Raw genomic sequence first — 142,977 nt, forward strand, 5'->3', positions numbered from 1 at the left:
CGATAAATCTACGATAATCGATCATTTCAATAAGCATTTTTTCTATGGCTGCCCATGCTTTCCACCTGGCTACCCCTACCCGGCCAATATCTCAGCACCCCCTGCAGCAACTTGCCCAAGCCCCCCCCCCGCTTCTCCTTCACCCAAATCCAGACAGCTGATGTTATGAAAGAGCTGCAAAATCTGGATCCCTACAAATCAGCCTGGCTAGACAATCTGGACCCTCTCTTTCTAAAATTATCTGCCGAAATTGTTGCAACCGATATTACTAGCCTATTCAACCTTTCTTTCGTATCGTCTGAGATCCCCAAAGATTAGAAAACTGCCGCGGTCATCCCCCTCTTCAAAGGGAGAGACACTCTAGACCCAAACTCTTACAGACCTATATCCATCTTGCCCTGCCTTTCTAAAATCTTTGAAAGCCAAGTTAACAAAGAGATCACCGACCATTTCAAATCCCACCGTACCTTCTCCACTATGGAATCTGGTTTCCGAGCTGGTCATGGGTGCACCTCAGCCACGCTCAAGGTCCTGAAAGATATCATAACCGCCATCGATAAAAGACAATACTGTGCAGCCGTCTTCATCGACCTGGCCAAGGCTTTCGACTCTGTCAATCACTGCATTCTTATCAGCAGACTCAATAGCCTTGGCTTTTCAAATGACTGCCTCGCCTGGTTCACCAACTACTTCTCAGATAGAGTTCAGTGTGTCAAATCGGAGGGCCTGTTGTCTGGACCTCTGGCAGTCTCTATGGGGGTGCCACAGGGTTAAATTCTCGGGCCGACTCTTTTCTCTGTATATATCAATGATGTTGCTCTTGCTGCTGGTGATTCTCTGATCCACCTCTACGCAGACAACATTATTCTGTATACATCTGGCCCTTCTTTGGACACTGTGCTAACAAACCTCCAAACAAGTTTTAACACCATATAACACTCCTTCCATTGGCCTCCAACTTCGCTTAAATGCTATTAAAACTAAGTGCATGCTCTTCAACCAATTGCTGCCCGCACCCTCCCGCCCGACTAGCATCACTACTCTGGACGGTTCTGACCTAGAATATGTGGACAACTACAAATACCTAGGTGTCTGGTTAGACTGTAAACTCTCCTTCCAGACTCACATCAAGCATCTCCAATCCAAAATTAAATCTAGAATTGGCTTCCTATTTTGCAACAAAGCCTACTTCATTCATGCTGCCAGACATACCCTCGTAAAACTGACTATCCTACCCATCCTTGACTTCGGCGATGTTGTTTACAAAATAGCCTCCAACACTCTACTTAGCAAACTGGATGTAGTCTATCACAGTGCCATCCGTTTTGTCACCAAAGCCCCATATACTACCCACCACTGCAACCTGTATGCTCTCGTTGGCTAGCCCTCACTACATATTCGTCCGCAAACCCACTGGCTCCAGAACATCTATAAGTCTTTGCTAGGTAAAGCCACGCCTTATCTTATCTCACTGGTCTCCATAACAACACCCACCCGTAGCACCCGCTCCAGCAGGTATATTTCACTGGTCATCCCCAAAGCCAACACTTCCTTTGGCCGCCTTTCCTTCCAGTTTTCTGCTGCCAATGACTGGAACGAATTGCAAAAATCATTGAACCTGGAGTCTTATATGTCCTTCTCTAACATTAAGCATCAGCTGTCAGAGCAGCTTATTGATCACTGTACCTGTACTCAGCCAATCTGTAAATAGCACCCCCAACTATCTCATCCTGTCACGTTCTGACCTTTTATATCCTTTGTTTTGTCTTTATTTAGTATGCTCAGGGCATGAGTTGGGGTGGGCAGTCTATGTTTGTGTTTCTATGTTTTTTCTATTTCTGTGTTTGGCCTGATATGGTTCTCAATCAGAGGCAGCTGTTTATCGTTGTCCCTGATTGAGAACCATATTTAGGTAGCCTGGGTTTCACTGTTGGTTTGTGGGTGTTTGTTTCCGTGTGTGTGTTTGTCGTCACACAGTATTGTTTTGGTTTGGTTAATGGTCACATTTGTTGTTTTGTGTCTCATAGTGTTCAGTGCTTTTTAAAATTAAATTAGTCAATGAATATTTACCATACCGCATCTTGGTCCGATCCTTACTCCTCTTCAGACGAAGAGGAGGAAATCTGCTGTTACACATCCCCATATTATTACTTACCCTCTTGCTCTTTTGCACCCCAGTATCTCTACTTGCACATCATCATCTGCACATCTCTCACTCCAGTGTTAATGCTAAATTGGAATTATTTCAGCTCTATGGCCTATTTATTGCCAAAAATTGTATGGATATAGTTAGCATACCAAAAGTTCCCAGATGTCATACTAAATTCACAAAAATATGAAGTATACACGCACAGGACACTATTTCAGTACTTTAGGGCCCATAATGCAATTCTTCAGGAAATGTACGTGGCTTCACATCGTTTCCAGATTTGAAGAAAATGGTGGAAAATATGCAGCCGAAGTACAACCAGAGTGGATACAAACTAATTATGACAAATGTTAAGAAAATGTTGAGCAATGTAAAAAAGTAATGACTTTTCAAATAAGTTATCTTACACACTATGTTGGAATGGTATAGTTGTTCTGCGTTCTCAATGGACATTTGGGTGCTTTCGTAAATTCGCTCTGGCTATCTACTCCGATATCATATCACTCTCGTCTGAGTGTGTTGAATATTGCCAGTGTCATTAAACGTCGCAAAAAAGCATCCTTAAATTGTTGCCATCAGCACAGTTACAATCACCAACGCTCTGGATAACATGAAAACTGCCTAACCAGCTCTGCTAGGGCGAGTAAAATGGTCAGAGTGTTCTCGTTTGTGTCTGGAAGAGGCTAGCCAACGTTACAATGGCAGTCAAGCACCCAAGCTAAGGTCAGAACGCTCAAATCAACCCTACTCCTCGGGCTGAGAGTCCAGAGTGCGCTCTGAATTTACAAACGGACAATCTCGACAACACTCTGAATTTATGAGCTCACTCTGGCACACCAGATTGAATGTCTAAAATAAATGTCATAAAATGTCTAACTAGTAATTTGTTACGCTAACTAGCTAGCAAGAGGTTGCATAGCAACAGCATCAACTTCCGGTAGACAGATGAAGAGCTTGTATGCTCAACTGAAAGGGTACTGTTCCTTTACATTATGCTAAAATGCACTAATAGTATATAGTATGTAGTATATACTTATTAAGTATGTAGTATTGTTAGAGTTGCGTCAATTCGAATCTGGTATCAGGATAAATATGACATTGAGTCACCGATTGTATACTATGTATTTTTTATTAGCTAAGCAATAAGTGGTAAATGCAATTTTCGCATATACGGGCTCTCTGTCCCACCTCGCAGAGCAAAACAGAGAACTGACTTGTTCCTGACAAAGATATTATAAATATACTCTGACAGAGGTAGTTCCTGCTTCCGAGCCGGCCTGTCAGAGTAGAGACTGGGCGTGGTTTAGACTCACCCAGCCTATCATTGATTGTTGGCGCAGAGGCTGGTCCCAGCCCCCTGAGCGCTTCAGCAGTCAGTCGTTGTAGCTGTGTAGAATATACCGTTATCAGGCACCTGGCTACTGTTATCTAACAAAATACCATTTGTTCTCGCAACACTACGTTCTGAATGTGCCCCCCAACTCATTGCACAGTTCCTGTCTTCATGTTATTCTGTATTTTTCCATCATGAGAAAGGCCCATGGCCCTGAAACTGTTAACAATGTCTCAAGTCAGCTATGTTGCACAACACATACATCCACACAAGCCAACAGCAGATAATATTCAATCACATATATGGTAACGGGCTATATTGCATAACACAGAATCCTCATAGTATACAGTATGTTAGTATGGGTATTCGAACACAGCTCATGTCTTTGCAGTGACCGTACCAAAATAGTTAACGCCATTCAGTTAGACTGGTATAGAATTGCTTTTGGGATATCTGGTGTGTGTGTGACTTAGCCTCCAAGGACAACATTCATTTACCACATTATTTATAGGCTAATCTTATCGATTGCACTTAAGTGGTAGCTTCCACTTGAGCCACATACTAGAAATCACCCAGTTTTCAAAGCCACACCAATATTTCAACTTTAATTTTCAAACAAATAAAGGACATTTGATACATGTGAAAAACTATATAGAAATCTAAATTGTACAGTGCAGAAAAATAGTATTTTATATATATATATATATATATAAAAAGAAACAGGCTTGTTTCCCCCCAAAAAATCAGATGGAGACGCCCGGTATGTAGTTACATCTGGGCGGAGATACGCAGGCGCAAGTGGGATTCCTTTCAAAATCACTACGACGACGTTTTTGAATCGCCATTTTAGAAAAGAAGGAGAGCTGTTCGGAACAAAAGCAGTTAGTTAGCTACATACTTCAACGCTTTGTTTACGCTTAACGATATATTACATATTTTATCCAGTGATCCTACAACGTTGAAATGTCTCGGGACAGATTTAACATTAACGTTAGAGGAAATAACCGTGGAGCTGGATTTCAACGCCGGGGAGCTGGGCCTGGTGGTCCGATGCGAGGTGGAATGGGTAACCTGAATAATTTCAGACAAAACCAACACCCCTTTCAAAGAGGGCCTCATCCCGGTAACTTTGGAAAACCACCCAACCAGATACGTCCGATGACCCCTCAGAAGCCTCTGCCACCTACTATTTCCCAGCCAGGCGCTCAACCGATTCGGCCACCACCTACTCCTGGCCCTGCGCTAACCATGAAGGGCCCCGTACAGCAACAGCAGGCCGCGGCCGCAGCAGCACCTCCGGCGACCGTAGCAGCACCTCCGGCGCCCACAGCAACAACTCCAGCGACTGCAACACCGACGGCCGCACCTCCGGCTGTAGCAACAGCACCCCCGAAAGCCGCAGCAGCACCTCCGAAAGCCGCAGCAGCACCCCCGAAAGCCGCAGCTACACCTCCAGCAGCCGCAGCAGCAGCGCCGGCAGGTCAACCAAAAATGCTGTCCCCACCTCCGAAGCCTGTTCCTCCGAAACCCGCAATCTCATCTCCCCCACCAAACCAAATGAAGAAACCAGCACTTTCATCTCCCCCACCAAACCAAATGAATAGGAACCAGCAAAGACCAGGCAACGCCAATGGAAATGGGCATAAATCTGCACCCTTGAACAAAAAACCTGAACCTCAAACTCAGAATACTCAAATGGAGGCCGAGGAAGCCCAGCACCCCAAGGTTAGTAAGGACGTCAGTCAGTCAAACTAACTAACATTCCGTAATTAGTATGTTAACTATCTTTTAGCTAATGTTAGCTATGGAGCTGTGTTATGTTAAATACAAGTGGACCCACTGAGCTAGTAAAGCTTTCGGTTCAAAACAAAACACGTTGCGGAGTTAGCCAGCGAACGTTAGCTAATTAAGCTAGGTGGCTAACTGTTACATGGGAGACACGTCGGCCATTTTGTGTGAATCTAGCGACGACGGTGTAAATATAAAAATTAAAAAAAATTAAACCACGGGTACATTTCGACAATGTTACTGAAAGCTGATTTATATATATGCATCCACACGACGCGGTTAACACGCGCATGGAAGAAGCCACTGAGAAGACGTAAACTAAAAGTTGGGCCTTTTTCTTCAACTGTGGGGGGTGTAAACCGGTTGAGTAACCTGCATATACCCTAGCTAGCTAGTACTAACTGGATCCTTTGTCCCCATGATTATTTCATACAATCCTAATAGTTAATCTTATCCCAACTACTTTTACATTTTGGTTTTGTTTAATTACGATTAAGGTTAATTTCAAGTAACACTATCATTGACATTTCAGTATTTGAAACTGAACGTTGTCTCTGTCTAGGAGTTGAGAGCGACATTGTCATCGCTGCGCAGACCTGGCGAGAAGACATACACTCAACGATGCCGCCTTTTCATTGGCAACCTTCCCAATGATATCTCAGATGACACGTTCAAGAAGCTGTTTGCGAAGTATGGCGAGCCCAGTGAGATTTTCATCAACAAAAACAAAGGCTTTGGCTTCATACGCCTGGTAAGTGCACCACACTGTGGTTGCATAACCATTGTCATTTTGGTAGTTGGCTCTACCATAAAGTAATTTTTGGTGTTTAGTGCCCCCTCTAAGTTACAGTTTAAACGCATTTCTACCATTCCAGGAATCCCGTGCATTGGCTGAGATAGCTAAAGCTGAACTGGATGATGTGCCCATGAAAGGCAGACCTCTTCGGGTGCGCTTCGCAACTCACTCTGCTGCACTGTCTGTGAAGAACTTGTCACCTTTTGTTTCCAATGAGCTACTGGAGGAGGCCTTCTCCCAGTTTGGAGTGGTAGAGAGAGCTGTGGTAATTGTAGATGATCGCGGGCGCTCCACTGGCAAGGGCATTGTTGAATTTGCCTCTAAGCCTGCTGCACGAAAGGCCCTGGATCGTTGCAACGATGGCGTCTTCTTGCTCACCACGTAAGTTGTATACATCTATTTGGCAACTTTAAGTAGAACATGAAATGCACATGAAGCTTTCTCCTAACGGCTCATGCTGTTACGCTGTAATTGATACTCTTAATGTCTTAGGTCACCTCGTCCAATTGTCGTTGAGCCTCTTGAACAATATGATGATGAGGATGGTCTACCAGAGAAACTGGCACAGAAGAACCACAACTATCATAAGTAACCCTCACTTCATATAACTAAATGGCTTTAATTCAATAGCATATGGGATTTTGTGCTTGATAGGTGTGCATATTTTGTTTTCTTATTACCACAACCACAGTATACCTTTTGATGTTATGCTCATTTTGAGTTGAGGTGAGAATTGGAAATATAGCTATTGTAGCCAGGTGCTGCCCGGGCGGTTCTTTTCATGCAAACTGCTCTGCTAGCCCTATCATTACTGAGATTCCAGCAATCTGCTTTTCATGTCTCTGCATGTCCATATTTGCCCTAACAATGAAGTGTAATACCATTTTCTTTTCAGGACAACAAGGGCTTCAAGTAGAAAACAACATTTAAAAAACATTTAGACACAAACTGTTGCATTCCTGAGTTGTATTGATAAATGTCAAAAATAAGCACAGCCAAAGCAAAAACCTGCCACAAATGAATTTGTATGAACCGCAGAGCAAAACATGTAACGTGTACGTGAGTCTCCGCTTTTAATATTTTGTATTAAAAATCTGGGCCCAGCCTCCTGGGTGTTGCGGGCCGGGCGCAGTGCATGCTGACCAGGTCGCCAGGTGTACGGTGTTTCCTCCAACACATTAGCTTCCGGGTTGGGTGTGTATTGTGTCAAGGAGCAGTGCGGCTTGGTTGTGTTTTAGAGGACGCATGGCTCTCGACCTTCGCCTCTCCCGTACGGGAGTTGCAACAATGAGACAAGACTAACTACTACCACTTGGATATCACAAAGGTTGTTTTTTTTTGCCCATTTCTCACCAACACAGCTCTAGCTCAGCCCCCGTTAATCACACAGACAAATGGTTGCTATCTACGGGTGCAGAAATAGACAAATCCAATGCCGCAACTCTGTAGCTCAAACACAATGTTTAAGAAGGATTATAATTCCAAAATGGGCATTCGTTAAGGTGGGACTCGTTGAGCTAAAGTGCTTACCAGATGTTGGGTTGGTAGATGAGACGGCGGTTAACTTCTTGATGCACCCATCCCGTTAGCGGGATCATTTTCGTCAACCACCGCTGAACTGCAGAGCACCAAACTAAGTACTACAAATATTTAGTTTTCATGAAATCTCAAGTGCATTATAGCAAAACACAGCTTAGCTTGTTAATCCACCTGGCGTGTCAGATTTCAATAACTTTTCTGCGAAAGCATACCAAGCGTTTATGTAAGCACATCTCTCTCAGTAGACAATATTACAAACAGCTAGCAGCCAAGTAGAAAGTCAGAAAAGCAATAAATTAAATCGCTTATCTTTGATCTTCAGATGTTTGCATGCACGAGACTCCCAGTTACACAATAAATGTTCCTTTTGTTCCATAAAGATACATTTTATATTCAAAATACCTCCATTTTGTTGATGTGTTGTGTTCAGAAATCCACAGGCTCAAGCTGTCACGACATCGCAGATGAAAATTCCAAATAGTATCCGTAATGTTCATAGAAACATTTCAAACGTTTTTTTATAATCAATCCTCGGGTTGTTTTTACAATATCTAATCGATAATATATCAACCGGGAATGTAGCTTCAATTAGTAGAGAGAAAATGAATGTGATTTTTCAAAATAAGAGCCTGAAACTGTCTAAAGACTGTTCACACCATGGGGAAGCCATAGGAAAAGGAATCTGGTTGATATCCCTTTAAATGGAGTGAAGGCAGGCTATGGAACATGGCGCTTTCAAAATAGAGGCCACTTCCGGGTTTGATTTTCCTCAGTTTTTCGCCTGCAATATCAGTTCTGTTATACTCGCACACTATTTTGACAGTTTTGAAAATTATACAATTATATGCATATTCTAGATTCTGGGCCTGAGAAATAGGCATGAGAAATAGGCAGTTTAATATGGGTATGTTTTTCATCCGAACATCAAAATACTGCCCCCTACACTCAGGAGGTTAAAAATCCATTCCAGATGATTTTCTGAAAATGATTACCCATGTTGAGTACCCTTCTATGCACGTCTTGGTTACAACTTTCTATTCTAACAACTTGTGGCTGCAGGGAGCGGGAGGAACCGCCCAGGTTTGCCCGTCCTGGCACATTTGAGTTTGAATACTCTAAGCGCTGGAAGTCCCTGGATGACATGGAGAAGCAGCAGCGGCAGCAGGTGGAGAAGAACATTCGCGAAGCCCGCGAGAAACTGGAGGGAGAGATGGACGATGCGTTCCATGTGCACCAGGCCAACATGATCCGCCAAGGCAAGTTTAGCTTGGGACAAACGACCACAAAATAGAAAAGCTTTTAGCATTGTCTTACATGTATTTTCTTGCACTCTGTTTAGATCTGCTGAGGCGGGAGGAGGAACTACGGCGCATGGAAGAGATGCACAGTGCAGAGATGCAAAAGAGGAAAGAGATGCAGCTCAGGTATTGAAACTGGTTTGAGTTACTTTTTGTTCCACAATTTATTCATTGGAATGTTACTGAAACTTGGCAGTGTGCATAACAGGCAGGAGGAGGAGCGTCGCATACGCGAGGAAGAGATGCTTCGCCAGAGGGAGATTGAGGAGCAGATGCGCCGCAAGCGTGAGGAGGCCTACAGGAGTGGCAACTTCATGGACAATGTAAGTTAACCTGAGCAGAGTATCATACAACCATTCAGACCGTGACATTTGTAACTTAGCTGCGTCTTCTTACTGTCTTGATTTCAGAGGGATATGAGAATGACTCAGGGTGGCGCCATGGGCATGGCTGGTGAGTATATCTTATAACAATTTGTTTTCATTAATTGTAATTTGAGTTGTTCTTGCAACCCATATCTTGATTTTCAGCTTGACCCAGAAATGTGTTTTGAAACGAGAGTACCTAGTTTGACTGCTTTTATAAAAGCATATGACGACATTGCCCCTTAAGCTGCCCTGACTCTCATTTTAATGTATGACGTTTAGTCCTGTTGTCCCTACTAGACAATCAATTTGGCTCACCCAACCAGAAGTTCCCCATGGGACACCAAGGCATGGGGGGACCCAGCACTGGGGGAGCCATGATGCCCAACGAAATGGTAATGTATTCCAAATGGATTCCAACACTAATAGGGCCCAGTTGAGTGTGGGTTTTTCCACTGGTTGCTGTAGTTGTCACCAGGGAGAGTGAAGTAGATGGGTTTTGCTCCGGTCGGCCAAGTTTGGAAGCGTGTGGAAGAAATGAAGCTTGTTTGCATCTTCTGCGGCATCTCTGCCATGTTGAGATTAAATTTGTGCTCGACGGCTGTTTTCAGCAACAGCATGTTCCCTCAGTTCCTCTACTCTTACTGCCTGTATTTCAGCTGAAAATAATCAACCTGTACTAAACCCGGTGAATTGTGTTCCAGTGCTTTCTCAAAGCTCCTACTTCGTGTAATGGACCAGTTGCAAGCCCTGTCTTGTGTGAGCCAGACAGGCACTTTTTCTTGGCAAGTGGAAAGATGTCACCCGGCAGCATTTTTTTGTGGCAATTTGTGGATTTAGTACTTTCCCCATACTCTCATTGAACTTCATGCTATCACATGAAATGGTACAGATGCTGTTTTGGTGTAACCTGGAAATATATTTAGGGGCCTCGGTGTGAAAAGTGAACTTCCTGCAATGTTCTATTGTGGCATGGATTGACTACCTAGTTGTTGTAATGTTTCCCCAGCCACCACCTTGTCCAAGCAATTCAAATGAGGGGTTTTAGTACAGGTTGCATTATGACGCAAATGTCTCTTGACATACCATTGAGCTAATGGGTAAGCTCCTTAGTGCAACTTGCATAACAGAATATGAAGAACTGAGGATGACAGGCATTGCATTGACTGCTTGGAAACGTGTGCTATTTGTACCCTGTGGGTGAAACCCTCTAAAGCCCCGAATGTGATGAAGGCATCCGCATTAGGTCTATGGCAGGCAGGTGTATTTAATGTCCTTTTTTTATGCTATAGGCTAAATGCAATTAATGAGTTGACCAGTTAAATATCTGGTAACTTCCTTAAATGTTCTAACGCAAAGCTGTTAAGTCCGTTTTTTAAAAAGTGATACAGCTTGCGTTTTGTATGAGTCAAGTTTTTATACTGTGAAGGATCTATCAATTTGTGTAATGGCACACGGCCGCTTTGACTCAAGGGTGGCAAAACAATCTGGCAGGAAAAACGGCACAACAGGTCGGCTGCTTTTGCAATAGGTGAGCAGATGTTCTTTTCGATACTGGATTGTGCAGTTCGACAACATGTCTTACTGATATCTCCACGTGTCCGTTTTTTGTTCTGCAAATGCTAAATGAACCCAACCTTTTTATAGTGCAGGGATCGCATTGGGAAGGTAAGATTGCTCTGAAGGGAAGATGGCTAGTAGATATGTTACTGTCTGGTCTTGCCGCTACACACAAGGACGCAATGACAAATTTGGATGCCATTTATTGTTGACATTAGAACTACAATTAATTGGCCAAGCATTTATTTGTTTGAAGAAAATGGCTGATATGGCTAAGCCTACCTTAACTAAGTCTGCTTTTGTTAGGCATATTGTGTCCAAGTAGATTCAACAATTAATACAGTTTTTACACCATGTGCCTAGATCAACATACTTGTAGGTGAACATTCATTTTTAGAGTTTAGGCATTTTAAAGTGTGAAATGTGGGCCTAATTCAAACCAAAGTATTCTGAATATGACTGGGGTAAAAGGTCAACAAATGTTGGACACACGATTCATTCCTATATCTGAAGTAAATCTCTCTTAGTAAAACTGAAATGTTCTAGAAGGGTCCAGAGATCAACTGATTAATTGACATGACCGCTCAATTAGGGCCGTTTTTTCAAGTTTTCATAACAATCGGTAAGCGGCCTTTTGGACGCCGAATACATTGTAATCCACAAGGAAACTGCGTGGCAGGCTGACCACCTGTTACGTGAGTGCAGCGCCAAAAGGACCTTGTTGCTGCAAGGAGCCAGGTAAGTTGCTAGCTAGCATTAAACTTATCTTGTAAAAAACAAAACAAATCAATCTTCACATAATCACTAGTTAACTACACACGGTTGATATTACTAGTTTAACTAGCTTGTCCTGTGTTGCATGTAATCAATGAGGTGCCTGTTAATTTATCATTGAATCACAGCCTACTTCAACTTCTCCAAATGTGTGGTGATTTAACAAAAGCGCATTCGCAAAAAAGCTCAATCGTTGCACAAATGTACCTAACCATGAGCATCAATGCCTTAAGATCAATACACAAGTGTTTATTTTTAAACCTGCATATTTAGTTAAAATAAATTAATGTTTGCCGGCAATATTAACTTAGGGAAATTGTCACATCTCTTGCATATACCCTGATTCTTCTTGCACTGAACGCAACAGTTTGGGCCGCCAGGCTCGTTGCAAACTGAACAGAATTCTACATAATTAGGACATAACATTGAAGGCTGTGCAATGTAATGGCAATATTTAGAGTTGGGGTTGCCACCTGTTCGATAAAATGCGGAGCGGTTCCAAAATAATAAACGTTTTGTTTTCTAAATTATAGTTTCCGGATTTGACCATATTAATGTCCAAAGGCTTATGTTTCTGTGTTGGATTATAATTAAGTCTATAGTTTGATAGAGCAGTCTGACTGAGCAGTGGTAGGCAGCAGCAGGCTTGTAAGCATCCATTCAAACAGCACACTACTGCGTTTGCCAGCAGTTCTTAGCCATGCTTGAAGCACAGCGCTGTTTGACTTCAAGCCTATCAACTCCCGAGATTAGGCTGGCAATACTAAAGTGCCTTGTAAGAACATCCAATAGTCAAAAAATATATGAAATGCAAATGGTAGAGATAGTCGACGGGGAATATTGAACCACCAGCTTTCCTATGTTCTGAGCATTGCACGTTTACTTCTCCAACACTGTTTTTGCATTATTTAAACCAAACGGAACACGTTTCATTATTTGAGGCTAAATAGATTTTATTTATATTAAGTAAAAAATAAGTGTTCTTTGTTCATTCGGTATTGTTCTTGTCATTAAAAAAAAAAAATTAATCGGTCACGTTTTTTTGGGTCCTTCAATAATCGGTGTCGGTGTTGAACAATCAGAATCGGTCGACCTCTAGTCCAGACATCCAATGTGATGTGGCTTATTTTGAGAAATTTACCCCAGCCGCGATACGACACAAGCGCGCTGAGGAATTGTATCAGGGCACGCCAAAGACATGAACAAAAGCACATAAACACATCCATTTAGTATAGTTATGTAGGTCTTTAATGTTGTACACAATTTGTTTCCCCTAACTTTCTTCGCAACGTTGTGATCCATTTTGGTTGAGTTGCGCTGTTTACCTCGTGCAGCTTTGCAGGCTGAGCCTGTCCCTAAAGTAAATGGACACAGACTGTGCAACACAGCTGGTAGAAGAAATGGCTTGAGTCAAATAAATGGAACATAACGTTGTGGACAAAGTTCGGAATGTCATGTGTACAACATCTAAAGACCTACGTTACTATACTGACAGCGTGTCTGTTTCTAAAAGGACATGTTTTTTGGTACGCTCTGATGCTGCACAACGAACAATGAGGAAGTGAATCGCGGCTGGGGTGAGCTTCTCAATCAAGCCAAATCACAAAGGTTTAAGGACCCTAAAACATTCAATTTGCATATAACATTGAGATTTACTTCAAATGGGAAATTTCACCTTTAAAAAAAATATACTGTATTTTGCTACCGGAATTGTACAGGAGCAGGGTGGCAATTTGTGTGTATGCAAAATGGAACATGGTCTTTTCAGTAGATAATCTGGATTTGCCACAACTGCTGTGAAACTTCAGTTTTGAGTCTTGACCAATATGGACCTATTTTGCGTCAACTACTGGCATATTTCCAAATATGTGACGCTTATTAAATTGTAGAAGGTTTGGTTGGTGAAATGGCACTCTATAAAGCATAGACCCTGCAAGTAACATGTCAGGATTAGGCTAATGAACATCTACTTTAATTAGTTCTAGCCTATTGGCGAGCCTGTAGACTTGCTTACACTTGTAGTTTGTAATGTGAAATTTACCCCCCCTCGGTCCAGTGTTTTACTAAGGCCATGAAAGTTTCAGGTTTAACAAATGGGTTGGACTTTGGGCTCATTGATTTAAAATCATATTTTTCCCATTTATAATTTATTGCCATTTGAAAGGTCAGCAATACTGTAGTCGTGCAGTGATATCCTACTAGTGTGTTTTAAGCAATAGAGGCAGCGCGAGCAACAGATTTACGGCTATATTGTTAAATAGGCCTGATAGTTCTACACAGAATTTTAAGAAGGTGGAATTGTAGCACTGAAGTGCATTTATTGTCTGGCCACCTGTAGGTTTTTGGCATTAAATGTAACCGTTGGGCCATAGCAAACCGGCAGTCTTCCCCAAAATGCTCCACATGATGCCAGTAGTGAATGATGTAGCCCAGCCTTTGGCATGCACAGCAGACTATGGTAGGACCTAACTAACGAAAACATTACCCTTTCTTCCTTCTCTGTATGTTACCTGTGGCACCTGTGGATCTGCGTATTGGAACTATTTCAACGAACGTTTCCCTTGGACATGTCTCCTGCTGTTTATTTTGTCATGGCTCTCAAACAAAACCAACTCTCTCTACCCCCTCCCCTCAATATGGACTTGAACTGTGTGCACCGCACTGCCCTCCCCTCACCCCTCCAATCTGGCTCCTTGGTGTGGTTGTTAATCCCTATAGCGAAATGAGCGAAACTTCCCTCAGGGAGGCCGGGGGGGACTGGGTCCTAACAACCAAGGGTTTGGCAGGGTCCGTGAGGAGTTTGATGGGCCTGCCAAGAAGCCCCGCTTTTAAATCTGTTCACTGTCATTCATAGCAGCGTTTTTGTGTAGATTCTCTGAACATCTTCACATTGAGTCATAATTGTTGTATTTAAGTTGAAAGTGTTCTTGCATTTTAGCCTGAAGACTCATTCATTTTTATGGCAAGTTAGGTTTTTTCTTTTTTTTGATTTTGTATTTGGAGTAGTGTGAAATTAATACATTGGTCACCTTCAGTGATCATAGCGCTATCTCACCTATGTATAACTTTCTTTCCAGTTGTATCATGCTCTGTGACTCGTGTCGTAAATGGTGATAAATGTCAACTTTTCTCACCTTTCAATGGCTGTGTTTTGTGCCATTTAAGATTTGAAGTAAAAACATGTAACTTTACAATAAAGACTTCAGTTGGTTCTCTCCAAACCCTCTTAAAGTTTATTTTAGCCCAATTTCGAGTTACCCTAAATAAGCCCAGCAGGAGTTTTCAAGCCTTTTGCTCTAGCCGCCATCTATTAAGTGGGTCAATTATTGACTAATATATTGCCTAGCTTACCCTGGACTTTGGAATGCCCGGGGGTGACTTTTTAATGTTATTCATCACCATGTTCCCATGTGAATGAAATTGAACAAATATGCATACTGAGACAGTATTGCTAAAGCCAAGAAAGTTGACATTTTAGAGCACAGTTGGGCCACGTAGAAATTGTACTTGTGGGGCCCAATGTTGACAACGGAAATAAGCAGTCCTGGTGTCAAACGCGACTAATGCTTCTAGCATTGTTTTGTTTATAATAAAATAATATATTTTTTAAAAATCTGGATTTAGTAATGACCTTAAAGTCTGTTAAAATGACAGTTTCGGTTCAGTTTTTCAACTTTCATTTACAATTGTTTTAAACGTATGACTTTGTCTAGCCCTAATTGAAGTGATATGGTCTTTGACAACTGCTGTTTCTTTGGCGTTGATAAAGGAGTTATGTTGGACTGTTCTGAAGTTTTCTACATATTGAACCAGAGTCGAAGGTCCACCTTGACCATCGCTAATCTTTTTAAAAGCAGCACTTCGTTCATAAGTCTCTTGACATTGCATTATGTAATCTTACATTCCAATGAATGTATCATACAAGAGAATGTATGAAAAGGATCTATAAATCTTAACCTAAAATTCTAGTTCCAGCCACTGTCTAACGTGTGCAAGTCATTTAGTCAAATGGTCATGTTATTACGAGAAACTGTGAGGGGGACTGGTAGCGTGTGGTTTTGCCCTCAATGCTAACGTAGAACTTTTCAGCCCCCTTATTTATGGCTCTTTCCCTGGATTTCTTTAGTAGCTCTCCTAGCCTAAGCGCTGTTGATAAACCAAGAGTGGTGTGAACTGATTCATTCCAGCGAGTACCACTGTCACTTTGAATTTTCACATGCAGATTAGACAACTAAAGTCTGAAACCATCATGGAAGCGTTAAAGGGGTAGTTTCGCGAGCCAATGCTAGCATTTGTGCTAGCTTAGCGCAAAGACCAGAAGTCTTGAGGGTGTTACCGGAACTTCCCATCTTTGCTAAGCTATTTAGCATTGTCTTGCTAAACTACCTCTTTCTTCAATCTGGATGCATAGACCAATGGTAGCCAGAAGTTCACCTGACTCTGGGGAATTAAATAATGGGCTCAAACTTCCCCTAGTATTAGGGCAGATATCTTTCATGCATTTATGAAGATGCGTTATGAAAGTGCCAGCCCTTTGCAACATTTTTTTTTAAGTCTTTGATTACACCTCAATCTATTTTCCAACTGAGACTTAAGGTGACACACACCAAATGGTAGATATCTCGGCAATTAAAATAAATAGTTTTTTTCCCAAAAAAAAAAAAAAACATTTTCTGTGTAGGAACATTTCTTTACTGAAGATAGGAAATTCTCACCCTTTTTAAAAACTATTTTATTTTTTACATCGGTATGGAAATAGCACCAGTCACTATGTAGTTGAACTCAATAGGCTCTTACAATTTCGGCAAAATTTTGAACTCAAGAATTATAGCTAAAAGGTTGATCATGGTTGTGGAGCATGTTAATCAAAAATGACTAAACATTCAGTTTATCTAACCCGTTGTCTACTCAAATATCTGAGTACCTTGACAAAAGTAATGTAAACCATTAAATGTTTCTGTTTTCTGTACATTTCTTCTTTGACAGGTTTGGCCACCTTATTAAAGGTTGCTGTGTGTAAGGAGACCTTTCTAAACCAAGAAATCATAGGCCTAACTGAGTAGCACTTAATACAGTTTACTCCTATGACTTGTCTTAAACAGACCAACCTGATGAAGACAGTCTTGCCTTAGTGAAGAGTTGGCAGTTAAGGTTCAAGTCAGTGTTCAGTATTGTAACAGGGTACCAGTTGGTGAAATAGTTTTGATTTTAACAACTGATTGGAACAGACACCCCATCTAATATTCTTACTGGGTGTTATTGCCAATGGATCTAGGTGATTTGGGAGACTATGGGATCCAGTTTGCCTGAATGGCTGAATAACAAGACCAATGATTGGATCTGGCACTGCTTGTTAGGGTGTATGTTTCTAGGTGTACTCGGTCAGCTCTTGCTGGACTACTCACCAAGTTGGTCAACTTGCATACTAATGTAGGCCTACAGGCAACTCAGTTGGATATAGGCCCAGTAGTAGCAATATACTGAATGATCTGACTTCATTTTAAATGGAATTTAGACTTGATCTGTGGATCTGATGTTAACAAAGAATTACATGGTTGCTTTATTTTAGCTTCTTGGGCTGTGTTTACAGGCAGGCCAATTCTGTTATTTGTCCCACTAATTGGTATTTTGACATCAGATCTTTTCAGAGCTGGTCTCATTTGTCAAAAGAACAGTTAGTGAGAAAATAATCAGAATTGGGCTGCCTGCCTAAACACAGCCATAGTATCATACTCTTACATTTGCAGATGGAATACAGATCAGGGGAATAACTAATGATTAAAATGTTGCTAGCTTTGTTTATATGCACCTGTAGTGGGGATGTAGACCACCCCTTAGTTTTTTATGTATATGCTGAACAAAAATATAAACTCAACATGCAACAATTTCAAAGATTGTACTGAATTACAGTTCACATAAGAATTGGACAACAGAAATAAATCCATTGGGCCCTAATCTATGGATTTCACATGATTGGGCAGGGGCAAAGCCATGATGGGAGGGCATAGGCCAACCCATTTGGGAGCCAGGCCAAGCATAGTTAGTTTTTCCCTGGAAAGGGGCTTTATTACAGACATACCCGTCAGTTTCATTAGCTGTCCGGGTGGCTGGTCTCTGAAGCCGGATGTGGAGGTCCTGGGCTGGCGTGGTTACACGCGGTTGTGAGGCCGGTGTGACAACCGTGTATTTTATTGGCCCTTTATCGTCCCCAGTACAAGGTGCACCTGTGTAATGATCATGCTGTTTAATCAGCTACTTGATATGGTATACCTGGTGGATGGATTGTTTTGGCAATGGAGGAATGCTCATTAACAGGGATGTAACCAAATTGGTGCACAAAATTTTGATCATGCTGCGTTTTTATATTTTTGTTCAGTATATATATTTTTAGAATAGTGTTGTCCTGGCTTTGTATGGATTATAGAAGTACTCCATTCTGATAGTTTTGTATCAAAGACCTTGTATAACCGATGGAAGTCTTTGGTAGAACTTCCCCTTATTCCCCGTCACCCTTCAGCAGACTCAGGAGACCTGCGTACCTATAAGGAGCGAGAGGCTTGTCTTTTTCAAGTGTCTTGAGTGCATGGGGGTGCAGTAGCTGTGCAATAAAGTCCAACAGCCAGCCTGCCCCATTCCACAGTAGAGGCTCCGGCAGTTGGTTACGTTGAGGATCAGTAGTTCTGCAGAAGTCAGTGGACAGTAGAGCCTGGACTTGTGTGCAGCGAGAGGTATGCTTACAGAGCCACTGAGAAGGTAAGTGTTCCTGTTTTATGATTTGTTTAAATGCCAAACTTAACTGCTCTACCTTCCTCTCACGTAATGTGACGATACAGGGGTTCTGGCATCACACTTCTGAAAAATGGAATCACAGTGCAGTACTTGTTTCTCCCTCCTGTATGTGAACTTGTGGCAATGTTTTTTTTAATTTTTAGCCTGTGCAGTATCTGATATTTTCCCTTTCATTTTTGACCAAAGCTGGTCTCTATGAATCGAGCTGTATATGGATGGCTGTGTCACTGGCTCAACAATGAATAGTGTATGATGGTGTATACCCTCAACTCTACTTTAGGCCAGTGTAGTCAACACAACTCCTTTTGCAGATCCTTCTCTTTCAAGCTGTAATGACCTTTTGAAACCAAGTGCAAAGTTCTCACAAACGTATTGGGGGTGGGGGTGGGGTGGTGGTGTTGGATTTAGCTGGCATTTGGATTTTGACATTGAATTCATGGCTTCCTTGGCACTGTAGCAGGGACTCGTAACCGATTGGTAGTCACAAGAAATCGTTGGTGGGCGGCGCTTTATTGTTGATATCCTATTTATGACATCCTATTTCATCAAGTAATAGAAGTGATTTGTGAAGCTTGTCTTTTGTCCAGTGTTTCCCTAGTATTACAAAAGCATTTACTTTGCCTATATTGCAAACCTTGATACAGTAGCCTACATTGTAGACCTAGGCCAAAATGTTGCAAGTAAGGTGTATCGTAGTACTTGAGCACAGGACTCTGACTCAAGTCGAACTAGTTATTTGCAATAGAGATAGTGTTGATGTAAACAAACAATATTCAGAGCTTGACATTTGTTCTGGGGGGTTGGTTTGTCTGGGGAAATGAGAATCATCCTGTTGACTTTTTTTTATTTATTTTTTATTTACTTGACGTGTGCTCTACATGGACTGGCTTGTTTTGGGAATCTGCAATGCAACACTGGCTAGCAATATTTTCCCTGTCCATTTCAATATTAAGGCAAAACTCAGAACCTCTAACGAGTCAGTATTATCAGATTTCAGACTGTCTGAATACCCATATTAGCGTACTACATACTTCACTCAGTCACATACCGTGAGGCATGCGGCTCCTGAGTAGGTGGGGCGGGGCCAAGTGTGGGTGATTGTTTTTCCTAATTCAACAGACAGGCATTGAATTAACCAGCCTGATAATGGATAATTTCCAATTCAATATATTTCTCTTAATTAGGGTTGTCCCCGACAAAAAAAATCTTGGTTGACTGAGTCGTCTATTCTTTTGACCTTTAAAAAAATATATGTTTTTACGTTCTTCCGTATGTAGACAACCAGAAGAAAAAGACTAACAATTCTCCTGCTGGCTTTTGCAGATTCTGCCCTTATTCTCCTGAAGTTGCCAGTGATGGGCTTCACGGAGTTAGCCACCTTTTTTTTTCTTATGTGGAATGCCTATATATTTCTACCGATCTGTGTGCCAGTTATGGTTTTCATGTGCATATTTTCCTGTAACAGTTTCATTAATGATAATATCTTCATTTTTCCAAATCATTGTCATGGTCTACTCAACATTCTATGTAAATGACACAAACTGAAAAGGAACTTCAATTGCCAACGATGTGAAACTAGTCTACGTAAAGCCAACAAAAACATTGCAACTTGCAGGTAGAGTATATATTTTAAGTCCTATAAAGCACATTGGCTATGCATGGGCCTGTCTGCAATGAACTTGAAACATTGTATCAACTTAACTTTGGTGAGGCCCAGAGACTTGCACTAGTGAATGTTGCAACATTGTGCAAAATATTCTGGGCCCTCAGTTTCCTGTGCCAGTGAGCTCGGGACAGACACGGCTGAAGGCTATTTGCGCAAGAGATAAGAAGCGGTGATTGATTTGGGCAGGAGCTCACTGGAGCCGAGTACCGGCACCTCAAATGTTCTACTGCTTAAGCTCCTGTTCCTCTTTTATAGAATAATAGCTCAAAAGGTATTGTGGAGTTCCTGTACCTAAAAATAAACTGTACTGGAACCTATTTCAGTCCAAGTCGAGCACTGACAGAATATGCTGATTTCAATTATGTTTCCACTAGATCAGAGCATGCTATTTCTGGAAATAATTTTTAAATGCATTGAGGAACTATTGTCATTATCAATGGATGTAAAAACCGACTTTGTTTGCTTGCTTTTTGAGTTGAAGGAATTGGTTACTTTGAGTAGCTCCACTGCTCATTGGTGGTGCGTTAAGCCAATTATAAATATGATCAGATCTCCAAATGGACACTTCATATGGGCTGCAATTTCTGAGGCTGGTAACTCTAATGAACTTATCCTCTGCAGCAGAGGTAACTCTGGGTCTTTCCTGTGGCTGTCCTCATGAGAGCCAGTTTTATTATAGAGCTTGATGGTTTTTGCAATTGCACTTAAACTTTGAAAGTTTAACTTTCTGTACTGACTGACCTTCATGTCTTAATCTTGGAACTACCCATCCCGGATCCGGGAGAATTGTCATCAACAACACTAATTAGCATAGCGCAACGGTTCAAAAATATTACTAGAAAATATTCATATTCATGACATCAAGTGAAATATAGTGAAATACAGTTTAGCCTTTTGTTAATCACCCTGTCATCTCAGATTTTTTTAATTATGCTTTACAGCCAAAGCAAGACAAGTGTTTGTAAGTTTATCGATAGCATAGCATTATGTCCAGCTAGCAGCAGGAAGCTGCAAATCAGAAAAGCAATCAAATTAACTGTTTACCTTTGCTCTTCGGATGTTTTCACTGACGAGACTCTGTTAGACAGCAAATGTTCCTTTTGTTCCATAAAGATTATTTTTATACCCAAGTTTTATATTTATTAAATTATCAAAGCTTTATGATTAGTTGACTTTCAATCAGCTGTGTAATGCCGGGGCAAAAACCAAACTGTGCACCCCTTGGTGTTTGGGAAACTCTGTGTCTAGTGACTGTAGGGTCAGTGCAGATAGTTTGGGTACCATTGACTATCTAGTGGTCTTACGAAGCTGTCTGAGCCTGTTGGTCCGAGGGCCGATGCTTTGGTACCGTTTGCCGATCAGTAGCAGAGTGAAGTCTGTCTTGGGTGGCAGCAGTCTTTGGCAATTTTTGGGCCACCTTCTGACACCGCTGGTCAGCAACATAATACACTAAAGCACTTAATTGGGAACGAGATGATGACTGCAACAGCTTGATCATAAATGTTTAAATAATATGTTAAAAACAGGAGGACTGAATTAAAAATAATTTAAAAAAATATACATGACATCAACCCAGTAACATCCCGAGTCCCCGGTGCAAACCCATTCAGTAATCAAAAGATGGTTTAGTATTTAGTAAGAACAAAACTCACTTCCATAAGAACAGATCAACTTTAGGTTTCAAAGATTTAGCCTACGGTGCAACACTATCATTTTGAGGTGAACAAACTACTTAGCCTACATTTGAACACCGCTGCAGAAGCTTCGCTATTCGACGTCGTCCGAATGAAGTGGGTTAGTTTTGTTTGACTACTTGAGAGCCTATCTTTCGCAGTCCACCTGTTCCATTAAAGTATGGGAAAGTGCATCGAATTCTACTAAATGAAGAGCCAAAATTAGTCTAACATTCTGGCATTTAAAACCATACTATTTACAAAAAATTTACATGTTTATAACATTCTATTTTCTCACACTGAGAATGATTTATGCGAGATTGTATTCTTTCCCACTATTTGATTTCGGTAGCGCATCCCCATATCTAATTGGTCAGCTGAAATGAGTGACATCAGGGCATTTTAAAGTATACTCTCAGTATGTTGCATACTATTGATTATTTTTATTTTTTTGCATACTCAGCCTATTTAGAACGCAAGTATGGGTATTCGGACATGTCCACAGCATTCTCAATGTAGAAATACTAGAGCAGTGAATTGTTCTAATATTTGAGGTCTTTGTCATAGGCAGAAATGCTATGTTGTCACATACCAGTAGCCCGTTTCTGTTTTGGACATGCATGATCGGCAACCTCCAATTTTCATGGTTGTACGGCTCATTACTCGTGGGATCTTACTTTCATTTGTTCCCCTAGGTAAATTAGGAAGGTTTTAGTTTAATGTGACTTTTGTTAGACCCAGCTTTAATTTATTTACTGTGAGGCAGTAATGGTAATAATAATCACCTTGCTGATTTAGGGAACAGCCTAACTTATGTAGAATGTAATTTTGGAGTATTGCTAAGCTCAACTAGAATGTGTTGATCCATTGGGCTGTTCTTGGGCGGGGTGGACAGTCAAGATACTGGGTTTGGGTCTATCTGAGTCATTCACAACCTAGATGTGCATAAAGAGCACTTCACTTTAGTGTGGCAGCTGCCATAAAGGCACTTTCTCTTTCTCTCTCCTGTGTTTTGAAACGATCTGTGGCACTGTCAAAAAATGGCAGCCTGTTTACCCCCCTTGTGCATTTCATGCGTCAAAGTATCGTAAATTGTCCTTAGTAGTGACATTCTCAAGCCAGTGGCCAGCCAGCCAATCAATTGTAAAGGGTTCTTCTGTACAGTTCACAAGGACTGTGCCAACCTTGATGTAGCAGCTTGTATGTAAATGGTGTCTCATGCAGCAAACTTAGTGTTGGTAATCTTGGACTAAGCGTCTTGTGTAGAGAACTACCATGAGCAGTGAAATCAGCCCCAGGGCTGTCGTGTGTCTGTCTGCACTGTGATCCATTTACCCTCGGAGGTCTCCTCTTTGAGTGGTCAGTCTGCTTCTCCGTATCCCCTTCAGAGTGTGATGCCAGAACTACCCTCCAGGGCCTTAGGGCTGCTACTGGAAGGGCTATGCCCTTTCCAAACTCGCTCTGCAAGACCGACGTCGCAAATACCCATCATGAGGTATAAGGTGAAAGCGTCTTCATAGGTCCAACTCCTGACGTTTTGGGGATTTGCTATAACAATACTTTTCCAGTGTCAACCAAGTCAAGCTTACCTTGCTTTGTAACCATTTCCAGTTCTCACGTATTTGCATGATTGGTGTTATGGCTCTTACGCATTTGCCTGTTACCACAGAAGTTACAAAAAACATTAGCTATAAAGTGACCTAGGATATAATATATATACTTGTCAAAATGCACCCGTATTATTGGGTTTGCTCTATTTTTATGTATGTCTTTTTGGCACAAGTTCTTTACTTTCACATTTTACAGTATGTCAGTCAATTAAATCTAGTGCATGACTGTACTATAGTTTTTTGTAATTTAAAATTCCCATAAACATCCTCTACATCCATGTAGTTTAGCACTCAATTCCACTGCTATTTGTATAGGAATGTCTTTCCCAAGTTCCTAGCTTCGAACTCATTGTTTCTCTCTCACTGCAGGGGCCTCGGGTGATTGTAGGAGGCTGATGAGCTGCTCCTGGTCTAACATATGGTAAGCTACCTCCCGAGTGGCTAGGTGGAAGACTGTCATTGCACCAAAGGGCAAATACTAGTCTGAATTGATGTAGTGTTGCAGAGGCATTGTCTACCTTTTTGAAGTATTTGTCTCTTAACCCATAAGTCTAAGCCCTTGCTATGCTGGAGGGGAGGGGGGGGTCTACTAAACTATATGGAGTTTAAGGTCATAAGGATCATTCAGCTATTTATAAGACTTGGATGTATGAAATTATTAGAAAGTATTTTTAGCCATACTGCTATTAGCCCATACACATCTAAGAGGTTTGTTCTGAAGTCTGTTCTATATCTGAGATGCTAAAGTCTCCATATGTACTTTGTTCAACTGGTACCGGGGGAACCAGTTGAGGCCTGTGGGTGTCCTAGGGCAAAAACAAACATGTTCCTGAATCTCACCTTTTCCACAGCAGTGTCAAATTAGTGTATTGCCCAAACTATTTGCACGCTACAGACAGAAGTTGGTAGATCAGCTGTACCAACTTCACACGAGTTCCAAGACTCTTGTGGGGGTCGTAGAGAAAAACGTAGAACACCATATTGTTTGTGAGTCATCTTTCCATAGAGGGGTCATAATAGTTTATAGGGCCAAACCGTTTGGAGAGAGTTTGTGTATACAGATTTTCAGGATGTCTCAGTCTGACAAACACCGCTCTAGCTCTGTCACCTTCCACTGCAGATGCGCAAGTGTGACATAAGTGGATGCGGTAGATTGAGACCCAACCAATCTCTAGCTTAAACTGACACATTTTGATTAGGATTTTTGTATTATGTTAATTAGATTTGAGAGGCATGGACATAAACCTTACGGGGTTATGTACTTTATACTAAACGAATGGAAATCTTTGTTTTTGGCAATGTTGCTTTGTTATTAGTGGAAGTTGTTGACTTTTTTTTTTGCAGGTTAACTGAAGAGACTGTCTGTACAAACCGGAGCAGGGGCCTTTCTGGTCTCCTAAAGCACGGAAATGGTTCTGCGGGTTGGTTGAACTGTTCTTCAACATGTTAGTCTAAATGGTGTGGTTGCGTTATTCCTTGATTCACATTTCCAATGAATGACAGTTTGTAGCGACTGATTCCATTTTTCTTTTCTCTCTCCCTTAAGGGAAGAGTTCTGATGCCGCACCAGGCTCCAACCAGCAGAGAAGCTAGAAGTTCAACGGGAGATTATTTTATTTTTTCTACAAGCTATTGTAATAAAAGGTTCAACTTTGAGACTTGTGTTTTTTGTTTTTTAAATACATCTGTAATTGTTATAGTGCATCTCTAAAGACGGCCAAAACATCCCTGTGGATAGTAGTCATTTTAATAGAACTGGTAGCACTTTACACTGTTTCCACTGGAATTTACCAGGCAAAATGGTAAGTTAACACAATTGGTACTAAATTGTGCCTAGTGAAGCTTGTCAAATGACCATAATTACAATGCCATTTAAAGTGTAAAATAAAGTACTGCCTCTATTTCCTTATTCAACAATTGAATAGAACTGATTGAACTCATGTGCATGTTTACATGCATCACCAAGTATGTTTATAGATCTGCCATGAGTAGATTTTGGTTGACCTATTTAGCTTGTTCTGACTGAGGCCTTGTGATCCCCGTCTACCAGTATATCAAAGCATTTAAACTCGCAACCACACAAAATGCTTATTCTCACCTGTGTCTGGGAAGCCTCTGATTGTCCAGGTAAAATTAAGGGGAAGGTGCCGTGTTTCCCTGTGCTGGATCACTCTTGTATCCTGTGGGTTGGCTGTCAATGCTGGAGATGGTTCAGCTGAAGGTACACCAGGCTGGAGCAAGGAATGGAGAATGTGTTTGTTTTTTTGTTTTGACTTGTGTTACATCCTGGCACTAGTCTAAGGCAATAGTTATTTGGGCAGAAACAATGCCCTTGCTTTTAGTCACTTAGAGTAGACATTTCATGACTATTTAAAAAAAATCCATATCTTTTATTGTATTACTGTCCTGATGTAATCGTTGTGGTCACACAGGGCAGCCGAAGACTAAGCTGGAAATACTAATGGTAACTTCGTGTATATATGACCATTTTAAAGAACCTGAAAGCAGTGGTTTTGACTTGTTCATATTCAACATGAAGCAGACTTAAGTAGTCCATGCTCTGACTTGAATGCTTCCAAATGTCTCAACTCCAAACATCTGCCCTGCAATATGACTACTTCTGAAGTTTGTAAAATAAATAGGTGAATCATGGCCCACAATAGCCACTTGCACCTACCTGTGTAAGTTGACCCCTGGAAGAAGGGTAGGGAGAATAAAGTAGTTGGCATCCACCTGGCCTGCCTCATCGATGCATCCTTAATGGGCATGAATCATTGATCAGCCTCACCTGGCTGCATGCACCCCCAGGGGCGCCAGTGCACACACCGAGACGGGCCTGTGCAGTCCGCTGGAGACATGAGCACCACCGGAGCCCGTCCTGGCCTTAGCCTGGATGCCGGTGGGCTATGGAACCAGAGAGCCATGCAGAGGAGCAGAGCTCTGGTTCGAACCTACCTCCAGTCCAACTCTGTGCCCCCTCTGCCTCGGCCCAATGGGACCCGGCAAAGTGACACTGTCCGACTGCCTTCCTTAGCTGCCGTTAAAGCCCCGCAAAGGCAGACCACCATGACTCCGCTCAGGTAAGCTGATACCCGTACTTCTATACGTCTAGGACCAGCCTGGGGCCCATGCAACCACTATAGCCTTGGATGCTGAATGCAATGTTCTTATTGGAGGACTTAATTGCGGACCAGATATAATGGAGGAACTTTTTATACGTGGGTTTTGTGCTATGTTCTCATTGGTGCAACGTTCAAAAGATACATTGTGTAAGAATCCTTCGCAATTGCCTATCCAAACTGTTCTCTTTGTATCTGAAAAATATTGTGATATTGATTCATAATACGTTATCATACAGTGAATTGAGTAGATAATGAGGGGAGGAAGGATGGGGATTAATTCCTGATTTGTCTGGAAATTGTGTTTAATTGCCCCAACTTCTGTTGGAAAGAAGCAAAGCAAGTTGTGTAGTTCCCAGCAATTAAGAATCAAATTAGGTACTTTACACACTTTGCTTTGCTTTGACGACAAGCCTTCCTCCATAAATCTCAGGTGTAAGAGGATATGTCTCTGTTTGGGACACATTGCTGTGTTTGTGTGTCTTGGGGAATAGGAGGTGAAACCTGAGTGAGGCACTTAAATACCTCACGAATGGAAACACTCCCCAGCAGGACACATCCCCTGACACCACATGTTCTGCTGCAGTCAGTTAATGTCCTCATCTCAGGTTTTGAATAACTAATTAACTTAATTCACACAGTCTATCTCAACAAGACTCGATACTGTATTTCCTCAATGAAGACAACAAATGTACAATATGAATGTTTCACTGGTCAACCGGTTCCTTTGACAGAGTAGGACTTAAATGCTTGTTTGAATGTAATTGGTTTGTTTCTGTTCAGGCCCCTGATACACAAATGATTAAAGGATGTTTAAAGTGTGTCAACATTTCACCTTTTACAGCGTCATGTCTAGTTTTACAGTATGTTTTATGTATGTTATTTTCCCGTAGTTGCTGATCAGTGTTTCTCTTTGCCTCTGTCCCATCTTTATCTGTCTGACTGCTCTTCTTACAGCATCAGCAAGCCCTCCCTCTTAACCCCGGGAGAACGAGCCTTGTTCGAGGGGTTTTCCCGCAACCGGCGTCACCCTCTGCGAAAACGACCTCTGCCTCTCTGCATGTCCTGTGACACAGTAGTAGGAAATAACCTAAGCCAGAGCAGCAGACCAGTGTACACCCACTTCTCCTATCCCATCAGACCCAACCCAAAGCTGGTGAAGCCCAGATCACAAAGCCTGACCCTGGCCACGGAGCAAGGCGAGCTCCGTCCTCTGGTGATACAGTACCGCCAGTCGTCACAAGGGGAGGGTCTAACAGTGAGAGGAACGCCCTGCCTGAGCCTCCCCAGCCAACCGTGGCCTCCCGCCGCTCCTATGCCAGCACGAACACAGCTTCACATATTCTTGCCCACGGAAGGATTTGGAAAGGGGGAGGAGGGGGACAGGCAATCTGTGGATGAAGGGTTTATGGACGAGCTGGATAGTAAGATCACTTCCCTAAAACTCCAGTAGGGGAAGGCCAAGATTCACAAACACCCTGATTAGGCCCCTGGAAAAATAAAGGGACTTCCCACGACCCACTAAGGAAGTGTTCTGGGTTTCATGTTTCAGAACAACAGGTCTTAATTGAGGACTGCTCAGTTATGCAAGCCACTTTGTATGCTGGTTTTTCAGTTGATCCCAGGCATTTAGCCTGAAAAGAGCCTTGGATGGTACTACATTTTCAAAGTGTGTTACAAATTGTCTTACCCGGAAAATACTGTAAGTTGGAAAGGCTCGAAATTAGATCACTAGTTATTTTTTTGGCAAGGTGTATGTGTAGGCTCAGAATAGAATAGAGTATGGACTGGCAATTTGTCACAGAATGATAAATAAATCCAACCACTGATGAGCTTTTTAATGTGCAGTACCTGTAAATACAAGTTCCTTCAATTAAGCAAATTTATAAGAACGTTAAAGGTTCTAAAAAATTGTAGAAAAGTAAAAAACTGTTACAACAGTATATACATGCACTAAAGTGGCCAAATGTATATGGACACCTGCTCGTTGAACTTCTCATTACAAAATCATGGGCATTAATATAGAGTTTGTCTCCCCTTTGTTACCATAACAGACTCCACTCTTCTGGAATGGCTTTCCACTTGATTTTGGAACATTGCTGTGGGGATTTGTTTCCATTCAGCCACAAGTGCATTAGTGAGGTTGGATACTGATGTTGGGTGATTAGGCCTGGCTCGCATTCGGGGTTCCAATTCTTCCCAAAGGTGTTCGATGGGGTTGAGGTCAGGGCTTTGTGCAGGCCAGTCAAGTTCTTCCACACTGATCTCAACAAACCATTTCTGTATGGACCTCGCTTTGTGCACGGGAGCATTGTCATGCTGAAACAGGAAAGGGCCTTCCCCAGACTGTTGCCACAAAGTTGGAAGCACAGAATCATCTAGAATATCATTGTATGCTGTAGCATTAGGATTTCCCTTTACTGGAACAAAGGGGCTTATCCTAAACCATGAAAAACAGCCCCAGACCATTATTCCTCCTACACCAAACTTCACAGTTGGCACTATGCAGAGTTGCTCCTAAACATTTCCACTTCACAATAACAGCACTTACAGTTGACTGATCTAGCAGGGCAGGAATTTCACTAACTGACTTGTTGGAAAGGTGGCATCCTATGACGGTGTCACCTTGAAAGTCACAGAGCTCTTCCGTAAGGCCATTCTACAGCCAATGTTTGTCTATGGAGATTGCACGGCGGTGTGCTCGATTTTAGAAACCCGTCAGCAAAGGTTGTGGCTGAAATAGCTAAATCTACTAACTTGAGGGGGTGTCCAAATACACAAGTATGTAGAACCAGGAGAAATCTAGAAAAAAACTAGATAAAGGTTAAGGTAACCTGTTGGGGAAGTATCAGGCCACTAGGGCTGTCATGAATACAGGACATCCTTCTGTTCTATCTAGTATTTGTATTTCTATCTAATATTATGACATCTAGTGGCCCTTATGGGTACTTTGCTTGAAAATCAGAGACACAGTTTGAATATTGCTGTCCACCAATGATTCTCAGCCAAATCAGAACTTCATGGTTGAATGGCTGTGAAGAAACCACTACTAAAGGACACCAATAAGAAGAAGAGACTTGGTTGGGCCAAGAAACACGAGCAATGGACATTAGACCGATGGAAATCTGTCCTTTAGTTTAATGAGTCCAAATTTTTGATTTTTGGTTCCAAACTCTGTCTTTGTGAGACACGGAGTAGGTGAAGGGATTATCTCCGCATGTTGTGGTTCCCATGGAGGAGGAGGTGTGATGGTGTGGGGGTGCTTTGCTGGTGACACCGTCTGTGATTTATTTAGAATTCAAGGCACACTTAACCAGCATGGCTACCACAGCATTCTGCAGCGATACACCATCCCATCTGGTTTGCGCTTAGTGGGACTATAATTTGTTTTTCAACAGGACAATGACCCAACACACCTCCAGGCTGTGTAAGGGCTATTTGACAAAGAAGGAGAGTGATGAAGTGCTGCATCAGATGACCTGGCTTGCACAATCACCTGACCTCATCCCAATTGAGATGGTTTGGGATGAGTTGGACCGCAGAGTGAAGGAAAAGCAGCCAACAAGGGCTCAGCATATGTGGGAACTCCTTCAAGACTGTTGGAAAAGCATTCCAGGTGAAGCTGGTTGAGAGAATGCCAAGAGTGTGCAAAGCTGTCATCAATGCAAAGGGTAGCTACTTTAAAGTGTCTCAAATATTTAAAAAAAAATTTTGGTTACTACATGATTCCATGTGTTATTTCATAGTTTTGATGTTTTCAACTATTATTTTACAATGTAGAAAATAGTACAAATAAAGACAAATCCTTGAATGAGTAGGTGTGTCCAAACTTTTGACTGGTGCTATATATATACAGTGGGGAAAAACAGTATTTAGTCAGGCACCAATTGCGCAAGTTCTCAGTCTTAAAAAGATGCGAGAGGCCTGTAATTTTCATCATAGCTACACTTCAACTATGACAGACAAAATGAGAAAAAAAATCCAGAAAATCACATTGTAGGATTTTTTATTTATTTATTTGCAAATTATGGTTGAAAATAAGTATTTGGTCAATAACAAAAGTTTATCTCAATACTTCGTTATATACCCTTTGTTGGCAATGACAGAGGTCAAACGTTTTCTGTAAGTCTTCACAAGGTTTTCACACACTGTTGCTGGTATTTTGGCCAATTCCTCCATGCAGATCTCCTCTAGAGCAGTGATGTTTTGGGGCTGTTGCTTGGCAACACGGACTTTCAACTCCCGCTAAAGATGTTCTATGGGTTTGAGATCTGGAGACTGGCTAGGCCACTCCAGGACCTTGAAATGCTTCTTATGAAGCCACTCCTTCGTTGCCCGGGCGGTGTGTTTGGGATCATTGTCATGCTGAAAGACCCAGCCACGTTTCATCTTCAATGCCCTTGCTGATGGTAGGCTTTGTTACTTTGGTCCCAGCTCTCTGCAGGTCATTCACTAGGTCCCCCCGTGTGATTCTGGGATTTTTGCTCACCGTTCTTGTGATCATTTTGTCCCCACGGGGTGAGATCTTGCGTGGAGCCCCAGATGGAGGGAGATTATCAGTGGTCTTGTATGTCTTCCATTTCCTAATAATTGCTCCCACAGTTGATTTCTTCAAACCAAGCTGCTTACCTATTGCAGATTCAGTCTTCCCAGCCTGGTGCAGGCCTTTGACAGCTCTTTGGTCTTGGCCATAGTGGAGTTTGGAGTGTGACTGTTTGAGGTTGTGGACAGGTGTCTTTTATACTGATAACAAGTTCAAACAGGTGCCATTAATACAGGTAATGAGTGGAGGACAGGGGAGCTTCTTAAAGAAGAAGTTGCAGGTCTGTGAGAGCCAGAAATCTTGCTTGTTTGTAGGTCACCAAATACTTATTTTCCACCATAATTTGCAAATAAATTCATTAAAAATCCTACAATGTGATTTTCTGGATTTTTTTTCTTCTCATTTTGTCTGTCAAAGTTGAAGTGTACCTATGATGAAAATTACAGGCCTCTCATCTTTTTAAGTGGGAGAACTTGCACAATTGTTGGCTGACTAAATACTTTTTTTGCCCCACTGTATGTGTATATACATATTAAATCAAATCAAATTTTATTTGTCACATACACATGGTTAGCAGATGTTAATGCGAGTGTAGCGAAATGCTTGTGCTTCTAGTTCCGACAATGCAGTAATAACCAACAAGTAATCTAACTAACAATTCCAAAACTACTGTCTTATACACAGTGTAAGGGGATAAAGAATATGTATATAACGATATATGAATGAGTGATGGTACAGAGCAGCATAGGCAAGATACAGTAGATGGTATCGAGTACAGTATATACATATGAGATGAGTATGTAAACAAAGTGGCATAGTTAAAGTGGCTAGTGATACATGTATTACATAAGGATGCAGTCGATGATATAGAGTACAGTATATACGTATGCATATGAGATGAATAATGTAGGGTGGGTAACATTATATAAGGTAGCATTGTTTAAAGTGGCTAGTGATATATTTACATCATTTCCCATCAATTCCCATTATTAAAGTGGCTGGAGTTGAGTCAGTGTCAGTGTCAGTGTGTTGGCAGCAGCCACTCAATGTTAGTGGTGGCTGTTTAACAGTCTGATGGCCTTGAGATAGAAGCTGTTTTTCAGTCTCTCGGTCCCAGCTTTGATGCACCTGTACTGACCTCGCCTTCTGGATGATAGCGGGGTGAACAGGCAGTGGCTCGGGTGGTTGATGTCCTTGATGATCTTTATGGCCTTCCTGTAACATCGGGTGGTGTAGGTGTCCTGGAGGGCAGGTAGTTTGCCCCCGGTGATGCGTTGTGCAGACCTCACTACCCTCTGGAGAGCCTTACGGTTGAGGGCGGAGCAGTTGCCGTACCAGGCGGTGATACAGCCCGCCAGGATGCTCTCGATTGTGCATCTGTAGAAGTTTGTGAGTGCTTATGGTGACAAGCCGAATTTCTTCAGCCTCCTGAGGTTGAAGAGGCGCTGCTGCGCCTTCTTCACGATGCTGTCTGTGTGAGTGGACCAATTCAGTTTGTCTGTGATGTGTATGCCGAGGAACTTAAAACTTGCTACCCGCTCTACTACTGTTCCATCGATGTGGATAGGGGGGTGTTCCCTCTGCTGTTTCCTGAAGTCCACAATCATCTCCTTAGTTTTGTTGACGTTGAGTGTGAGGTTATTTTCCTGACACCACACTCCGAGGGCCCTCACCTCCTCCCTGTAGGCCGTCTCGTCGTTGTTGGTAATCAAGCCTACCACTGTTGTGTCGTCCGCAAACTTGATGATTGAGTTGGAGGCGTGCGTGGCCACACAGTCGTGGGTGAACAGGGAGTACAGGAGAGGGCTCAGAACGCACCCTTGTGGGGCCCCAGTGTTGAGGATCAGCGGGGAGGAGATGTTGTTGCCTACCCTCACCACCTGGGGGCGGCCCGTCAGGAAGTCTAGTACCCAGTTGCACAGGGCGGGGTCGAGACCCAGGGTCTCGAGCTTGATGACAAGCTTGGAGGGTACAATGGTGTTGAATGCCGAGCTGTAGTCGATGAACAGCATTCTCACATAGGTATTCCTCTTGTCCAGATGGGTTAGGGCAGTGTGCAGTGTGGTTGAGATTGCATCGTCTGTGGACCTATTTGGGCGGGAAGCAAATTGGAGTGGGTCTAGGGTGTCAGGTAGGGTGGAGGTGATATGGTCCTTGACTAGTCTCTCAAAGCACTTCATGATGACGGAAGTGAGTGCTACGGGGCGGTAGTCGTTTAGCTCAGTTACCTTAGCTTTCTTGGGAACAGGAACAATGGTGGCCCTCTTGAAGCATGTGGGAACAGCAGACTGGTATAGGGATTGATTGAATATGTCCGTAAACACACCGGCCAGTTGGTCTGCGCATGCTCTGAGGGCGCGGCTGGGGATGCCGTCTGGGCCTGCAGCCTTGCGAGGGTTAACACGTTTAAATGTCTTACTCACCTCGGCTGCAGTGAAGGAGAGACCGCATGTTTTCGTTGCAGGCCGTGTCAGTGGCACTGTATTGTCCTCAAAGCGGGCAAAAAAGTTATTTAGTCTGCCTGGGAGCAAGACATCCTGGTCCGTGACTGGGCTGGATTTCTTCCTGTAGTCCGTGATTGACTGTAGACCCTGCCACATGCCTCTTGTGTCTGAGCCGTTGAATTGAGATTCTACTTTGTCTCTGTACTGACGCTTAGCTTGTTTGATAGCCTTGCGGAGGGAATAGCTGCACTGTTTGTATTTGGTCATGTTACCAGACACCTTGCCCTGATTAAAAGCAGTGGTTTGCGCTTTCAGTTTCACGCAAATGCTGCCATCAATCCACGGTTTCTGGTTAGGGAATGTTTTAATCGCTGCAATGGGAACTACATCTTCAACGCACGTTCTAATGAACTCGCACACCGAATCAGCGTATTCGTCAATATTGTTATCTGACGCAATACGAAACATATCCCAGTCCACGTGATGGAAGCAGTCTTGGAGTGTGGAGTCAGCTTGGTCGGACCAGCGTTGGACAGACCTCAGCGTGGGAGCCTCTTGTTTTAGTTTCTGTCTGTAGGCAGGGATCAACAAAATGGAGTCGTGGTCAGCTTTTCCGAAAGGGGGCGGAGCAGGGCCTTATATGCGTCGCGGAAGTTAGAGTAACAATGATCCAAGGTCTTTCCACCCCTGGTTGCGCAATCGATATGCTGATAAAATTTAGGGAGTCTTGTTTTCAGATTAGCCTTGTTAAAATCCCCAGCTACAATGAATGCAGCCTCCGGATAAATCGTTTCCAGTTTGCAGAGAGTTAAATAAAGTTCGTTCAGAGCCATCGATGTGTCTGCTTGGGGGATATATACGGCTGTGATTATAATCGAAGAGAATTCTCTTGGTAGATAATGCGGTCTACATTTGATTGTGAGGAATTCTAAATCAGGTGAACAGAAGGATTTGAGTTCCTGTATGTTTCTTTCATCACACCATGTCACGTTAGCCATAAGGCATACGCCCCCGCCCCTCTTCTTACCAGAAAGATGTTTGTTTCTGTCGGCGCTATGCGTTGGCTGCACCGCCTCGGATAGCGTCTCTCCAGTGAGCCATGTTTCCGTGAAGCAAAGAACGTTACAGTCTCTGATGTCCCTCTGGAATGCTACCCTTGCTCGGATTTCATCAACCTTGTTGTCAAGAGACTGGACATTGGCAAGAAGAATGCTAGGGAGTGGTGCACGGTGTGCCCGTCTCCGGAGTCTGACCAGAAGACCGCCTCGTTTCCCTCTTTTTCGGAGTCGTTTTTTGGGTCGCTGCATGGAATCCACTCCGTTGTCCTGTTTGTAAGGCAGAACACAGGATCCGCGTCGCGAAAAACATATTCTTGGTCGTACTGATGGTGAGTTGACGCTGATCTTATATTCAGTAGTTCTTCTCGACTGTATGTAATGAAACCTAAGATGACCTGGGGTACTAATGTAAGAAATAACACGTAAAAAAACAAAAAACTGCATAGTTTCCTAGGAACGCGAAGCGAGGCGGCCATCTCTGTCGGCGCCGGAAGTGCTGAACTAAATATATATATGTGTATGTGTGTATGTGTTTTTATTGTTATTTTTGCAGGATTTGGGAAATCCTCCCTCAACCCCATTTTCATATCAGGCGACTCCACATGGGGTCGCGACCCCTAGTTTGGGAACCGCTGAACTAAACCCATTCAATGAACCACATTCATTCACATGTTGAACAACATTTTCCTCGTGCTTCTATTCAAATGGACCAGATTGGTCCAGCCCAACAATCCAGGTCGCTGAGATTGTAAAATTCAACCCATTCAATGCTGCTACAGAGTTCTGATGCTGCTGCTGAGATTGTAAGACTCAAGCATAGCCGGAAGCTCCGCCGCCTGGTGTGATCTGCCCCTGGTAGGACATGTTTTAATAGGCCTACACTATCTTATTTTGTATCACTGTCAGCAGAGAGAATGGGCCGATTTAAGGAGGACAATATATTTTAAACGCTGTACGATCATTGGACCAGGGAGAATACGTATTGCGAGATACGACCTTACTCCTCTCATTGTACCCAGTCAATCACCAGCAGAGGTAAGGCCAGTAATATGGGTCCGCTCAGTCCACCTAACCACAGGGCACATCAGGGTGGAGAAGAGGGGAATGCATACAGGCGTGGATGGATACCAGGCTGGAAAAGCCTTCATCATGTCCCAGGCCAGCTGTGGTGATATTCTTCTGCCCACCACAAGACCCCCACCCAGTGGCGGATTTAGGTATATGGGCATCCGCCCAGGGCAGCATCTTGGCGGGGGCGGCACAGGGTGCCTGCACAAAAATATTTGGAACGTTAGCATTTGTGCGATTTTCTATCGCTCATTTGCACTCCACGTCAATGATATCATGTCACTGTGTGGGACTGTGCGTCAATTAACCTTGTCGGAGTGGGCGCCCTGATTCTAGTTTGTGAGCTAGGCAGGCTCCTGCCTGGGAAGGTCTCCCACTCAGAAGTACGAGATGGGGAGGGGGCAGGTTGACCTCAGTCCTCCCCACTGGAAGCCCGAGGTAGGGAATCTATAAAATAGCGCACCTCTAACTTTGTACAGTACTAATGCAATTAGTCAAATCAGTCACACTATGAAATGTTACCAAATAAACCACAATTCATTCATAATTTTATGAATATATAGTTTCACAAACATATTTTTGCATTTTTTTTCTGGTTTGTGTGAAATCGTCAAGAATAATATAAAACCACTCTACACCACTGAGGTGAATTGGTTTAGTCTTGACTCTTGGTTGACAGTGTTGGGGGATGGGTAATGTATTGATGCTCGAGTGCCAAATCAACACAAAATAATAAGAAAAGGTCTAAGGCATCAGGTGCCCAGTTTAGGACAAAGAGGAAAGAAGAAGAGGAGAAATGTGCAAAAGATAAAGATACGCAGCTACGTCATCTCTTTATGAGTATAATATTATGCATGTTATGAAATAGGCTAGCGTAACACTTAATGTTTGTTATCCTATGTTGCTTGCTTATGTTGCTTGCTATGTTATTACACAGGGCGACAATATTCTGTTTTCTGTCCAACTAGCTTGGATATAATTTCACACAATTTCACCATGATAATGTGTGTAGCGTGCAGCAAAACGATTACGACCTAACTAGCACATTATTGATTTGGTTAACTTTCATTGAGGTGACATCGTAAAGGTTTTCTGTGATTGTTTTGACTAGGTCCTAAGCTCAGTAAGGAATTTCCAATGCTGTAGGATAACTTAAAACACGATATTTTGTATCTTTTGTGATATATTGAGTCTTTTGGGGTGTTTTATGCCTAGAATTAGCCAAGGAGGTTGTATGGTTCATTTGGTTCCTATTCTGAAAGTTTGATAAGTTGTGCATAATGACATGTATATTTAATTGTGCAACACATGTATTTAGGGTGTCAAGATTCATATACTGTAATTCAATGCAAATTCAGGGGCACTTCTGAAATATTTTGGAGCACCCTCTGGCACTGGCCAGGATGAGGAGGCATCTACCTCCTCAGCCACACAGGCCTCTTCAGAAATGATCTCGGAGCCTCAGGAGGAGGAGCCATCTACCTCCTCAGCCACACAGGCCTCTTCAGAAATGATCTCAGAGCATCAGGATGAGGAGCCATCCACCTCCTCAGCCACGCAGGTGTCTTCAGAAATGATCTCGGAGCCATCCAACTCCTCAAATGTTGTCTGAGTCTGACGATGAAGAGCCATTTGCTTCCACTTCTCCCCAGCAGGATTCTTCAGGTGTGTTTGTGCACACTGGTGTGTGTGTGTGTGGGTACACACATGTGTTTATGTGTGTACATCCCTGCATAACATAAACAAAATAAATAATTTCCCTTTTGCAAAGTTTTAAGTTTCCATATTGTAGGTAACAATGATGATTTAATTATTACTGGGTATGTGGGATGTTCCACCACTATAAATGCTGTGAATAACATGTGTAAAATAATGCCCATGTGCTCTCCATTAGAAATGCCTGTAGCAGCATTCCCACCAAACCCTGCTGCTGAGGATGAACCACTGTCTACAGACCCTGCTGTTGAGGATGAACCACTGTCTACAGACCCTGCTGCTCAGGATGAACCACTGTCTACAGACCTTGCTGCTGAGGATAAACCACTGTCTACAGACCCTGCTGTTGAGGATGAACTACTGTCTACAGACCCTGCTGTTGAGGATGAACTACTGTCTACAGACCCTGCTGTTGAGGATGAACCACTCTCTACAGACCCTGCTGCTGAGGATGAATCACTGTCTACAGACCCTGCTGCTGAGGATGAATCACTGTCTACAGACCCTGCTGCTGAGGATGAACCACTGTCTACAGACCCTGCTGCTGAGGATGAATCACTGTCTACAGACCCTGCTGCTGAGGATGAACCACTGTCTACAGACCCTGCTGCTGAGGATGAACCACTGTCTGATGACCCTACTGACTGGCCTTCAGTTCTGACTGACAGAATTCAGACACAACTAGTTTGCAGAGGACCAAGTGAGGTACCACCTGACTTTTTTTCCCCCCAAGGAATGAGAGTGATGGAAGAAGTTGCCACCACCAGTATTTCAGGAAGACCTTGGTGAGTGGTGAAAAAAATCCCTAGAAGTTGGTTGGTGCATTCTGAAAGAAAAACAACAGCCTCTTCTGTTTCTGCTGCAAACTCTTTTCTGAGAAGAAAATGTATTTAGAAAACTCAGGACTGACAGACTGGAAACATGCAAGTTCTTTGCTGACTTCACGCGACAGCAGTCCAGAACACCAAAACTGCATGAAAACATGGAAAAAACAATGAGGATCAAAAAAGGGGAAACAATTGATAAGCATGAGATGGCCCTTATGGAGGCTGAGAGGATAAGATGGAGAGAGGTGTTGACATGTCTGACTGCTATTGTGCAGTCTCTGGCAATTAGAAATCTGGCACTAAGGGGACACACAGAAACACTGTACTGTGTTTTTCTGTTAGCAATAGGTTAATAGTGTAATAATTAAATTCTCTTTTTTATTTGTATTTATATACTACAGTTTGTTTCTATTAGTCTTTGTTACTTATTTTTGATATTTATGTGTATTTTTGTATGTGTTTTAATAGTTATATAGTTTTAAATGTTATGATTATTTATTTGTGTTGTTCCAAATGTCTAAATAAAAATCACAGTTAGTGCAGAATGGAGGTGTTATAATACCCATAAAACCTCGCTGTCAAACAGGGAAATGGTTCCAATTGGTTTTCCACCATTCATTTTTCTCATAGGGGATTTTAGAAACACTTCAAATAAGGGCTGTGCTTCGTGTTGGCTTACACTAGCGTGATATTTTGATAACCATGTACATCTCTAGGGACAAGGTGACTTTTATCAATATATTTGGCTCTATTTACTCTCAGATTCGAAAATGCTAATTAGCATTAAAGTAAACATCATGCAAGAATACAAATTCATGCAAGCTCCTGCACGTCATTTCGAGCTGACAACTCTGCTAACAGGTATTTGTTACGGAGTCTAGTTGATAGGCAATCGACTAGCCGGACTGTTCCGGACTGTCAATTTAAAAACTTGCACAAAAAAGTTCACAGACTTGACCATTTAAAGAAATGGAGCCAATTTATTAATTACTACATTTACCCGTAATTTCCGGACTATAAGCCGCTACTTTTTCCCCACGCTTTGAACCTCGAGGTTTATACAATGATGCTGCTAATTTATGGATTTTCCCCGCTTTCGCAAGATTCATGCCGCCAAAAAACTGAGCACCGTCACATAATAATGTGACGTAAATGGAGCGCGCTCAAACTTCCCATCATTCTGATTACGGTAGTCATTTCGTCACCCTCATCATGGCAAAGACACGGAGAAATGCATATGATGCAGCTTTCAAGTTGAAGGCGATCGATCTGGCTGTTGGAAAAGGAAATAGAGCTGCTGCACGGGAGCTTGGCCTTAATGAGTCGATGATAAGACGTTGGAAACAGCAGCGTGAGGAACTGACTCCGTGCAAGAAGACAACAAAAGCTTTCAGAGGGAAGAAAAGCAGATGGCCCGAACTAGAAAATGAGCTTGAAGACTGGGTCAACACACAGAGAGCAGACGGCCAAGGTGTTTCAACTGTGCAGATCCGACTGAAAGCCAAAACAATCGCCACCGCAATGAAGTTTGAGGATTTTAGAGGTGGACCATCGTGGTGTCTAAGATTTATGAGACGTAAAGGCCTGTCCATCAGGGTACGGACGAGTCTGGGTCAGCAGCTCTGAAGCTATTCAACTCCCACACCGAAGGAGATGACTTCAGTGGTTTCAGCCTATTTATTTTTGTTACAAGCCGTGTTTCGTTTAAAAGCTGTGTAAAGTTAATTTGTTTCAATGTACCGGTAGGCACCTGCGGCTTATAGACATGTGCGGTTTATTTATGTACAAAATACATATATTTTTTTTAATTCAGTGGGTGCGGTTTATATTCAGGTGCGCGTAATAGTCCAGAAATTATAGATAGTTAATCCAGAAATTTTTACCTTTGTCTCGATTCGGCAGATTAGCAGCTGTTTAGCATTTCATTTTTTTTTTGGGGGGGGCTAAATATAGGGAATATATTGATAAAAGTCACCTTGTCCTAGAGAGATTTACATGCTTATCAAAACTTCACACCAAGGTAAGCTTACATGAAACACAGCCCTTATTTTAAGTGTTTATAAAATCCCCTATTGGAAAAACGATTGGAACCATTTCCCTGTTTGACCACTAGGTTTTATGGGTGTTATGACTCATACTGTGGTACTCTATTTCGATCATCCAATAGCAGGGTTTCCCAAACTCTGTACTTTGTTCAGAAATAGACTACATTTTCTTAGATAAAATGCCTAATTATTCCCATATAATGTTTGGACAATAAAAAATGTAAATAGGGGGTGGGAGGTCATATAAACACAAACTTACTTCCTTGACAACAGCTCTGCTATGTGAAGCTCAAGAAGTATGAAATCCCTGACTTCTTATCGGATTGACCATTTATAACATTTAAAAGGCTGTACATGGTCAATCCAATGTCAGCAGTGGCTGTACATAATTTACTGCATAGGGCCTATGCAAAAGTCAGGGCATTTATATTTATTGTGCTTAGCTGAGAAGAAGGAAGTTGTCAAGGAAGTGAGTTTGTGTTTATACTGGACCTCCTGCCTCCACATATCCTCAACCAATCATGTCAATGCAGAGCTATATGGAGCCCTCCACGTTGTTAAAAAAAAAAATGGGCAGTGCAGGGTAGTACAGAGCTCAAATTGGTCTCTACATGCCTCCGGAGGCTCTGCAATTGCGTCACACCATCAGATTAAGCATAAATTGCTTTAAGCCTTATGTTCACCAAATGTATCAAACTCTTTATGTTCTGGTGGAAGTCATTCATTGTCAATGGAGCAGTACGCAACACTAGTTGGGGATGCCGCAGTCACGCCATATGTCCACCAGGTGCACGTGCGTTTTGACATATGTTGTTTTTCAAGTTACAAGTTTTAATGTCACATGCATAAGTACAGTGAAATGCCTTTCTTGCAAACTCAAAACACAGCAATAATCAATAACAATAACTAGAAAGAAAAAAAAACAAGAAATAAGAAGAAATATGAAGAACACGATAAGTAAGTAAGCATACTATATACAGGGTCAGTTCCAATACCATATTTATAATGTGCAGGGATACTGGAGTAATGGAGGTAGATATGTATAGGGTTAAGTGACTAGGCATCAGGATATAAGATAAACAGAGTAGCAGCAGCTTGTATGTGAGTGGGTGTGCGTGTGTGTAGAGTCAATATAAATGTATGCATGTTATGTGTGAGTGAGCAGAGGATGGGGTGTGTGTGTGTGTGTGTATAGAGACATAAATAAACATAAAAGGGTAAATGAGGATACAAGGTTAACTCATTTTTTGCCGGATATCTAGTCCGCATTTTCCAAACTTGATGCACATCTGCTTCACAAGGCTGCAGAACAGTTTGCAGCCTGGTTCGACCAAAGTTAGTAATTAGACTAGATTCAAGTTATTCTCCTATGACCTACTCGTTTCATAGGCTGCACGCAAGGGCGCATTACAACAATTAATCTAGTTTGTTTATATTCTTCTGTCACATTCATCTCTAGCAACATGTTCCCATTTAGCAGGGTTCAAAACTAGATTCTGCCCGTTGGCCAATTTTTTCTTGAGCAGATGGTCGGGGGCTGGAACGTAATTACAAATCATTTGTAGATTGCAAATTGACCGCAAGAAGCCCAAACAGATATGTTTGACTAAAATATAATAATTTCAAACCTTGCTTTGTATACGATCATGTCATGTCTCTAGTATGCGTGGGAATACTTGGGAACGGATTTCTTAAATAAAAATCACTTGGAGCTGATTTCCTGGTGTTGTTTTTTGCTCAAAAAACCTGGAGGGCAAAATCAAATCACCAACGTGCCTCGCGGTGGCCGACAGCTGGGGAACCCTGCCATATAGAATACTGATTTCAAATCACTAGCTTGCCCTGTATGATGGCATGCTAAATTAGACAGAACAGTTCTGTGCATATTCATTTTGCATGGCGTTCTTTTGGTTTACTAGAGTCAAATTTCCAATCCTTCAGCTGGTACCTTCACCTCTCTAACTACATAATAGTCATTATCATTTGGCCTCTGTACATTGTGTCACAGTAAAAAGGTGTCCATTCTACTCAGGACCACTTTTAGTTGCTACTAATTTGACAGCCCTTAAAGAGTGGCCCATCAATTTAAATCCAATCTTTTTTTCATATTGGACATACATATTGCAGCATAAAAAATGATCTGTACATTGTGTCGCAGTAAAAGGGTGGGTCCATTCTACTCAGGAGCACTTCTACAATAGTTTCCAAATCTACAGAGTTTACACCCAGAGGATCGTAATAGTTTTATGTATGTCCAATATGAAACAAAATACTGGATTTAAGTTTACGTGCAACTTTATAAGGGCTGCCAAATGAGCAGTGACACTCATCTGGGTGTTAACTCTGGATTTGGAAACTACAAGTGCTCATGAGTTCCCCTTTTATTGCGACACAATGCACAGATAATGTTCGGCGCATTAAATGATAGGAGTACACACACAAAAAAAACATTGTTGACCATTTAGGCTTGAAAAAAATAAAATGACAATATCTTATAGAAATACTTTTAATTATTCTTTGTATGATAATTATTATAGAATATTGATAATTGTGCCAAAATTAGCAAAGTATACAGGATTGGACTTTTATTCTGAAGAATTCCAAAAATCCGTGACCCAGAAGTAGTTACCGTAGTTAATCTTGACCGCTTGGCACATCTGTGAAGCAAGCAAGAATAACTAAGTACTTTTGGGTCACCGATTTTGAAATCTTTCAGAATAAAAGTCACGTTCAGACATTGGCTTGACCATGTACAGCCTTTTAAAGGTTATAAATTGATAATCCGATAAATACAGCATTTACTGTGATATGGCCTCTGCAGAAGTCAGGTATTTCATACTTCTTGAGCTTCACGTAGCGAAGCTGTTGTCAAAAGGAAGTAAGTTTATATGACCTCCCGTCCCCACCTACCATCAACCAATCATGCCAACGCGGAGCTTTACAGGCATGAACAGAGCCCTTTACATTGTTACAACATTTAGGAGGAGCACAGCGATGTGGTGTGGAGCTTGATATTGAAACCTCCCGAGGCTTCGCAATTATGCCACACCCTCCGGAATCGCTTTGCCAGATCAATCATAAATTGGCTTTCATTATTCTTGTTGGCGGAACTGAGGTGTTGCAATGTAGATGTGAATCAGGAAATGACATAGCCAGGTCTTCCATGTTTACGCAGATGTATGTTTCGCTAGTTTCTTCGAGGAGCTGTGCAGAGTGAAAATGCAAAGGACTTGACTTCTGTAAAGTTATAACTCACCGGCATTGATATATCCGAAGTTAACGTCATATGCATGGCAAAGCTTAAGAACCTTGTTCGGTAATTCAAATTAAGACTCGTTTTAGCTGGCGACATATCGTTGCTACTAGCTGGCTAACGTTACCTAGCTAGCTTTCCCCACAACAAGGAGGCGGCAGAAGTAGCTAATGCATGTTGGCTAGCAAGCCTCTGATCCGTTTTTAGTATATTTTGGTGGACCTATATTGTGAGTGAGTGACAATAAGAGCTAGTCGTTTTTTGCCGTTGGAAGCAAGTCATGGCTGAATCCCAGAAAGCGGACCAGTCAGAGGTAATTAACGTTTTTGAATTAATGCTAGCTAGTTAGTTATGTTTTCTGCAAGCGAGGTAGTTAGTTATATCGACCCTCCACTTCATTTCCCGCCCAAGAAAATCAACACACTTAAACACTGCACTCTCAAACGTGGTTCTATTTGGTTCTCACTACGTTGGTATTTGATTGTAAGCATGAGTTTGACATTACCCCCAGTAGCCATGACACTTAATCTGTCTGTTAACTGTGTTCTTGACTTTGTCCTGGTCAGGTCAAGTGGTAATGAAAAACTCAGGGCCCTACTTATAGGACCATTATTAATAGAATATTGTCTTAACTCAGCATACAGGCGAGCCAAACAAGGAGATGGAGCAGCCAGCTCAGGCTGGAGCATCAGTGGATTCTGTGGGCCCAGGAGCATCACGCAACAATGCACCAACAGCCTCGGCAGATGGAAACAGTGGGGATGATGCTACCAATGCAGTCGGTGCAAGTACCTCAACTATAGACGGGGCAGGGGATGCTGGTAATACAGAAACTGTGAAGGAATCCTTTGTAGAGAATTCAAAGACAGTGGAAGAAATGATAACAGATGCCTTGCTGACTGTGGGAGAAATGGCCAGTGAAGAGGATTCACAGAGAGAAAGAGAAACAGCCAGTGTAGATGGTTCACAGAAGGAGAGAGAAACAGCCAGTGTCGATGATTCACATACGGAAGGAGAAACAGACCGTGTGGATGCTTCACAGGCGGAAGGAGAAACGGCCAGTGTGGATGCTTCACAGACGGAAGGAGAAACGGCCAGTGTGGATGCTTCACAGACGGAAGGAGAAACGGCCAGTGTGGATCCTTCACAGGCGGAAAGAGAAGCGGCCAGCGTGGATGCTTCACAGGCGGAAAGAGAAGCGGCCAGCGTGGATGCTTCACAGGCGGAAAGAGAAGCGGCCAGCGTGGATGCTTCACAGGCGGAAAGAGAAGCGGCCAGCGTGGATGCTTCACAGGCGGAAAGAGAAGCGGCCAGCGTGGATGCTTCACAGGCGGAAGGAGAAGCGGCCAGCGTGGATGCTTCACAGGCGGAAGGAGAAGCGGCCAGCGTGGATGCTTCACAGACGGAAGGAGAAGCGGCCAGCGTGGATGCTTCACAGACGGAAAGAGAAGCGGCCAGCGTGGATGCTTCACAGACGGAAAGAGAAGCGGCCAGCGTGGATGCTTCACAGACGGAAAGAGAAGCGGCCAGCGTGGATGCTTCACAGACGGAAAGAGAAGCGGCCAGCGTGGATGCTTCACAGACGGAAAGAGAAGCGGCCAGCGTGGATGCTTCACAGACGGAAAGAGAAGCGGCCAGCGTGGATGCTTCACAGACGGAAAGAGAAGCGGCCAGCGTGGATGCTTCACAGACGGAAAGAGAAGCGGCCAGCGTGGATGCTTCACAGACGGAAAGAGAAGCGGCCAGCGTGGATGCTTCACAGACGGAAAGAGAAGCGGCCAGCGTGGATGCTTCACAGACGGAAAGAGAAGCGGCCAGCGTGGATGCTTCACAGACGGAAAGAGAAGCGGCCAGCGTGGATGCTTCACAGCGGAAGGAGAAGCGGCCAGCGTGGATGCTTCACAGGCGGAAGGAGAAGCGGCCAGCGTGGATGCTTCACAGACGGAAGGAGAAGCGGCCAGCGTGGATGCTTCACAGACGGAAAGAGAAGCGGCCAGCGTGGATGCTTCACAGACGGAAAGAGAAGCGGCCAGCGTGGATGCTTCACAGACGGAAAGAGAAGCGGCCAGCGTGGATGCTTCACAGACGGAAACAGCAAGTGCAGATGGTTCACAGAAGGAAAGAAAAACAGCCAGCGTAGATGCTTCAGAAACAGCCAGTGCAGATGCTTCACAGACGGAAAGAGAAACAGCCAGTGCTGATGCTTCGCAGGCAGTCGGAGAAACCGTTGGCTCAGATGCACCCCAGACTGTGGAAGAAACAGGCAATACAAATGCTTCACAGACTAATGGTGGAACAGACAGCACAGACATACCTCTGGACATGGGAGTAGTGGATGCCGATGATGAGATGGAGGTCAATGCTATCAAAGTGGAGGAGGAACAGATGCAGGAGGAACACAACTTGGAGGGGATGCCTGTGATAACTGCTGTGGAAGAGGGAAGCGACATGGACGCTTTTAGCAGCAACTCCCTGGATCATGGGGATGAAGTGGAGAAGATGGACACCGGGACAGATGCACTGACAGAGAAGCAACGAGAGAAGCCCAGTAAGACCGGGCAAGTGGACAACACTGATTCCATGCCTTCTATTGTGGATACAGGTAATAAGACTGCTGCCTGCAGCTTTTTGTTGGCTATACAAGTTTAGGATCGGGATTATCAATTGTTTCCGTAGTTTGCTTCATTCATTTCTTCAGGTTGTTTGTTTTTACGGATGAGATGCTACCCTAAACACTTCGCTATCTTGCTTGACACTCAATTGCTGATGGAATGCCCCAGTGTCGAAAGTCCTCAGACACGTCACCTTACTCACACTGTCCCATCTCTCAAACATTGTCTCCACGACAGAGGACACCAAGCAACCTGCTGAGCAGACCAGCTTTGAGGAGGCTAGCGGTTCGTCTCCACCTATGGAGGGGGACCATTCTGAAGATGTCAAACCATTTCACCCCAGTCCCACCTCTAGCGAAGCTTTTCTCCCACAGAACAGTAAAGGTGAGAGTCCACAAGAGTCAGTCTTTGGAATATACAGTCTTTGGCTGCATGATGTTCAGACATGACCCGACTACTTGAATGTTAGTGTGGTCCCTCACAATATTCAGATGCTAATGAGTACACTTCTGTTTCTCAGTAATGGTTTTACTGTTAAAAAATAAGTAATCAAATCTCAAGCTGAAAGACCGGTTGCTTGTTTTTCTGCAGGCTCTGACAGTCCTGCAGGGCTGGAAAATGGAGTGACAGGACAGCAAGTCAAAGTTGTGGATGTGAGTATCCTCTCTCCAGCACAACCAAAAGAATAGAGTGAATTAATTTCCTCCCAAGTGACTACACAAGCTTAAGCTTGGCAGAAATGTGGCCAATGCTTAGGTGTATTAAAGATTTCGAGGTGTTGCGAAGGCTTTGTCAGAATACCTGTGTAATAGATGGCCGGTAAACATTCATCATTAACTTGCATGATTCCATCTACAATTCTTACTGAATCTTGCATGCTGCTGTTGAATGTTCTCTGCAGTCTGCCCAGCCGACAGCAGAGCCTGTGTCCACCAGCGTTGACACCCTCTCCATGGTGAATGTGAAGGATGAGCCAGTAGATGAGGAGTATGACCAGGCCCTGGCTCCAGTCGTCCTCACAGAGGGCGTCAAGGATGAACCAGACGCAGCGGAGGTACGACATCTCTAAACTCACTGGCCTTGTTCTAACGGGACCATTCAGTTGTCTGAACTACATGAAACGTTGTCTATTGACGTCAATGCATATAGTTCAAGCTGTGTGTGTATTTTATCCCAAATCCTGTGTGTGTGTTAAATGTATGTCACCTTTTTGTTATTTACAGGAGTTGAAAATCAGTAACGTCTTCTCTGTGGGCGGCGGCCCTACCCCAATCGGTGAGCAGGGCACTTTGATATTTGTACACATCAGGACACGTTAGTGGTCGCTCAACGGTCAAAGCCCTGAGGCAGTCTTTCTTAATCTTGGTCCTAGGGACCCAAATGGGTGCATATTTTTTGGGGTTGTTGCCCTAGCACTACACACCTGATTCCACTAATCAAATCATCAGCAAACCTGATTAGTGGAATCAGTGTAGTGCTAGAGCAAAAACCAAAATGTGTCCCCAGGTTTGAGAAGAACTGCCTTAATGTCGAAACTTGGCTACAGGTTTTTTTCTAGATCAAAAAGGGCCTTATGGGTGGCAAGGGGCAATTTCACATTTAACAATTTTCGAATTTAACAGAACTTTAACAACCCTTATTTTGGCGGGGTAGAGATAGTGTTCTGTTTTTAAGCCAATTTCCTGCATTTCTAAAATGTTCTAGATAGAGCTGAGATACATTTGTGCAGTTTTAATGCAAGTTTCTTTTGATTACTCATATTCTGCCATGTAGCTGAGAAACTTTTGCAGTTTTAAAGCTAATTTCCTGTTCTATGCATTTTGCCTTGGCTTATGCTGGGTTCTTTTGCTCAAACATACTAACAAAATTAATACTGCTAAATCAATTGTTTTTGGAATGGACAATTCTCACTGATGTCTAGCTTTTGTTTTGGTAATTGATAGTTCTCAAAGATTGTGTTATTAAAAAAATATACAGTGCCTTCTAAGTATTCAGACCCCTTGCCTTTTTCCACATTTTGTTACGTTACAGCCTTATTCTAAAATGTATTTAAAAAAAAATCTGTCATCAATCTACACACAATACCCCCAAATGTAAAAGAAACAGGTTTTTAGACTTTTTCTCATTTATAAAAAATAAAAATGTCACATTTACATACGTTTTAAGACCCTTTACTCAATACTTTGAAGCACCATTGGCAGCAATTACAGCCTCGGGTCTTCTTGGGTATGACGCTTCAAGCTTGGCACAACTGTGTTAGGGGAGTTTCTCCCATTCTACTCTGTAGAGCCTCTCAAGCTCTGTCAGGAGGGATGGGGAGGATTGCTCTACAGCTATTTTCAGGTCTCTCCAGAGATGTTTGAGCGGGTTCTAGTCTGGGCTCTGGCTGGGCCACTCAAGGACGTTCAGAGACTTGTCCCAAAGCCACTCCTGCGTAGTATTGGCTGTGTGCTTAGGGTCGTTGTCCTATTGGAAGGTGAACCTTCATCCCCATCTGAGGTCCTGAGCTCTCTGGAGCAGGTTTTCATCAAGGATCTCTTTGCACTTTACTCTGTTCATCTTTGCCTCGATTCTGATTAGCCTCAAAGTCCCTGCCGCTGGAAAAACACCCCCACGGCATGATACTGCCACCACCATGCTTCACCGTAGACATAGTGACAGGTTTCCTCCAGACGTGAAGCTTAGTATACAGTCGTGGCCAAAAGTTTTGAGAATGACACAAATATAAATGTTCACAAAGTCTCCTGCCTCAATTTGTATGATTGCAATTTGCATACACTCCAGAATGTTATGAAGAGTGATCAGATGAATTGGAATTATTTGCAAAGTCCCTTTTGCCATGCAAATTAACTGAATCCCCCAAAAACATTTCCACTGCATTTCAGCCCTGCCACAAAAGGACCAGCTGACATCATGTCAGTGATTCTCTCGTTAACACAATTGTGAGTGTTGACGAGGACAAGGCTGGAGATCACTCTGTCATGCTGATTGAGTTCGAATAACAGACTGGAAGCTTCAAAAGGAGGGTGGTGCTTGGAATCATTGTTCTGCCTTTGTCAACCATGGTTACCTGCAAGGAAACACGTGCTGTCATCATTGCTTTTCACAAAAAGGGCTTCACAGGCAAGGATATTGCTGCCATTAAGAGTGCACCTAAATCAACCATTTATCGGATCATCAAGAACTTCAAGGAGAGCGGTTCAATTGTTGTGAAGAAGGCTTCAGGGCGCCCAAGAAAGTCCAGCAAGTGCCAGGACTGTCTCCTAAAGTTGATTCAGCTGCGGGATCGGGGACCACCAGTACAGAGCTTGCTCAGGAATGGCAGCAGGTTTGAGTGCACCTGCACGCACAGTGAGGCAAAGACTTTTGGAGGATGGCCTAGTGTCAAGAAGGGCAGCAAAGAAGCCACTTCTCTCCAGGAAAAACATAAGGGAAAGACTAATATTCTGCAAAAGGTACAGACTGCTGAGGACGGGGGTAAAGTCATTTTCTCTGAATCCCCTTTCCGATTGTTTGGGGAATCCGGAATAAAGCTTGTCCGGAGAAGACCAGGTGAGCGCTACCTTCAGTCCTGTGTCATGCCAACAGTAAAGCATTCTGAGACCATTCATGTGTGGGGTTGCTTCTCAGCCAAGGGAGTGGGCTCACTCATAATTTTGCCTAAGAACACAGCCATGAATAAAGAATGGTACCAACACATCCTCCGAGAGCAACTTCTCCCAACCATCCAGGAACAGTTTGGTGACGGACAATGCCTTTTCCAGTATGATGGAGCACCTTGCCATAAGGCAAAAGCAATAACTAAGTGGCTCAGTGAACAAAACATTGATATTTTGGGTCCATGGCCAGGAAACTCCCCAGACTTTAATCCCATTGAGAACTGTGGTCAGTCCTCAAGAGACGGGTGGACAAACAAAAACCCAGAAATTCTGACAAACTCCAAGCATTGATTATGCAAGAATGGTGCCATCAGTCAGGACGTGGCCCAGAAGTTAATTGACAGCATGTCAGGGCGGATTGCAGAGGTCTTAAAAGAAGGGTCAACACTGCAAATATTGACTCTGCATCAACTTCATGTAATTGTCAATAAAACCCTTTGACACTTATGAAATGCTTGTGATTATACTTCAGTATTCCATAGTAACTTCTTACAAAAATATCTGAAGACACTGAAGCAGCAAACTTTGAAAATGTATATTTGTGTCATTCTCAATTTTTGGCCACGACTGTACAGGCCAAATAGTTCAATCTTAGTTTCATTAGATCAGAGAATCTTGTTTTTCGTGGTCAGAGTCCTCGAGGTGCCTTTTGGCAAACTCCAAGCAGGCTGCCATGTGCCTTTTACTGAGTGGTTTCCGTCTGGCCACTCTACCATAAAGGCCTGATTGGTGGAGTGCTGCAGAGATGATTGTCCGTCTGGCAGATATGCCCATCTCCACGGAGGAGCGCTGTCAGAGTGAGCATCGGGTTCTTGGTCACCTCTCTGACCAAGGCCCTTCTCCCCCGATTGCTCAGTTTAGCCGGGCGGCCAGCTCTAGGAAGTGTCTTGGTAGTTCCAAACTTGTTCCATTTAAGAATGATGGAGGGCACTGTGTTCTTGGGGACCTTCAATGTGGCAGATGTTTTTTGGTACCCTTCCTCAGATCGGTGCCTTTTTGCTCTAACATGCACTGTCAACTGTGGGACCTTATATAGATAGGTGGGCTTTTCCAAATCATGTCCAATCAATTGAATTTACTACAGGTGGACTCCAATCACGTTGTAGAAACATCTCCAGGATGATCAATGGAAACAGAATGGGGGTCTGAATACTCATGTAAATAAATTATTCTCTGTTTAGTATTGTTAATAAATTTGCAATTTCAAAAAACCTGTTTTCACTTTGTCATTATGGGGTATTGTGTGTAAATTGCTGAGGATTTTTTTGTATTTTTAAAATCCATTTTAGAAAAAGGCTGTAATGTAACAAAATGTGGAAAAGGTCAAGGGGTCTGAATGCTTTCCGAAGGCACTGGTGGTACGTTATCTTTTCTACATACTTTATATCTGGTTTTAGGTGTTAAAGTTTACACGGAAAGCGTTTTTAAATTTAAAAAAATGTACGTCTACTTTTTCTCCCCAATTTCGTAATATCATATTGGTAGTTAGTTTTGTCCCATCGCTGCAACTCCCGTACGGACTCGGGAGAGTCGACGGTCGAGAGCCATGAGCCCTCCAAAACATGACCCCGCCATGGAGTCTCTAGATCGCAATGGGACAAGGACTTCCCGGCTGGCCAAACCCTCCCCTAACATGGACGACTTTGGGCCAATTGTGCGCTGCCTCATGGGTCTCCTGGACGCGGCCGCCTGCGACACAGCCCGGGACCAAACGCGGATCTGTAGTGACGCCTCTAGCCGCTAGACCGCTGCGCCACTCGGGAGGCCGGAAATAGTTTTTTTTAACATCCCAAAAATTTGATTGACATCCCAACCTGAAAAATATATATATATTTTCATGGCAGAAACATCCCTGGGCTGTGAGTGGATCGTTATAGTCTACCGCAAGCTCTCAAGGAGCAAAATATATTTCTCTCTTCCCTCAATCTCCACCCATCCTCTCTATTATTCACAGCCACATCCATACCAGTGACCTCCCTCTCCAAGACTGTAATGCCTCCCTTGACCCCGGCCGCCGCCTCCATCCCTCCGCTGATGCCCATGGCTATGCGGGTGGCCTGCTCGGCCTGTAACAAGGTGTTACTGAAGGGCCAAACAGCCTACCAGAGGAAGGGCTCCTCTGACCTCTTCTGCTCCACGTCCTGTCTCACCTCCTATAGTCCCCCGTCTGTCGTCAAGACGACTGCCCCCTGCCCAGCCAAGAAACCCTGCCACTACTGCCTCAAGTGAGTCTTGCTGTTGTCATGCCAATGGAGTAGCTATGTAGACAATTATTTAAGGAAGATAAAGGAATGGACCAAACTCCAAAGGTGACGACCAATAAAAATCATTTGATTTACCTTTTGTACTTAAGCCTTACTCTATGATTCACATTTGACTTCCATTGTGCTACCTTTTTCCACATGCATTTTAATGTAAGGCACTGTGAGCTACCTGAATGTAAACAAAAATATGTTCGTAGATCAATTATGAACTTATCACCCCCCTCAGGGAGATTGCAAACCCCAAGGACGTGATCACAGCTCCTGTGGACACCATGGGCACGGTGAAGGACTTCTGTAGCCAGACCTGCCTCTCCTCCTTCAACTTCAAGAGGAACTCTGCCGTCTCCACCCTCTCCTCCTCCCTCTCCACCATGACTGGGGCCGTCAAGTGCAGCATGTGCAAAAAGGCCTGCATTGTAAGGGACTTATGGTCTCTGCGCGTGTCAGTGTGGTAGTTGCTAGGAGTAACAAAATTGGCCATATAAAACTGGTAATGTCAGAGTTGACAGGGAAGTGAGAATTTTTGGATTGACAGACTTTTTTTTTATAGTGGGTTTTAGTGTTAAAGTATAAAACTGGACTCCTTTTGCCTTAAATATTTATTTCTGCCCCTCTTGCCTCAACATGAGCTCCTTGTTCTCTCCCACACAGAGTAAACACGAGGTGATCTTCCAGGGCAGCATGCACAGGCTGTGCAGCGAGGTGTGCTTCACGCGCTTCCGCTCCACCAACAAGCTGTCCATGAACAGCTGTCAGAGCTGCAACAACTACTGCTATGGCAAGGTCACCGTGCTGGTCATGCAGGGGGTCAATAAGACCTTCTGCAGCGCCGGCTGTGTCACCACCTTCAAACAGGTAAGAATCTGATCCCTGAGATGCAGGTCACGCAGTCAGAAGAAGCCGTTGGCCTGTGGACTGTAACTAGGGCTGTTTTCTAAAAACGTTACGATTTGTCAAATCCTTGCTTCCGACCACCCTTGTTTTCTCAATTCCTCTCAAAGCTCTTCGGATGTGGAGGTCCCAGGGAGGGACCTTGGATCTTCTCCAGTACATAAAAACCATCTACCTGTAAGTTAAAGCAAGCAAAAACACTCACTCTCTCTTCCTCTGTGGTCGGTCTGGTTTTTCAGAAAGCTAAGAAGTCTGTGGCATGTACTATGTGCCGCAACTTCCGCGCACCGGTGGAGATGGTCGACAGCGCCGACTCTGATGGCAAGCTGGAGATGTTCTGCTCTACTGGCTGTGTTACAGCCCACAAAGTACAGACCGTCAGCTCCTCAGGTATAGCTAGGCTAACCACCTCGGCAACATTGCTCTCGCTCACTCGTATGCATATACATTCATAACACTCCCTCTCCTCCTTTCGTGTCGACCTAGGTGCTCAGGTAGAGTGCAACACCTGTGGTCAGAAGACGGTGCCCTCCTTCCACCTGGCCATGTCGGACGGCTCCATCCGGAACTTCTGCACCATGAACTGTGTTGTCACCTTTCAGGTAACACCTCCTCTGGGTTGATGAATTAGCTCAGTTGAAACGTCAATTAGAGTAGAAACATTTCAAGGACGGCAACTTAATGATCTTCAATGATCTTAATTGAGGCTCTAATAGCGCTTGCTTTTGATATTTTATGCTTTGTTTATAAAACATAGCCATGTACAAAGTACTGTTTCCTGTCCTGCACTGACACTACAATGTTATAATATTTCTGTGGCCTGTAGGATCAGTTCAATAAGAGCAACTCCCAGAGCCAGATGAACGTGACCCCGGGCACAGGGACCACCGCTCCCCCCGCGGCCCCGGGCCAGACCAGGGACAGTGGATCCCAAGGGACCAGACTGCCCTGCTTCCAGTGCCACCGCCTCTTCTCCTCCAAGCCCGAGCTCATTCAGTTCAAGGTACCTATACTGTATTTAATATCTCTCTCTATCCCCCTCATTTCTCTTTCTCTTGTCTCTTTGCTTTTCCATCTTCCTCCATTTTGTTGAACTCTGTCGCCCTCTCACAAACACACCCCGTCCTCTATGTCGACAGCCTCTGTTAATGCTGCTGTAGAGTTGATTGAATGTATATGTCTGCAACCCTACAGGATAAGATGGTATTCCTCTGTTCAGTAAATTGCTCCGAGGAGTACAGAAAGATCAACTATGAGATGGCGCGCTGCGAGTACTGCAAGATTGAGAAGCCAGCCAAGGAGGTCAAGAGAATCAACAATAGGGACTACACCTTCTGCAGTGAAGGTGAGGATGGAGACCGGACATGTTTTAATAGGCCTGCTACTTCCAGGAGTTTGCGCCTTGGTGTTTAAAGACACATTTCCCTGTCTCTTGCCCTCTTCTCTCCGCCCTATCCAGGCTGTAAGCTGCTCTACAAGCACGACCTGACCAAGCGCTGGGGGAAACACTGCAGAACCTGTGCCTACTGCGCCTCTACCGCGCAGGAGGCCGTCACGGGCCAGTACGGAGGCAGGGTGGAGGAGTTCTGCTCGGATGAGTGCAAGTCCCACTACACCCTGCTCTTCTGTCAGGTATAGGAAGGAACCACGCTAAAGAACTGAACAAAACACCTAGGGTTCAATGAGGCTCAATACTGAGGAGCAGTCTTCTGTTGGTGTCTATCCCCTTGTTCTTTCAGTTTGAATGGATCTGAAATGACTCCAATACAAACTTTTGTGAACTTGTCTGAAAACTTGGAGACTTGTTCTCTCATATTTGTGCAGGTGGGAGGAAGAAGTTGGGGATAAGAAACCACATGAGTGAATGAATTGAACTTTCCAAATGGTATATCCAATGTGGCAGTTGGAATCGCTGTTGGCAGGGCAATTAGTGTAAGTGCTTCAGGCATCCATGTCAGCAGCAGTCTCGTCGCAGAACTTAAGACTGCCGTCGAAACAAAGACGGTTCTTTGTTCTGCCAAGTTATTCAAGGATGGAAAGAGGAAAGCTCCACACCACTCTCACTTAAATATCTTACCTAGTTATTTTCAGATCTCATTTTGCTCTTTGGCATCTGTGTTTGTGATTTCTGTAACCATTTGCTCCTCTCGCTTGTAGGCTTTACAGACGCTCCCCACCTCTTGGATGCAACCCTTCTAATTTAGTTTACAGTACGTACGCACACAACTTATGTGGAATTCCTGGTCTCTGGCCGTGTTTGGACCAATGCAGAGTTCATCTCAGCCTATGCTACCCTTAAGTCCTTTGACTTTTTGTCCCTGACGGAGACATGGAACACCCCAGAGAAGACTTGCTACTCCAGCTTTCCCCTCACAGCCCGAGAGCATCTGTTCGTTGCGGTGGTGGAACAGGGCTGCTAATGTCTCCTGGGGGGAGATTTTCTCTCTTCTCCCTCACCTTTCCTCCCGGCCGGCACGGGCCTCCATGGCTGAGTGACTCATTGCGATCTTACAGAACAGGGCTGCGGGCAGCTGAGCCAAAATGGAGGCTACACTTGTGGACGGCCTATCATCCTTTCACTCCCTCCTCTTCACCTTCTCTTCCTCTGTATCCACTGCTAAAGCCACTTTCTGTCACTTTAAAGGTCATGTTTCTGTCTCTTACCTGTAGGAAACTATTTTCCTCCTCCTCCTCCCTCATTAATCCTCCACCCCCTCCCTCGTCCCTCTCTGCTGACGACTTTGTCAACATCTTTGAAACGAAAGCTGAAGACATCTGCTCTTCATTCACTCAGCCTATAAGCCCTGCAAATATTGAGGTCCGGCCGCCTGACCTGCCTGCCTGCTCGACCACATACCCTTCTCCAGACCATCTCTGGAGACTTCCCATTGCTCTCTTCCCTTATGAACTCATTCCTGATCATTGGCTGCGTCCCATCAGAATGGCCCGATTCACTCCCCTCAAAAAGCAAACGCTCGTTGACTCTGACGTCATGAACTGCAGACCGGTATCCCTCCTTTTCTTTCCAAAACACTTGAGCGTGCTCTCTCTGACCAACTATCTCATTATCTCTCTCAGAATGACCTTCTTGACCCTAACCATCATTGTATCAAGATGCATAACTATTTAGTCACTATTTAATTTCAAGCTGCTGTAGCCTCATGCTCAAAGTAATCAGGCCTTGCAGCGATGATGACATCCAATGGGATATTAGACTGACATGGATGATATCAAAGATGGTCGTAAGGACTTTTGTGGTATCTTCAAGACTGGTCACTCAACCGAGACTGCTCTTCCCTGTGTCACAGAGGCTCTCTGCACTGCCAAAGCTGACTCTCTCTCCTCTGTTCTCATCCTCCTAGATCTATCCAATGCCTTCAACACCATGAACCATCAGATCCTCCTCTCCACCCTCTCAGGGTTTGGGCATCTCAGGCTCCATCAGATCCTCCTCTCCACCCTTTCAGGGCTGGGTGTCTCAGGCTCTATCAGATCTTCTCCACCCTCTCAGGGCTGGGTGTCTCAGGCTCTATAAGATCTTCTCCACTCTCTCAGGGCTGGGTGTCTCAGGCTCTATAAGATCTTCTCCACTCTCTCAGGGCTTGGTGTCTCAGGCTCTATCAGATCTTCTCCACCCTCTCAGGGTTTGGGCATCTCAGGCTCCATCAGATCCTCCTCTCCACCCTTTCAGGGCTGGGTGTCTCAGGCTCTATCAGATCTTCTCCACCCTTTCAGGGCTGGGTGTCTCAGGCTCTATCAGATCTTCTCCACCCTCTCAGGGCTGGGTGTCTCAGGCTCTATAAGATCTTCTCCACTCTCTCAGGGCTTGGTGTCTCAGGCTCTATCAGATCTTCTCCACCCTCTCAGGGCTGGGCGTCTCAGGCTCTGCACACTCTTGGATTGCATCCTACCTGGCAGACCGCTCCTGCCAGGTGACATGGAGAGGATCTGTCTGCACCACGTACTCTCACTACTGGTGTGCATTATTACGATTCACATGTAGCTAGCAGATAATTATGAAGTAAAACAGTTGCTTTGTGTTTCTTGTTTAGTTTCTACTGCCATTGTTGTCCTGGCTGAGAGATGGTTCAGTGAATGGGTAAGTCAATAGGGCTAGAATTGGTAGCTACCAACGAAAGAGGTACATCTACCTTGCATAAAATTCGTTTTAGGTCATTTTTGCCTGTTTGACTAGCTGGTTAGCTTGATTATTACGATTCATATATCTAGCTGATAATTAAGTAAAACGTTTGTTTTGTGTATATCATGGAAAAAGGTTCAGTGAATGGGGAGGTGAAGAGTGAGGTAATACAGTAGGGGGAGTGAGAGTGCTGCTCAAATGTATTGTTTTATGCATTCTCCACACTCTCGTCCTCACAAGAAGGTACTCGAGAATTCACTCAGAGCACGAGTGTGGATCACAGCAGTATGTCTATTGAGGAAAAACACCTTGTGTCTTTACCTGCAAACATCAAAGCAGTGACTCGTTCATGCTCTACAACATCCATAGAGTACGACCCTACCTCACACAGGGAGTAGCGCAGGTCCTAGGCCATCTCCCGTCTGGACTACTGCAACACTCTGTTGGCTGGGCTCCCCGCTTGTGCCATCAAACCCCTAAAACCTCTTCAGATTATTTTAAATAATCCCAACCCCCCCCCCGATACTGCTGATACTTTGAGGTAACATTTATGTACTGGTATGTGCATGTCCCACCTGGCTAACTCTTAAGAAATTCTTACTCTGCGCTACTCTCTAACTGCCTTTCCTACATCTTGATTTTTGCCTCAGGTGGCCAAGTGTGATGCGTGCGAGCGCCAGGGGAAGCTGATTGAGACCCTGCCGATGCTGGGCGAGGTGAAGCACTTCTGCAACCTCCAGTGTCTGCTCGACTTCTGCAGCCTGCAGACCCAAAACCAGGGCAAGCCCCAGGGCCAAAAGGGTAGGACTTAGGATATAGCACAATTGTACTGTTTCATCATAGGGTACTACATGTCCTTGTGTTGCCTGTTACAGCTCGTGATTTGAAAAGAGAGGTACACACAAAGTCTCAGAGTCCCCCAGTGTAGATGAAAGGGAGGAGATGGGTTGAAGGAGGATGTTTTAAGCATTGCAACAATTGGGACCTTGTGTATGTGTGCCATTCAGAGGGTGAATGTGCAAGACAAAATATTGGGGTATGGTAGGTGTCAAGAGCTGCAACGCTGCCAGGGTTTTCACACTCAACAGTTTCCCGTGTGTATCAAGAATGGTCCACCACCCAAAGGACATCCAGCCAACTTGACACAACTGTGGGAAGCATTGGGAGTCAACATGGGCCAGAATCCCTGTGGAACACTTTCGATAACTTGACGAGTCCATGCCCTGAGGATTTGAGGTTGCTCTGAGGACAACATTAGGTGTTCTGAATGTTTGGTATACTCCTTGCCTATAGAAAGTCTACATGTCCTTGAATCTTTTTCATATTTTGTTGCTTTACAAAGTGCGGTTGAAATAGTTGTAAAATTTTTTGTCATTGATCTACACAAAATACTCCATAATGTCAAAGTGGATAATAAAATGAGAGATTATTTTACAAAACAAAATAAAAATGTAATAACTAAAATTGTCATTGTATAAGTATTCACCCCCTTTGTTATTGCAAGTGTAAAATTAGAAGTAAAGTAAGGTTTGGCCAGAAGTAAAATCTGGCTTATCAACTCACATAAGCTATATGGATTCCCTCTGTGTGAAATAATAGGGGTTGACATGATTTTTGAATGTGACTACCACTTCCTCTGTCCCCCCCATAGATACGTAAGGTCCCTCAGTGAACTATTGAATTTCAAGTACAACTACAAAGACCAGGGAGCTTTTGGAAAGCCTCATAAAATAGGGCAGATTGGTATATGGGTAACAATAACAAATCAGACATCGAATATATCTTTAAGCATGGTCAAGTTAATAATTATGCTGTTTGATGATGTATTAAACCACCTAGACACATCAAAGATGCAGCTGTCCTTCTGAGCTGCTGGACAGGAAATAAAACTCCTTAGAGATGAGGCCATTGGGGATTTTTTTTAAACAGCTACAGAGTTCAATGGCTGTGATGGGAGTGAACTGAGGATGAATCAACAACATTGTAGTGGCTCCACAATAATGACCTAAATGACAGTAAAAATAATTAAAATATCCCAAAACATACATACAATGCATTCGGAAAGTATTCAGACCCCTTGACCTTTTCCACATTTTTTTGTTTCGTTACAGCCTTATTTTAAAATTGATGAGGGAAAAATAATAATTTAATCAATCAACACAATACCCCATAATGACAAAGCAAAAACAGGTTTTTAGAAATGTTACCAATTGTAATGGAAGAAAAATGAAATATCACATTTATGTAAGTATTCAGACTTTACTCAGTATTTTGTTGAAGCACCTTTGGCAGCAATTACAACCTCAAGTCTTCTTGGGTATGACGCTACAAGCTTTGCACACTTGTATTTGGAGTGTCTGCCATTCTTCTCTGCAGATCCTCAAGTTCTGTCAGGTTGGATGGGGAGCGTCGCTGCACAGCTATTTTCTGGTCTCCAGAAATGTTTAAGTCCGGGCTCTGGCTGGGCCACTCAAGAACATTCATGGACTTGTCCCTAAGCCACTCCTGTGTTGTCTTGGCTGTGTGCTTAAGGTCGTTGTCCTGTTGGGAAGGTGAACCTTCGCCCCCGTCTGAGGTCTTGAGCGCTCTGGAGCCGGTTTTCATCAAGGATCTCTCTCTACTTTTTGCTCTGTTCATCTTTCCCTCGATCCTGACTAGTCTCCCAGTCCCTGCCGCTGAAAAACATCCCAGCTGCATGATGCTGCCACAACCATGCTTCACCTTAGGGATGGTGACAGGTTTCCTCCAGACATGACGCTTGGCATTCAGGCCAAAGAGTTAAATCTTGGTTTCATCAGACCAGAAAATCTTGTTTCTCATGGTCTGAGTCCTTTAGGTGCCTTTTGGCTAACTCCAAGTGGGCTGTCATGTTCCTTTTTACTGAGGAGTGGCTTCCATCTGACCACTCTACCATAAAGGCCTGATTGGTGGAGGGCTGCAGAGATGGTTGTCCTTCTGGAAGGTTCTCCCATCTCCACAGAGGAACTCTGGAACTCTGTCAGTGACCATCGGGTTCCTGGTCACCTCCCTGATCAAGGCCCTTCTCCCTCGATTGTTCAGTTTGGCTGGGCAGCCAGCTCTAGGAAGAATCTTGATGGTTCCAAAATTCTTCCATTTAAGAATGATGGAGACCACTGTGGTCTTGGACCTTTTTTTTGGTACCCTGCCCCAGATCTGTCCTTCGACACAATCCTGTCTCGGAGCTCTACTGACAATTTCTTCAACCTCATGGCTTGGTTTTTATTCTGACATGTGCTGTCAACTGTGGGAACTTTATATAGATAGGTGTGTGCCTTTCCAAATCATGTCCAATCAATTTGAATTTACCACAGGTGAACTCCAGTCAAGTTGTAGAAACATCTCAAGGATGATCAATGGAACAGGATACACCTCAGCTCAATTTCGAGTCTAAATGCAAAGCATTGTTTGGGGCAAATCCAACACATCACTGAGTAACTGCCTCCTTATTTTCAAGAATGGTGGTGGCTGCATCATGTTATGGGTATGCTTGACAGGATGAAAAGAAATGGGGTGGAGCTAAGCACAGGCAAAATCCTAGAGGATAATCTGCTTTACACCAGACACTGGGAGATGAATTAACCTTCTAGCAGGACAATAACTTACAACACAAAGCCAAATATATACTGGAGTTGCTTACCAAGAAGACAGTGAATGTTCCTGAGTGGCCAAGTTAAAGTTTTGACTTAAATCTGCTTGAAAATGTATAGAAAGACTTGACAATTGCCGTATAGCCATGATCCCCAAGCTTGATAGAAGCTTGAAGAATTTTGAAAAGAATAATGGTCAAATATTCCACAATACAAGTGTGCAAGGCTCTTATGAGACTTACCCAAGAAGAATCACAGCTGTAATCGCTGCCGAAGGTGTTTATACCATGTATTGACTCGGGGAGGTGAATACCTTTCTATCAAGGTTTATTAGTGTTACTTTTGTTTTTCATTATTGAAAAATCTATATTTTTCTTCCCATTTTGAAATGAGTATTTTTGTGTAGCTCGTTGACAAAAAAAAACTGTCCATTTTAATCACGTTTTAATCATTGTGTAATAACTGTAACATTTTTTTCTCACGCGCTCATTCTTTCTCTTCCACTCATCCTTCCAGTGGCCATCTCAATTGCTCAATCCCCCTCCAATACTACCACTGCTACGAGCGTGTCTGATCCCGTCATCGCCAACGTAGTCTCACTAGCCAGCTCCCCCATTGGCCAGCCCAACTACACCACTGCTCTGCAAGGTATACCAGATGTCTGTGTCAGGGGAGAAGCTCCAGGTGGCTTCGGATTTTAAGTACCATGGCAACATACTTGATTCCAACCTCATTTTTAAAAAGCATGTGAAAAAGGTCATTCAGATCACCAAATTCAACCTAGCTAATTTCAGACTTATACGAAGTTTGACTACTGCGGTAGCAAAACTGTACTTCAAATCTATGATACTCCCCTACTTAACATACTGCTTGACTAGTTGGGCCCAAACTTGCTGTACAACATTAAAACCTATTCAGTCTGTCTTCAAACAGGCTCTCAAAGTGCTTGATAGGAAGCCCAATAGCCATCATCACTGTTACATCCTCAGAAAGCATGAGCTCCTGAGTTGGGAAAATCTTGTGCAATACACTGACGCATGTCTTGTATTCAAGATCCTAAATGGCCCGGCTCCCTCTCCACTCAGTATGTTTGTTAAACAGCAAACCCAAACATATGGCAGCAGATCCACAAGGTCTGCCATGAGAGGTGACTGTATAGTTCCCTTAAGGAAAAACACCTTTAGTTAATCCGCTTTCTCTGTGAGAGCTTCCCATGTCTGGAATACACTGCCATCAGACACACATAACTGCACCACATATCACGCTTTCACAAAATGTATGAATACATGGCTAAAGGTCAATCAGATTTGTGATCATAATCCCTAGCTGTGTATTGCTGCTTTCCATGTCTGTAGCTTGTGAGGTGTGGAAACACTTTGTTGCTTTTATGAATTTTGTCTTTCTGCTTTTGGTCCTGTCTGTATGCTACGTCTTGCGTGTGCTCACTGCTCGTCTATATTGTAATTGTTTTTAATAACCTGCCCAGGGACTGCGGTTGAAAATTAGCCGGCTGGCTAAAACCGGCACTTTTACTGAAACGTTGATTAATGTGCACTGTCCCTGTAAAAATCAAAATAAACTCAAACTCAAACATACACACGCAGACTCGGTTAAAGTCGGTTACCAGTTAAATACAATTTACTGTACACACACAAGGTGTTGTACACTATTAAGTCTAACTGGAGAGTGTTCAACCAGTGTGTTCATTCATCAGTAAATGTCTTTGAATAGGGTTGGGTTGTTGCTAATAGCAAAGCCTTTTGACACCCATTAAGGTGCAGGTTAATTACAGATGAAATTAGGTTGATAAATGATCTCATTAGCAGGCCTGCCTGACTGACTGTGGTGTTTTAAAACTAACTCCTGTTCTGTTGCGTCATTACAGGGTCTGTTCCAAGAAGACATGTGAAGTATGTTGGAAATGTGAGTTGTGCATAGGTGTTCTTTTTGCATCAAGAATTGCAACACTGCTGGGGTCTTCACGCTCCACAGTTTCCTGTGTGTATCAATAATTTTTTTATTATAATTTTTATTTGACCTTTTATGTAACTAGGTAAGTTCATTAAGAACAAATTCTTATTTTCAATGACAACCTATGAATAGTGGGTTAACTGCTTTGTTCAGGGGCAGAACAACATTTTTTTTTACCATGGCAGCTCGGGGATTCGATCTTGCAACTTTTCGGTTACTAGTCCAACGCTGTAACCGCTAGGCTACCTGCCCACCACCCAAAGGACATCCAGAAAACTTGACACACTCTTGGGAAGCATTGGACTCAACATGGGCCAGTATCCCTGTGGAAGGCTTTCGACACCTTTGAGTCCATGCCCCGACGAATTGAGGCTGTTCAGAGGGCAAAGTGGGGGGGGTGCAACTCAATATTAGGAAGGTGTTCTTAATGTTTGGTATACCCAGTGTATGTTTGTGTTATGCACATGGTGGCAAATTGGAACTTGCACTTAAGTCGAATTTTCACTTAGGCTGCGTTTACACTGGCAAAAGATCAGAATTTGGTTGACTGTGTAAACTCAGCCTAAGTCCTGCGTTTATGTGAATTTCAAGTGGTATTAGGTTTGTCCCATGGTTACTAACAGTCTCTTCATTATGTGGCAGGCCAGCACACAGACTCAGGCCCCTCGTGCCCCTCCACCCAAGGTTCAGAAGAACAAGGCACTACTCTGTAAACCTATGGTCCAGAACAAGGGCATCATGTGTAAACCCAACTTCACCACCTCAGGGTGCCAGACAGGTACAACACCACACACACACAGCATATATACCACATGCACTATTTTTTTATATATTTGCACTCAAGAAAATACAAAACAATATGAAGGTTTAAAAGGTATCAAAAATAACATGTGCAGGTGAGGTAAAAAAAACAAAAAACGAGGCTTTTAAGGCCCCTCCCCCTTTAAAATGAAAACATGGTGAATTAGGGGATAAAAAACATAACTCAAGTAAAATGGCCTTACTGAAGAGCTCAGTGACTTTCAATGTGGCACCTTTCCAACAAGTCAGTTCGTAAAATTTCTGCCCTGCTAGAGCTGCCCCGGTCAACTGTAAGTGCTGTTGTGAAGTTGAAACATCTAAGAGCATCAACGGCTCAGCCGCGAAGTGGTAGGCCACAAGCTCACAGAACGGGAGTGCTGAAGCGCGTAAAAATTCTGTCCTCGCTTGCCACACTCTCAACCGAGTTCCAAACTGCCTCTGGATGCGACGTTAGCACAAGAACTGTTCGTCGGGAGCTTCATGAAATGGGTTTCCATGGCCGAGCAGCTGACTATGCAATGCTGAGCGTCGGCCGGAGTGGTGTAAAGCTCGCCGCCAATGGACTCTGGAGCAGTGGAAACGCGTTCTCTGGAGTGATGAATCACACTTCACCATCTGGCAGTCCGGGAACGAATCTGGGTTTGGGAGATGCCAGGAGAGAGCTACCTGCCTGAATGCATATTGCCAACTGTAAGGTATGGTGGAAGAGGAATAATGGTCTGGGGTTGTTTTTCATGGTTTCTGGCTAGGCCCCTTTAGTTCCAGTGAAGGAAAATCTTAACACTACAGCATACAATGACATTCTTGACGATTCTGTGCTTCCGGTCTTTGTGGCAACAATTTGGGGAAGGCTTGTTTCAGCATGACAATGCCCCAGTGCACAAAGCGAGGTCCATACAGAAATGGTTTGTTGAGATCGGCGTGGAAGAACTTCACTGGCCTGCACAGAGCCCTGACCTCAACCCCATCGAACACCTTTTGGGATTAATTGGAACGCCGAATGCGAGCCAGGATTAATCGCCCAACAATACCCGACCCCCACTAATACAAGTCCCCGCAGCAATGTTACATCTCGTGGAAAGCCTTCCCAGAGGAGTGGAGGCTGTTGTTGCAGCTAAGGGGGGACCAACTCCACGTTAATGGCCATGATTTAGGAATGAGATGTTTGACGTGTCCACACAGCTTTTGGTCATGTAGTGTACATATTCAAAAGGCGCACACATCTACATTTTGTGTTTCTATTTACCTTGACATTGTTGGTCCACAGATGATAATTTCCCCAAGGTGATCGTAGTGCCTGTCCCAGTACCGGTGTATGTTCCAGTCCCCATGAACCTGTACACCCAGTACGCCCCCCAGCCTGTTGGACTCCCCATACCGGTATGTTGACACCAAACATTACCTAGACTTCACCTCAGTCTGGTACACAGATTTCTCCTCAAATTCTCTCAAACAAGAGCTGTGTGCTCTGGACTCATTTGAAACCAACTAACATTGAATAGCAGTTGGAGGTTGGCTGATACATGCTCTTGCAGAACAGAAGCGCAACATGAATAAAGAATTCCAGCCCTCATAGCCTCCACATCTAACCTTTTATCCGCCCCATTTCCAGCTGCCCGTGCCCATGTTCCTGCCGGTGACTCTGGACAACGCAGAGCGCATCGTGGAGACCATCCAGGACATCAAGGAGAAGATCCCCTCTGACCCGTTTGAGGCAGACCTCATCCTCATGGCCGAGATGGTAGCCGAGGAGGGGAGGGAGAAGTCCCCGCAGCGACCCCCTGAAAGGCCAGCCCCAGCAGTACAAGATGGTAACCAGGGGCGGGAGTCGGGGATTGGGATGAGACCCGGGTCATGTTCATTATGCACCAAATGGAAGAAAACGGACTGCGACATGGAAAGATTACGTGGACTTGCACAACATTTTCTGTCTGTTGCGTGGCCTAATGAACATGAGCCAGTTGGAACTTGTGAGACCTTCTCTATGGCTTCATAGGCCAAGCTACAGCGGTGAATGTGTGTTATAACTGGAGATTCTTGGCGCTTCCACCAAGTCTCTCTTTTAAAAGCAATTCACAGTTGAACGAGAGTCTAAAAAGCTATTGGTATGAATTCCGCATTTTTTTTTCAGGTAATGTATTGGTTCATTGAGCTTATTTTCCCCCTTTTCAGATATGAGAAGTTTTCCTCGCCTCTCTACTATAGATTCTTCTTTTTTAACCCTTATTGTAGGTAAGTTGACTGAGGATATATTCTCCTTTGCAGCAACCACCTAGGGGTGAGGTGAGGGGATGAATGAGCCAATTGAACAGCTAGGGGTGGTCTAGGCTGGGACTTTAAGGACTGTCTAGAACAACCAAACTCTGAGGGACGTGGGAGATGATAGGGAACGCTTTATTTTACAGCCCAGTTTAAGATCGGATTTACCTTGTGTTTACAGTGCATTCGGAAAGTATTCAGACCCCTTCACTTTTTCCACATTTTGTTATGTTACAGCCTTATTCTAAAATATATTAAATTGCCCCCCTCCCCTCAATCTACACACAATATCCCGTAATGACAAGGCAAAAACGGGTGTTTAGAATTTTTTATATCACTTGTAAGTATTCTGACCCTTTACTCGGTACTTTGTTGAAGCACCTTTGGCAGTTATGACAGCCTCGGGTCTTCTTGGGTATGACGCTACAAGCTTGGCACACCTGTATTTGGGGAGTTTTCCCCCATTCTTCTCTGAAGAGCCTCTCAAGCTCTGTCAGGTTGGGTGGGGAGTATCACTGCGCAGCTATTTTCAGGTCTCACTCGATTCTGACTAGTTTCCCAGTCCTTGCCGCTGAAAAACATCCCCACAGCCTGATGCTGCCACCACCATGCTTCATCGTAGGGATGGTATTGGCCAGATTATGAGCAGTGCCTGTTTTCCTCTAGACATACATGCTAGTTTCTTTGGCTTTCAGTCCAAAGAGTTCAATCTTGGTTTCATCAGACAAGAGAATCTAGTTTCTCATGGTCTGAGAGTCCTTTAGGTGGCTTTTGGCAAACTCCAAGCGGACTGCTGTGCCTTTTACTGAGGAGTGGCTGTGCCAGATCTGTACCTTTTGGCTCTGACATGTACTGTCAACTGTGGGACCTTATATAGATAGACAGGTGTGCGCCTTTCCAAATCATGTCCAATCAATTGAATTTACCACAGGTGAACTCCAAGTTGTGGAAACATCTCAAGGATGATCAATGGAAACCTGAGCTCAATTTCGAGTCTCATAGCAAAGGGTCTGAATACTTATGTAAATAAGTTATTTTAATTTTTTTCATACATTGGCACATTTTTGCTTTGTCGTTGTGGGGTATTGTGTGTAGATTCACGAAGGAAAAAAATGTATTTAATCAATTTTAGAATAAGGCTGTAACGTAACAAAATGTGGAAAAAGTGAAGGGGTTTGAATACTTTCCGAATGCACTCTGCTTTTTGATTTTTTAAAAACAAATTAATTAAATGAAAAGCTGAAATGTCTTGCGTTAGTATGTATTCAACCCCTTTGTTATGGTAAGCCTAAATAAGTTCAGGAGTAAATATCTGCAATACAAGTCACATAATAAGTTGCAAGGACTCACACTGTGTGCAATAATAGTTTTTAACATGATGATTACTTCATATCTGTACCCCACACATTTATCTTTAAGGTCCCTTAGTCGAACAGTGAATTTCAAACACACATTCAACCACAAAGACCAGGGAGGTTTTCCAATGCCTAGCAAAGAATGGCACCTATTGATAGGCACCTATTGGTACAAAAAAACATTTGAATATCCCTTTGTGCATGGTGATGTTATTAATTACACTTTGGATAGGGTATCAATACACCCAGTCACTACAAAGATACAGGCGTCCTTCCTAACTCAGTTGCCGGAGAGGAAGGAAACCACTCAAGGATTTCACCATCAGGCCAGAGTTTAATGTCTGTGATAGGAGAAACCTGAGGATTGATCTACAAGATTGTAGTTCTCAGTACAACCAATTTGACTGAGCTTGAAAAATTTTGAAAGTAACAATGGGCATAGAATTACCCAGAAAGACTCATCTCTGCCAATGGTGTTTCTAACATGCATTGACTCAAGGGGTTGAATACTTACAGTATCTAATCAAGATATAGTGTTTCATTTTTTAATGTTTATTATTTCTAATGCTAATTTGTCTTCCACTTTGACATTAGAGTATTTATGTGTAGTTTTTTTTTTTTTACAATTAAATCCATTTTAATCACACTTTGAAACAACGTGTAAAAAGTCAAGGGGTGTGAATACTTTCTGAAGGCACTGTAACATAGTATTAACAGAAACTATTTTAACAAGTAGTTCTTACTAAACTGTCAAGTAAATAACGGGTTACCAATGAATATGTTGAGAGCTGTCCCATAACTTGAATGCTTTTGTGTTTTCTCTTCGGGGACCAGACCAGGGAAGCACTTACAGTGGAGACCTGGACACAGAAGAATTGAGTAACTTCCTCACCTCTTGGCACGACGAGCCACCTCCCACCCCCGGCGTCTCCTCGCGCCACAGTCGACCCTATGCCCACGAGACACTCCGACCCATCATGGACATCCACACCCCCATCACACCCCCACCCCCAATCATGGACATAGAGGCTGACTTCCCTGTCGGTGAGTGATGCTGGAATTTTCCACCTTCTCAGGGATTCCTGATTTTGATCATTGGGCGGGGGCGTTTGTCGTGCCCTCTTCACGACTGTCTTGGTGTGTTTGGACCATGATAGTTTGTTGGTAATGTGGACACCAAGGAACTTGAAACTACTTATACCTTGGTTGAAGACTCTCAATCTCTGATGAGGGTAATTATATGGTCAAAACATATTGACTTTATAGTGAATGGCTTCTAGCTCTATATATCTTTCAACTGCCTTGTTATAGTTTAACCATGTAACAACCCTTCTTTGATACTACACACTGCAATTCTTCTGGCCTCATTCTCATTGTAGTCTGTTGTCAAATATCTCTATCGTTTTGCCAGAAACCCTGGAGCTGATGGCCCATTGGAGGGATCAGGAGAGGGATAGAAGTCCCAGTCCTCCACCTTCTCCTCCACGACGAAGAGCCAGAAGGAAAGCTCGGGATGGCTTGCCACAGAAGAAAAAGGTACGAGCCCAAAAAATACATCTAAATGAGACCCCTTTCAAAGATCGCCTTGTGCAATTTTAATTTCCATATTTTGACTCCCAGCAGTGCGCCTTTTTTAATTTTCCTCATTCTTTGTAAATCTGGGTAACACTTTACTTGACACTGGGCTTCAAGTTAAGTGTTACCTAATTCAGTGTGTGTTTGTGACTACCCTGTTGACCCCACAGAGGCGTAAGTCGAAAGCAGCAGAGACTGTGTCAGTGGTGGCGTCACTGGGTGAGGCGCAGAGTGACGTGGTGCCCGGCGAGCCCCCTAAACTGCAGCACATGTACGGGGTGGACGCCTGGAAGAGATGGGTCCAGTGGAGCAAGACCCAGCCTGACCTGGAGAAGCCTCGATTTGGCTGTGGGTCTGCTCACTGATACACTTGACTATTATGAAAATCCTGATATCACACATTTGTTGCTTTGCTTCTTCATTTACTGCCTCTATAGAATTCAACCTATCTCTTAATTGCCTGTGGGACTCATTTAACTTAGTAGACTAAATAAGTTAATCTTGAGGTTCTGTTTCCCCGTTACAGCGCGACCAATGGAGATAAAAGAGGATGTTTTAAAGTGCACTACAGCAGAGCTGGGCTACGGTCTCTGTCGGTTTATTTGTGAAGTCAAACGACCCAACAGAGAGTCCTACAGCCAGGACAGTCTGTTCTATCTCTGCCTCGGCATCCAGCAGGTAGAACACACACATTTTACACAGACATACACACAAAAAACTCACTTCTGATGATATCATTCGGTTAAATGTCATATATAATGGCCCCTCTTTCTGCAGTACTTATTTCAGAATGGGCGCATGGAGAACATATTCACTGATCTCTTCTATGGCAAGTTCACCCTGGAGATCACCAAGCTGCTGAAAGGCTTCAAACCTACCATAACGGCCAGTGGTAAGACTGCACATACACACACTCGTACGCCCAGTGGGGAAAATAAAGTTTATAACAAAAAAAATGGTATTAAGGCCTTTGCTTTGACTTCTTATTCCATATCTCGCTCCTCCATCTTAACTCCCACTCTCTTCCTTTCTGTTCAGGTATAGTAGGTAGGTTGATGGTGTTGGGGTTGTGTTATTAGCTTGTTTGAATCTCTCCCCTCCCTCCCTCCCAGGCTACCTGCACTCGCGGGTGGAGGAGGAGTACCTGTGGGACTGTAAACAGCTGGGGGCCTACTCTCCCATCGTGCTGCTCAACACGCTGCTCTTCTTCTGCACCAAGTTCTTCCAGTTCAAGACGGTGGCCCAGCACCGCCAGCTCTCCTTCGCCCACGTTATGCGCTGCACCAAGTCCATCCACGACAACACCAAGTCCAACTTCCTGCGCTTCTACCCGCCCATCCCCAAGAAAGACCTAGCTACTGAGACAGCAGGTGCTTTGTCTTTTTGTTGTCTCCTTCACTCACCTCTCTACCCTTTGCTCTTGTCTTGTTCATGTGTCTTTTGTGCTTTCTGATACTGTGTTTTGCATATGTTTCTGCTCCGATAAAACATTGCAGGTTTTTAATTATTTTTCCATGAGACTGGAAAATAATGGACTAGCTTCGGCGAGGCCTCAAGCTGCTTGGGAGTCCTCCCGGAGAGTAGGAAGCCGGACGTGATGTGGTGAGATTAAGATGCTGGGCGACAAGTCCTCCATTACCGAGTACACTACTCGTCAATGTTCAATCATTAATGAACAAACTTGGCCAACTCAGAGCAAGGATCTCCTTCCAGAGAGACATCAGATTCTGCAACATACTTTTGAGACTTGGCTTTCCTCTGACAACCAGCGGGTTTTATAGTTTTTTTTTGAGCGGATAGGAAGCAGCCTCTCTCTGGCAAGCGCAAAGGTGGTGGGCAATGCTTTATGACTAACAGCCTATTGTGCGACGGAGGAAATGTACAGGAACTTGCAAGCCTCTGATGTCCACTATCCTCCCTGTGCCCAAGAACGGGAAAGGAACTGAATGACTACTGACCAGTAGCACTCACTTCCGTCATCATGAAATGCTTTGAGAGTCTAGTCAAAGACCATATCACCTCCTCCACACTGATTCTCAACACAGGGGGCTCACAAGGGTGTGTGCTCAGTCCCCTCTATTCGCGGTATACCCACGACTGTGTGGCCTCGCACAGTTTCAACTTGATCATCAAGTTCGCTGACGACACAACAGTAGTAGGCCTGATTACCAACAACAACGAGACAGCCTACAGGGAGGAGGTAGGCACTGACGGCGTGGTGCCAAGTAAACAATCTCTCCCACAACATCAGCGAAAAACAAAGGAGTTGATTGTGGACTTCACTAGGACAATCCCTACGGTGAAGCATGGTGGTGGCAGCGTCATGCTGTGGGGATGTTTTTCAGCGGCAGGGACTTGGAGACCAGTCAGGATCGAGTTCCTTGATGAAAACCTGCTCAGGACCTCAGACTGGGGTGAATGTTCACCCTCCAATAGGACAACAACCCCAAACACATAGTCAAGACAACGCAGGAGTGACTTCGGAACAAGTCTGAAGCCAGAGCCTGGATTTGAACCCGATCGAACATCTCTGGAGACACCTGAAAAAAGCTGTGCGGCGACGCTCCCCATCCAACCTGACAGAGCTTGGGAGGATCTGCAGAAAATGGGAGAAACTCCCCAAATACAGGTGTGCCAAGCTTGTAGCGTCATACCCAAGAAGACTTGAGGCTGTAATTGCTGCCAAAAGTCTTTCAACAAAGTACTGATGAGTCTGCATAACTGTAAATGTGATATTTCCTTTTTTATGGGTTATTGTGTGTAGATCGATGAGGGGGGGAAACTATTTAATCCATTTTAGAATAAGGCTGTAACGTAACAAAATGTGGAGGAAGTCAAGGGGTCTGAATACTTTCTGTATTCAGACCCCTTGAATACTGTAATCTCTGCCAAAGGTGCTTCAACAAAGTACTGAGTAGAAGGCCTGAATACTTATGTAAATGTGATATTCAAAGTTTTAAAAAATATATATATTTGCTCAAATTGATAACTGTTTTTGCTTTGTCATTATGGGTTATTGTGCATAGATTGATGAGGGGGGGAAACTATAATCAATTTTAGAATAAGGCTGTAACGTAACAATGTGGAAATGGTCAAGGGGTCTGAATATTTCCAAATGCAGTTTTTTTTTTTTTTTTTTTTTTTTTTTCTCTCACTTGGTCCCCATGCCCCCTCAATGGTCATGGTGCTCCCCCTATGGTAAATCCCTCCCCACCTCCTAAAGTCTTTACTCTGCCTCCACCCAATGGACATTTATGTCTTCATTACTGCTACAGTTTATGTATATAGTGCTATTTCTATTTTTTTTTATTTTTTTTCATTTTTTCACTTGGTCCTATATGTTGGAGCTCCCAGCCTAAGATGTTCATTGTGCCCTGCAATCACACCTGCAACCCTGTACATGACTATTAAACACCATCTCTGAGTGTTGCCTTCAAGGTTTCTTCCTAATTAGGGAGTTCTTCCCTTGCCACTGTTGCCTTGGCTAACTCTTCAGGGGATTTGTGTGTGGGTTGCTGTTTTTAACTAGTGCATTTGTAAAAAAGTATGACACAGATCAAATTTGATTCGTATGTAATCATGGACCTGTGTGTGTGTGTGTGTGTGTGTGTGTGTAGCGGATGTAGATGGTGTGGCAGCGAAGAGGAAGAGGGATGACGAGGAGAAGGAGGTGCTGGAGATGATGGAGAACAGTGAGAATCCCCTCCGCTGTCCTGTCCGATTGTACGAGTTCTACCTTTCCAAGTGGTGAGTGACACACACCATCTCCCCATGCTGCAGGCCATGTTGCAGGCCAATCTAACATTTAGTAGTGTAACCAGAAATTATTCTTCTTGACATTGCTTTTCAAAACTCTTCCCTCATATCACTGAAAACGAGCCCTCTCTAACACGGAGCTCTCCTCACCCTCTTCCCTCCTCCAGCTCGGACTCGGTAAAGCAGCGCACCAACGTGTTCTTCCTGCTCCCGGAGCGCTCGTGCGTCCCCAACAGCCCCATGTGGTTCTCCTCCCAGGGCCTGGACGACCACACCTTGGACACCATGCTGACACGCATCCTCACCGTCAGGGAGATTCATCTGGGAGACCCCCAGAGGAACAAGCCCCAGTCCAAGGACCCTGAGTGGGTCCCCGACCAACACGACGACAACTCGGATTGACCATGAGGACTGGTACACACACACACGCGTACAGTTATAAGCTTTTGTTTACACACAAACACTACGTGTTGATCCGTAAGGACTCCTAGGATCCACCTTCAGCCGTGTGTGAAGAGGAGTGGGTTCACACAGTTCTAGACTGAGACGGTGTCATGTACACACATTGTGTAGGAGATGTGTGTACATGCAAATTATAAACAGATGCTCAACTGCTCAATGGAGCCACTGTTCATGCTGTCTGGTCACTACAAGGCAAATGGACGGGAAAAAGTAGGAGGAATCACTTTAAGAACTGCTATACTGCCTTTGTCAGCATTATTGTGGTCGTAGAGAAAAACAAGTCCGGTTAACAAGCTATTTTCAAGTTCTTTAACGTCACCATAGGAGAGAGACGATGCTCTCCAGCCCTCTTCAACATGGACTCCGATTGGGAGAATGGTCAAAAGCTTAAAAGCTTTTAAGAATTTGGGATCCCATATCTGACCAGGTCCTGTACTGCTGAATTCAATATTCCCTGTCTTTCTTTATTGGGTCACTGCAGAAATTACAATGGATTGAAATGAATGCCAGTGATTGCAATGTCATTCAGCCATGTCAGCGAAGTTGTTTGAGATTTTGTGTGTTAAAGGGATTAGCCTCGTTGTTTTGGGAATGAGATGATAATGTACGAACAACGAGTGATAAAACTTGCTATCAGTGGTGTTGTCCATTGCCTACTAAAATTGATGGCTGGCAGACATTCCTTGAATTGACTGTTATATTGAGTCATTTCAACTTGTTAAAATGCTTGATGTCAGTGCCCCTACACGCATGTATAATGTTGAAGGAAAGAAATGTCATTCTGTGTTTCCTTATGTAGAACACTTGTGATGTCAGGAAAGAGGACGTAGAATCGTTTGTTCATTTGGAAAGACAAGCATTTACCTTGCAAGTGCTCCCCATACTAGTTCAAAATTGCATTGATTTTGTTCTGAGAAACTTTTTTTTAATCAAATATTTTTAAATAAATACTGAAAAACAAATGTTTAACTTTGGAAGCTTTATTAATGCAGAGAATTGTTTGGTTTAAATTTGTATTATTTAGTCATGAACCCAATCTAAGAAGCATGCTCAAAGTGAAGATCTCTGATTACATTTTGTCAGTCAGTTTTAGAAAGCAATTAGAATGACAACATAGCGAAGCAGTATTACAGATGAACTTCAGTCATCAGCTCACAAACGCCTTAACTACTCATTCATCAATGCTAGCAAATGTGATACTTGAAATGTGCTATTTGAAATAGATTTAAACTAATATTCTGACTTTTTTTATTTGGAACTAGAGGTGTTGTCCACCCAAAGTTCTATACTATTAGTTAGACACAGTAGAATACCCTTAAATTAATATTGTAGAAAATCTATAATTTTGCTTACAACTTGGGAATTTAATAGGAATGGAATTGCTCTAGATGCAATTCATTACATTGTCAGTTAAGAGTCAAAGCTACCTGCTCCTCTGGGCTGTCTAATGATCAGGTGTGTTCCCCCATGACAGTCATCCCGACTCTCAGTCCAGGTCAGTGTGTTACTAGATAAGCAATACTTTCCCCCATAATGCAGTGCGTTCAGAATGTATTCACACCCCTTTACTTTATCCACATTTTGTGTTCCAGCCTGAATTTCAAATGGATTAAATGTAGATTGTGCCACACGCAATACCCCATAATGTCAAAGTGGGATTTTGTTTGTAGAACAATACAAAATGTCAAGCTGAAATGTCTTTAGTCAAGTATTCAACCCCTTTGTTATGGCAGGTCGAAAAATATGCTTAACAAATCGCATTAAGTTGCATGGACTCATCCCGTGTTCAATAATAGTGTTTAACATGATTTTGAAATAATTACCTCCTCTCTGTACTCCACACACAATTATCTGTAAGGTCTTTCAATTGAGTAGTGAATGTCAAGCACAGATTCAATCACAAAGACCAGGGAGGTTTTTCAATGCCTCGCAAAGAAGGGCACCGATTTGGTTTAAAAACAAACAACAACAAATAATGTAAAAAGCAGATGCTGAATATCCCTTTGAGCATGGTGAAGTTATTAATTAGGCTTTGGTCACTACAGAGAGATTCCTAACAGTAGCCGGAGAGGAAGGAAACTGCTCAGGGATTTCACCACAAGGCCAATGGTGATTTAAAAAAGGTTTACAAAGCATAATGGTGATACTGAGAATGGATCAACATCAGTTACTCCACAATACTAACTTAAATGACAGCAGTAGGAATACAAGGATATAACAGCTATAGAAAACACAGGCATGTCTACGGGGAAGGTGTTGGTGTATATATTCAGAGTCATATTCCTGTAAAGCTCAAAGGATCTACATGACCAGTGAAGTGGAAGTGCTGTGGTTGCAGGTTCCCCTGCCTCATCTGAAGCCTTTTATGCGTGCTGCTGTAGGCCACAAAGTGCAAACTCCGTATCTGGAGAATGTGTGATTTTTAAAGGCCTCTGATACTAACACGTATTTTCTTGGTGACCTGAACATTGACTGGTTATCTAGTTATCTTCCTCTCAAGTGGAAGCTTCATACTGGGACGAATGCCTCTGACATGACCCAGGTTATCGCTCAACCAATTAGTGTATGCAAAGTGTTGTATCTGTGACATCAACTTGTATTGAACAGAACCTTTACTAATGATGCAGAGCTTTTCTCCAAAGCAATGTCCGTTCCCATTGGCTGTGGTGACCATAACACTGTGGCGATAACAAGTAAAGCCAAAGTTCCAAATGCAGGGCCTAAAGTGATGAGATCATATAAATGTTGTTGAAGATGTAAAACATTTGGTGTGTATGAGGAGGAGGATCCAGATGCGGCGCTTTGAGTATTTGTAAAATGATTCTTGCCGGTTGTCGACAAGCATGCACCTGTTAAGAAACTGGGAACTGTTAGTGCCCCTCGGATCGATGATGAATTAAAACATTTTTATGGTGCAAAAAAAAGTTGCGAACAAGTCGGGCTGCTCAGCTGATTGGGTGATGCTCTAAATGGAGAAATTGTGACTGAACTTCAAAAGTTATATTACCAAAATAAGATAAATGACAAACAATGAAAAGAGATTTGAGCACCTTAAATTATATTATGGGCAGAAAACCTGATTTAATCTCCATTGTTCATTGAAGTTGATGGGCCATTTATAACAAACCTTTGGCTATATCAAATAATTTCAATGACTATTTCACTGGTAAAGTGGACAAACTGAAGAGAATTTTAAAACATTGAACAGTGAGCTATTTATTTGTGTATTGAAGATCTAATAATGACCGAAGTATTGCTGTTTTGATTTTGGTCAAGTTTGTGTGGAAGAGGTGGGGAAACTATTGTTATCCATCAATAATGATAACCCACCAGGTATAGACAACCTAGATGGAAGACTATTGAGAATGGTAGCAGACTGTATTAACCACCCCTGTTTGGATGTCTTTACCCAAAGCCTAAAGGAGCTGAAGTAATTCCACTACCTAAAAATAGTAAAGCACCAGTTACAAGTCCCAGGTTTGGGGCTGGTGTAGCAGATAATACACAGCTCAAAAAAATAAAGGGAACACTTAAACAACACAATGTAACTCCAAGTCAATCACACTTCTGTGAAATCAAACTGTCCACTTAGGAAGCAACACTGATTGACAATAAATTTCACATGCTGTTGTGCAAATGGAATAGACAACAGGTGGAAATTATAGGCAAATAGCAAGACACCCCCAATAAAGGAGTGGTTCTGCAGGTGGTGACCACAGACCACTTCTCAGTTCCTATGCTTCCTGGCTGATGTTTTGGTCACTTTTGAATGCTGGCGGTGCTTTCATTCTAGTGGTAGCATGAGATGGAGTCTACAACCCACACAAGTGGCTCCGGTAGTGCAGCTCATCCAGGATGGCACATCAATGCGAGATGTGGCAAGAAGGTTTGCTGTGTCTTTCGGCGTAGTGTCCAGAGCATGGAGGCGCTACCAGGAGACAGGCCAGTACATCAGGAGACGTGGAGGAGGCCGTAGGAGGGCAACAACCCAGTAGCAGGACCGCTACCTCCGCCTTTGTGCAAGGAGGAGCACTGCCAGAGCCCTGCAAAATGACGTCCAGCAGGCCACAAATGTGCATGTGTCTGCTCAAACGGTCAGAAACAGACTCCATGAGGGTGTAATGAGGGCCCGACGTCCACAGGTGGGGGTTGTGCTTACAGCCCAACACCGTGCAGGATGTTTGGCATTTGCCAGAGAACACCAAGATTGGCAAATTCGCCACTGGCGCCCTGTGCTCTTCACAGATGAAAGCAGGTTCACACTGAGCACGTGTGACAGACAGGACAGAGTCTGGAGACTCCGTGGAGAACGTTCTGCTGCCTGCAACATCCTCCAGCATGACCGGTTTGGCGGTGGGTCAGTCATGGTGTGGGGTGGCATTTCTTTGGGGGGCCGCACAGCCCTCCATGTGCTCGCCAGAGGTAGCCCGACTGCCATTAGGTACCGAGATGAGATCCTCAGACCCCTTGTGAGACCATATGCTGGTGCGGTTGGCCCTGGATTCCTCCTAATGCAAGACAATGCTAGACCTCATGTGGCTGGTGTGTCAGCAGTTCCTGCAAGAGGAAGGCATTGATGCTATGGACTGGCCCGCCCGTTCCCCAGACCTGAATCCAATTGAACACATCTAGGACATCATGTCTCGCTCCATCCACCAACGCCACGTTGCACCACAGACTGTCCAGGAGTTGGCGGATGCTTTAGTCCAGGTCTGGGAGGAGATCCCTCAGGAGACCATCCGCCACCTCATCAGGAGCATGCCCAGGCGTTGTAGGGAGGTCATACAGGCACGTGGAGGCCACACACACTACTGACCCTCATTTTGACTTGTTTTAAGGACATTGCATCAAAGTTGGATCAGCCTGTAGTGTGGTTTTCCACTTTAATTTTGTGTGACTCCAAATCCAGACCTCCATGGGTTGATAAATTTGATTTCCATTGATAATGTGTGATTTCGTTGTCAGCACATTCAACTATGTAAAGAAAAAAGTATTTAATAAGAATATTTCATTCATTCAGATCTAGGATGTGTTATTTTAGTGTTCCCTTTATTTTTTTGAGCAGTGTAGTTCCTGTAACACAGGATAAATGATGGAAACGGGAGAACGTGGCTTCTCTTTCAAAGGTCCTCTAAATTATGAGAACACACAGGTGCAGGATCGCATATAGTCCCAGTGTGACACGAACGTCTCACTGCCCCCTACTGGCCAACAGTATAAATGCATGCAGTGGCTGACCTTTGTAGGACTGATATTTCAGTAAAAGCGTTCTTCCCCAATACAAAGAAACTAATAAATGAACACATGACCATACATTTTGTGTGCATCACAAAACCTTTCCTGGCTCAAACAGCCGACCAATCTGACTCAGGATTGTGAATAGTTATGTAAGTTAGATTTCTGAATTGAATTTTCTATAAATATGCTAAGATTTCTAAAAAACATGTTTTCACTTTGTCATTATGGGGTATTGGGTGAGAAAAAGTCAAGGGATAAGAATAGCTTCTGAAGGCACCATAGGTGAAGAAAAGAGTGGTTCTTCAAGATGTTAGGCATTACTGTGAATGAGTTAACTTTGAAGCTGTGAGTCAACTCTCAACATATTGAATTTCCTACCCTTTTCAATATTCTTGATACATCACCAGAAGGGTACTATAAAGGTTTCAGTCATCTCTAGTTTGTTGTCCCGGAACTAATGTAGGTAATATTTACAAAAGCTGAACAAACTTAATTAATAAAATGGATTCCAGATGTTTAGATATTGGAGGCACACAACCTTCTTGTTTTCAAACTTTAGGTCTAGAAACACTGAAAAGCAGAAAAACATGTGTACAAAACACAATCCACATGGTGTGCTAAAAAGAGACATTGTGTGAATGGAAGATATGAGTTTTTGATTTGGTTTGTGTTACACCATAATATTTCAAATATATATGAAAATTGTAATGTATGTAGAAAATGAGCAGTAATCTCCTGTACTCCACTCACCAATACAGTTTCTACTCATCGACGCTAGGTAAAAATATTTTAAATAGTTGTGTTCGGAGCAAAATTCAAGATACTGTTTCATGCACTTAAGAGTGTCTCATATTATCACAATTGACAACAACTAAACTTGGTCTTTACTGCCCCATTCTGGCACGGTCTTCAGCATTGGGAATTTCTACATTTTCTCCTGGCCGGTTATCAGGCTCATTGCCATACCAGAAGCTAGGGTAGAAAGATGGTAACACATACATAAATAACAATTTGGGGTAACAAACCCTCACGATTTCCCCAGTATTTGTGTGTCCTGTCAGTCATGGAAAACACATCACAATATACACTACCGTTCAAAAGTTTGGGGTCACTTAGAAATGTCCTTGTTTTTGAACTAAAATATTTTTTTAAATGGTCTATTTAAAATAACTTAAAATTGATCAGAAATACAGTGTAGACATTGTTAATGTTGTAAATGACTATTGTAGCTGGAAACGGCTGATTTTTAATGGAATATCTACATAGGTGTACAGAGGCCCATTAACAGCAACCACCACTCCACATTGTGTTAGCTAATCCAAGTTTATCATTTTAAAAGGCTTATTGATCATCAGATAACCCTTTTGCAATTATGTTAGCACAGCTGAAAACTGTTGATTAAAGAAGCAATAAAACTGTCCTTCTTTAGACTAGTTGAGTATCTGGAGCATCAGCATTTGTGGGTTCGATTACAGGCTCAGAATGGCAAGAAACACAACTTTCTTCTAAAACTCGTCAGTCTATTTCTTGTTCTGAGAAATGAAGGCTACTCAATGCCAGAAATTGACAAGATACTGAAGATCTCGTACAACGCTGTGTACTACTCCCTTCACAGAACAGCGCAAACTGTCTCTAACCAGAATAGAAAGAGGAGTGGGAGGCCCCGGTGCACAACTGAGCAAGAGGACAAGTACATTAGAGTGTCTATTTTGAGAAACAGACGCCTCACAAGTCCTCAACTGGCAGCTTCAGTAAATCGTACCCGCAAAACACCAGTCTCAATGTCAACAGTGAAGAGGCGACTCCAGGATGCTGGCCTTCTAGGGAGAGTTGCAAAGAAAAAGCCATTTCTCAGACTGGCCAATAAAAAGAAAAGATTAAGATGGGCAAAATAACACAGACACTGGACAGAGAAAGATTGGGAACAAGTGTTATGGACAGACAAATCTAAGTTTGAGGTGTTCAGATCACAAAGAAGGACATTTGTGAGACATAGAAAAAATGAAAAGATGCTAGAGGAGTACTTGACACCATCTGTCAAGCATGGCGGAGGCAATGTGATGGTCTGGGGGTGCTTTGGTGGTGGTAAAGTGGGAGATTTGTACAGGGTAAAAGGGATCTTGAATAAGGAAGGCTATCACTCCATTTTGCAACGCCATGCCATACCCTGTGGACGGCGCTTAACTGGAGCCAATTTCCTCCTACAACAGGACAATGACACAAAGCAGAGCGCTGATGGAGTGGCCAGCACAGTCACCGGATCTCAACCCTATTGAAATGTTGTGGGAGTAGCTTGACCGTATGGTACGTAAGAAGTGCCCAGCAAGCCAATCCAACAATCCAATGGGAGGTGCATCAGGAAGCATGGGGTGAAATCTCTTCAGATTACCTCAACAAATTGACAAGTAGAATGCCAAAGGTCTGCAAGGCTGTAGTTGCTGCAAATGGATGATTCTTTGCCGAAAGCAAAGTTTGAAGGACACAATTATGATTTCAAACCTTGTCAACGTCTTGACTATATGTCCTATTCATTTTGCCCCTCATTTCATATATGTTTTCATGGAAAACAAGGACATTTCTAAGTGACCCCAAACTTTTGAACGGTAGTGTACATGGCAGCAATATTTAACTGAATGATCATGCTTTACCTATAGTGAGTTGTGATTTGAAGCAAATGCATTACTATTTGAATGACAAAATATCTGACCTTTTCGTCTAGAAGTGGGTTGTCCACCCACAACCATGTTTTCTCTTGTTGTGCATCCGTTAGCCCAATCCAGAACTCAATGTCATTGTTAAGGATCTTTTTTTTTTTTTTAAGAACTTTCATCTCAAAAGGTCTTTACCAGAAAGTTTAACTGAAAATGAATATTAGAGTGCTGCTCTGGGTTAACACAGTCATCTAAGGCCTTAGTAAAAGGTGATTGTAGATGTACTTTATCATAATGTCATTGAATAGTAATACTGTTGGCTGTCTATGACGACCAGGAGTCCCCCCCATGGAAATACACATATCCCGACAGATTCCAGGTCAGTTAATCAGTGGAGAAGTAATAGCACATTTCCCCCCCCCCATGTTGCTCCCAGCCTTTGGCACATAGACTGGTATTCCCTGTGGAGGAAAGGAACAAAAATAACCCTAATGCCATTCAGTGTCCCACATCTATCATATGTCTACAGTCCCATTCCAAAAACAGAGTATTTATGTAATTATATACCATAGTATATGAACAGGGAAAATGTTACTGTCTTTCATGTTACTGACAGCATATGTTACTGTCTTTCATGTTACTGACAGCATATGTTACTGTCTTTCATGTTACTGACAGCATATGTTACTGTCTTTCATGTTACTGACAGCATATGTTACTGTCTTTCATGTTACTGACAGCATATGTTACTGTCTTTCATGTTACTGACAGCATATGTTACTGTCTTTCATGTTACTGACAGCATATGTTACTGTCTTTCATGTTACTGACAGCATATGTTACTGTCTTTCATGTTACTGACAGCATATGTTACTGTCTTTCATGTTACTGACAGCATATGTTACTGTCTTTCATGTTACTGACAGCATATGTTACTGTCTTTCATGTTACTGACAGCATATGTTACTGTCTTTCATGTTACTGACAGCATAGATTCATATATTGACCTGAGACATTTTCACAACTGCCATTATGAATATAAACATGTTGATTTACTATCCATATATATTTCACCTGCCTATATAGGAATAAGGAGTGACTAAAGCTTAAACCTAACATTTCACCCTATAAAACCATTGATTTCTGTGTATTTCTTGTTCTATTTTGTATCCTGGAAATGTACATTTGATATGAATTAAATTCTAGAAATGTAAAACACATGCCTATTTAACGTTTAAATCTTTTAGGTATTACTTTTAGGTATTACTGAATAGTGTGCCACCATTTGGGACATTTCTGCATAGTAGAATCTACTCACCTGTGGTTGTGGGGCAAGTGGGTGGAATTCTCTGCTCAATCAATTCTTGATTTAACCAATTTTTTTAAAACTAAGAATGAATCAAAAAGCTAGTCACATGACTACCACTTCTCTCTTCTTGTTGAATCATGAAATCCATAATTTACTCAGAAATGTAATGGTAAAGGCCATAACATAATCATCAGTACAAAACCAAAGATATTGATCTGTTTTAAGCAGTCAATCACATGTCATCTTGAAGAAAATACACTTTTATACTAATATCACCAATCTGAGGTCAAATGGACGTGTAATTCCACTACATTTTCTGGGGTGAAAATGCAGGTTTGTGTAGGTTATTAACAGTAACTGTCCACATTATGAAAATTATCAGAATATACAATTTACTATGGCAAAATATTTCAACATGTCCATTTAAGATGATAGTATACACTATATATACAAAAGTATGTGGGCACCCGGTCAAATTAGTGGATTTGGCTATTTCAGCCACACCCGTTGCTGACAGGTGTATAAAATCATGTAATCTCCATAGACAGACATTGGCCTTACTGAAGAGCTCAGTGACTTTCAACATGGCACCACCTTTTCAACAAGTCAGTTAGTCAAATTTCTGCCCTGCTATAGCTGCCCCGGTCAACAGAAAAGTCTAGGAGCAACAATGGCTCAGCCTTTAAGTGGTAGGCCACACAAGCTCACAGAACGGGAGCTTGTGTCCTCCGTTGCAACACTCACTACCGAGTTCCAAGCTGCCTCTGGAAGCAACGTCACAAGAACTATTTATCGGGTGCTTTATGAAATGGGTTTGCATGGCCGAGTCGCCGCACACAAGCCTAAGATCACCATTCACAATGCCAAGTGTCGGCTGGAGTGGTGTAAAGCTCACCGCCATTGAGCAGTGGAAATGCATTCAATGGAGTGATGAATCAAGCTTCAAAATCTGGCAGTCTGACAGACAAATCTGGTTTTGGCCGATGCCAGGAGAACTCTACCTGCCCCAATGCACAGAGCCAACTGTGAAGTTTGGTGGAGGAGTAATAATGGTCTGGGGCTGTTTCATGGTTCGGGCTAGGCCCCTAGTTTCAGTGAAGGGAAATCTTAACTCTACAGCATACAATGTGCGTCCAACTTTGTGGCAACAGTTTGAAGGCTTTTTCCTGTTTCATCATGCGCAAAGCGAGGTCCATACAGAGATGGTTTGTCGAGATCGGTGTGGAAGAACTTGACTGGCCGCACAGAGCTCTGACCTCAACTACGTCGAACACCTTTGGGATGAATTGGAACGCAGACTGCGAGCCAGGCCTAATTGCCGAAATTCAGTGCCCGACCTCACTAATGCTCTTGTGGCTGAATGGAAACAAGTCCCCGCAGCAAGCCTTCCCAAAAGAGTGGAGGCTATTATAGCAGCAAAGGGGTACCCATTGCCGTATGCCCCTGATTTTGGAATGAGATGTTCGATGAGCAGCTGTCCACATACTTTTGGTAATGTAGTTAGTTGCCCACTGGTAAACTATTGCAACAATGACATCTCTTTCTCACTCATTTAACCATTTAGAGAGTAAAATAATGCTCTCAACCACAATTTAACCAGGTGCTCTAGACTAGAGCCTCCATCATCTGTACAGCAGCCTGAACGTTTGACATCCCTACCTTTTAGGTTTCTCTTTGTGTCTAGTCCATTGTACTGGCCTATGTGATGGGTAGTACTTTGATGCATTTTATTGCTTTGTTTATCGTTTATCACCTGAATATTCGGTCTCAGCCAACAATTGTTGATATCCCCCGTCCCTTACCTGACCCTTACAGACGCAGATGCCGGACCCGAAGACGTTCAAGCAGCACTTTGAGAGCAAGCATCCCAAATCCCCAATGCCCCCAGAGCTGGATGATGCTGAGGCTTAAAAGACCAACGCACACAATGGACCTACAGCTGGGTTTCTATTCTCGCATCATTCAGACTCCCAGTTTACATGTTAGAAGCAAACTCTTTCCTTATGCTATAGTTGTTGTATTTTGTACGACTCAATATGTGGATATGTTGTCACTCATCGCCTTTCATGTTGTGATTCACAGACACACGATGACCACGATTAGAGCGCTGCAACTGGAACTTAATGGCGTCAAGAGACAAAATACTGAGACCCCTGGACATGGGTGGGGGATATTTGTGACAATGACCTAAAAAGGGGGGCAGAAGCACACCATCTTATATGTCCAACCACCCCTCAACTTCACTCTTTTGAAGCACCCATCTTAATTATATGAGCCCACTCTACCTACATCCCTTTTCCCCATGCTGCTTCCTTCATTAATACCTGATTCAGTAACATCTAGACTGTTACACGTCTAAAAGTATCAGGGTGTTATTGTTTTTGCAACTTTTTCTCAGTTGTGTACCGCTGTCTTACTTTAACCCACAACTCTTTTCTATACCTCCTCCCATACACTCTTGTGCAAATCATTTCTGCTTTCTTTGAGAATGGTGTCATAGTGGAAAGGATTTGTTATTTGTCCAAGACTGAGTCTTGTTCTGCCTGTAAAAGGCCCTGGTTGAAACAGTGCCAAAATCACTGTGGATAGTCACCTGGTCCACGTTGTAACAGTTGTATTTTGCATTTGACCATTTCCAAGAAATGTAGCAATATATATGAAATCATTCCTCTGCCTATTTGATCCATTCTGAAGGAAAGCAGTGAATACGTTTTGTGTGTGAGAGAATATTTATGCCTTGTAATTCTAGCAGAAAATGTGTTACTTCCAAATGCAAGTTAAACGCCATTCCTTCTATACTGATACCAGACAAATGTATACTTACAAGTATTTTCAAATGTATTTCCAATATACTGCAATGGTATGTAGCTGAACAGGGGTTGGAGTTTCTGGAGGTCTGTGTTCACTGGCAATTCCTCTCACTTCTGCATCAAATCAACCTCCGCAATATATATTCTAGTTTATTGTATTACAAATATAGCAGTACACAGTCCTCCATAAATATGTTGACAATGACACATTCCTGTGTATTGGATCCTCTCTACATAGAAAAACGACAAAAAAATAGAATTGGACATTTTCCATTGCTACTAACTTGTACTGGTTACAGGTAGAACTAAAGAAATGCACACACTTATGGTCCATATATTTAGCGTTTTAATTGAACCATGTGTAGTACATCTAAAAGAGACAATGAGAAATTCATGGTTCAACAAGACAACAGCCATCAAAAGGGTAGAAATGTAGCGTTGCACATGTCACAGTACTTCACAGCTTTGATTGGATACATAGAATATGACAAAGGGTGATGTAATTATCTGAATTACTGTAGATTTGAATAGTTTAAGAGTGAAGTATGGTTACAAGTCGAATGTGAAGATCCGTCGTTATGAAAGAGGTAATGTGTGTTATTCATATACCATTCTCATACTCAAAGTCAATATATTATACTGAACAAAAATGTAAACACCACATATAAAGTGTTGGTCCCATGTTTCATGAGCTGAAATAAAAGATCCCAGAAAAGTTCCATATGTACAAAAAGCGCATTTCTTTCTAATCTTGTGCACCAATTTGTTTACATCCCTGTTAGTGAGCATTTCTCCTTTGCCAAGATAATCCATTCACCTGCTGACTGCAGGAATGGCCACCAGAGCTGTTGCAAGAGAATGTAATATTCCTTTCTCTACCATGACGTTTTAGAGAATTTGGCTGTATATCCAACCGGCCTCACAACCTCCAGACCACGTGTAACCACGCCAGCCCAGGACCTCCACATCCGGCTATTCACCTGTGGGATCGTCTGAGTTCAGACACCCGGATAGCTGATGCAACTGTGGGATCGTCTGAGAACAGACACCCGGATAGCTGATGCAACTGTGGGATTGCACAACTGAAGAATTTCTGCACAAACTGTAAGAAACCGTCACAGGGAAGGCCATCTGTTTGCTTGTCATACTCACCAGGGTCTTACTGCAGTTCGGCATCATAACTGACTTCAGTGGGCAAATACTCACCTTCGATGGCCACTGGCACACTGAAGAAGTGTGCTCTTTAAGGATCAATCCCGCGTCGCGTGGGCGAGCGGTTTGCTGATGTCAATGTTGTGAACAGAGTGCCCCATGGTGGCACTGGGGTTACGGTATAGGCAGGCATAAGCTACGGACAACGAACACAATTGCATTTTATCGATGGCAATTTGAATGCTCAGAGATACCTCTATGAGATCCTGAGGCCCATTGCTGTGCCAGTAATCCTCTGCCATCACCTCATATTTCAGCATGTTAATGCGCGGTCCCATTACGCAAGGATCTGTACACAATTCCTGGGTGCTGAAAATGTGCCAATTCTTCCGTGTCCTGCATACTCACAAGCATGTTTGGGATGCTCTGGATCGACGTGCACGACAGCGCGTTCCAGTTCCCGCAACTTTTAAAAACCATCGAAGACGAGTGGGACAACATTCCACAGGCCTCAATCAACAGCCTGATCAACTATGCTAGGGAGATGAGGGCTCCCGAATGGCGCAGCGGTCTAAGTTACTGCATCTCAGTGCAAGAGGCATCACTGCAGTCCCTGGTTGGAATCCAGGCTGCATGATATCCGGTCATGATTGGGAGTCCCATAGGGCGGTGCACAATTGGCCCAGCGTCGTCGGGATTGGCCGACATTGTAAATAAGAATTTGTTCTTAAATGACTTGCCTAGTTAAATAAAAAATAACAAAAACATTAAATTAAATGTGTCCCGCTGCATGACGCAAATGGTGGTCACACCAGATACTGACTGGTTTTCTGATCCACGCTCCTATCTATTACCAACAGATGCACATCTGTATACCCAGTCAAGTGAAATCCATAGATTAGGGCCTAAATAACGTATTTTAATTGACTGATTTCCTTATATGAACTATAACTAAAATTGTTGCATGTTGCGTTTAAATTTTTGTTCAGTGTAAATACATACTATTTCTCTGCATATTGCCAGATTATTGCTATCAACCCTGTTTGTATCTTTTGGAACGATGGTAGTGAAGTTTATTAAAATTATGTAGAATAGATGGGCCACCACAGATGTTACAGGCATCCACAGGTCTTGACCACCATGTTGCGATGCTTCTTTAGGATCACATTGTTGTTGTCGTCGTAGAAGAGTACAGAGATGGGACTGAGCTTGGTGGGTGCGCAGCACGCTTTGGGAACCTCATCCGGCTTCAAAAGGTGAACCTGCCATGAAAAAAGGTCAATCAGACTTATTCATAGATACACTTTGATATAATCCATGATAATATCCTGTCAGTTTAGTAAACAATAATTTTCAAATATGTGTTGGAACATACAGTGGGGCAAAAAAGTATTTAGTCAGCCACCAATTGTGCAAGTTCTCCCACTTAAAAAGATGAGAGAGGCCTGTAATTTTTATCATAGGTACACTTCAACTATGACAGACAAAATGAGAAAAAAAAAAAAGAGAAAATCACATAGTAGGATTTTTAATGAATTTATTTACAAATTATGGTGGAAAATAAGTATTATTTTTTTCAGTATAATAGCACAGAGGCTGTCCACTTATCTGGAAAGGAACAAGTACATTGATACATCTGTACAGAAAGCAGGCATTGCTGCTTTCTCTGGTTGCCTGGAACATACTAGTATGATTTGGCACCAGATCCAAACAGCTAAGAAGGACAAGAGAGACCTCTATGTCATCTTCCTCGACCTGGCCAATGCCTTTGGCTCACTTCCCCATGAACTCCTCTGGGTATCCTTCAACATTTTCCATGTACCAGAACCCATCACTACACTGGTAAAGGCCTATTTCCAAGACCTGCAATTGTGTTTCACAACAACATGGCAGCGCTTGGAAGTAGGCATAATGGCAGGCTGTACAATTTCTCCTCTGGCCTTCACTATGGCCATGGAAGTCATCATCAGGGCATCAAGATGGGTGGTCGGCGGTGAGAGAACTAAGGAAGGGCTCCGTCTCCCACCTATCCGAGCATACATGGATGACATGACTACACTTACCACCACTGCAGCATGCACCAGGTGGCTACTTGCAAAACTGCAGGATAACATCAAGTGGGCCCGGATGAGAGGTCCCAATAACAACAGTGGAGAAGATGGAGCGAACCATTACCTCATACGTGAAGAAATGGCTGGGTGTCCCACGATGCCTGAGTAACATCGGCCTCTATGGCAAAGGGGTCCTTGAACTACCTCTTACAAGTCTAACGGAGGAGTACAAGTGCTCTAAAGTAAGACTTCAGATGACATTGAAGGACTCCAAAGACCAGACCATTAGCCTGCACCTCCCCTACAAACTGGACGGAAATGGACATCATCCAAGGCTGTGCAGCAAGCAACATCAGCCCTGAGACACCAAGACATTGTGGGGAATATCCAGCATGGAAGAGGAGGCTTTGGCCTGGGCAAGCAAACCAACGTTCCATAAGGCAACAACATCTGAACGCAGGAAAGAGGTGCGCAGACAGGAGGAGACTGCAAGAAGTGCAAAGGCTGTCTCTCTTGCTAAACAAGGACAATGGACGAGGTGGGAAGGCCTGGAGAGGAGAAAGATCAACTGGAGTGAGCTTTGGCAAATGGAGGCAAGCAACATCAGCTTCATCATAAGAGCTGTTTATGATGTGCTTCCATCACCAAAAACTCTACATCAATGGTATGGTGAGGACTCGACCTGCCCCCTCTGCCCAGCTCCAGCGACTCTCAGGCATATAATGACAGGTTGCAAGACCAGCCTCTCACAAGGCCGCTACACCTGGAGGCACAATTAGGTCCTCAAGAGCCTGGCTGCAGCACTTGAGACCAAGAGGAGTGCAACCAATTCATTACCTCCAAAAACAAGCAATCCCATCAAAACAACAACATTCATCCGGGAGGGACAGAAAAGGCCCAAGTATCCTCCTACAAAGCCAGAAACTGGACACCTAGCCATGGCCCGGGACTGGAAGATGCTTGTCGATATTGGCCAGCAACTAATTTTTCCACCTGAGATTGCTTCTACCAACCTTAGGCCAGACATGGTACTCTGGTCCCCTTCATGAAAGGCTGTGTACATCATAGAGCTCACAGTCCCGTGGGAAAACTCTGTTGAAGAGGCCTACGAGCGTAAGAAACTGCGTTACACAGAGTTGGCAGCAGACGCAACTCAGCGTGGCTGGAATGCAAAAGTCTGGCCAGTTGAAGTGGGATGCAGAGGATTCGTGGCTTCTTCCACCATCAGGTTGCTGAAAGAACTTGGAATCCATGGACAGGCTCTGCGGCAGACCGTCAGAGCAGTTTCTCAAGCAGCTGAAAGAGGCAGCCAGTGGATCTGGATCAAACGGAAGGACCCTTGCTGGGCTATAACTTCATGACCCCCCACCCCCTCCTGAGAACCCAATTCAGATCCCTCCAACTTGAGGAGGGCATATGAGGTATGCGGGCAGCTGTAGGGCTGGCTCAGGGAAGAGGACGCCCCTGCCTTGCATAGTCCCGTGGGACATCTTAATTGGGCATGGGACACAAGCTAAGGCTTGATCACCCTTTAGCTGGCCACCTTTGATGAGGGTGTTTAGTGATTAAAGGCCGAAACACCCACTGATTCAAAGGCACACTACTGAGGATGTATCCCAAAATTGACATCTTACCCCAGTCTAAGAAATAAACCTCCCATGCCACTCTGTCAACATCACGGCAAATCTCATGCGAGTGCATTCCATCTATTGGCACAATGGACAGTTTTTAACATCTCGTCCCGTGTTTTATGATTCTGATTTGGTCAATAACAAAAGTTTATCTCAATACTTTGTTATATACTCTTTGTTGGCAATGACAGAGGTCAAACATTTTCTGTAAGTCTTCACAAGGTTTTCACACACTGTTGCTGGTATTTTGGCCCATTCCTCCATGCAGATCTCCTCTAGAGCAGTGATGTTTTGGGGCTGTTGCTGGGCAACACGGACTTTAAACTCCCTCCAAAGATTTTCTATGGGGTTGAGATCTGGAGACTGGCTAGGCCACTCCAGGACCTTGAAATGCTTCTTACGAAGCCACTCCTTCGTTGCCTGGGCGGTGTGTTTGGGATCATTGTCATGCTGAAAGACCCAGCCAAGTTTCATCTTCAATGCCCTTGCTGATGGAAGGAGGTTTTCACTCAAAATCTCACGATACATGGCCCCATTCATTCTTTCCTTTACACGGATCAGTCGTCCTGGTCCCTTTGCAGAAAAACAGCCCCAAAGCATGATGTTTCCACCCCCATGCTTCACAGTAGGTATGGTGTTCTTTGGATGCAACTCAGCATTCTTTGTCCTCCAAACACGACAAGTTGAGTTTTTACCAAAAAGTTATATATTGGTTTCATCTGACCATTCTCCCAATCTTCTTCTGGATCATCCAAATGCTCTCTAGCAAACTTCAGACGGGCCTGGACATTGTCTGGCTTAATAAGCAGGGGGACACGTCTGGCACTGCAGGATTTGAGTCCCTGGCGGCGTAGTGTGTTACTGATGGTAGGCTTTGTTACTTTGGTCCCAGCTCTCTGCAGGTCATTCACTAGGTCCCCCCGTGTGGTTCTGGGATTTTTGCTCACCGTTCTTGTGATCATTTTGACCCCACGGGGTGAGATATTGCGTGGAGCCCCAGATCGAGGGAGATTATCAGTGGTCTTGTATGTCTTCCATTTCCTAATAATTGCTCCCACAGTTGATTTCTTCAAACGAAGCTGCTTACCTATTGCAGATTCTGTCTTCCCAGCCTGGTGCAGGTCTATAATTTTGTTTCTGGTGTCCTTTGACAGCTCTTTGGTCTTGGCCATAGAGGAGTTTGGAGTGTGACTGTTTGAGGTTGTGGACAGGTGTCTTTTATACTGATAACAAGTTCAAACAGGTGCCATTACTACAGGTAACAAGTGGAGGACAGAGGAGCCTCTTAAAGAAGAAGTTACAGGTTTGTGAGAGCCAGAAATATTGCTTGTTTGTAGGTGACCAAATACTTATTTTCCACCATAATTTGCAAATAAATTCATTAAAAATCCTACAATGTGATTTTCTGGATTTTTTTTCTCATTTTGTCTGTCATAGTTGAAGTGTACCTATGATGAAAATTACAGGCCTCTCATCTTTTTAAGTGGGAGAACTTGCACAATTGGTGGCTGACTAAATACTTTTTTTGCCCCACTGTATATGTTAACTTTAGTAAATGTTGCTAAGTGATGCACTTTTGCTAGTAGTACTAACTAGCGTGCTACGTTTTACGTCCTAATAATTGTTTGTTTGTTTTCCTTTTCCTACTTTTAGAATCAACTGTACTGGATGAGGTCCAGTTGGATGTGTCACTGCTGCCAGTTATCCTTCATGTCCAGGATGCTGCTATCATCCTTGAGGATGTGCCGACTATCCTTGAGGTACACTTTTCAGAAAGCTTTTGGTTTTATGTTTGAAAAGTATCCCACATATTCATTCTGAAAATCTTTGTTGTCTGCTTTAGGAGGCCACTGGTAATTGGCAGCTGATACCGATTAGCCCCATGTTCCTCACTCTAAATGTCTGTGTAGTCTGGTCTTGTCAGATGCTGTTGTACCCATTGAATCTAATGGTTGACATTCTCCATTCCCTCCCTCCCACAGCCTCTACCTTACCACCAAGAGAGTGGAGGACATCGCCCTGAGGCTCATCTCCCTGCCCCAGGCCTTCACTGTGAGTGACCCCTCCAAGAAGATTGACATTGAGAGGGAGCTGGCTGAGGCAAAGGTGAGTTCATTAACTCTTTCATGTCTCACTTTGAGTTCTTCCACATGCATGTCTTTTATACATCACAGTATCTGATCTATTTGAAATCATTCCTATTTTCTTGTCCTAGATCCATCATGTTAACCTGATAGATGTCCTCTTTGAACTGGTGCTGTTTGGGTTGATGACAGCTCAGAAGTCCCTGATGGTGGTAAGTAGCATCTCACTGGTACATGTTTCGATGTCTCTCTATTATCAAATTCACTTCAATTTCTCTTCTCTCCCCCTCTGTTTCCTTTAGCACCCTGGTGGGTTCATGGGCGTCTGTACGCTCTCTTGTACTCCTTCCTGCCCGCTGCCAGCATTGAGCCAAAGGCTGCGAGATACCTGCTGCTGGTCAATGTAAGAGTCAAGAGTTTACTTCCTTATTCCTAGTTGACCTGAATAACAGGGTTTCAATTACATTTTACAGGGAGTAACTCTCATTGTCTCTCTGCTCTTGGTAAGCTAGTAACTCAGAGCCATTATCTATGTGTTGTGTGGTGTTCTCTTCAGGGTGGGCTGATGGCTCTGCTAGATGACATGTTTGGGCAGCAGCTGGCCTGGTACTTTAACCCAGTGTCTCTGGTCACTGAGCTCTCCAGCCTCCTGGAGTACCACCTGGAGAACCTCATGGCCAGCATGTAGTCCTACTGCAGAGATCTGAAAGGCCACACTCTCTTTGTCCATCCATTTTCTCTCTCTCTCTGTCCATCTCTCTTTTTCTCTCTCTCAGGATGTGAGGACTTGAAGTTCTTTGTTGAACCTTGATTAGTTAACAGCCATTAAATTAATGTATTCTCTTGTGTTCTCTCCCCACAGGATTCTTGTGACACTTTGCCACCTAACAGGGATCAAGACACTGATGCACTACATTACTTTGCACTGAATTTTACATTTTAAAATAAAATAACTGGTAGTTTAACAGCATTTGTCTTTGTCTTTTCATTTACTTGATTATTTCATCACTACTTCCTCTTCCTGAGTTATGAGGCTAATATTACATGAACAATTATGCTTTATTCTTTACATTTGGAAATAAACAACATTTAATTGATTTACAGGTACTACAGGCCCACACTTTATGGCATTGTATTGTGATGTGTGATACTGTACTGACTCTTCAAGCTGTCAAAAGTGTTCCACAGGGATGCTGGCCCATGTTGACTCCCAATGCTTCCCACAGTTGTGTCAAATTCATTCATTGTCCTTTGGGTGGTGGACCATTCTTGACACACCTACTACCATACCCTGTTCAAAGGCACTTACATATTTTGTCTTGCCCATTTACCCTCTGAATGGCACACATACACAATCCATGTCTCAATGCTTAAACATCATTCTTTAACCTGTCTCCTTCATCTACACTAATTGAAGTTGGTTTAATAAGTGACATCAATAAGGGATCATAGTTTTACCTGGTCAGTCTGTCATTTAAAGAGCAGGCATATAGTATAAAGTCGACCACTTCAGTCTTGAATGTAACTTCTCACTATCTGTACTCTACATTAAGAGTCTCAGTTAATATAGGTATTTTACTTTCAATTTGCCATGTTTACCATTCATGTCTGAGCCAATTACCTTCTTTCCCACTGAAACCAATGTTATCGTTCATGTGAGAGAGGGTGTAGTAGTGTATACTGACCACTAGTTGGATCATAGCGTGGTTGGTGGCGTTCATGCAGGAACCCAGAGGGTATAGGCATTCTCCATCACAGTAGAAGGCAGAGTAACCACTAGGAGCCAGGACCCAGTCCTAATGGGGAGAAATACCATAGAAATAGATTGATAAAATCAGATGAATGACTAGAACAGACTACATTTCTATCAGAAATACGTCATAAAACATGCAAAGAACAGAACATACTACACAAATGCCTTGCTTCCTTAAAAATACTAATTGTGTGATACAGCAAATAAGGAGATACAATGTTAGCTCATGATATTATCTATTCAGTAGAATGAGTAGTTAAGGGAGACAGAAGCTTACCTTCCAGCCTAGGTCACTAAAGCTCACATATAATTCATGTCTCTTACAAGCCTGACGCCCACTGTTGACGTGGCTGTGGTCTGAAAGGGACCAAACAATATGTTTTGAGACAGGACAGACTGTGAAGCACACTTTGGATGCATTAGATCTACAATAAAGACATAATTAAATGTAAACACAACGTAAGTAATTTTGTAATTTGAATGAACTATGCCTTTAAACGTTGCATTAAACAAGCTTCACAACAAGACCTAAAACCAGTGTTGTCCTCTGACCTTGTAGGACCTCACCATGTATACTGGGAAGGGGCAGGTCATATTTGGGCTTCCTCTTGCGGGGGTTGGGTTTCAGGGCGCGTGGGGGGCGACAGGGGACCTGGCTGGCTCTGAAGAAGGTCACCATGAAGGGCTGTTTGGAGCGGGGGCCCCTTCGACCCACCAATCCTACCCACCCAGCTGACAAGGACCGGTCTGATGGAGAGAAAACAGTGTGTGTGCGTGTATGTGAGATATAAACGTGAGGTAAACCAAAACAACATATCTCCATTTCTATGTATTTACTAAACAATAACACATACTATGAGACATTTACAGTGTTACTTCACATGCACTGGTGTCATATTCTGAATTAACTTGCCTCTTTATTCAAAGGCATAATAATCTAGAAATCCCTTTTGTGGGTAATCACCTCCCCATCCGCAGAGCATTTCCTGTCCCTGACCATAGTATTAACTCTATGAGGCTCACCCTCCTCTGTCTCCACATAGAGACGAATGCCCAGGTTGCTGCGGGGGTGCAGGAGCCAACGGTTGCTGGCAGAGGTCACGTCAAAAGCCAGCCAGCCCTCCTGCCCCGCGGGCACTGACTGTATGTCCAGCAGCACCAGCTCTGGCTCTCTGAGGAGAGTAGAGGAGTGGCATGAGATAACCTCTGGAGAGATACGCAAAGCATGTTGTATGGCCATGCAGTAGAGACAAACAAACAGAGAGACAGCCACTTGAGCTTCAACTCTCTCGAGAACCAAGCCTCTGCAAGACGTCCTCGCAAGCCACAACGTGGCCAAATGAGTTCTGTTGCCAGGAGCTGTTTGAGGTCAAAAGTTGAATTGCAATTAATTTTAAACATTGCATTTTGCCGCAGCAACAAACCAATGTGTATAGAGAGAAGACAGAGTATTCAACGAGAGTGAGGGGAATATTAAAGGGATTATTTGATATACTTGATCCTTTTTTCATGCAAATACCAAACCCGATCCTCTAAACATGTCAGGGAGAGATCGTTAAATAGACATATTATGTCGATCTAGTGGCAGGAACCTGTGTTTGCTCTCCCGTTGGATCTCGTAGACAGAGATGTGCAGGGTGCGGTTGGCCCTCTGGCCCATGGTCAGGGTCTTATAAATGCGGAACTCTGCAGCCGTGACCGTCTCCCCCTGGGGGAGGGGCGTCAGGTCAAAACGGAACTCCTTCCAGTACGGCCGTGGCTGCAGCAGGTCCCGCTCCTGCTCCACTGAGGGAGAGGAGGAGAGAGGAAGGTCGATGTAAGGCCACTGACATTTTCACATGTAAACAGCACAACACCTCATAGTCACATCTACACGACTTCCACTCCCCTCAACAAGCCCTAAAAAGACTAATACAAACACAGAGACATTCTCATTGTATGATGCAGACATTCCCACATGACACAAGAAGGACAGAAGAGGACAAGGGCGGAGGGGAGGCGAAAGAGCAATACATCTAATATGGAAGTGTGTGAATGAGAAGACCGGGGGAAAGAGAAGAGCACCAGAAGTGGGAAGGTGTGGAGGGAGATGGGAGGATTGGAAGGTGAGTGACTGGGTCATTGGAAATAGGGGGAAAGAGAGGAGCGGAGCAGACGTGTGGCGCGAGGTGAGCCCAATTGAAGGAGGACTGGATAGCGGTAACGTAGAGAGGGGAGAGAAAGAGGCAATAGGGAAAGACTGAGAAATAGAGGGATGGACACGCAAACACTGGTCACTCACCACAGCCGCAGTGTCTCAAGCGAGACTACGTACATGAACACACACATACTTGAAGACACGCGCTATGCTCTCACACGCACTCTCTCTCTCTCTCACACACACACACACACAGTCCTCCACAGGGAGCCCTGCAAAGCAGAGTAACAACCCTGGTCGGTCTCTGGAGTATACAGTAATTAGAGACACTAAAGACCTTCAACTGCAGCAGCTGCTCAACACACACGCCACTAACTACAGGTTGGGCAGTATTTTTAGAGCGGTCTTCTGAGTCCGTTTCTCTGTTTCTGTGTGTGTGTGTCAGTGGGGCCTGTAATTCCTTACAGCTGTGTCCCCTACGCACGGTCTTGAGCGGGTTGCATGGCCTTGACTGGTTCGGATTGATAGGGTGTGTGTGTGATGGGTGACTTCAATTGACAGTGGCTATAATTGAGAAACTGTCTAGATTCATAGATGGCCTTAAAATGGTGGTTCAAGGCATCACACCAGACATTGTCAAAATAAGATCAACTGAAACATTAACTGAAAGGCATGTACAGTGCCTTGCAAAAGTATTCATCTCCCTTGGCATTTTCCTATTTTGTTGCATTACAACCTGTAATTGAAATGGATGTTCATGGTAATGGACATACACAAAATTGTTCAAATTGGTGAAGTGAAATGAAAATAATTACTTGTTAAAAAAATAAATACAAAAAATGGAAAAGTGGTGCGTGCAAATGTATTCACCCTCTTCACTATGAAGCCCCTAAATAAGATCTGGTGCAACCAATTACCTTCAGAAGTCACATAATTAGTTAAATAAAGTCCATCTGTGTGCAATCTAAGTGTCACATGATCTGTCACATGATCCCAGTATATATACACGCTTGTTCTGAAAGGCCCCAGATTCTGCAACACCACCAAGCAAGCGGCACCATGAAGAACAAGGATCTCTCCAAACAGGTCAGGGACAAAGTTGTGGAGAAGTACAGATCAGGGTTGGGTTATATAACAAATTGAGACTTTGAACATCCCACGGACTACCAATTAAATCCATTATTTAAAATTGAAAGAATATGGCACCACAACAAACCTGCCAAGAGAGGGCCGCCCACCAAAACTCACGTACCAGGCAAGGAGGGCATTAATCAGAGAGGCAAAGATAACCCTGAAGGAGTTGCAAAGCTCCAGATTGGAGTATCTGTCCATAGTACCACTTTAAGACGTACACTCCACAGAGCTGGGCTTTACGGAAGAGTGGCCAGAAAAAAGCCATTGCTTAAAGAAAAAAATAAGCACACATGTTTGGTGTTTGCGAAAAGGAATGTGGGAGACTCCCCAAACATATGGAAGAAGGTACTCTGGTCAGGTGAGACTAAAATTGAGCTTTTCGGTCATCGAGGAAAACGCAATGTCTGGTGAAGGAGGACAGAAGCACTTCGCATCACCCCGAGAACACCATGCTATGGGGATGTTTATCATTGGCAGGGACTGGGAAACGGGTCAGAATTGAAGGAATGATGGATGGCGCTAAATACAGGGAAATTCTTGAGGGAAACCTATTTCAGTCTTCCAGAGATTTGAGACTGGGACAGAGGTTCACCTTCCAGCAGGACAATGACCCTAAGCCTACTGCTAAAGCAACACTTGAGTGGTTTAAGGGGAAACATTTAAATGTCTTGGAATGGCCTAGTCAAAGCCCAGACCTCAATCCAATTGAGAATCTGTGGTTTGACTTCACGATTACTACACCAGTGGAACCCATCCCATTTGACAGAGCTGGAGCAGTTTTGCCTTGAAGAATGGGCAAAAAGCCCAGTGGCTAGATGTGACAAACTTATAGAGACATACCCCAAGAGACTTGCAGCTGAAATTGCTGCAAAAGGTGGCTCTACAAGGTATTGACTTTTTGGGGGGTGAATAGTTATGCATGCTTAAGTTTTTCATTTTTTTGGTCTTATCTCTTGTTTGTTTCACAAAAAAGAATATTTTGCATCTTCAAAGTGGTAGGCATGTTGTGTAAATGAAATGATAAACCCCCCCCCCCACAAAACCTATTTTAATTCTAGATTGTAAGGCAACAAAATAGGAAAAATGTCAATGTCAACAGTCATATATGGTGCTGTAATAAACATTCATATGTACGTCCAAATACTGTAGAAATACGAAGAGAAACTAGCATATTAAGTGTTCAAGCAATATGCAAAATGTCTAAAAGTAGTGAAGAGAAATAACATGAAATCAGGTTTCCCCACGGTAACAAGGTTTCTGATCTCATTCCAGGAGAGATAGCGGGAGGAAACAATTGGGAAAAGGATGTTTAATTTTTATGCCATTTCAGATAAGCATCAGTAGGTCTACTGTCTGGGCTGGTGCAGCACAGGAAAGGTCTCTCTGGTGATAACAAGTCTGACCTCTGCATAAGGTTGCCAGGTTGGCCTCATTTCTCATTGAAAATTCTAGCTATATCATTTTTCAGTTACTTTGGCTCTTTGCAAGACATGTAAAAGATCACAGGAGAAGTTTTGGGCCAGATCAGGCCCTGGGGCCTCTATTTTGAAATAACTGCTGGGAGACCATTGTCTGAACAAAAAACTCCCAACTAATTGGATAAAGAGACAGAAAGTAATAACCAATTAAAACACAGGAATTTAAAATTACAGGTGTGTCAACGGTCAGTAGCTCACCCAGATTAACGAAGCTCATGACCGTATCGGCCTCGCTGACCACCGTACCCAGCGGCGGCGTGTGTGTGCTGAGAGTGGGCAGTGCGGCATGGCTGACGTGGCCCGTCAACTCATCCAGACCGCCGAACCCCAGTCCTACCTCATTCCCTATTCCGTTTCCCTCATCCCCCTCGGCCGACACAGCGTGGTACAGGTCCAGCATGAAGAGGGGGGCTGAGGAGGGTGGTCGGAGGGGAGGATGTGGTCTGGGCCGGCCCGGTAGACCCAGGATGGACAGGATCTCCCTCTGCATCTCTTTCTTCTCTCGGCTGCTGAGGCGGCGGAAGCTGGAGTGGACGACTCCTTGGGCCTGGTGGCCCCAGAGACAGAGCAGCAAGGGGATGAGGATGAGAGCCACAGGGAAGAGCGGGAGTTGGAGGGGGTGTCTGTAGGTGCTGTTGTTGTTGCCACGGATGAGTCTTCTTCCCGTGCACGGGCAGGCGTGGGTGTACGTTCTGGAGGCGTCCGGTCTGTCCAAGCTCTCCGTGGTTTGAGAGAGATCTTTCAAGGTGTCCGATGACATCGTGGAAGAAGTTCTACCCGGGTGCTTTTATATATATATTTTTCTAACTTACAAGTCTTTGTTTGGTCTATGTTCTTTTGGCCTTCAATCCACACAAGAGCAGATTGTACTTTGGTGTGCGTTGCAGAGAACTGACACACCACAGAGGGACTGTTACTGTATGTCTCAGACTATCTGCATGTACAGTCTGTCTGTGTAGGCCAAACTGTCTTACGAGTATCACAGATCCGTCACTAACAAAAGGCACCGCTGTGATTTGTGACGGGAGCTGTTTAGATCAACGGTAGACACAGAGGTTTACTTTCTTTAATTCCCTCTGTTTATCTCCCCTCTTCTTCCTTCCTCTGCCCTTTCTACTACTTTAGTCTCCCAACCACCGCGTGTCTTCTCTCTTCTACCATAACACGACTCTACTCATGCAACACACAGCAGAACACAAAAATGAAAGCGAGGGTATAATTACAACTTTTTTTATGTCCTGATGAAAAACAAACAGCGTTGGTCTTAGAAATGGCTCCCTTTAAAGAAGTACATTTGAAGGAGGTTGACAGTGGTTAAGTTAAAGGGCAGGGTTGGTAGTCATTGAAATTTGAGAAGAGAACCAAATAATCAGACCTGTTTTCAGTCTAATCCGTCTTCAGAAGGATGAGGGAAGAAAACACCACACCTGCCGTGCGTGCCTCAAAGTCGGCTGGCAAACAACCTGATCACCACGCAAGGAACAAGATCCTCAGTGGAAAAATGATCTGCAGTCCACCTCTCAATCTTTCATTCTTTAATCCACAATTCTGGGGCACTTTTTAATCCATCAAACATTCTTTGTTTGTTTGTTTGGCCCACTTGTGTCTAACTCCAGATGTTTCCAGATGTCTTCCTCAAACTGTGTGTAGCTCCAACTTAAAATCCTTGGCACGTTGAGTCATTTGTCTTTTATTCTTTGCTTTTGTATGATCCTTTTGTGTTCATCCCAAAAATCCCCTAAACCACCTGTTTCAAGTGGAGAACAATGCCAGTATGTTTGTCAGCGTACTGTAATGTGCCCTTTGAGAGTTTACCTCATGTAAGGGTGCTTCAACACTGCTCGAGTTGTCCATAACCAAGAGGGAGTGTCCCATACAGCCTCCTCCCAGCCTCCTGCCTTCTCCCCCCCCCCCCATCCTCTCCCAACTCTCTTCCTTATTCTTCCCTTTGGGATTTTTAAAATCTCCCTCCCTTTATTTTCTCATGATCACTTACTTTCATGGGAAAATATAATGGAATCCCTTCAGTGTGATGAAAAATGCATACACTGAATATATTTTGAGATTAAGAAGAAAAGAAATCTCTCTAAATTTGGTTTACTGGACACGCTACCTCAACACTAACATTCAAGCATCGGGCGAACCTCTGACATCACAGCTGAGTGTTTTAGCTGTGGTTTGGAATCCTGGGGAACCACAAGGAGTGAATGACCTGCCAAAACCTGCCAGAAGAACACAGATTAGCAATTGTACCGTATCTTTAAACCGAATACTAAAAACATAAAAGGTAGACTGCTGTAGCTTAAGGTGTACTGTCAAAACATGTACCCCATGAAATGTTGTTTAAGGTATTTTATGCGTTTTAATTTCCTGTTAAACAGATTGCGAGTTGTCTTTACCTCATTCCAGTTTGACTGCAAATACTGTGTGTGGTGTGCTAGCAAGGCATTTGAGGGAAGAAATTACAACAAATTCAAATATAGTAGTGAGGGTCAGCTCCATGCCAGCTTGTGTTTGTGTATATTGGACTTCAAAGCACCCTGGGACTTGTGGCCACTTTGAACGGCACGAATACTAACTGACCAAACCAAACCGACCAACATTTTTTCTTAAGCCAGGGAGTCAGAAGTGCCATGAATGAGTATTTTCTCTGGTATTTTTGTTTTTCTTTCTCCAGTGTTGAGGGATTTTAGGGCCGGAGAGAGGGATGAAGGGATGGCGAAGATGAGAGAATGATAAGAGGGAGTCCGTCAGTTTGTCGTCGGAGTGAGGATAGGTAGTGAGGACAGACGGGAGGATAGATGGGGATGGTGGTAAGGGTTTGGAAAGTTCCATGTAAACACAGACACAGCTGCCCAGGGAAGACTAAAGACCAAATCCCATCCGCCTTCAGTGGAACCACCAAATAAACCAAGGTGATTCTCCCACTCACCAAGCAACTCAAGCCTTACACTTAGCTACTGCGGAAGCAGAGAATGAGACAGACCTGGGCTACGTCTCTCACAATATAGAATAAGCAGTAGAGAAACACCCATCCATGACCACAGAGACCACCCTCCCTCGATGGAAGATCCTAGTACAGGGCGTGTCCTTATCTCTGGAGAGGATAATTGTACCCTAACCTAATTACCAAGCCCTTTCCGGTGTGCAGAGACCTTATGGTCTATACTCTCTTCCAGACACACACGTAGGCATGGAGACACGGCCGCAGGCACACGCATGGAAACATGCATGTGGACATTGCATGTACACAGTGCCTTTCACAACCCTAGACCTTTTCCACATTTTGTGTTACAAAGTGGGATTAAAATGGATTTAATTTAATTTGTGTACAGCACTTTGAGATATCAGCTGACGTAAGAAGGGCTATATTCCGTTTCTTTTTATCCTAAAAAACATCCTAGTACTTGCCGATGAAAAGCATACCCATAATATGATGCAGCCACCACCACGCTTGAAAATATGAAGAGTGGTACTCAGTGATGTGTTGGATTTATCCCAAACATAACGCTTTGTATTCAGGACATATACTGAGTGTACAAAACATGAAGGACACCTGCCCTTTCCATGACATAAGACTGACCAGGTGACCAGCCTTGTTCACATTGCAGACCTTAATGCTCCAATTCAGTTTAGTTTTTCAAATTTGTTTTGTAATACTGACTGACCAAACAGCAAGTTACAAGTGACCAAATCGGGTGCGTGTGTGTTCAGACATCAGTAATTTGCTGACATGGCTATGCTAGTTGTCAAATTAACGACGGGTGTGTGTATGCAGTGGTGTAGGCCAATTGCTGTTGGCTCGTGGTTCCTATCACTCAGAAGTTATGTAGCAAGCTAAGGTCCGGTTATGGACATTTCCCAGTTGCTTTGAATATTCTAAATCATAGTGTAAGAACACATTTAAAGCCTCATAGGATAAGATGATCCAACTTTCAAAACAAGTCCTTTTTGGCCACTGCAGTCAACTAGCTAGCTAGCCACAGCAGTCAACTAGCTAGCTAGCCACTGCAGTCAACTAGCTAGCCACTGCGGTCAACTAGCTAGCTAGCTAGCCACTGCGGTCAACTAGCTAGCTAGCTAGCCACTGCGGTCAACTAGCTAGCTAGCTAGCCACTGCGGTCAACTAGCTAGCTAGCTAGCCACTGCAGTCAACTAGCTAGCTAGCTAGCCACTGCAGTCAACTAGCTAGCTAGCTAGCCACTGCAGTCAACTAGCTAGCTAGCTAGCCACTGCAGTCAACTAGCTAGCTAGCCACTGCAGTCAACTAGCTAGCTAGCCAGCCTGCAGTCAACTAGCTAGCTAGCCATTGCAGTCAACTAGCTAGCTAGCCATTGCAGTCAACTAGCTAGCTAGCCATTGCAGTCAACTAGCTAGCTAGCCACTGCAGTCAAACTAGCTAGCTAGCCACTGCAGTCAACTAGCTAGCTAGCTAGCCACTGCAGTCAACTAGCTAGCTAGCTAGCCAGCCACTGCAGTCAACTAGCTAGCTAGCTAGCCACTGCGGTCAACTAGCTAGCTAGCTAGCCACTGCAGTCAACTAGCTAGCTAGCTAGCTAGCCACAGCAGTCAACTAGCTAGCTAGCTAGCCACTGCAGTCAACAGCTAGCTAGCTAGCCACTGCAGTCAACAAGCTAGCTAGGTAGCCACTGCAGTCAACTAGCACATTCAGCCATTTGTTGGTAAACAGCTAACAGCCATTGCAAATCAACAGATGACCAATCAGACAAGTTGCATTGCCAGTCAACTGATTTGCTAGCTTCAAACCACCTAGGAAGGTAATTTTAAATGTAGCTAGCTAGCCACTGCGGTCAACTAGCTAGCTAGCTAGCCACTGCGGTCAACTAGCTAGCTAGCTAGCTAGCCACTGCGGTCAACTAGCTAGCTAGCTAGCTAGCCACTGCGGTCAACTAGCTAGCTAGCCACTGCAGTCAACTAGCTAGCTAGCTAGCTAGCCACTGCGGTCAACTAGCTAGCTAGCTAGCCACTGCAGTCAACTAGCTAGCTAGCTAGCCACTGCAGTCAACTAGCTAGCTAGCTAGCCACTGCAGTCAACTAGCTAGCTAGCTAGCCACTGCAGTCAACTAGCTAGCTAGCCATTGCAGTCAACTAGCTAGCTAGCCATTGCAGTCAACTAGCTAGCTAGCCACTGCAGTCAACTAGCTAGCTAGCCACAGCAGTCAACTAGCTAGCTAGCCACAGCAGTCAACTAGCTAGCTAGCCACAGCAGTCAACTAGCTAGCTAGCCACTGCAGTCAACTAGCTAGCTAGCCACAGCAGTCAACAAGCTAGCTACAGCAGTCAACAAGCTAGCTAGGTAGCGGTTTAGCTTTCTAGCACATTCACTCATTTGTTGGTAAACAATTAACAGCCAGGGCAAATAAATCAGATGACCAATCAGACAAGTTGCATTGCCAGGAATCTGATTTGTTTCTGACTTCAAACCACCTAGGAAGGTAATTTTAAATGTGGCTTGAAATAGCTAGCTAGCCACTGCGGTCAACTAGCTAGCTAGCCACTGCGGTCAACTAGCTAGCTAGCTAGCTAGCCACTGCACATTCAACTCATTTGCTAGCTAAGCAATTAGCAGCCAGGTCAACTAAGCTCAGATGACCAATCAGACAAGTTGCATTGCCAGGAATCTGATTTGTTTCTGACTTCAAACCACCTAGGAAGGTAATTTTAAATGTGGCTTGAAATAGCTAGCTAGCCACTGCGGTCAACTAGCTAGCTAGCTAGCCACTGCGGTCAACTAGCTAGCTAGCTAGCTAGCCACTGCGGTCAACTAGCTAGCTAGCTAGCCACTGCGGTCAACTAGCTAGCTAGCTAGCCACTGCGGTCAACTAGCTAGCTAGCCATTGCAGTCAACTAGCTAGCTAGCCATTGCAGTCAACTAGCTAGCTAGCCATTGCAGTCAACTAGCTAGCTAGCCATTGCAGTCAACTAGCTAGCTAGCCACTGCAGTCAACTAGCTAGCTAGCCACAGCAGTCAACTAGCTAGCTAGCCACTGCAGTCAACTAGCTAGCTAGCCACAGCAGTCAACTAGCTAGCTAGCCACTGCAGTCAACTAGCTAGCTAGCCATTGCAGTCAACTAGCTAGCTAGCCATTGCAGTCAACTAGCTAGCTAGCCACAGCAGTCAACTAGCTAGCTAGCCACAGCAGTCAACTAGCTAGCTAGCCACAGCAGTCAACTAGCTAGCTAGCCACTGCAGTCAACTAGCTAGCTAGCCACAGCAGTCAACAAGCTAGCTACAGCAGTCAACAAGCTAGCTAGGTAGCTGTTTAGCTTTCTAGCACATTCACTCATTTGTTGGTAAACAATTAACAGCCAGGGCAAATAAATCAGATGACCAATCAGACAAGTCGCATTGCCAGGAATCTGATTTGTTTCTGACTTCAAACCACCTAGGAAGGTAATTTTAAATGTGGCTTGAAATATCCGATTCCATGTGCTTTTTGGCTGTTCAAACCGCAGGAAAATAAACAGATTCCAATCGGATATGCAACAAAAATAGGATTTGAGTCACTTCAAACAGTCAATGTGAACAAGGCTTTTTTTAAATGTAAATTGTTAAATCCACTCCAATCAGCGTAGAGCATTGTTCTCCAACCCCTTTCCTTTAGAGCTACCGTCCTGTAGGTTTTTGCTCCAACCCTAATCTTGCACACCTGATTGTAATATCTGGTTGATAAACAAAATCATGTAAGTTACAAATGGAGTTGGATCAAAAAGCTACAGGAGGGTAACACTCCAGGAATAGGGTTGGAGAGCCCTGGTGTAGATGAAGGGGAGGAGACAGGTTAAATAAAGACTTTTAAGCCTTGAGACAATTGAGTGTGTGCCATTCAGATGGTGAATGGACAAGACAAAATATTTAAGTGCCTTTGAACGGGGGAATGGTAGTAAGCGCCAGGCACAGTGGTTTGTGTCAAGAACTGCAACACTGCTGGGTTTTTCAACCTCAACAGTTCCCCGCGTGTATCAAGAATAGTCCACCACCCAAAGGATATCCAGCCAATGTGACATGTGTGGGAAGCATTGGAGTCAACATCTCTGTGTTGGGGGGGGTGCAACTCAATATTAGGACAGTGTTCTTAAATGTTTTGTACACTCAGTGTAAAGGTAAACAGGATGCATGTTTTGAAATATTCTGTACAGGCTTCCTTCTTTTCACTCTGTCATTTAGGTTAGTATTGTGGAGTAACTACAATGTTGATATAACAAAGGGATTGAATACTTATTGACAAGACATTTCAGCTTTGCATTTGTAAACATTTCTAAAAACATAATTCCACTTTGACATTATGGGTATTGTGTTTAGGCCAGTGACACAAAATCAAAATTTTAAATCAACATTTAGAAAAAAGTCAAGGGGTGTGAATACTTTCTGAAGGCACTGTACATAAACACACTTTTGGCCCCGAATGAAATAAAAAAAATCAATACACAATGACAAATGACATTTTTTTTTACTGCAAGCATATTTTTAATACAAAAAGAGAACAAAAAAGCGTTTATAATCTTAGCTTTTTTTATTTTACACAATTGACTTCTAACCCCCCCCCTCCCACTGACATATTTTCTCTTCATCACAGAGAATAACACCGCATCAAAAGGTGGGTTCCTCTTCGGCGTCCCCGGATCCCCGCCCCCCAAGGAGACAATAAATAAATAAAATCACCTCAAGATGACATTTGCGTTCATTAAGCTTTCATATACTTCAGCTCTCATGTTAAGAAATAGAGGAGCACATTTGCAGCCATCAAAGACATGACAATTCAAACGCCTGTAAGGAGGGACACTGGGGGTTCGGTTCCCTGTCATCCATATTTGTAGTTTTTTTTTGTCAACACAATAAGGGCAACCCCCTTTGGTCATGTTCAGGGAGTTGTAGTCATTAGCAAAAAAGGCTGCCATGGAAAGTCAGCTTCCTAGTTGAGTAAAGTTATGTTAAGAAGTAATAACATACAACGTTGAAGAGAGGAGCAGACATTTTCCTTGGTACAAAAGATCATGATTTCATTGTATTAACACTAATCATTCTCCAAGGTGATGATTACAGAACTGAAAAATAAATAGAAATGTTTTCTTAAACTACAAAAGCAAAACTAAAACAAAATACAACAGGATGATAAATTAACCCGAACGAAAGACATTCACAAATTAAATCTTTGCATACAGTGACGCAAGTCGATGACCTTTGATTCCTGTAAACACGTGACGACTACACACGTGTACAAACATGTGTTTGCGGCTATGGGGTTTCCAGCGGCAACGTAGGGGGAGGGGCAATGTGGAATTACAGCGATACACCGTCAGTGTGTGCTGGTCTTCAATCTCTAATGGTAGAATTATAGTCGCTTAAATTGTGTGTCCTTACAAATCGACTACATTGTTTCACACTGTCATGTTTCTGCTGTTAGTGGGGTCCCACCAAGAAATAGTGCTTTTCTTCTCAGAAACCCAGGTTTCATATTATAGGACAACATGAGAAACCCTCCATACCATCAAACACACACTCACATACACACCTTTAAACACACTTCCAATGTTGCAGGGGTTTGTGAGGACATTGCAGTGTGTTTCCCGCCACTTCCGCGGTCTCCTGGGCTTGAGGTTTAGGCAGTTAGCTCAGTGCAGGAAGTGGTCAGAGTGGCGCCGCCCAGACACTGAACAGTAGATTCACGCTAGTCTGGATGTTCCCGACCCATAGACATGCTGAAGTGTCATTCCTCTTCACTTCCCAGTCCAGGGGAGGAAAAACACAAGACGGAAATCATTGCATATATTCAGTTGAACTCATGGTGAGAAAAAAAATAATGTCCATAATACCCACAATCCAGTTCTTTTGAATGCCATTCTCCAGGAAGTTCCGAGTCATTTAATCTCTCCCCTCAATGTGTGTGTGTGTGTGCTTCAGTTCTGTGCGTGTCAGTGTGTACATACACAAAGTAGTTACAAGGCTCTACCTAACGTTCTCTGGAACTCAGATTAGGTAAAAGTAAGGACAGAAATGTGTAACACAGTAAGGCAGCATTATGTTGGTTGGTTGTCGGTTCAAATTGCTGTGGCTTTCTCTACAACAGTCTAGCACAATCCTGTTACGAGACAGAGCACACAGGAGACTGGAAGGCAAACTGGGATCTGGGTTTTAAAAGGGGAAAGTTCTGTTCCGTCTAAGTGCACGAACCAGACACCCCCAGTGAGGTTTTTTTCCGAGTGTGTGTACGAGGGAGGAAGAGAAAGATATCTTCCCCTATCTCTCCCTGCCCTTCATACAGTAGTCTTGGTGCATGAATCCCATGCAAGCCCTATGGATGGACGTTTGGATCAAATGTGACACCCAATATGGCCGCCAGTAGTCTGTTCACTATAGAGCATCTCTTTGAAAGGGAGACGGTATGTTCTACTTGATCTAATTCTATAGTCTGGACATCTTCCCTATTTCATCATGGCTGGTGTTTTGGGGGGCTGGGGAAGCCCTTGGAGTCAAACCAGCCCGATAGTTAGATGTATGACGCTGTTATGTTGATGACTCTATGGTTGGCTGTATGACGTTTTTATGACGTCTTTTTGACATCTCCTTCACTATTTCTTCCCAGAAGCGGGTGTCTTGGGGCTTGGGGCCTTCTTGGAGATGGTAGGGATCTTGGAGGGCTTGGCCGCTCCTGGGCGCCGGGGGGTGTCCGAGGTGTCCGAGCGAGTCTCCAGGAGCTCAGAGGCATCCGAAGCGTCGCTGCCCCGCCGGCTGCTTGCCCTGCTGCCCGCCCGGCTGCCTGCCCGGCTGACTGGACCACTGGCCCCCGATGGGGTACGCTTGGGGTCTGAGAGGAGAAGAGGTAGAGAAAGGGAGGAAACAGGGAGGAAGGAGGAGGTTAAGTGTAGGTAATGAGGGATAGAAAGAGAAGAATAGAGAAAAAAAATAATATTTAGTTTCATTTTAATTATGGGAATCATATGTTTCAAGAGGACAAAAATAGCGGACTGAAAATAGGAATCAAAACTGGTATGAAAAATCAGGACTTTGTTCTTACCGGTACGTCCAGGTTTAGTAGAAATGGGTGTAGCTCCTCCATTCTCTCCAGTCAGAGACCCTCGGCTGGAGTGGAAGGTGGGCCTCTTCAGCTTGGACCCCGACGCTGCTCCCTACATATATATAATCAGACACAGGGAATGTCAGGCAGTGGCAAACTGTGGCACTGAATACATTACAAATGTCCAATGCAGCTGTTTTTTATCTCAATATAGAAATATTTCTAAGTAACAATTAAGTACCTTACTGGGATTGTTTTCTATTAAAATGGTCAAAACGAAACAAAAATAGCTTCTTGGCAAAGAGTACTTTCTCAGCTAGTATTTTGCTAGGACTGTCTGTGAATGGGGAGGGGTAACTGAAAATGAGCTGTTATTGGCATAGAGGTTTGGAACTCTCTTATTGGTCTAACTCATTTACCGCATGGAGCTGTTGCCATGGAAGAGTTGTCTTTTCAAACAACTCTTACACTAAAAGGGCATTATTATAATTGTCACAATTTAACAGTTTTCCAACCACAGTGTGGAAATATATATACAACACAGGAAATCCCATTTTTGACTGCATTGGGCCTTTAAAAATGTAGACTCTACAACATGACATCATCATACACAACAGGACGACTTCCTCATTATACACATAAACCAAACAGAGTAGAAATCTGCCAAGGCTGCCACACTATTGGCTCGTCCCAATTTGAGTCTTAAGGCATGTCGACATTTGGAAGTCAATAGTGAATTCGAATGTTGTTGATGTTCGTAAGCAGGATGTTGCCCTGTTGTGTATGATGATGTCATTTTGCTGCATCTACCTTTAACTAAAGGAGCTGGTACTGGTTTCAAGCACCATCCCATACTAGCATAATACAACAGAGACACCATTTGCAAAATGATCATCAGTCTACCAAACTAAATCCCTAGAACTACCAGTTCAACACAATGTATATAGAGTTAGCTAATAATGATTCATTTCTCGCTACTTCTCCTTTAAGAGAACATCACTTCAACATCACAATCTATTCCTATTGACCTACCACCAGCCACTTCCTGCCGGGGGGCTAAAATATTGTGACAATGCACCGAATGATAATTTAGACTGGATATTGAGCAAAAACATGAAAACAAGATGATGCAAATATATTCAGTCTAAAAGCCTAATTTCAATGTCACGTCACCAATATCCTCATAGACCCATTGCACAGTGTGCACCACACCCGTGAGTGAGTGATTGTGTGTGTGTGCGTTAGTGCGTTATTAGTTCGCTGGGGCTTGGGACGGGCGGCGGGAGGAGTCAGTGTGTTACCTCATGCCCAGGGGTGGTGTGGTCGTGGTCTGGGCAGGACTGGCACTTGGTTGGTGTTGGAGTTTTACTGTGTGCCAGCCAGGGCTTGGCATAGCCACGCGAGTTTGAGGACTGGGATCAGCAAAGGGAAGAAGGGAGGGAAGAAGGCAGCCAAGGGGAATATAAAAAAAAGGAGGAGAAGCAGGAAAGTAGAGCAAAGGAAAATAGGGGAAGGGAGAAAGGGGAAGGAGGGGAGGCGGGTAGTGTAGTGCCGTGTGTTTTTGGTGCGACAGCGGATGGATTTATAAACGCAGAAGGAAAAACAGTGGAGGGAGTACATTTTCAAGCGAGGTTAGCAGGGGGTGGATGGAGGGATTTAGGAGACAAAAGAAAAATACAAAAACAAAGAACAAATAAAAATCTCACAGTTAAGGACGTAGGTGATTGCTGTTGACATGCAGAAACAGGGGAATTCCCATTTCAACACAGACACACATACACGGTATCACACGACTGACAGAGACTACACAACTAACGATCAGTGACCACAAAACAGATGATTATGGGTATTCTGGTAATATAGCTTCATGCTTTGTCCTCCAAGACTGGCTGCACCTTGGCTGGACTGCTACACTAATTAGAGTTGAATATATATTCTTATATACAGTACCGGTTAAAAGTTTGGACACACCTACTCACTCAAGAATTTTTCTTTATTTTGACTATTTTCTATATTGTAGAATAATAGGTAAGACTTCAAAACTACAAAATAACAGGTAGGGAATCATGAAGTAACCAAAGAAGTGTTAAACAAAACCACATATTTTTTACATTTCATTTGAGATTCTTCAAAGTAGACACCCTTTGCCTTGACAATTTTCATAATATTGGCATTCTCTTAACCAGCTTCATGAGGTAGTCACCTGGAATGCATTTCAATTAACAGGTATGCCTTGTTAAAAGTTAATTTGTGGAATTTCATTCCATCTTAATGCGTTTGAGCCAATCAGTTGAGTTGTGACAAGGTAGGGGGGGGGGGGTTATACAGAAGACAGCCCTATTTGGTAAAAGACCAAGTCCATATTATAGCAAGAACAGCTCAAATAAGTAAAGAGAAACGACAGGCCATCATTATGTTAAGACATGAAGGTCAGTCAATACGGAAAATGTCAAGAACTTTGAACGTTTCTTCAAGTGCAGTTGCAAAAACCATCAAGCGCTACGATGAAACTGGCTCTCATGAGGACCGCCACAGGAATGGAAGACCCAGAGTTACCTCTGCTGCAGAGGATAAGTTCATTAGTTACCAGCCTCAGAAATTGCAGCTCAAATAAATGCATTAGAGTTCAAGTAACACAAACATCTCAACATCAACTGTTCAAAGGAGGCTGTGTGAATCACACCTTCATGGTTGAATTGCTGCAAAGAAACCACTACTAAAGGACCCCAATAAGACTTGCTTGGGCCAAGAAACACAAGCAATGGACATTAGACTGGTGGAAATCTGTCCTTTGGTCTGATGAGTCCAAATTTGAGATTTTTGTTCCAACCCCTGTGTCTTTGTGAGACGCAGAGTAGGTGAACGGATGATCTCCGCATGTGTCGTTCCCACCATGAAGCATGGAGGTGGTGGTGTGATGGTGCTTTGCTGGTGACACTGTCAGTGATTTATTTAGAATTCAAGGTACACTTAACCAGCATGGCTACCACAGCATTCTGAAGCCATCCCATCTGGTTTGCACTTAGTGGGACTAATAATTTGTTTTTCAACAGCACAACGACCAAAAACACACCTCCAGGCTGTGTAAAAGGCTATTTGACCAAGAAGACGACTGACTGAGTGCTGCATCAGATGACCTGGCCTCCACAATCACCCGTTCTCAACCCAATTGAGATGGTTTGGGATGTGTTGGACCGCAGAGTGAAGGAAAAGCAGCCAACAAGTGCTCAGCATATGTGGGAACTCCTTCAAGACTGTTGGAAAAGTATTCCAGGTGAAGCTGGTTGAGAGAATGCCAAGAGTGTGCAAAGCTGTCATCAAGGCAAAGGGTGGCTACTCTAAAGAATCTCAAATATATTTTGATTTGTTTAAAACTTTTTTTGGTTATTACATGATTCCATTTGTGTTATTTCATGTCTTCACTATTATTCTATAATGTAGAAAAGAGTAAAAAATAAAGAAAAACCCTTGAATGAGTAGGTGCGTCCAAACTTTTGACTGGTACTGTATGTATGAATGTACAGTGGGAAGAAAAACTGGATTTCCGCATAAATTTGACATAAAAATGTACCTGATCTTCATCAAAGTCACAACAATAGACACAGTGTGCTTAAACTAATAAAACACAAATTATTGTATTTTTCTTGTCTATATTGAATACATCATTTAAACATGCTCAGTGTAGGTTGGAAAAAGTATGTGAACCCCAAGGCTAATGACTTTGCCAAAAGCTAATTGGAGTCAAGGGTCAACTAACCTGGAATCCAATCAATGAGATGCGGTTGGAGATTAAAAATTGTTGCCTTGCATAAAGGTTTCAAAAGTATCTCTAAAAGTCAGTCCACGGTAAGACAAATAGTCTATAAATGCAGATATTTCAGCACTGTTGCTACTCTCCCTAGGAGTGGCCGTCTTGCAAAGATGACTGCAAGAGCACAGCGCAGAATGCTCAGTGAGGTTAAGAAGAATCCTGAGTGTCAGCTAAAGACTTACAGAAATCTCTGGAACATGCTAACATCTCTGTTGACGAGTCTACGATACATTAAACACTAAACAAGAATGGTGTTCATGGGAGGACACCACGGAAGAAGCCACTGCTGTCCAAAAAAACTGTAAGGCGATCTGTCCACCAATTGAAGCTCAACAGAAGTTAGGTGATGCAACAGGACAACAACCCAAAAGACAGAAGTAAATCAACAACAGAATGGCTTCAGAAGAAAATAAGCCTTCTGGTGTGGCCCAGTCAGAGTCCTGACCTCAACCCGATTGAGATGCTCTGGCAGGACCTCAAGAGAGCGGTTCACACCAGACATCCCAAGAATATTGTGGAACTGAAACAGTTTTGTAAAGAGGAATGGTCCAAAATTCCTCCTGACTGTTGTGCAGGTCTGATCCGCAACTACAGAAAACGTTTGGTTGAGGTTATGGCTGCCAAAGGAGGGTCAACCAGTTATTAAATCCAAGGGTTCAGACTTTCCCACCCTTCACTGTGAATGTTTACATGGTGTGTTCAATAAAGACGTGAAAACGTATAATTGTTTGAGTGTTATTAGATTAAGCCGCCTGTGTTTGTCTATCATTGATGAAGATCAGATCAAATATTAAGACCAATTTATGCAGAAATCCAGGTAGTTCTAAAGGGCTCGCATACTTTTTCTTCCCACTGTGTGTGTGTGTCCTAGACTACAGTAACCTGACTGATTGAACATATGACTAGAGGTATCACGCCTAGGATTCAGTGGCATATAAGAGAAAGGCCGGAGAGGTGTGTTTCATCTGAACTTAGATGATCAAAACTCGACCCCCTATGACTGGTATAGACACACAGAGACGACACATTAACGCAATGAAGAATCAATGTGACAACAACCATTGTGAGAAAGTGGGTGAGAGATAACAAGACCTGGTGACCACAAAGACTCTGACATGTGACTGATACTGTATGTGACAATGACTGACTGTAGTTTGTGAACATGCATTGCAGTGTGTGTTGTGCATGTGTGTCGTGTGCGCTTGCAGGTTCCATTTTAGTCTCGGTTTCCATTGGGAACACTTAAGAGACACCATGTTCACTTTCCTTTCCCAGGGCGATCAAAGTAGCTTGTGTAATTGCTCAGCCTATATTAAAAGACACAAACGAACTTTGTGACAAGAGTCCTGCTATAACTAACATGGTAAGAGTCATATGACGTGAAGAGAAGCAGGGAAATTTAAGGGGCGATATAGTTTGATTACCTACAGTGCATTTGGAAATGATTCAGACCCCTTCCCCACATTTTACTTGGTTACAGCCATATTCTAAAATGGCTTAAATAAAACATTTTCCTTATCAATCTACACACAATACCCCATAATGACAAAGTGAAAACAGAAATAACTTACTTACATAATTATTCAGACCATGTGCTTTGAGACTCGTAACATGATTTCGAAAGGCACAAAGCTCTGCCTAGATAAAGGTCCCAACCAAGCCATGAGGTTGAAGGAATTGTGGGCAGAGCTCTGAGACAGGATTGTGTCGAGGCACAGATCTGGAGAAGGACACTACAAAATGTCTGCAGCATTGAAGGTCCCCAAGACCACAGTGGTCTCCATCATTTTTAAATTGAAGAAGTTTGGAACTACCAAGATCCTTCCTAGAGATGGCTCCCTGGCCAAACTGACCTATCGAGGGAGAAGGGCCTTGGTCGGGGAGGTGACCAAGAACAAGATGGTCCCTCTGACAGAGCTCCAGAGTTCCACTGTTGAGATGGGAGAACCTTCCAGAAGGACAACCATCCATCAGGCCTTTATGGTAGAGTGGCTAGACGGAAGGCACTCCTCAGTAAAAGGCATATGACAGACCGCTTGGAGTGAAGCATGGTGGTGGCAACATCATGCTGTGGGGTTGTTTTTCAGCAGCAGGGACTGGGAGACTAGTCAGGATCGAGGGAAAGATGAACAGAGCAAAGTACAGAGAGATCCTTGATGAAAACCTGCTCCAGAGTGCTCAGGACCTCAGACTGGGGCAAAGTTTCACCTTCCAACAGGACAACGACCCTAAGACAGCCAAGACAACACAGGAGTGGCTTCGGGACAAGTCTTTGAATGTCCTTGAGTGGCCCATCCAGAGTCCGGACTTGAACCCGATCAAACATCTCTGGAGAGACGTGAAAATAGCTGTGCAGCGACGCTCCCCATCCAACCTGACAGAACTTGAGAGGATCTGCACAGAAGAATTGGAGAAACTACCAAAATACAGGTGTACCAAGTTTGTAGCGTCATACCCAAGAAGACTCAAGGCTGTAATCGCTGCCAAAGGTGTTTCAACAAAGTACTGAGAAAAGGGTCTGAATACTTGTGATATGTAAATGTGATATTACATTTGCAAAAATGTATAAAAACCTGTTTTTGCTTTGTCATTATGGAGTATTGTGTGTAGATTGATGAGGGGAAAAAAAACATTTAATCAATTTTAGAATAAGGCTGTGATGTAACAAAATGTGGAAAAAGTCGAGGGGTCTGAATACTTTTCGAATGCACTGTATCTCCCATAGAACACAATACCATATTGGTCTACCCATGATGAGTACACCGGTTCTGTTAAGTCGTCATGGCCTGAGGAGCTTTTCCCATTCTAGTAAATGTATTTCTATGAGGGAGAATGGGGTCGAGGGCACTTACCCTAGAGGAGGCGGTGGGGGTGGCAGGAGCAGAGGGCAAGGATGCGCAGCTATGTGCGCTGTGCGAGGCCGAGGAGGAGGAGCGGGTGGGCGAGGCCGTGCGGGAGCCGGGTTTGGAGCGCCGGCCTCGGGAGCGGAACGCCGCCAGGCCGTGGGAAGCACCCTCCGGAAGGATGAACTTCTCACGCAGCTCCAGGTTGGTACGGCCTCGGGCTGGAGTGAGGGAAGAAGGGGAGAGAAAGAAAGAGAGAGAGAGAGAGAGAGAGAGGAGAGAAAGAATGGTCAAGTCTACAAAAGAATGGCTGCAGTACGTATCTAGGAAACAGTACGAGGCAGAGAGTCAGTGCTTCCCCGGCGAGTCACTGCTCTCATAGTCTGTGTGGTCAAGTCAGTGCTAGGTAGAGTGGGGCGAGGGGAGGGTTGGAAATCAGAGGCAGTGAAGTGCACTTCCGGATGGGCTACTTTTAAGTGGAGGAGGGAGTGAGTGTTTTATCTGTAGTGTTTGTGGCGGTGCAGAGGAAGGCGGCAAAGCATCCTCACACAGAGGTCAGAGGTCAGTCTATGCAAACTGATAGAAAGATGCTCAGCAAGAATGGACTTTAATAGTACACTTGTATTGATATAGCCAAACTATTAGAACAATATATACATTTGAGTCATTTAGCAGAGCAACTTACTGTAAGTGAGTGCAGACATTTTCATACGGGTTTATATGGTTATATAGCTAGAACACAGAGGTATGTATGTCTGTCAGCCAAATCACAACCTCTCTTCTCTCACTGAGGGAGTCGCTCTGTTCCCTCCTTTATTCTTCCCCCTTAATTCATAAACCGTGCGTTCGGTGCGAAATATGTGGGGCATGCCTGGTTTATGCTCTTGGGGGAGCCCCAATACAGTACCAATGGGGACTCCCATAGACACTCATAGAAGCATTCTTAGACAAGATGGTGCAGCAGCCCCAGCACACAACACTCAAGCCCAGAAAAGCCAGCCACAGTGTGAGAGAGAGAGAGGGAGAGAAAGAGGGATGAGAGAGCTGCAGTTAGCATTAGCAGCAGGGCACTGGAGCCGCGGTCAGTAGCTATACCCAAGACGGGACACGCCCCTTCAGTCATCCACTAGCAACAGCAGCAAGACCAGTCAATAATAAATGGGTGCGCGCCCTGTAATTACGGTCCCCCAGCGAGCCAGGTGCACCCTCTAATTCAGTCCCCGCCCGCCATCACATAAAGAGCCGCTTCAAGCGCTATTAGAAAACCAGGCTGGCTACACCCAGGTCTTAGACGGTCTCTGTTTTTTTTTATGGGACTGGCCCGTCAAACTATGCGGCCATTTTGGATCCACATGGCAACCATCACCACCAAGACCAGGGCTGGCCAAACCCTGTTTTTGAGTGGGAAGCATGACGCGGACTGGCACACAGACAAGACTTAGACATGTGTACACATACATATGTCTAAACAGACACAAACACAAGGACTAGATTGAGAGGTTGAGCTGGATGGCTAGATGGATGGTTGGACGGACAGAGTGGGAGAAATGGAGGGATGGACAGTGGAGCAATGGAAGAGAGAGGGAGTGTAGGTACCTCTGCAGCAGAAATAGCCAGGAGTGACCGTCACTGAGAGACACAAGAGACAACGTGAAATAGTGGCATGCTCACGGTGAGATGGAAATACATAGACACAAACATTCCTTCTAATTAGCTCTCGAGTACACACACACACACACACACACACACGCTTGCCTCTCTCACTTCAACACAGAGGTGAACACAGAAGACAGTGGCAAAGAGAGTAAAAAAACACAGGTGACGTCCCCAAGGTTGAGGAGGTGAGCAGGTGAGCAGGAGGAAACATCAGGGACCAAAGTGACAAGTGGTTAAAACAACTTGAAAAACAAAGACACAGGTCAATGACTTGGACCTATAACCTGTGATAGGGATCCTCTTGTGCTAGCATTAGGCATGTAGCCAGAAAGGGTAGGAACGTTAGTTCAGTGTCACAGTCAGCAAAGCACAGCAAAAAAGCCCCAAAACAAAAAAACAAAACAACCAGAAGAAGTGAGAGAACGGAGAAGAGGCGGAGGGAGAAAAGGGGGAAAGAGAGCGAGAGAGAAACCCAACCTATACGAGATGAAATGGTGCTACTGGAGTCGGAGCGAAGGATCTTAAGTCCAGGATGTTGCACTGGAAGGAGAGAGAAGAGGAGAGAGGGAAGAACGGAGAGGGCAAAAGGAGAGGTAAGGGAGGGAGAGAACTGAAGATCGTGCACCGTGCAACACTACTTTGAAAGAAGGACCGTGTAGCAAGAGAAAGGAATGCAGGTACAAAAAAACAAAGGCGGAGAAAAAGAATGAGAAAGGGAGAGATGAACGAAGAGATGGGAAAAAGAAGGGATACCAACAGAGAAAAAGAATGAGAAAGGGAGAGATGAACGAAGAGATGGGAAAAAGAAGGGATACCAACAGAGAAAAAGAATGAGAAAGGGAGAGATGAACGAAGAGATGGGAAAAAGAAGGGATACCAACAGAGAAAAAGAATGAGAAAGGGAGAGATGAATGAAGAGATGGGAAAAAGAAGGGATACCAACAGAGAAAAAGAATGAGAAAGGGAGAGATGAATGAAGAGATGGGAAAAAGAAGGGATACCAACAGAGAAAAAGAATGAGAAAGGGAGAGATGAATGAAGAGATGGGAAAAAGAAGGGATACCAACAGAGAAAAAGAATGAGAAAGGGAGAGATGAACGAAGAGATGTGAAAAAGAAGGGATACCAACAGAGAAAAAGAATGAGAAAGGGAGAGATGAACGAAGAGATGGGAAAAAGAAGGGATACCAACAGAGAAAAAGAATGAGAAAGGGAGAGATGAACGAAGAGATGGGAAAAAGAAGGGATACCAACAGAGAAAAAGAAGAGGAACCATAACAGAGGGAGAGAGAGCGATGGAGACGATTCAAGCCCGTCTTCTCAAAGAATTATCACAGAGAGGGATGAAGAGGAAAGAAGGGATGATGATGGAGAGAGATTGCTCTGAGGAGCACACCAGACAGACCGTAGACAGCTTTGGAAAAGACAGAACTCTGAAAACTGTAAACCTGAAAGGTTACATGTACTGTATATGTCCGACTATGTCTCGTTTAAACAGTTGACCATTGTACCATATTTTGCCCCTCTCGCAGTGTATCCAGTGGCTTGCATTGTGTGTGTACATACATTCTGTTTTTGTATGAACTTAGTATTTGTTTGCATGTGCGTGTGTCTGTGCATAAATAAACTCACCTCTGCAGGGGTCGTTCTTGACCAGGAACTCGTCCAGGGCCATCCAGCCCCCTCCGACCCGCACCATGACCGTACTGCGCAGGATACGCACCAACCGCAGCTGCTGCGAGTCACCAAACTAACACCGCGACAGAGAGGAGGAGAGAAAATGAAAAGTGGGAGAAACAGAGGGATTCAGTCACAAAGTATAACGATTAAGAATCCATAGCCATTATACACAGCGGCCCATACTAGTCTGAGAACAAGTGTACATTACTCCATGCAAATTATACTCCAACACCCATGCAATGATGATACCACTAAAATCACCCATTTGTCAAAAGCCCAGCTTACCCAACAATCAAAACATCTCTGAAATATTTAATTCTACCTAACACTCAACTTTGTTTCATGCAGAATGACATTTACACTTCAGAGTTACTATGGTAAACTGCTCCATCACCCAGCAAGCAGAACTCTATGAAGCAATACCAAGTCAGAACTATCTTTGATTAGCCTGGCTCCGTTTGTGCTATCTAGTCAACTCTTTGGTAATTTATGGTCATTGTGACAATGACCATAGAGTTGGGCAAGACAGCACAAAACAGATATGGGACCAAGATGAATTTATAATTACTCTCAGAACAGCATGATTTCACCAATTTCCCCAGTCCAAAGCCAATAGGATCAGGTATTATCGCCCTTATCATTATAACCCATTCCAGTTTGCCAAATCGAAGTCATTCTCAAAACTAAAACCAAATCTGCAAAATCACATCAAGAGAAACACCTCAATGCCCTATGAAACCCACTTCCATGATTCGCACCAACAGTGTAGTGCTACATTTGATCGGTCAAACATGAAATGCATTGTCACCATGGCAGCATTTTTTTTTGTGTGGCGTCGAATTGAGGCCCCTGCATTGGTGGAGATCCAGGAAGCAGATTTCAAAGGACCGAACACGCGAGTCAACTTTACCTGGTTTCCAAGGAAGAACTACAATAAATCCAGCAGACGTGGAGGAGGAATAAACAAAGAGAAAGAAGAAGAGAAAGAGTGAAATAACATGGAGAGACAAATATTTCAAACTCAAACCTGTCATTGGATAAGACCTCATTTGGATAGAGAAATACACTGTAGCTCACTCTGTACACATACTGTATATCCTTCACTAAGACTTTTTACAATTCATATTGTAGTTACTTGTCTCCTAGCCGTTAAAACCAACGATTAATTTGCCTGAAAAAGCAAAAGGATGCAGTGGAATTTGAATGACGTGGACACTATAGGTGATCTTATTTCCTATCTGTCACAGTGTGGTTGAAGTGCCACTCGAGAGACAAAACAAGATGGATAAGTCAATGAAGAGTGAAGCCAGACAGACAAACATACACAAGAACAGTCAAGACAGACAGAGAGGTGTGTGATGCCATGTGACAACGTGACTGGAGCTCAGTGCAGTTAGTTTATAGTGCGGTGTCTCTGGCCAGACACTGGATATCATTAACCCACGGACAATGATGATGTAGTTCACACAAAACAACAATGGTAGTAGTTGCTAATCCTGGAGCTGTGATGGCGTATAAGTGATATTTATTATGGTTATATTAGTTTGTTGGTGGGAAGCACACACAGCATATCAATCCCTTAGTGCTGTGACTAGAGATATGATATGTTAAAGAGCATTGGGGTGCAAAACATACGGCCCCCACGGGCCAGATACGCACCGTGGGACGCTCTTTTTTGGTCCGCCGGTTTCTTAGTAATTATCAATAATGTGACCACCTTGTTATAGGAGTATATGACAAAGCTTAGAGAAGCTGACTTACAAAGCCGGTATTTCCATGGATACAGATGAGTGCTACTGTTATTGGCTAGCATTTAAATACGTGAGGAATGGAGTGACGTCATTTGTTAGTTCAACCACAGCAGTTGTTGGTGCTCAAAGAAGTAGTGACAACACAGCCAGCATCAGAACAAAAACTAATCTGTGTCCAAAATGGCAACCTATTCCCTATATAGTGCACTACTTTTGTCCAGGGCCCTGGTCAAAAGTAGCGCACCATGGTCAAAAGTAGTGCACTATATAGGGAATAGGGTGCCATTTTCAGACGCAGCCCTAGACGCACCATGACTGCAAATGCAACAACTTAAAAAAAACCACATTCTTAACATTACCAAGTTTCACTCTGTCAAGTAACATCTGAAAACTGTATTTCGCTAAGTAGAAGCTGTCTAAGCTATTTCTTTAAACAATAATACGCCCACAGCACTGTAGCCTCAGGTGTAACTCACCTTGTAATTGCTCTGGCCCATCTGCATTTAAAAATATAATATCTCATACCTAATACTAAGTCATAGTACGCAGACAGAGTATATAATAACGTGCTTATTAACTGTTGGTAAATGTACACAGCCACTGGCTGAGGAGGACTTACTCTGTACTTGTTCTCTCCTATCTGCTCCACCTGGAACCGCTTGGCACATTTACACTGTGCCACCTGTCTGGTCACCTGCACAGAGTGAGAAAGGAAAAAGAGGGAAAGTCACAAGGCTGGCTCCATTAACCTCCAATTTAGGAGTTGCTATTGGACTGGACAAGTCAAAGGCCCAGCTTTGTTGTTCAAAATAAGTGTCATTTTTAATATCTGGGTATATACGTGTGTGTGTGTGTGTTCCTCACCTCGTCTTCTATCTTGTCAGCGTCGGTGGTGGGCCGGTAGGCGTCCTTGTTGGGGTGCAGCGCCGCCACAAACTCGTAGTAGTCAATGTAACCGTCTCGGTCCTGGTCAAAGATGTCTGCCACCGCCGTCATCTCCAACCTGCTGGTGGGGAACTCTGCACAGCACAACCAACAGTCAGAAAAAGATGTAGGACTTGTGACCAAGATGTAGGACTTATGACCAAGATGTAGGACTTATGACCAAGATGTAGGACTTATGACCAAGATGTAGGACTTGACTACAGTTTAAGTTGGAGCAGGCTATGGGCAAAGAACAGCGCTAACGATGCTAGCTCTGAAGAACATACTTGAGGCCAGGATGCCGTCGATGAACTCCTGGCGAGTGATCTTTCCGTCCTGGTCCTTGTCGATGCGTCTGAAGAAGTCCATGACGCGCGACTTCTTGTGGTTCATCCAGCGCATGTACTTCTTCCTCCACACGTCAAAGTCAAAGTTGGCAAACTCTTTCAGCTGGGGACAAAGACAACAAACATAAATGTGAGACAAATGAGGAAGAGCAATATACTTAGAGGAAATCATGTGTCTGTTTTGACAAGACACCATACAGGAGAAAAAACAGGTCTGAAACTCGCGGTCTCCAAGCCCTCTATGGCTCTAATAGGGGAGATCAAGGGACGCTACAATACAGTACCTCTTCAAGCCTGTCGAGGGCGTCGTTGAGCTTCCGTTGGCGGTCGAGGGCAAGCAGCCACACCTGCTGCCACCTTGAGCATAGCTGAGTCAAGCGGGGGTTGCCCCCGGCGACTTGCATCGCCGCCTGTTGTTGATGCTGTTGTTGCTGCTGGTTTTTACCTGTAGGGCGAGGAGCGAGAGGTGTCATGATTACGGTGCATTACATGGGTTTAAATTTTGAGGACACTTGATGGAACGTTTGACCATATTTTGGTGACTTTTATTGTCTTTCTCCATCAGTGAAGTCTGTCAGTATGGATTGTGAATGTTTGGGGGTTAGGCACCCAATGTATATATTTGCTTATGCATTTCTAGGTCGATATGTATTCATATGTATTTAGTATAATATAATATCCATGCATCTCTGGGAGGTAAAATAAGGTAACACACGAGCTCCTCTCCTCTCAGCTAGGCTGCTAGGGGGCTCTGCTGGTTTCCTCTTGTAAGTCTTGGTCACTTTGTCCACGTCAGGCTGCTTCCGGGTCATCTCCTCCATAAACACCTGGGAACAATAGATTGACGTGAGACACAGCCAATCAGAAAGAGTGATAATTATAACAGCGACTAAGCCACTGAGGGTTTGAGAAAAGTAGGCTCCTCCCACCTGGTGTTCTGTGATGAGTGTTTTGAGCTGAGGGATGTCCTGTGGAAGGGTCTCTCCGTCACGCTGGACTAGGGTGGTCTCTGCCCACTGCAGCCATGACAACAGCTCCTCCAATAGCGTGGCGTTGTTGAGTAGCTCTGTCAGAGCAGTCTCCAGACGCTGCTCGTGCTGTTTGGCCCATGTGAGGACCTGCAGAAGCCAAATGCACCAATTAATGGGTGAAATACTAAATATTTTAAACAATTTCCATGACTCTCTGGCCCAGCAGGACTTTAAAATATTTACCCCCCTCTTATCTCTCTATTCATCCCACTCCCCTTCTCCAGCCCACTTACCTCTTCAAAGCGGGAGCGGACGATGGTAATCCAGTGTTTGATGGTGGTGATGCAGTCGGCGTGGCACGTGGTGAGGATGGCTTCGCCCTGGCCCGCGGCCCGGTTCACGTCGGTCCTCTTCTCCTCCACCGTGGCCATGAAGTTCCGGTGGGTGTGGAGCAGCGTCTGCAGAGTCTCCGCCTCCTCAGGCAGCACGCCGCGGAACCGCAGCGTCTGCTCAGCCTCGGACAGCCACTCCAGCAGCAGCTGCACCTCCGTGCGGAACTCCTCCGCCTGAGAGAGACGGGTGGCAGAGGGGATCATTAGAAGGAACGAGAAAAAGGTTTTCAGTTTTATTGAGATTCTGCGGTCCAGTTTAAGGTATTATATATGCTCGCACAGATACCATTAATCAAATAAAAGATGGACTGAAATGATTTGTAACTGTGCATGAAATGGTCATAAAAATGATATTTTCTAACTTCCAAGTATTGTGTTGATACATAAAAACAAAAATGACACAGCCACTTGGCTTCTTCTTCCCAACTGACCTGTTTGAGGGCCTGCTGAAGACGGGTCTGCTTGGTGACGGACAGGGCACAGACGGTGTCCCAGCGGTTGCTGAGCTCTTGCAGTTGAACTTTGACCCAGGCGGTGTCGTCGCGGCCCGTCTCCATCAGTTCTCTGGCTGAGCGCTTCAGGGCGTGAACACTAGTTGTCCTCTTTCCCAACTCCTTCTGGAAGGCCTGAGGAGACAAAACCAAACAGTGGTCAAACAACATGGAAACAATGTTAACCTAAACACAGAGCAGGGCGATCAAATATTATGAATGAATATATACTACATTAGTCCTCAATAGGAAAAAAATATAATTATGTCTGAGAAATAAGTATTCAAATTTAATGATGCTTGGGCAATGCGGCGCTGGGCAAATAAATGAATGGCTTTTTTTTGTGTGTGTTAAATTTGACCCTGTTTTCTCCCCAATTTATTGGTATCCAATTGTTTAATAGCTACTATCTTGTCTCATCGCTACAACTCCTGTACGGGCTCGGGAGAGACGAAGGTTGAAAGTCATGCGTCCAAGCCGCACTGCTTCTTAACACAGCGCGCATCCAACCCGGAAGCCAGCCGCACCAACGTGTCGGAGGAAACACCGTGCACCTGGCGACCTGGTTAGCGTGCACTGCGCCCGGCCCGCCACAGGAGTTGCTGGTGCGCGATGAGACAAGGATATCCCTACTGGCCAACCCCTCCCTAACCCTGACGACGCTAGGCCAATTGTGAGTCGCCCTACAGACCTCCCGGTCGCGGCCGGTTACGACAGAGCCTGGGCGCGAACCCAGAGTCTCTGGTATGAATGGCTTTTTTAACCAATGGTAACCAATAGTCTAACATTGCGGTTTCATAAATAAATAAATACCTTGTGTGAGTCCATGAGGTTGGAGACCAGGTCCAGGTCTCCGTGGACTGGCAGGTCTTCAGCCAGCTGGGGTTCTACACGGTACAGCCAGTCCACCAGGGCCTGCAGGGCCTCAGCAAACTGACCTGAGAACAGCAGGGCCTCCTCTAGCTTGTGTTGCCTTGATGAGAGACAGAGGGAAAGGTCAGTTGTCACATTACATTGAAATTGTAGCTATCGTTATTTTAACTTTTCTTTTATGGTCCAGTATTTTATATGGCAGCGTCCTAGAGAGCTACTGAGTTTGCAGGCTTTTGTTCTAGCACTGCTTTAACACGCTTGTTTCAAATAAATAATAATAGTGGGGTTTAATCAGGACCAGAATTAGCCGAATCAGGTGCGTTACTTAGTGCTGGAACAGAAACCTGCACAATCAGTAGCTCTCCAGGACTGGAGTTGAAAAACCCTACCATAATATTCATTGTAATAAAGCAATTGGCATGGAGTTTTCCCCTCACCTCTCAACACTCTTCCCACAGACGGTGTCCCACTTGTCCCTGACCTCCCCCAGTAGGTGGTCTAGTTTCTGGGTGTCTTCGGGCAGCGTGGTCTTGTCCCTCATGGCCTTACCAGATCTCACTGTGGTGTCATACACCGGCTGCTTAGAGCCCAGCGCCTTCTGAAACTCCTTCGGGGGGGTATTTAGTTAAGGATACCAGAATAGAGGGTCTACACAATGCAGCTTAACTGTATATTGTGTTCGTTGTGTGAGAACCGCTCAGAATCCTATTATTTCCATGCAAGACCCACACAGTGAGACTCCTACTGTACCTTGTGTTTGGTCAGTTGTACTTTGATCTTGTCTGGCTCGTTGGAGATCTCCAGCTCAGAGTCTAGCCGGTTCTCAGCCTCCTCCAGCCAGTCTGACAGTTTCCTCCAAGCCTCATGAAACTAGAGGGAGGGAGAGAGAAACTGGTTGACTACCTCTAATTGATTTGCATGGTGATTTCAGAAACAAAATGGCTGCCGTGTAGCATCCATTTGGTGAAGGGTAAAGTGACTTGCGAACATATGGAGAAAGCATTTCAAACCCTCTCTCATACCTGCTTGGCCCTCTTGCGGGCTTCGTCGAGGTGTCTGCCGCGGTCCAGGGACCTCTGCACCAGCTTGTCCCAACGGGCCTGTACACTCAGCAGAAGGTTCTTGATCAGAACCACATCCTGCTTCAGACTGGCGAAACGCAGCTGAGAGCCAGCCTTCTCCAGAGCCAAAACCTGCTCCCTGTGGGTGTTCACCTCATTCACAAACACCTAGGGGGGGAACAGAGATCGACAGAGAGCGTGTTAGTCGTTTGACTCCCTCGTGACAGCCTTAACATTACATTGATTCGCTCATTTGGTTCTGGGTGCTATGATTTCAGCTGTATATGCACATGCTCATCAGCACATACCAGCTAACAAAACAGAAGGGAGTGTAGGAAGGGAAGGGTGGAAGGGAAATGTATTAAGTCTGCAAAATGTCTGATGAATATGATGAGTCAACTTAACTGCAATACTACATTTGAATATATTTATGTGAATTACAGTTAAGTATATTCTATCCTTTTTTCCCATTTTAATGTTACTCCCTTTTTCTCCACAATTTTGTGATATCCAATAACGATCCTGCCTCATCGCTGCAACTCACCAACGGGCTCGGGCGAGGCGAAGGTCGAGTCACGCGTCCTCCAAAACATGACCAGCAAAACCGTGCTTCTTAACAAGCAGGCAGCGAGCTGCACCAATGTGTCGGAGGAAATGTTCTGCAGCCTGCATGAGCCTGGCCCACCACAAGGAGTCGCTAGAGCGCAATGAGCCAAGTAAAGCCCCTCCGGCCAAACCCTCTCCTAACCTGGACAACGCTGGGCCAATTGTTCCCAACCTATGGGACTCCCGGTCACGGCCGGTTGTGACACCGCCTGGGATCAAACCCGGGTCTGTAGTGACGCATCAAGCACTGAGCTGCAGTGCCTTAGACCGCTGCGCCGCTCGGGAAACATGTATTCTATCCTTGTACTCACCAATATAGTATAGCACAGCATAGGATCTCTAAACTTCTATGGTGCCGAAATTGCCCACCTTGTGTTCGTCTATCTGGAAGAGGACGGTGTCCAGGATGAGGGAGGGGGCCTGAGCCATGTTGAGGGTCTGCTCAGCCTGGGTCAGCCAGTTGATGGTGTCCTGGAGGGAGGACTGGAACCCTGTGGCCAGCGACACCGCTTCGTCCAGCTTCGCCTAGGGTGGGGGGTGGAGGTCAGTGAAATGGTTGATGGTAATATTGAAAATCGCTCCTGCAACAATACACTTCCTATGTAAAACAGTGTTTTTCTTATCTGTGAAAATCTATAATGTATACATTTTATTAGGTACCTAAATGCATACATATACACATGCTCTTACTTATAGCCCTTCATTCATGTCTCAGAACAGAAGCTTCTTCTCTTACCCTGCGGTCATCCATCTTGGTGTTCAGGCTGGCCCACTTGTTCTGCAGCAGGGCCAAGTTCTGTTGGGTCTGGGTCGTGCCAGCCCCGGGGCCGCCCTCCTCCCCCCCGCGGGACAGCAACATGGACTCCCCCGCGTCCAGCAGCCGGTTGTACTGCTCAGCGCGCTGGGCCAACTGGGTCTGAAGCTCCTATAGAGAGACCGATGTTTTCAAAGGGTTGAATGAATGAACAATGAATAACCTTGATAATGAATGGTAAACATGTGGCCATGGTTTGGAATGAGGAATTTCGATACTTTGAGGAGCCACCCAATAACAACAGGTGTTCGCTAGTTATGTATTGTGCATGTCTAACACACCCGTTACACATGGGTAAAAACAACATGTATACAGATTAGATAGTAGACAGTGACTCATATCTACTGTAGTGTATGTATGGAACAGGGTGCGGCATCACAACATCGATCTCCTTTACCGTGTGTTGTCTTCATCACATATCTAGTGTATGTGTGGGCAACGTATTACCAGGTGCTGCTGCAGCTGCTCCCGGGCCGTCTCAGGCAGACCACCTGTGGGTTTGGCTGCAGACAGCTGGCTCTCGGTCCTCCTCAGCCACTGCAGGAACTCCTCCAGCTCACCATGGAAACCCTCCGCCTGGGGAACCAGGGAGGAGGAAGGGAGAGAGGGAACAAGAGGGGAAGTCATGAGTTGCACGTTAATGGCAGTGCTTCAATCATTTGCCCCGTGGTTTTAGCTTTGTTAAGATCTTGTACCGTTTTTAAATCTTTACTTAACTGTGAAATAACCTATTTGCTAGTGCAATGTGATAATCATTTTTGTACAAGATGGGAACTCATAATATAGAAATAGAATTACAGGAAGGGGTAAAAAGAAATGGTGTCATTCCTTCATTTTGCTAAGCTCAGTGAAACAGTAACCAGGGCCTCTCTTCTCAGCCCAGTCCGCCTCGATCCTTCCTACCTTGTGCAGTGCGGCCTCCAGTAGTTTCTGCCGGTCCTGGGTCTTGAGTAGCAGGTTCTCCCAGCCGCGGTTGAGGTGGTCCAGCTGGCCGCGGAGGTGGTTGGCCTCCTCCCCGGGACTGGACTCCAGCAGCTCAGCCCCCGCCGCGTTCACCGTCTCCACCGTGGAGCGATGGGACAACACGTCGTTCCTCAGCACCTGAAAGAGAGAGAGAGAGAGAGAGAGAGAGAGAGAGAGAGAGTTGGAGGGAGGGTGTGTTGGTTACACCACTCCAATGCAATAATTGATGTGAAGCAAGCGTTCTGGCTCAAAACGGCTTCCACGCATAATCTATAAGGGAAAATAAGAGAAGTGAGGGTGATATGGAGGAGAGATGAGAGGTAGGCTAATAAGACCGATTTCCCGATGGAGAACCTTCATTGAGAGGGCTTTTTAGTCCAGGATTGGCTTAATGTGGGTCTGGGAAACTGGTCATCTAGAAATGAAGGCGTAAAGAAGAAACGGAGGATAAGTAAGAGTGTGGGAGGCATAGACGTAGAGAGGTAGACATTACGTGGTGTCTGGCCAGTTCTATCTCAATGGCCTTGGGGTCAGAGTTGATGGGTCTCTGTGTGTCCAGGGTGGCGTGGGTGTGACTCAGCCAGGACTGCAGCTCAGACAAGGCATGCTGGAACTGACCTAGAGCCAGGAGAGCCCCTTCCAACTTATGCTGTAGGAAACAGAATGGGGAAAACAGTGGTTATTCCAAAACCATGTTGGATTGTATTGCATTGCAAGGTGTAATATAATGTACATATCTGAGGTATCAATGTATTTTAATATCATCACAACAACTTGTAATGGTAGAATCTATTATGTGTGTGTAACCATAAAAAATAGAATCCATATTTCTGTGTGTTTAACTGACAAACTTGATTTGTAAAATATTGGGTTCACTACAACAGCGTGGCACTACTAGCCAACAGTGAGTCTGACTTCCAGAGGACTGGAGTTCTTTTAGACAGGGGGCTGGAGAGCTACTGTAGCTACTGCCCCTACTGTAAAATAGTTTGGGAGTCACTGGGTAAAACAGGCCAATGCATAGTTTGTGTACCTGTCTGTGAATGATCTTGTCCCCCAGGTTGTCCCAGAGGTGTCGGAGCTCCGTGAGGGGCTCCTGGATCATGTCTCTGTCGTTCTGGTCCGAGACCTTCTTGAGCAACAGCTCCCCCTGGTGGCACAGCTTCTCCATGTCTATCTGCTGCTGGTACACCTCCACCTTGTAGTGCTGCTCACAGGAGAGAAGAGGAGTAAGGTCTGCACTAGCAGTTCACTTATCATTAAAGTGATAGTTCACTTTTATGACCAAGAGAGTTTAAGTACAATAATTATTATAAATATTTGGAGGATGATAAAAACATATATTGGAATATATTAAGTATACTATTTATATCAAAGCTACGTGACAAAAATCAATTATGATTCAAACCTTGAGCTCTTCAATCTGCTGTTTGACAGTTCCCAGATCAGTGCCCACAGTGGACATGTCACAGAGCTTGATCACTGTGTTGTCCAGGTAGTCAAACATGCCCTGCAACACACACACACACACACACACACACACACACGAGACAAATGAGTCAATCTAACTTCTGAAAACTATAATGCCGATCTATGTCTAGATACTTATAAATGCCTCTACTTCACGACATGATACATTTCTAAGCATCTACTTTCTGAAATAACCAGTGCAATAAATACCAAATTATTTAATTCAAATGATTTAATTCTCATACACACTGAGCTAAAAGACTGATGCATTCTGGGACACTGACCTGCAATGCATCCTGGTACTGCACAGAAGCAGCCATGGCCTCCTCCAACCTCTCCATCCTCTCTCTCCACGTCCGGTCCAGGCCTTCCCAGGCCACATTCATCTGAGAAACAGACACCGAGAAGAGAGGAAAGATGAAACATATCGCAGTACAAATACATAAAACAGAGAACGTAGACACAAGAAAGACAACGCACTGAGTCCATTAATGATTATGTTCTCGATTGGTTTGATCCTGTCTTAAGCCTTGAAGTTGTCATCCTGTACTCCTCCTCACCTCGTCAATGGTCTTCTTGACCTCAGGCTTCTCTGTTTCTCCGCAGGCGAAGATGAGTTCAGCCCCAAGGGTTCGTACAAACTCCAGCTCCTCCCTCAGCCCATCTGTCTCGGCCTTGATGGCCTTAGAGAGACACAGAATTCATATTTGGACAAATCAGACAACCCAACAGTAGTCACAATCATCAGTAACTACCTCTGCACATTCGCTCCCCTTCCTACCGCTGAGCTAACTACAGTACAAATACATTGCAAGCTATACAGGCCGTTACATACAGTGAAAGTCGGAACTTTACATACACTTAGGTTGGAGTCATTAAAACTTGTTTTTCAACCACTCCACAAAGTTCTTGTTAACAAACTACAGTTTTGGCAAGTCGGTTAGGACATCTACTTTGTGCATGACAAGTCATTTTTCCAACAATTGTTTACAGAGATGATTTCACTGTATCACAATTCCAGTGGGTCAGAAGTTTACATACACTAAGTTGACTGTGCCTTTAAACAGCTTGGAAAATTCCAGAAAATGATGTCATGGCTTTAGAAGCTACTGATAGGCTAATTGACATCACTTGAGTCAATTGGAGGTGTACCTGTGGATGTATTTCAAGGCCTACCTTCAAACTCTGTGCCTCTTTGCTTGACATCATGGTAAAATCAAAAGAAATCAGCCAAAACCTCAGAAAAACAATTGTAGACCTCAACAAGTCTGGTTCATCCTTGGGAGCAATTTCCAAACACCTGAAGGTATTACGTTCATCTGTACAAACAATAGTACGCAAGTATAAACACCATGGGACCATGCAGCCGACATACCGCTCAGGAAGGAGACGGGTTCTGTCTCCTAGAGATGAACGTACTTTGGTGCGAAAAGTGCAAATCAATCCCAGTACAACAGCAAAAGACCTTGTGAAGATGTTGGAGGAAACAGGTACAAAAGTATCTATATCCACAGTAAAACGAGTCCTATATCGACATAACCTAAAAGGCCGCTCAGCAAGGAAGAAGCCACTGCTCCAAAACCACCATAAAAAAACAGACTACGGTTTGCATGGGGACAAAGATCGTACTTTTTGGAGAAATGTCCTCTGGTCTGATGAAACAAAAATAGAACTGTTTGGCCATAATGACCATCGTTATCTTTGGAGGAAAAAGGGGGAGGCTTGCAAGCCGAAGAACACCATCCCAGACGTGAAGCACGGGGGTGGCAGCATCATGATGTGGGGGTGCTTTGCTGCAGGAGGGACTGGTGCACTTCACAAAATAGATGGCATCATGAGGTAGGAAAATGATGTGGATATATTGATGCAACATCTCAAGACATCAGTCAGGAAGTTAAAGGTTGGTCGCAAATGGGTCTTCCAAATGGACAATGACCCCAAGCATACTTCCAAAGTTGTGGCAGAATGGCTTAAGGACAACAAAGTCAAGGTATTGGAGTGGCCATCACAAAGCCATGACCTCAATCCTATAGAACATTTGTGGGCAGAACTGAAAAAGCGTGTGCAAGCAAGGAGGCCTACAAACCTGACTCAGTTACACCAGCTCTGTCAGGAGGAATGGGCCAAAATTCATGCAACTTATTGTGGGAAGCTTCTGGAAGGCTGCCCAAAACGTTTGACCCAAGTTAAACAATTTAAAGGCAATGCTACCAAATACTAATTGAGCATATGTAAACTTCTGACCCACTGGGAATGTGATGAAAGAACTAAAAGCTGAAATAAATCACTCTCTCTATTATTCGGACATTTCACATTCTTAAAATAAAGTGGTGATCCTAACTGACCAAAGACAGGGAATTTTTACTAGGATTAAATGTCAGGAATTGTGAAAAACTGATTTTAAATGTATTTGGCTAAGGTGTATGTAAACTTCCGACTTCAACTGTAGCTATTAACATGCTGGCACCATCCCTTCATATGTCTCCTCTTTATCTTCACAACTAATTCATATCTATTCTTTTTCTTTTCTTACCCCCTCTCTCTTAGTGTGTTATTTGGTCCCATATTCATACCAAAGAAGACTATTCCTCCACATTTTAGCATCTGAATATCTTGCTATGCTTTCCTTGTATTTTCCATAGTGTTGCTACAAACATGCGCTATGCATCCATATCTTTTTCTCCACCTTTTCCCTGTTTTTCAATAACCATCATCCTCCTCTCTCTCAGTAACCCTCCATCCACCTCTCCACACGTACCTCTACCCTCCTCTCTCTCAGTAACCCTCCATCCCCCTCTCAACACGTACCTCAGCCGCCTCTATCTGCTGTTTGATGAGAGAGGGGTCCACCCCGGGGTCCTCCAGCTCCTTGACAATGTCCTGTGAGTCACGGAGCGTGCTCAGTAGCGCCGCCATGTCGGCCCAGAACTTCCCAGCCAGGTCCAAGACGTCCGTCAGCTTCCCCTCCCGATCCTCAGCCCTCTGCCGGATCTCATCCCACAGGGAGCGCAGACGCAGGAGACGGGAATGCACGGCTGGGAGGGGGAAAGAGGGGGATGGGAGAGTTAGGAATGAATCTGGAAGTGTGGTGTTATTTGAAAGGACAATTGTCACGATTTGCTATTAGCTATGTAAAAATGGATGGAGGAATTGTATGTAATAACAAGTTATTATTAATTAGTATTATTAAGTCCTGAACTTAACCATAACAAATAGCAAATGTACTTGCTTATCATTTCTGATGTTATTGCTGCTTTTGTCCCTTCTAGCATGGCCGTCTAGTGACAACATCAACAGTGGAGTCTTTTACAGAACCAGTCAGTAGGCTACATTCCCACTGCACAGAGCAGTCATTCATTGTTATAAAGTGATGTACTGAGACATTTTGGCGGGGGATGGCAGTGTCGCCATGTGTGCTGGGAGTCCTCAAAAGTTCTTAACCGTTTATGTGTTTCTGGGTGTCTGTGTTTAAAATAAACTTTGTTGAATACAAAAATGAGACGAATCAGGTTTGGCAGTGGGATCATTGTAATACAGTGGGAGTGTGTGCATGTATTGTTTTCGCCCCTCTCCCTACACGGAGGTCCTGTGTATGAGTCATTGTCTCCATCTAGGGGTGGTTATGTGTGTGTATCCCTTTGTGATGCATGTATGTCTTTGTGTGACACAAGTACAATACCGGTCGAAAGTTTTAAGACACCTACTCATTCAAGGGTTTTTCTTTATTTGGACTATTTTCTACATTGTAGAATAATAGTGAAGACATCAAAACTATTAAATAACATATGGAATCATGTTAGTAACCAATAAAGTGTTAAACAAATCAAAATATATTTTAAGTAGCCACCCTTTGTCTTGATGACAGCATTGAACACTCTTGGCATTCTCTCAATCAGCTTCATGAGGTAGTCACCTGGAATGTCACCTGGAATGCAGGTGTGCCTTGTTAAGTTATTTTGTGGAATTTCTTTCCTTCTTAATGCATTTGAGCCAATCAGTTGTGTTGTGACAATGTAGGGGTGTTATACAGAAGACGGCCCTATTTGGTAAAAGACCAAGTCCATATTATGGCAAGAACAGCTCAAATAATCAAAGAGAAATGACAGTCCATCATTACTTTAAGACATGAAGGTCAGTCAATACGTAAAGTGCAGTCGCAAAAACCATCAAGCGCTATGATGAAACTGGCTCTCATGAGGAACACCACAGGAATGGAAGACCCAGAGTTACCTCTGCTGCAGAGGATAAGTTCATTAGAGTTACCAGCCTCAGAAATTGCAGCCCAAATAAATGCTTCACAGAGTTCAAGTAACAGACACATCTCAACATCAACTGTTCAGAGGAGACTGTGTGAATCAGGCCTTCATGGTTGAATTTCTGCAAAGAAACCACTACTAAAGGACCCCAATAAGAGACTTCCTTGGGCCAAGAAACACGAGCAATTAGACCGGTGGAAATTTGTCCTCTGGTCTGGAGTCCAAATTGGAGATGTTTGGTTCCAACTGCAGTGTCTGTGAGACGCGGTGTGAGTGAACGGATGATCTCTGCATGTGTATTTCCCACCTTAAAGCATGGAGGAGGAGGTGTTATGGTGCTTTGCTGGTGACACTGACAATGATTTATTTAGATTTCAAGACACACTTAACCAGCATGGCTACCACAGCATTCTGCAGCGATACGCCATCCCATCTGGTTTGGGCTTAGTGGGACTATCATTTGTTTTTCAACAGGACAATGACCCAACACACCTCTAGGATGTGTCAGGGCTATTTGACCAAGAAGGAGAGTGATGGAGTGCTGCATCAGATGACCTGGCCTCCACAATCCCCCGACCTCAACCAAATTGAGATGGTTTGGGATTAGTCGGACCACGGAGTGAAGGAAAAGCAGCCAACAAGTGCCCAGCATATGTGCTTCTACACCTGCATTGCTTGCTGTTTGGGGTTTTAGGCTGGGTTTCTGTACAGCACTTTGAGATATCAGCTGATGTACGAAGGGCTATATAAATACATTTGATTTGATTTGTGGGAACTCCTTTAAGACTGTTGGAAAAGCATTCCACGTGAAGCAGGTTGAGAGAATGCCAAGAGTGTGCAAAGCTGTAATCAAGGCAAAAGGTGTATTTGAAGAATCTCAAATATATTTTGATTTGTTTAACACTTTTTTGGTTACTACATGATTCCATATGTGTTATTTCATAGTTTTGATGTCTTCACTATTATTCAACAACTTAGAAAATAGTAAAAATAAAGAAAAACACAGAAATTAGTTGGTGTCCAAACTTTTGACTGGTAGTGTATGTGGGTGTGTTTGTGTTCATCTGTGTGTGTTTATAAGTGTGTATATGTAAGTGTACCTCTGTGTGTGTGTTTCAGGCCCTTACCTTCAGCGGCAGGATCATCGTGGGATGCTCTACTGATGAGCTCCTCGCCGCGGGCACACAGGGCAGAGAAGGAGGGCAGCAGTTTGTCCAGCTCCAGCCCGGTAGCCTTGTGCTCAGCCAGCTGCTCCCGGATCTTATCCGCCTCCGCCGCCACGGGAGAAGGGGAACGGAGGCGCTGCACAGCCCCTTCCAGGGTCTCCAATAGGGGGTCCATCTTGTCATGGAACTGGGGGGGTGTTAGGAAGAGAAGGTGGGTTGCGTGACTAATAGCTGCTTTATGCTCGATCCAGCAATGCTGTCCAGAGGCTCTGTAATGGAGGGTGTGACGCAAATGTAGAGCCTCCGGAGCGCCATACGACGATGCCACCCAATTTCTGTAACAATTCCACCCAATTTCTGTAACATGATTGGTCGGTGGGAGGTCCTGTATTAACACAAACTCACTTCCTTCACAGCGGCTCTTCAAAGTGCAATGATGTATGAACGGCCTGTCTTCTACAGAGACCGTGTGGCAGTAAATGCTGTACAGCCACGACGGATTGCCCATGCAGAGCCTGTTAAGGCTTTCATTCTTATTATTATACATACTTATACAGTGGGGCAAAAAAATATTTAGTCAGTCACCAATTGTGCAAGTTCTCACACTTAAAGACGAGGCCTGTAATTTTCATCATAGCTACACTTCAACTATGACAGACAAAATTCGAAAAAAAAATCCAGAAAATCACATTGTAGGATTTTTTATGAATTTATTTACAAATTATGGTGGAAAATGAGTATTTGGTCAATAACAAAAGTTTCTCAATACTTTGTTATATACCCTTTGTTGACAATGACAGAGGTCAAACATTTTCTGTAAGTCTTCACAAGGTTTTCACACACTGTTGCTGGTATTTTGGCCCATTCCTCCATGCAGATCTCCTCTAGAGCAGTGATGTTTTGGGGCTGTTGCTGGGCAACACGGACTTTCATCTCCCTCCAAAGATTTTCTATGGGGTTGAGATCTGGAGACTGGCTAGGCCACTCCAGGACCTTGAAATGCTTCTTACGAAGCCACTCCTTCGTTGCCCGGGCGGTGTGTTTGGGATCATTGTCATGCTGAAAGACCCAGCCACGTTTCATCTTCAATGCCCTTGCTGATGGAAGGAGGTTTTCACTCAAAATCTCACGATACATGGCCCCATTCATTCTTTCCTTTACACGGATCAGTCGCCCTGGTCCCTTTGCAGAAAAACAGCCCCAAAGCATGATGTTTCCACCCCCATGCTTCACAGTAGGTATGGTGTTCTTTGGATGCAACTCAGCATTCTTTGTCCTCCAAACACGATGAGTTGAGTTTTTACCAAAAAGTTCTATTTTGGTTTCATCTGACCATATGACATTCTCCCAATTTTCTTCTGGATCATCCAAATGCTCTCTAGCAAACTTCAGACGGGCCTGGACATGTACTGGCTTAAGCAGGGGGACACGTCTGGCACTGCAGGATTTGAGTCCCTGGCGGCGTAGTGTGTTACTGATGGTAGGCTTTGTTACTTTGGTCCCAGCTCTCTGTAGGTCATTCACTGGTCCCCCCGTGTGGTTCTGGGATTTTTGCTCTGAGATCTTGCGTGGAGCCCCAGATGGAGGGAGATTATCAGTGGTCTTGTATGTCTTCCATTTCCTAATAATTGCTCCCACAGTTGATTTCTTCAAACCAAGCTGCTTACCTATTACAGATTCAGTCTTCCCAGCCTGGTGCAGGTCTACAATTTTGTTTCTGGTGTCCTTTGACAGCTCCTTGGTCTTGGCCATAGTGTGACTGTTTGGAGGTTGTGGACAGGTGTCTTTTATACTGATAACAAGTTCAAACAGGTGCCATTAATACAGGTAACAAGTGGAGGACAGAGGAGCCTCTTAAAGAAGAAGTTACAGGCCTGTGAGAGCCAGAAATCGTGCAAATAAATTCATAAAAAATCCTACAATGTGATTTTTTTCCTTCTCATTTTGTCTGTCATAGTTGAAGTGTACCTATGATGAAAATTACAGGCCTCTCATCTTTTTAAGTGGGAGAACTTGCACAATTGGTGGCTGATTAAATACTTTTTTGCCCCACTGTATGTATTCGGAGGGGACATTTTGACAGTGTGAAAATGCAGAGATCCTTCCCGAAAAATACCACGTAATTTTGGATACTTGGAGGGTCATGTGATTCAAGATGTGAGAGTACTATAGATGTATTTACTAGACATGAATAAAGTTTACTTCGTTAGGAATACTGGGCAAACTTTCAAAATCAGCACAAACTATTACCACAGCCTCACTAAGTGGTGAGTGATGAAGATGATATGGTAGTCTTTGGTAAATAACTGCATTTGAGCAATGTCAAAACAGGCAACATGGACTGGAACAGAGAAGAGGACAAGCCTAAAGCTACTAAAAAGGACAGGAATTGCCAATTTACAAAAATATCAAAAACACACTAACTGAGAAAGAGGAGAGACATTGGACAAAGTATACTTGGGAGGTATAGCGGGTTGTCTCAGCCTAGACACAAGGTTCACGCAGGAAGGAATTCTAATAACTAAGTCACGTTGTGATCGGTTGGCATCAGTAACACAGTACAGGTCAGTCAGTGGTCTTACCTCTACCAGCTGGGTGATTGCAGTGAGCAGTGACGACGGATGGAGGAAATTGTGGGTGAACACACACAGCACATCCACAATGGGTGAGAGGTGGGATGGAGGGATGGATGGAGCAAACCAGGGAGGGAGGGAGGGATGGGGGAGTGCGAGGAGGGGGGGAAATGTCAGGCACAAGGGAAGTGGTAGAGGTATGGAGGTTGGTCGTTTAGGAGGAATGAAAAGAGAGAGAGAGAGAGGGAGGGATGCATAGAGAGAAGGAGTGGGTGATATGGTCCATTAGGGATGGGAGGTGGAGAAACAACACAGTGTGTTAGATCAGTGACATGCACACACTCTGGCCAAGCAATATCAACAGCAGCAACAATCAGCTTAGCACTCCGCGATAATCAACCCGTGGGGCTCATGACTTATGAGATGACGTGCTATGAGAGAGCATTTCACAAGAGAACTACTGAAATAAAATGTGAATGTTTCTTACGGAAATATTTACTGACTACAAGTGTAGCAATGAAGCTGTGTAGCTTCAGCAAACAGAGACTGCTACTACTCTACTACCGTATTATGACCAAGACCTTTGAAGATCACGGCAACATCTCTTGGAGTGAAATAATAAGTCAACATGGTCTAGTTCTCTTCCAATCTGATGGAAATGAGCAAAAAGAGACAGAACAGCTCCAAGTATGGAGTCCAATATGCACCATCACACTATAGCTTGAGCATCGGTCACAGAAATCCCACGACACTTCAGCCAATGCCTAACACCTTCACACTGCTCTTCCACTACAGACTGGAGTGGTAACGTTACATGGACCTCGTCCTGCCATTAGCAGCATGTACGGCATCCGTATTAGGAAATCTTGAGACTTCCAAATATGGACACAACAAGGCTTACGGCATCCATATAAGGAAGTCGTCAGATTTCCTCATATGGATGCCAGAAGCTTGGTTTTATCGGGGTAGCAATCGACAGACACAAGCTTCAACAATTGACACACTTTCGAGCCCCAAACCGATTTCAAATTCACTTTTACAAAACCATACCTGCGCAGACTGAGACACAGCCTCGTCCAGGGTGGCGGCGCGACCCTTGACCTCCTCCTTGATGGCCGCGTAGCGTGTCTCGGCGTCGCTGTAGCGCTGCCTCACCGTGGCCCCCTCCTGGTGACTCAGAACGGCCAGCTGGGGGCCGATCTTCAGCAGCTTGTCGATGTGGGGCTTGTGCTCCGCTATGGACTCCCTCAAGAGCTGGACGAAAGATGGAGGGAGAAAGAGTGGAAAATAAGTAGAGGAAGATGGACAGTGTGATTGAGAGAGTGGTACAGTTGGAGTACCACAGAGAAAGAGGGAGACAGGAAAAAGAAAGTAGAAGTGTTAGGAACTCATTCGACATGATACATGTTTTCACGAGGACATTAGTTAAAATACAGCAATTAGAGCCTCCTCCTCACCCTCATCTGCTCCTGTTGGAGTCGCAGGGCCTCGGTGTCGATGGCAGGTGGGGGCAGCTGGGCGATAAGTGTCTCTGTCTCCCCCAGCCAGGGCTCCAGCTCCTCCTGGGTCTCCCAGAAGCGGGCCACCAGGACCTGGGCCTGCTCCAGGGCGGAGAAACGCTCCTGGTGCCGCTGGCTCACCACTTCGTAGCGGGCAGTCAGCGAGTCAGTCTTCACCTGAGGAGAGCGAGGGGAAGAAAAGTGGTTAGAATGGTTCACATTTGGTAACTAGGCAAAAACCACTGGAATAGTTCACATTTTGTGTACTAATGTTGTAGGCTTTAACTTCAAGCACAAAACCCAATATTTCCCTACTTGTTTATAATATTATAATATGAATATAATAAATACATATTTCATGTCATTTGATTTTCCTGTGAATGAACTTTTCTTAAATGAGTCATTGCACACAGTATGTTACAAAAGGCGTCTTGGTCTGCCTTTCACCATTCTCTCGGACTCCCTGCAATTCTCTACCCTCTTCCGCGCTCCCTAAACCCTCTCCTTTGTCCCTCTCTCCTCACCACCAGAGCGTCTCTCTGCTGGTCGCTGCACGTCTCTAGGATGTCGTCCCTGGTGTGGAGTAGCTGGTCCACGGTGTCTTTGTGTCGGATGATGTCGATATTGAAGGCCCTCTGGACCTGTAGCTGGGCCACGGTGACGTCAGGCTCCAGACTCAGAGGACCCAGGGAGGATAGCTTCCTCTCCGTCTCCCCAGCCCAGGTCAGCTCCGCATCCACTGCCTCCTCATACTGAGGCACAGAGAGATACACACAGTTAGCACCGGCACACTCAGGCTCCCCATACAGACAGAGTGAGACGTTATTAGCATTTACAGCAGCATTAGCTGGTTGGCATTACACACAGCCACCTAAATGCTAAGAGAAGACTAGAGGGAAATGCCACAACATCAGCGTCATCCTCTTGTTAACAACGTCAGCAGAAACCTCACGGATTACTTCTACAGACAAAGATCAACCCAGAGAATGAAGCTATTCAACTATTCAAATCCTGAACTTATACAATTTGGCCCACCTTTGACTATCAACACCCCCATCCACTGTAAATGTATACGATCCCTGAACGGAGTACTAATTGTGTCTGTCCGCGACCAATAAACGTTGATTTCATTTAGCCACATTGCAGTACCTGTTGTGACCTCTGGACGGCAGCCTGTACCAGCTGTACCCGCTGGGTTATGGTCTCGTCCGCCGTTCTGTAGCGCTGGTTGGCGTCAGCCACCAGGCGGTCTAGGCCCTCGCGGGCACGCCAGGGCACCAGGTCTAAGAGGGCACTGCCCACCTCGTTGACCGTGTCCAAAACCAGACGTTTCTCCGCCGACACACACTTCAGCTCCTGGGAGAGAAACACACGCACACAGATTGAGTATCTTCAACTCAAGATATAAGTCCTACTTGCGCTACAGTGTTAAAAACAAACAACCGCAAGAGAGGAAAAAGGAAGTTATTCTTCAAGAATCATTGGGTAAATCATTCATTGAAATGACCACTGAACATCTGGAAAAATTGCAGACTGCAAATATATTTACACAATATACGGTATATTCACAGCATATTTGTATAATAAACTGTTAAGAAAACATCCCCTGGGGGTTTCCCCGAGTGGCGCAGCGGTCTAAGGCACTGCATTGCAGTGTTGCGTCGTCACTGGCCGTGCCCGGCGTCGTCTGGGTTAGGGGAGGTTGTGGCCGGGGGTGTTTTACTTGGCTCATCGCGCTCTAGCGACTCCTTGCGGTGGGCCGAGCGCCTGCAGGCTGACCTCGGTCATCAGTTTTAAAGGTGTTTCCTCCGACACATTGGTGCAGCTGGCTTCCGGGTTAAGCAGGAGGGTGTTAAGAAGCGCGGCTCGGTGGGTCATGTTTCAGAAGATGCATGACTCGACCTTCGCCTCTCCCGGGCCGTTGGGGAGTTGCAGCGATGAGGCAAGATCATAATCCCGAAATTGGGGAGAAAAAAAGGGGCTAAAATTTAAAACAAACAAATAAATAAATAAATAAAAACCGGCCCCTACCTTCTGTCTGTCCTGATATGCTGGTGTGGCGTCGGGTTCCATGACGTTGAGCTCCGCCTCCACCTTGTCCAACCAGTGGTTGAGGTCGTCGTGGGCGCTGGCGAATCGTGTGCTCAGCTGCAGGGCCTGCTCCAGGATGCGGAGGGCTTTGCTGCTCCCGCCCGTCATCTCAGCGTAGCGAGACTTGATACCGTCCAGCTTCTCCTGGATCAGCAGAACTTCCTCACCTGCAGGGGTGAACAACATATATTCCTTTATAAAATGACATGCCCAGGAACAGTTCTGGCTGTTTGGCTAGTGAGAGATGGTTAGATGTGGGCTAAGGGAGAGCTGGTCCAGAATCAGGGAAGGGAGATTAGTAGTAGTATCCAGAGTTAGAGGTTGTACTTTACCAGTGGTTTGTTTGAGCAGGGCTTGTCCGTTCTTGACGGCCTGGTCAACCTGCTTCTTCCTGCTCACTATCTCTTCATTCAGAGACTGATGGGGGAAGGTGGAGAGAAAGAGAATGAACACCTTATAGAGCAGTGGTGTCAAACTCATTCCATGGAGGGCCTAATGTCTGCAGGTTTTTGGTTTTCCCCTTTTTAATTAAGCCCTAGACAACCAGGTGTGGGGAGTTCCTTACTAATTAGTAACCTTAATTCATCAATCAAGTACAAGGGACGACCAAAAACCCACAGACACTCTGCCCTCCGTGGAACGAGGTTGACATCCGTAGAACGTAATACGAGTCATTCCTATTCCTACTCTATGTCTAGACAGTACTAGCCAATACAATACTCCCTGCGGTAGTGCGGTAGTATCCTACCACTCTGTGTTAATGAATAGCTACTCCCTGTCCACACCATAGTATCGTACCAGTGAGTGCTTGTGCTGCTGGGTGAGGACCCCTGGCTGGTAGCTCTGCACAGACACCTGTCCCAGCCGCTGGCCCACCTCAGCCAGCCAGTTGAGCACCTCCACCTCATCCTCCCCAAACAGCTGGGCATTGGCCAGGGCCTGCTCCAGCATGACGGCCCTGCATTGGCACCAATCACTGAGCTCCGAGTGGCCTAGCCGCACCGCCCCCACACGCTCCCTCAGCCAATCGCGGTCGGCCGCGCAGCTGAGGGGCGCCAGGGATTGGCCGAGGGCCTCGAGGCGGTTGACCTCGGATCCTCTAGAGGAGACGGACTCTTGGACGGCCTGGGGTGGTGTGTGCGGCGAGGGGGAGGAGTGAAGGAGAACAGAAGAAAAACATAGGGAACAAATACAGGATAAAGTGAGGATGCAGATGAGAAATCATAATGAATGAGAAATCAGAAGGAACGAATGAAAGCCAAATATGTATGTGATAACTTTACAAGAAAAACATAAAATCATAAACAACAAAAAAGGTTCAATGAAATATAATATATATTTGATATCAAATCATATCAAAATGTTGAGGGGAAAATTGTTGCGCCTGGGCTTCCCTTTCTTTCTCTCAATGGAAAGTAACCAGTCGTGTGTTCAGGTACCATCCTCTTGTCTCCCTAGTTTCATTCCAGAGACTTAAACCCTCATTTCTGTCCTTATTCACCTCTTTTCCTCAAAGGAAACCAAAAACGCAACCCGTGTTTCGAGATGGGACACGTTACCTTTGTGACACCGTCATCCACGTTACCTTGTGTTTTGTAATCTGTTGGGTGATCTTGGAAGTCTGGGTTCCCATGGGCTCGACGGTGCTCAGGCGTCGCTCGGTGGCACTCAGCCACTCTCCAAGAGGCTCCACCGCCTCGTGGAACTGAAGTGCCAGCGCCTGCAGATCCTCCAACTGGCACTGCCTGCAGAGGCGGGAGGAGAAGGGAGAAGAAGGGAGAGAGGGGGTGAGCGTTTGGGTCGCCTTTGTATATCAACGTCTTATCGTGGATCCAAATAAAGATTCAGACACGACAGTCAGGAATGTGTAGGTTGTGTACTGCAGTAATGGTAATGCATTCTGTAGGTAGGCTAGTGTGTGTGTGTGTGTGTGTGTGTGTGTGTGTGTGTGTGTGTATACTATGCATGCGTGTTCACTATGCATGGGTAAGAGTCTTTCTGTGGTGTTGAGATGTCGTCACTGACTGTGGTGCATGTACGTGATGAATGATGACCGGTTATATCAACTCCTATGTGTAGTGTGTCCATACAATAATGTACGTTACCTTGCCCTGGCTTTCTCCAGCAGCTCATCCCATCTCTCTCCCAGACTCTCCAGCTGTTTCTGGATCTTGTCTTTGTCCTGCGTCTCGGCCGTGGCTGCGATCCTCTCTCCCTCTCCCTGGATCATCTGAACAGTGGCTCTGCGGTCGTCCAGCAGTCTTTGTAACAGCTGGAACATGAGACAGAGACGGGACGTTCAACACCACAAATAATACCAACTCTCATACTCTTTGTTCTGCATGTATATTAGGGTTAGGGGTATATTCAAGACCAGAAGAGTCGCTGATTCTAGGATTTCGGTGTAAAACAGTTTATTTTATTCATCCATTATTTTACCAGGTAAGTTGACTGAGAACACATTCTCATTTGCAGCAACGACCTGGGGAATAGTTACAGGGGAGAGGA

General features: G+C 44.1%; 4 protein-coding genes and 1 long non-coding RNA gene across 39 annotated transcripts in view; 3 read left to right on the top strand and 2 right to left on the bottom strand.

The window, feature by feature from the left end:
- The first annotated feature begins 4,304 nt into the window (after nt 1-4,304).
- LOC112229896 (splicing factor, proline- and glutamine-rich) lies at nt 4,305-24,996 on the top strand. 4 transcript variants are annotated; one of them, XR_002950232.2, is made up of 12 exons: nt 4,305-5,207; nt 5,833-6,021; nt 6,146-6,447; nt 6,559-6,654; nt 8,665-8,861; nt 8,945-9,029; nt 9,112-9,226; nt 9,314-9,356; nt 9,569-9,663; nt 23,710-23,761; nt 24,685-24,798; nt 24,887-24,996. XR_002950232.2 is itself a non-coding variant. In XM_024396026.2 (10 exons), exons 1-10 carry the CDS (start codon nt 4,446-4,448, stop codon nt 14,432-14,434), a joined length of 1,998 nt encoding a protein of 665 aa, XP_024251794.1. In that variant the 5' UTR covers nt 4,305-4,445; the 3' UTR covers nt 14,435-14,823. The 4 variants fall into 4 exon arrangements, 1 of the variants encoding a protein (XP_024251794.1); XR_002950233.2 differs by having other exon boundaries at nt 24,685-24,785; XR_002950231.2 differs by having other exon boundaries at nt 24,685-24,761.
- Nucleotides 24,997-44,422: 19,426 nt separating this feature from the next.
- Nucleotides 44,423-73,729, top strand: zmym4.1 (zinc finger MYM-type containing 4, tandem duplicate 1). Of its 2 annotated transcripts, XM_024396024.2 has the most exons (28): nt 45,256-46,015; nt 46,263-46,409; nt 46,617-46,678; nt 46,927-47,079; nt 47,249-47,300; nt 51,639-51,909; nt 52,175-52,364; nt 52,600-52,803; nt 53,079-53,229; nt 53,326-53,441; nt 53,666-53,842; nt 54,034-54,184; nt 54,299-54,471; nt 57,631-57,781; nt 61,105-61,236; nt 62,474-62,511; nt 63,202-63,337; nt 64,628-64,740; nt 64,973-65,171; nt 65,533-65,592; nt 67,809-68,018; nt 68,386-68,510; nt 68,720-68,897; nt 69,076-69,227; nt 69,327-69,441; nt 69,662-69,919; nt 72,167-72,296; nt 72,473-73,729. In XM_024396024.2, the coding sequence occupies exons 1-28, from the start codon at nt 45,736-45,738 to the stop codon at nt 72,705-72,707; spliced, it is 4,359 nt and encodes a 1,452-aa protein (XP_024251792.1). In that variant the 5' UTR covers nt 45,256-45,735; the 3' UTR covers nt 72,708-73,729. The 2 variants fall into 2 exon arrangements, with proteins under 2 accessions (XP_024251793.1, XP_024251792.1); XM_024396025.2 differs by lacking the exon at nt 65,533-65,592 and having other exon boundaries at nt 44,423-46,015.
- Nucleotides 73,730-83,422: 9,693 nt separating this feature from the next.
- Nucleotides 83,423-85,336, top strand: LOC121841497. Its single transcript, XR_006080513.1, has 2 exons — nt 83,423-83,946; nt 84,048-85,336. It is a non-coding gene; the product is annotated as an uncharacterized LOC121841497 (long non-coding RNA).
- Nucleotides 84,906-100,040, bottom strand: LOC112229894 (bone morphogenetic protein 8B-like). Of its 2 annotated transcripts, none has more exons than XM_024396023.2 (7): nt 98,394-100,040; nt 95,039-95,231; nt 94,470-94,618; nt 94,014-94,193; nt 93,724-93,803; nt 93,379-93,489; nt 84,906-87,189 (listed from the first exon to the last, which is right to left on the bottom strand). In XM_024396023.2, the coding sequence occupies exons 1-7, from the start codon at nt 98,953-98,955 to the stop codon at nt 87,040-87,042; spliced, it is 1,425 nt and encodes a 474-aa protein (XP_024251791.1). In that variant the 5' UTR covers nt 98,956-100,040; the 3' UTR covers nt 84,906-87,039. The 2 variants fall into 2 exon arrangements, with proteins under 2 accessions (XP_024251791.1, XP_024251790.1); XM_024396022.2 differs by having other exon boundaries at nt 93,999-94,193.
- A 5,620-nt stretch (nt 100,041-105,660) lies between these two features.
- The window catches only part of LOC112229351 (microtubule-actin cross-linking factor 1-like), a 262,375-nt gene continuing 225,058 nt past the window's right edge, over nt 105,661-142,977 (bottom strand). For 9 of the 30 annotated variants that reach the window (XM_042310211.1, XM_042310210.1, XM_042310213.1 and 6 more), the window contains 42 exons: nt 142,575-142,741; nt 142,055-142,214; nt 141,268-141,594; nt 140,802-140,886; nt 140,410-140,636; nt 139,528-139,734; nt 138,903-139,130; nt 138,337-138,555; nt 137,930-138,133; nt 136,889-136,897; nt 134,268-134,493; nt 131,693-131,919; nt 129,445-129,567; nt 129,169-129,270; nt 128,823-128,924; nt 128,448-128,621; nt 127,908-128,063; nt 127,355-127,552; nt 126,899-127,027; nt 126,374-126,562; nt 126,007-126,162; nt 124,993-125,199; nt 124,721-124,840; nt 124,408-124,577; nt 123,911-124,070; nt 123,038-123,232; nt 122,508-122,780; nt 122,173-122,361; nt 121,959-122,070; nt 121,528-121,688; nt 121,184-121,346; nt 120,837-120,991; nt 120,592-120,666; nt 120,449-120,469; nt 119,132-119,149; nt 118,174-118,291; nt 117,020-117,082; nt 116,483-116,515; nt 114,896-115,107; nt 109,534-109,644; nt 108,233-108,344; nt 105,661-108,022 (listed from right to left, as the gene is read on the bottom strand). In XM_042310211.1, coding sequence (XP_042166145.1) covers nt 107,787-108,022; nt 108,233-108,344; nt 109,534-109,644; nt 114,896-115,107; nt 116,483-116,515; nt 117,020-117,082; nt 118,174-118,291; nt 119,132-119,149; nt 120,449-120,469; nt 120,592-120,666; nt 120,837-120,991; nt 121,184-121,346; nt 121,528-121,688; nt 121,959-122,070; nt 122,173-122,361; nt 122,508-122,780; nt 123,038-123,232; nt 123,911-124,070; nt 124,408-124,577; nt 124,721-124,840; nt 124,993-125,199; nt 126,007-126,162; nt 126,374-126,562; nt 126,899-127,027; nt 127,355-127,552; nt 127,908-128,063; nt 128,448-128,621; nt 128,823-128,924; nt 129,169-129,270; nt 129,445-129,567; nt 131,693-131,919; nt 134,268-134,493; nt 136,889-136,897; nt 137,930-138,133; nt 138,337-138,555; nt 138,903-139,130; nt 139,528-139,734; nt 140,410-140,636; nt 140,802-140,886; nt 141,268-141,594; nt 142,055-142,214; nt 142,575-142,741 — 6,519 coding nt within the window. In that variant the 3' untranslated portion in view covers nt 105,661-107,786. The remainder of the gene's footprint in view (nt 108,023-108,232; nt 108,345-109,533; nt 109,645-114,895; nt 115,108-116,482; nt 116,516-117,019; nt 117,083-118,173; nt 118,292-119,131; nt 119,150-120,448; nt 120,470-120,591; nt 120,667-120,836; nt 120,992-121,183; nt 121,347-121,527; nt 121,689-121,958; nt 122,071-122,172; nt 122,362-122,507; nt 122,781-123,037; nt 123,233-123,910; nt 124,071-124,407; nt 124,578-124,720; nt 124,841-124,992; nt 125,200-126,006; nt 126,163-126,373; nt 126,563-126,898; nt 127,028-127,354; nt 127,553-127,907; nt 128,064-128,447; nt 128,622-128,822; nt 128,925-129,168; nt 129,271-129,444; nt 129,568-131,692; nt 131,920-134,267; nt 134,494-136,888; nt 136,898-137,929; nt 138,134-138,336; nt 138,556-138,902; nt 139,131-139,527; nt 139,735-140,409; nt 140,637-140,801; nt 140,887-141,267; nt 141,595-142,054; nt 142,215-142,574; nt 142,742-142,977) is intronic. The other 21 variants (XM_042310216.1, XM_042310200.1, XM_042310218.1 and 18 more) reach the window with 18 other exon arrangements.

Source organism: Oncorhynchus tshawytscha, linkage group LG31 (genome assembly GCF_018296145.1).
Source record: "Oncorhynchus tshawytscha isolate Ot180627B linkage group LG31, Otsh_v2.0, whole genome shotgun sequence".
Lineage (NCBI taxonomy): Eukaryota > Metazoa > Chordata > Actinopteri > Salmoniformes > Salmonidae > Oncorhynchus > Oncorhynchus tshawytscha.

Bases quoted from the DNA above. Each gene is read 5' to 3' on its own strand.
- zmym4.1 (XM_024396024.2), top strand. From the start codon at position 45,736: ATGGGAGTAGTGGATGCCGATGATGAGATGGAGGTCAATGCTATCAAA. The intron at 46,016-46,262 runs GTAATAAGACTG...TCTCCACGACAG, and splicing joins GCCTTCTATTGTGGATACAG to AGGACACCAAGCAACCTGCT. The intron at 64,741-64,972 runs GTATGTTGACAC...CCCCATTTCCAG, and splicing joins CTGTTGGACTCCCCATACCG to CTGCCCGTGCCCATGTTCCT.
- LOC112229896 (XM_024396026.2), top strand. From the start codon at position 4,446: ATGTCTCGGGACAGATTTAACATTAACGTTAGAGGAAATAACCGTGGA. The intron at 6,448-6,558 runs GTAAGTTGTATA...TTAATGTCTTAG, and splicing joins GGCGTCTTCTTGCTCACCAC to GTCACCTCGTCCAATTGTCG. The intron at 6,655-8,664 runs GTAACCCTCACT...TTGTGGCTGCAG, and splicing joins AAGAACCACAACTATCATAA to GGAGCGGGAGGAACCGCCCA.
- LOC112229894 (XM_024396022.2), bottom strand. From the start codon at position 98,955: ATGTCATCGGACACCTTGAAAGATCTCTCTCAAACCACGGAGAGCTTG. The intron at 94,619-95,038 runs GTTCCTGCCACT...TACTCTCCTCAG, and splicing joins CAACGGGAGAGCAAACACAG to AGAGCCAGAGCTGGTGCTGC. The intron at 94,194-94,469 runs GTGAGCCTCATA...TCTCTCCATCAG, and splicing joins CTATGTGGAGACAGAGGAGG to ACCGGTCCTTGTCAGCTGGG.